We start from the raw sequence: 144,179 nt of genomic DNA on the forward strand, positions 1-144,179 counted from the left end.
TGTTTTTGATATTTCACCTTACATTCTTATAGCATAAGAGGGATTGAATTTTCCCTTTCGTCTTCATTCAAACTAAGTGAGAAAACTGCTGACATGTTCCTTTCTTTTTGATCTGTGCTTTATAGCTCCCCCATCTCCTGCCATGCCAAACTGCATCCCTTTGGCCAGTTTGCAATTATATTCTGGTAATAATCTTTCCCCTTTGGCTCTCCTGGCTTCTCACCCTCCATGAATTTTTGAGTCCAGGTTTCCTTTCCCTTAATGAATCCCAAATACTGCACACACCATAGTGTAGATTCACAGGCATCTGCAAATGATTAAAGCAACCATAGGTCTTTAAAAGCAAAACTATCCTCATTTTTGGAGGGATTAGGAGTAATATTGCCCCAGATATAATACAGTAGAAATTGCCTCAAAAAAGAAGTATTTCTATTTTCTGATTAGCAAAACCTAAGTCGTTCAGCCAAGTCAATGATAACCACAGAGAAAGCAAGAATTTCTGAGGTGCTATTTTGGGAAGCAGGGATGTGAAGAGAACAAAAACAGAAGAGAAAGAAAACCATAATGCTGGAAAAGCTGGAATCCTCAGATCAAAAGAGTTTTACAAATAGGAAGAAGTGATTTCATCCTCAGGTACTGTTCGATCTCTACCCTAGATCTCAAAGTGCAGAAAAACAGCAAACAGCTGTTCTCACAGGACAGAGTGAGAGGGAAATGAGTAATGACGAATGCTGCTGCTTAGCTACCCAGGGATGTTTGCCCCAGATAGCAAAAGCAGGAGTGCCCAGACTGGGACTCTGCAGCTGTTGATAAGGCTTGGCTCTCTCATTAACTAGTGGAGTTGTTTTAGGCAGTTGTTTGATGCAATGGCCTCTCTTAGCAGGTGTAACAGATCCCCTATCCCTTGCTACACCCCACAGCCCACTTGTATTTTACATCACTACAGCTTTCATATACTGTTTTGTAAGTAATTGGCATTTTTCAGGTTGCTGAAAAAAATTGTCATATTCTACAATAAGGCTCTTAGATAAAATCCCACATCTTCAAATAATTCCACTCTGACTGAATAGAAGTTAGAGGTTTGGATGTCAGTATTGTAATAAATACATGAACACAATATGTCTACTGAATCTATATTAAATCTGTGGGTTTCTATCATATTATGGTTTTTAATCACATTTTTACAATGACAGTCAAAATACCATCTCCATCCATTTATCTTCTTAATAATCAGCAGCGCTCTTTTGTCTGCTGAAAGATCTTTGGTTTTGCCCACACAAGCCATAAAAGTAGAAAACATGATGCGACATGCTATAAGCTCACACTTTTTGTACCTGCTGAAACTGCTCCAGTCCTGGACGAAATGAAATAATTAAATATACCAATATTCATTAGTATTTAAAAAAACTAAATTCAAGATATTCCACTTTATATTCTAAAAACTTCAGAGATAACAGATCAAACTTTGAAGGCACCAGAAAACAGCAGCTCTGCCTTAAGTTAGTCTAACAGTAATTGCTCATTACCTTTGAAAATAAGTCCTTAAGGTTGTTTCAAACTGTTATAAAGCACACGATCTTCAACTGAGAGAAGTGTATATTTTTTTCATTTATTATAGTAAGCAATGACACTTTCAGCAGTTTTTACTTGGTGGTATTTGAACTATGATCTTTGATTTTGTGCTAGAATTCTTCACATACCTTCTAAGGCCCCAGAAGTCTTGGGTGAGAACATCACAGTCTTTTCTTTCTAATTAAAGTCCCTCTTCTTCAAACACCTTTCCATCTTTCTCTAGTTTAACACTGAGCTTGTTTCCCACAAACCATTATCCATAGAAATTTATCTTCAGTTACAAAATCTCATTCATCTCTCTTCAAACATTTTTAGACTTTTAGGTGCAGAATTGCAGAAGGTACACAAGGTGTTCGTTTGTCACTGGTTCTGCTCATCTTAAACCTCATTGCCTCTGTGTAAAATTGTGTCCAAACCTAGACAGATACTCATAAGTTAAATGGTCATATTTCACATCATAATGTTAAGTATAAAAATCAAGTTTAACTAAAATACAAATGCCTGAAGCATGAAACAAACACCTCTTGAAATAAGCATTTACCCCCATCGAGTACAGATCAGGTATGCAAAGCTGTGCACTAGGTCTGCATATAGATATCTAAAGTTAAGCAAGATGAAATCTACTGCCTCCACCACATTCTTGGTCCAGTCACTGGGAAAGAACTGCAGAGATACTTCCATATAACAGAGCATGTTACCTGACTAAAGGTTACCAATTAAACACAAAGCCATGGCAAGGATCTGAACAATTAGAAAAACCAAGTGCACAGACTCACCAATCCAAAAAATATGGAAGGGGAACGATACAGATGACTGCTCCTAGTGCAAAACCCACTAAACAAGTGTAGGAAACTCCCTAGAAAACTCTGCAAACTGAGGGATTATCTAAAGATTGTAAAACTTCAGAGGAGTATGAATTTAGGGAGTGTGTAAAATTTATTGGAGGATTATTTTTTTTAGTGGATTGCATTGTGCCAAACTTCCTCTGGGATGTTTAAGGTAACCACGAAAAGTGTGTAAAGGGAGTGAATGAAGTAGACTGGAGATAAAAAGGCATAGGAAAACCAAGGACAAAGAGGATAAAGGGGACCAGTCCCATGTGGACAGCTTACCAATTACACTGCAGTGCTGCAGTCCATCCCATATTAGTATTGCACCCTATTTCCAACTAGACTTGTGTGCATGTACCTGTCAAGGCTAGCAAACCTCAAGTGAGACTAGCCCACAAGCAGGACAACAGGAGCATGATCCACTGGAGCAGGACCACATGGCCAAGGCCCTCGAAGGTCCAGGGGCCTGCAAAGGGGAACCATGGCAGTCACTGCTGGAGTGTCCCCAGAGCAGCCACCAGAGCCCCAGTGCAGCTGCGGGCACACCCAGAGGTGAGGCTCAGCCTGGCCAGCCGCAGGAGGAAGAGGGAGGAGCAGCAACACCCAGCCCGGTCTGTGTTTACACAGGTGCCAATACAGGCACTGCACTCTGCCCCTGGGATTTGTGCCTGGCAGTGTTTATTGTTTGTATTGTGTGTAGGTGTGCACACAGCTATTGTTTTATATTGTTACAAGCTTGCTGATATAGGAATCACAACAGCCTGGGGTCCTCTGACTTGGGAGGGGAAACTAAAAAAAGCCCTCATCCCAAAAGCCAGGGTATGGCTAAGGTATTGTTATCATGAGCAAAGTGAAGAAGAGTCATGCAGACACAGGCAAAAAACCCTCCTGTTGAAATTTTCAGTTGGTCTAAAGGTTTATATATTTCCACATACCTGAGTGGTCATTTAGTTTGTTTTAGGTATCTGTAACATATGGAGAGTAAAAAAAATTGCTTTATTCAAATATCTGTTTCATGACATAATTTGGGTATGATGAAATAGAAATAAAACATTGATGACTCCATAGCTGTTTTATCATGAAACACCAAGGCTATGAACTCACCAATGCTATGAATACTGTTCTAAGTATTTATGCAATAAAGAAATTATTTTTCTTTCAAACCACTTCTTAGGTATCTTCCCAAAGAAAGAACATACACAGAAGTCTGGGGGCTTTTTTAATTAGCAGGTCTGTAGGCATTGGTTTAGAAAATAATGTCATTTTCCTTTTTTTTCTTGAATCAACACCACCAAAATTTTGAAGGGAAACATTACCAGTTTCCTTTGATTTTCAGTATTTTATGTGGTACTAATGATTTTACTATGCATACACTTGGGTACACATACATGCAGATGCATGTATCCATAGTCTTTCTACATACAGTCATTTTGATAATCTAGGCAGCACCATTAAGGTGATTAAGACGAGGTCTGATTACACCCCTCAAATCACTGAAGGGAAAAAATAATAAAAACCCCTGCCAAATAAAAATTTATTAAGGGCTCCTGCTCCTTTATTTTAATTTCTAAACCATTTCAGCAATGGCCTGTAACAGACTTACATGAGCACCTCTTGCAAGCACAGCTACCACCTGGCAACTACTACATTTACATAAATGTTTTTCAGTGTTGTTGCATTATGTACTTCAGGTGGATGACCACAAAAAGCACCAGATACAAACTGTAAGAGTTTCCAAAAGGGATAAATCAACAGCAGATGGCCCAACAGCATACAAATCCATTGCCATGGATCCTCTGAACGGAAAGAATATCCGTACAAAACTCCAATTAACTGATTTCCAAGCAGAAAGTCCCAGCTCAGACCTACACTGATTTTGCACCTAGCATGTTTCAATAAGTCACAGCAAGACTTGACTCTGGAAAACAGACTTTTTCCTGGAATGGTAAGAGGGTGCCCCACTTGATGACAAGACAAATCTCTGTGTCAAACTACATCCACAGATTTTGGAGAAGGAATTCATAACCTTCAGAACACACAGACTGAGTACTTTCCTAACATTAAAATTCCTTTTTACAGCATAGTTACAATCTTCCTAGTAATTTTTAGCCTACCCTGATCATTTGAGTTGCACCACTCGGATTCTCTCTGGAAGCAGCAGTTCACAAAGGTGTTAGAACATGAGGAGATCCTTGGGACACGGCTCACACCCACTGCTCCACACCAATGCCACATCACAACCTAACCAACTCCACAACTGAAAGCTCTCACTACATTCAGAGTTCTGCAGCAGAGCTAATAAATTCCAAGCAGCAGGGCTTGTTCACACCAGGGGTTACCGTGACTCAACAAATCAATAATCAACGGCTTCAACTCACGCAGAACTGACAAGGCTGAAAATTTTTAATCACATTTCAGGAGATTAGTCTGGTTTTGCAAATCGTGCAAGACTTGACTACAGCTGTGTCACAAGCCATATTTTGGACTGCATATTCTCCCTCAATTTTTTCAATATTTCAGGAAGAAAATAAACTGTATTTGGCACAGAGTGCACTGTATTAGTACAACAGGCACACAGCCAGCATCAGCCTATTTCCTGATCTGTTCCACTACTTCTCATCATCCTACTTATAGCTCTTCAGATCTGCTTCTCTTCCTGCATCACCCCATAAAGGTAAGCGATCCAGAGAGTCAAAGATACATTATGGCCTCTTATCACCAAAGAGCCATAACTTTGCCATGATGATTCAGGAATCTTGCCCAAACAGTACTGCAAGAGACAAGTTAAAGAGTAAGAACCAGAAATGCATATGGATTAGTGTCAGCAGAAACATTAAACAGGATACTATATGAAGGCAAGTGCTCAAAGTGCTCAATTTCCAGATTAAAAAAAAAATTAAGTTTACTCTAATTGAGTTCACCTTTTTTTTTTTGTGCATAAGCTCAGGGTAAGGGGAGTATCATTACACACTGTAGTGTTAAGACTTAAAAAGAGCATTTTGTACAGATGATGTTAAGCAACATTACAGTTATTACATATCTCATATCTCTCTTCAGTCTAGACAGCCTAGTTTCATTCCAGCAGAGTTTTCTCATCACCTTGGCAACTTCAATAAAAGGCTGTTTATTGCATGGGAAGAGAAACAGGGTGTTTCCCAGGCAAACTGTAAAGGAACTTTGGGATACAGTTACCTTGTAAAGTCTGAAACTTCCATTTTTCTTCTATAAATGTAAAAGAGAAAGCTTATAATGAATCTCATACAAAGGAGTTTCTGTGGTTTATAAAACATATGTAATTTTTTAAATCCAGATTTTGCAAGTTTTAAAGAGAAAAAAATTATTCAACTAACTAATTATTAATATAGCAACTTAACAGTCTGAAATTTGGTCAGCTTATACAACAACAGTTAAAAAAACAGAGCAAAACTATAAATATTTACAGATGTCTGAAAATCCTGTTGAATTTCTTTCTGGATAAAAGAAAAATAATTCATTGTATTGTAAGAAGTATAATGTAGACATTAAGAATAATCAGTTGAAATAATCAAAATCTGGTCCATTGCTTAAGGTCACTTTATTAAATTTGTTTAAATAAAAATTTTTAAAATGGACAACATAAGGACAATAATTTTTGTAACTTTTTTTTTTTTTTTTGCTTTGACAAGTATTAACTGATTTTATCCCTTTTTTGTAGTAACAGTACCAAGGAATAGAACTGGAATTACAGATATTCTCCACCAAGTTATCTGCTTGTATCAAAAGGGTCAAACTCCACTGCAATATGCAGTGTTGGGCCAGTAAAATCAGACAAATGACAAAAAATATTACAGGGAAAATTCTCATAACTACTCAAAACAGATGATGACTTGAGAAGTCAGAGGATGAACAAACTTGGAAGAAAAGTCATGTTTCTGGAACCACATGCTGTCTTACCAAAGTCCATCAAATTTGTACAGTGTATTATTTCAATAGTGACATTTTTCTTTCATTGTGGCATTTTGTACATGTGAAAACAATTATTTCACTACTGCCACAATATGCTTCTTCCTCTCTGGCACGAGGGGCACGGATCCTGGCTTGCTGTGCTTACGACGATTCAGTTCCCTAGGAACAAAACAGAAAAATGAAACTCAGTAGTCAGCACAAATGTTTAAGAAATACTGTCTTCCTCCTCAAGCTACTAATGAAGTCATAATACAAAGAAAGCAAAAAAAATTAAGAATTGCTCTCTTTCTAATAACCAAAAGCCATATACTCCTTTGGGAAGAAGGACCACCCCTTTTGAAAGTAACTTTAAAGTTGGCTAATTTAGAAAGGTTTCAAATGAGCCTTTCTTTGGAAGCTCAGCTTGGTTTCATGTCAACACGATCAGCTGCTCAAGTTTGTGGAGTTTTTAGCTAATAAAGATGACTAAGACCCACCACTTTACTGTTAATTCAATGGCGACAGCAGAGTAAGCCACCTTCTACTCCTAGAAATTCCAACATGGCAATGATCCAGGAGGTATAAAACACCCATCCTGGAATCTGGCATTATCAAAAAAGGCAAAACCAGAAACCCACAAAAAGCCATACAAAACCCAAAAAACCCTCCCCACACACCCTGTAACAGCCCATCCTATCTCCACTGCAATGGGGCACCATGTCATGCTTAACTCAGCACTGTGGCTCTTTCCAGCACGGCATCTGTTGCCATGTCTTCACCGTGCTTCTGGGAAGCAGCCAGCCCTCACTGCCGCTGGCACTCATCTGCGTTTGCCTTAGCATCACTCCAGTAGCTCATGATCCCTCCCTGAGATGCTCAAAGGAGCTCTATCACTCCCACGGGCCACAGCAGCACTGCAGGGATGGTTTTATTTAGAGGAAGAGAAAGTGAAGGCAAGGAGGAGCACGCACTTGCGGCGCCGAGCCTCCCTCATGATGCGCTGCTCCTTGATCTGGCAGTAGATGCTCTTGGGCAGGTGCCGGTGCTGAGCTATGCGCCGGATCTGCGGGTGGAACTGGAACTTCTCCTTCAGCTTCTGATTGTAATTCATGGCTGCCTTCTCTCGGGGCGCAAGCTGCAGGGAAAGTAACACAGACAAGCATGTTATAAAGGAACAGGGATTTAACTGTCAATCTCCTCTACAAAACAAAATTTTAGCTTTTCATTCAAATGGCTTCTTTCTAGTAAATTCCCCCAGAATACGGGTAGGTAAGTATTAAAAACCCTAAAATTCCAACAATATCCCAATGCTCAAACACAAAACATTATCATTTTAAAGCTGAGTGGAGTAACCAAATTTAATTCCAGAGAATTAGATTTTAATGTGCTGTAGAGTGAAAAATGAGAACATAAATAGCTGATTAATCTTTCCTAACCTCAGATGACAACCAACTTTCCCTGTAAAACAAAGATTTTCAGGCATTTTAATCACTAGCCGGGGTAATTAAAAATGCTGTAGAGGAACTGCCCTCATGAACAGCTTTACAGAAAGCTCTTCAGGTGGCCTGAATCTTACCCAGCACCCTGATCCCTTGGGAAGCACAAAGCATGGATCAGATTTCAAGTACTAGCTTCACTATATAGCACACAGAGAGCTCCAACTTTCATCAAGCAGCTAAAAAAGTCTTGGTATCACAACCACAGGAAATACAGGTGAGCTGGTATTGCCATAAAAGACTATTTTTCAATTCATGTTTAAAATTCTGTCCAAGCCACCATCAACAACACCAAAAGTAAGAAACATGTTCTCTTGACAGTCAATCTACAGAAGATTTTTTTTTCAACTAGGCTTTTTCCCTTTGGTCCTAATGTCTATTTATCAAAAAGAAAAATATGTGTTTCCTGTGGTTTTGTTTAAAGCATGAATTGCTTCATGAGCAACCTCTATGTATTTTGGATTTACTTGGATCTTTGGGAATTTCAGCTGCATTTCAGTCTAGGGAGTTTTCATATAAATATAAAATCTGTTAATATAAATTTAATATGACTTTAATCCCATCTGCTTTTTCCTACCCTCCTGCCCAAACTATGTAACTCCAATATTTCAGACATTTTAAAAACCCTTCACATTTTCCATTAAACCATGGCACCAGTCTTTTGCCATCCCACATTTGTGTCACAGTGCTATCTCCACCTAAAACATTAAAAGTAAAACAATAGTTCATGCAACTTCTATTTATTCAGCTTTGCAAATGACTCGGTGTCACTAACTTCTCACTTTCCAGAAAAGACAATAACAAAACCAACAACTTTATTACACACACAATTGGAAATTTCACTTACAACATAATGAGACACATGATTCCCCCCCCTTGAAATCAGCAATTGGCTATTTATTCTCCACTCTGGAGATCACTTTTGTGTGTGACTTGTGGTAGAATTTTTCATGAATTCTGAATAAATAATTATCACACTCAGATTTTGGTCCAGAATACCATAAATGGTCTGAAAACAAGTATTGATAAAAATTACCCCAAAGGAGCTTCTGATTTGGGACATTAAGGAAACCAGGTACCAGATACAGAGTTGCTCATGGCTCAAAAAATTCTATTCAAACATCAGAGATACATGATGCTCTTGACCTGTTTCTCCACACCCTCTTGTTCATAAAATCCAAATCCTTCTGCTTTACTTACACTCATTGTGGCCTCTGAAATTGAAATTGAGCATATTTTACAGTCTTAGCCCACTAAAGTTACCCTCCCCCTTTTACTGAAATTCCTCCTTGCGAGCCAGCCTGTGAATAGCTGGTTCACTCTCAGTAAATCCCAGGTGTTCCCACTTTGCGGAAAACTGCCAACATAATCCAAATTAAAGAGCTTTATTTTAATTAAATGCAATGATTTTTCTTTAATTTTAGAAGGGCAAATTGCTGCCTATTTAGTATAACCTTGATGATTCTACAGACAAGAGGTGATTCTTTAAATTAAAGATACATCCAGGACATCTTATTTAAAAAAATAATATAGATTAAGAGGTGGTGGAGCCTGACTCCATTTTTATGGGTAATGTGGTATAGAGAAAGGGACACAGCTGGTGACTTCCACCTAACTACCAGATGCCAGCAGCCAATACACTAACTGTGCCAAGTGCACCCTCATCCACAGGATGGGAAAAGAAAATGCTGCAGTAATGACAAGTTTCCTTCATGAGAGGTAGCAGATAGCTCAGAAAACACATTGCAATAATGCACTGAATTCCAGCTTTCTCTTGTAAGTCACTTCACAAAGTTCAGTGTGAACAGCTCAAGAGAACTGTGTTACCTCCCATTCTTCTTTTGGGCTGGAGAAGATGCACAGGAGGATTAGAGATTTTATTTATAGGGACTAGAACACTCCAATTCAATATATGTAATAAATTAGGATTTATGTGACATCATGGGGGGAGACATACTTAAAGGTGACATATGACTGTTTTTTCCTATGTTCAAATAATGAATGTGCAATTTCTTTCCTACACGAGAAAAATGAAGAGTATGTGGCAGAAACATAACTGATTTGTGTCCCTTACACAGGAGGACTTCACAGCAAATACTTAGGGTGAAAAAAGGGAGAAAGAACTCTTAAAAGCAACCAAGTTGTCAGCAATAGGAAAATGCCTCTTCGAGTAAACTGCCCATGCCTCTTCTCCTCCCTCTTGATGACACAGACTGCTTATTTTTCCATCTAAGCAGAAGGAAAGTAAGCATTTTTGCAGAGCCCTGATTAGAAGCTAAAACCACCCTTAAAAAATTCTTCTCTTCAAGAGGGCTGTATTTAAAACTCCACACTATTAAGACTTCTGTAATTCAGCATGAGAATATGAAATGAATGTTTATCTGTCCTCTTCAGGTTGCCCTTCTAGGATAGGGCAGGCAAGAGCACAGATGTAATATATTTTTAGAATCCAGATATATCCCAGCAATTTTCTACACTATAGCTTGTCTTATTTTATTTTTCTATTGCTCTACAGAAAACACCTTCTAAATTTATAGCCATGAAGTTCATTATTCATTCTTTCCTGGACCAAAATTTTTGATCTCTTTACATCTAAATGGATGACAAAAGCAAAAAACCAGAAAGGTAATGTAGGGCAATGTAGATGTTAAGAGCATAAAATCATAGCTACAGGGCTGAAATTGAAGGTGCACTGAATCACAAACTGAAAATCACTATGAAAAGAATGCCATGACCCACAGTGTCTGGTACTGCTTGTTATCAGCATTATCTCAGAAAATGGAACCACATACTAGAAACAGAATGAAAGGATAAACAATTGCTTAAGACAGTTTTGACGTGCTCCTGCTAATGCACTTTGCTAGATCAAAGCCAAGACTTCTAACAGCACTTTCTCCTCTCTCTACTAGCCCATACTCAAAATCTGCTACTTCTGCATTTTTTAAGGAAGCAGTAAACCTATGCTCCACTACTGTTCACTCATTCATCAACAGTTTCGCTAAAATTCTAAGCATCCTAACCCACTGCTCTGTACTAATTCACAAAAGTAACAGAGACAAAATTTTGCAGCTGCTACTCACAGAAGTTAAGTTACTAAGAATTCACACTCTGAGAAGTGCAGGTATAGTTTCTTTTTTAATGTGATAGACTGAAGAGCAATACAGCTTCTACAAGTTTTACTGATGGTTCATTACTTTCAGTACAATTTGGAGAAACCCAGTCTATCCCTTTCTTTCTATCAATTACATTAATTGTACACTATTAACTGAAATCCACTATATTACTGCTGCTTTTTCAGCCTTTCCACTCAGACCAGGCTCTATCTTCCTCCTCAAAAGTCAAAATCATTTTCCTTTTCATAAATCCCAAACTTCTTCAAAAGCACAGGTTAAAAAAGCATCAAACATACATAACAAGCCATACATTATGTATTTGAACAGTCCAGAGTTTCTGAAGTCTTAACAGTCTTTTGCTTCTGGGCATGCTGAGATGTTCACTGCTTTAAAAATAACACCTGTTACATCCTATTATTAATAATACATATTAATCAATTAATAGAAATTTATTAAAAGCTAAATGTAGAAAATTATTTTGAAGCAACCTCTGCAGTAGCTCCAACACAGATATTTGGGTTTTGTTACCCCTATGTAAAACCTGTGCTGACTTAATTGTCAGTGGAGTAGAGACACAAGATGCCTCTGGCTCCTCCAGAAACTTTTCTTCTTTCTTTCATGTTTCACTGACTTTGAGTAATGAGTGCAGTGCCAAATACATTAAAACCCAAAAGAAACATGCATGTCAGAACTGATGACTGCTTGGGTACAGCTCAGAAAGTACAACTTTCCAACTGGATAAATGTTCACCAGCCACAACATGAGTATCACATATTCACTATAACTTCCTTTGAACTCAGCAATGTAAAAAACAACTAAGTACTCACCAAAGGAAAAAAAAAAAGTTTGATTACTATATTTCTTTCTCAGTCAGGATGTTGATTTCTATCCACCCCCAGCACAAAAAATATCCATCTTAAAATACAATGTATTCCAAAATTTTAGCATTATATCAGAAATACAGTGACCTTTGGATGAGTCATTCAATCAAATCTTCTCAGCAAAGAAAAACAGCAGACCAAGCAACTAAGCATTTAAGACATATTTTGACACTTCTGACAGAATTACTGAATGTTCAGCTTTGAATATTCAAAACATTCAAAAAATAGCCACAGACTGTGGAATGACTGGACACTTATAAAATAAGCAAGCATATGTCTGTGAAGATAAGAACACCAACACTCTAAAAAAGAAGCAGATACTAAAAAAACATCAGTGGAACCTGCTAAATAGCCATTAACAGTTGCATTCTTAAGAATCACAGGAACTACCAGGCTGGATCAAACAGGGATTTGCACTGAATCCAAGCAACATTCCCAAGATATATCCAAGAGCATGATAAGCCATGAGGACTCCTGAGTCCTATTAGCTACAATTGCTCTCTAAACATCTGAAAAATAAAACTTCATAGTGCTTCTAAAAGAATTTTAAACAACTATAGCCACTTCAGACAGCTTCAAATTCTGTGTCTTGCTAAATTCACGGCTTCAACAACACCACGCTTGAACACATTACCACATAAGATACAGAGGTGTGAAATGTTCTTTTCTCATTATAATGTAATTCTTCACAAATTCTTCTCTGTTTTGTGAAGTGAGAGCAATTTTTCTATGCCCCTTTTAAGTTCTTCCTGTATTTCTAAATAGTTTTGCCTCTTAAGATGACTTTTTGATGTTGCAAGGTGTTTTCTCTAAGATAGGATCATAAATTATGGGAGGATTTTCACTTCTGACAGTAAAAAAAAAAACCCAAAAAAACCCAACCAACCAAAAAAAAAAAAAAAAACACAGGAAAAAAAATCCTCCCAAGAATAATTTAAAAAACAGGGGGAAAAAATCAAATAATAAACCACATGTCCCTTGACCTGTGTCATAGATAGCTATTGATTTGGTTCTCTTGGGAGCCGACAGCCCAAGTGCTGTGACAGAAATACACACCCTTACAGACATTACAAAAACTTCATTGGAGTGATCCCACAAGAGCAGAACCATACTGTGGGTGCAGCCCCCAAGGGGCACATCAAGCATCAACACTGTACTCACAAGGGAAAACAGCAAAGGCTGTTTTTTGTAGGACTCCTGCCAGGTCAAGGAACACAAGAGTATTAACGTGCAGACCATATCCAATAGCCAGTAGTCACAACTAAGTACTGTCTTTTTTTAGGCCCATCCATGGCCAGTTTTCGCTGACGCAAATACTACAGAAAAGAGCAGAATGTCATTTACCAGTCTGTTCTGAACACTTCAACAACAGCTAAGCTGTCCTTTTGGTATGCAACATTTCTGCAATGTAGGAGTAGCTGCGCTTGCCTATTACTTCCCAGAGTCAATTATCCTTACTCTTTCATAACAAAAGCAGCCAATGCCATCTAGTAGTCAGTGCAGTGAACTTTTTGTTCACATCTGAAAATATCGGGAACGCTTCTACACAAAAATGATATTTGTGGCATTCTTTTTACCCACTTGTCCTTCACACGAAGGGCTCAGAGTAAAGATGAACGTCAAAAATACCAGACAATTCTGCTACAGAGCAGCATTTTAGAGAAACATCGTGATCTCTTGCTAAAAATACAGTGAGCAAATGGAGAAAGCGTCAGTTAATATAATAAAATTAGGTGAAAAGGGTGTTGCTATGGGCATATGGACATAACAGAAGGAACATAGACAATGTTTCTATCCAACACTGCACTATGTAAACAAATTCAACATGAACGTTAAATCCAAAAGTAAAGTCTCAAAATAAGCAACTATGGAACTGATAATTAAGTCTTTGACCAAAGCACCAATGGGAAAATACCAATAATCAATGCAGAAGAGCAGGAGGAAAAAAAAAGAAAAAAAGTATCCATTAAAAAATTAAAATAAAAAAATTCAACATAAACAATCATTTGTAATCAGAATTACTGCAGAGACCACAAAGCTGTGCAGTTTTTTTATCTACTGCTCTGTAGCAAAACTGGGAATACTAACAGGACTTCCCAGTACCTATGGCGGGCCATGGCTAAAGATATACATGTTATTTTAACTGTGCTACTCCACATCCAGTGCTTCAGAGAGCACAGCAGTCCATCAATTATCCTGTGTCCAGAGTAGCCCAAAGTACTCCTCCACTCCCTCCACCTGCCACCTCTCCCAGCTCTGTTTCACTTCCCTCCTACAGATAATTCACGTTGATGGAGCTTCAGGTAATCACAAGCAGTCCCAGACATCAGTATGCAAGAGATCCAGCATCTCAGCTGTACCACATTATTCCCCGAGTCACAGCTTCCCTTTCCTCTCCCCACAACCTTTCACAAGACCAAGCAGAAACTCCCCCAGACATTATCTGACAGCTCTGCTGCTGGGCTAAGAAAAGGCAATGCAAGCACCTCCAAAATACCATAACAATATAAAGCTACATAAAGGGATTACTCCCAGCACACAAAGTGCCAAATTCATTCTCCAAAGTCACTCAGTACTTTGACTCATCTGTGCAGATGAATCTATGCAATTGGTAACTGAAAGGGAACATTTGGGCTTTGTCTGTACACAAACATTTGAACAAGTATAACAGAGAAGTCATCTCTAATGAGGCTGGTGATCGTTCACACTAGGAACACCCCAACCACTGAATTAAGCAGACTTCAGATAGCACCCTAGTTTGCCCACTAGGTATCTGAGAGCTACAAAGGTTAACAAAAATCTCAGTGTCAAACTACACATCAGTGCAAAGAGCCTACTTTACAATACACATGCTTATCACAGCATGACTTTTTTTAAACAAACTGCATGAAAGAATACAAACTAATCACATTCCAGTCAAAATCTTTAAAAATAGTGACTCTAAACTTCAACAGAATTATCTAAGTATGGCTAAACACAATTTATTACCTTTTTCCCAGTGGTAAAGGATGAATTCTAACCATTAGCACACACGTAAAAAATTCAATTCTAGTTTAGATAGAACTGATGATTATTGTTAACATTAAACAAGACCAAAAGAAGTCATCTTGTGTAGCAATAATGAGGCATCTCATTTCCTTCTTATTATTATAAACTGCAGTAAATGCAAAGAGCTGTACTGCACGTGTCACTCTACAAATTAAACACAAATGTCATAATATAATTTTACAGCTTCCCTTCATAAACAAGTTTTAAAAGTTGAAACGGCTAACTGGTTGTAATAATAACAAAAACCCCCAAACATCTTGTGATAACAAAAAGCAAAATGCAACTCTTACCACTCCCAGTTTTTCAGAGGCATTAGCTTTCCACAGGCGAATATTCATCTCATCTGAGCCACACAGAATGTATTTGTTATCTGAAGTCCATTTTACAGTGATGACGTGCTGCATTCGTTTGGTATGATAAACCTCCCTAGAGCAGAGACACATTTTTAAATTATCTATCATCACTTTTCTCACCATTACCTTTCAAATAGCAGAGAGCATTCTGTTCAAGGCAAAATATTTTTGTATTTTCTTGCTGTTGTTTTTAAATAAAACTGACCTTTTTAAACACTACTGATCTTACCTTTTTATAGATAGAGATTCAAAAGAAGTGTGATAGATTGATAAAGGACTACCTAGGATAAGATGCTTTTTAAATAAGTGCTTTCACAGAAATCATAGTAATGAGTTAAATAATAACTCTTTTTGCAAATCATGCTAAGGGTATACAGTATGAAATGCATACTGTTCCTGAAGTAATTTTGATTAATATGCTTTTACATTGAGAGTATTACATAATGGGAATGCAGAAAAATAGGTGCCAAAGAATCTGACACCACACAGCAACGAAACACCTCCCAGCTGTCCATTTATGATATGGCAATGGATTTGCTACTCTTCATTGTGATTTCCCTCCTTTACCCAAAAATGGACTCCATTTCTTTTTTAGTTTCTGCTAAAAGCAGAAACTAAAATCAGTCTCATGCTCAACAAGTGCTGTTGAAAAATGTTTCTGCATGCTGCATTTAAACCAATATTTAAGTTAAACTTTTGTCTAAACTTTTGTTAAATTTTTGTCTAATATTTTGAAGTATGTATCAAACAAGTTTATTCTTTTATTTCTGCTATAAAAATAAAGGACTAAATACACTTTTTTTGGGAATTCTAGTTATTTATTAGCATTCTGAAAAGAAGGAAGAAGTAAGGTCTATTTATTGTCTACCAATAGTCATTCCTTTGATGCATCAGTCATGCACTACAGCTTATTCTCCTTCCTCCATTCAGTTATTTTTGCAAGGAAAACCCAAGTAATAATGTAAAAGAAACACAGAAACAACACCTATTCAAGTGGTGTGGAGAAACTTGACTGGGGTTGAGCTGAAATGGTTGCAAGAAAAGTAATCAATATATCAGAATAAATAAGCCTGAATAAGCTTAATCACCTCTTTTCATTCACCAGCAAGCAATACTCTACAAGAACAACTATGTGGAAGACTGAGCACAACTACCATCAGAAAACATGAATACTCACATCAGCTTTTCACTGTTTAATGGCATGTGTGCACATCTGCACCTTCACAAGAACTTCTATGTTTTACTTTCCTTCTACCACATGACTCAGTAACAAAGCTTTTCTTCACCCACCTTTGGGGAACTAAGTAATTTTGCTTTTCATACTTTGAATTTGCAGCCTTTGCCTATCCTGTGGCTGTCATCACAAGGTATTAAATGTCATTTTTCAGGGACAGGAAAAACTGAAAACATGGCCAAATAACCTGAATCTGTCATTTAGAAGTTTGCATAGAAATGCAGTTCTGTTTGTTAAGCATTTACTAAATTTAATCAACTTCATAAAAATCTTATTTCTTAGGGCTAAACAATTTCACTATTTGAATTTCCATTTAAAAATAAAATAGAAAGCAACTGCAGTTAGGAGTTTTTCAGACTGGGAGGACATCAGAAGTAAAAACTAGAATAGCACCAGGATCCTTATTTACAGGTATTCCTAAATGCCCTCTCACTTTTCCATGCAGGATCAGATCTTCTATTTAGAGACTTTCTCCATTCTGTGAGATTAATATGAACTGTCCAATTCTAAAGAAGCCCAGCTTCTAAAAATTTTTAAGTGTACCAGAACACTCTAATCAGCTTACATGAGGCAAAATTTTTCATTTGTAAAGCTTCTCCTCACTAGATTTATGGCTACAACACAATAGGGGGAAAAATGTGGACAAAGAAAAGCTCCTTCCACAGACCTTGGCAACAATGTGCTAAAATGTGAAATAAAGCCTTTACCTGTTGTGCTATGGGGTCTGAAAATTTCTCCTCAGTGATGTGTGTTAACTTTACATATCACCACTTCTGTGAACATTCTTAATTCATACAAAGAAGCTGCTAACCATATTTTTTAGTAATGCAAGTCAGAAAAAAACCCCCAAACCTACAAAGAAACTGCACCATCTAATTACATTTAAAGTATTATTGCAAGACAAAAAGAACATGAAAACTATCAGTAGATTAGATATAGAGGGAATGTAAATAGCCCCTCCCACTATTTAATGCAGCATAGAAGCACAAACAGTTACACAGCATGCACAATTTCATCAACCAATAGTAAAAATATACTCCTTCACCAAACCAGTATTTCAACATTTTCAACCTCAAACCACCTAGAACTTGACTCAGTAACAACGTTCTGGGAGGACAAGGTTGGAGAGAGGAAGTCAAGCAGAAGTAAAAGTTAAGAATAAAGAAAAAGGAGGAAGAACTGACAAGAAAGAATAATGAAGGCAGGTTTATGAAGATCAAATGATACCAGAAAGATCAGATAACTTGCCCCAGTTTTCATGAAACTGAAAGAAAACCAAAAAAATAATGGAGACACAGTAGATTCAATCTGAACTCCAGCAAAATATTTAATATACTGACTTATGAAACCTTACATGAAAAACAAACTCCATGTGAATTGTATTCAAAGCGCTCTATTACAAATCAAAACCAGGTTAACAAAATATGAACAAAAGGTAGTAAGTGCACTGAAACAGATCACAAAAGGGTCCCAAACTGATCCTCAGGAATTCATACAGCAATCTATTTTACATAATGCCTTCAGCAATCATCCACACAGGATGAAGACAATCCCTAGGAGAGCAAATGCTACAATGCTGTAATACACTGCAAACTAAAGTGGTGACAGAAACAGAACAAAGCAACCTAAAAACATTAAAGATGCATCAACAGGGAAATCAAATGAGATTCACCATGGTAAAATACAAATGACATGAGCACTGTAATCCACTCTAATTTTAATTCCATATTGTGGAAGTACTGCTACTTGTTAAGTAGTTCTACTCTTGATCCATACTCCAGACTTAAGTCAACTACACAGCCTGTCAGTTTCAAGCTACCAACAGAATAAGATTTCAACACTCACAGGAAGGAAATGCCCCAACGAAGATGTTAATGAATGAATCAGTAATTTTGAGGATTTGGGAGGAAGTCACTGGAATGAAGAGAGAGAAATGTGTAAAACTACTCACCTGCTGTGACCTTTGTCTACAGGAAAAATGCGGATGGACTTGTCAAAGCTGGCAGACACAAATTCTTTCCCAGTGGGTGAATAATCCACATCAAGGACAGCAGACACGTGATCCATGTGCACCATCACAGGTGATTCAAGAAAGCGCATATCAAAAGTATATAAGCTTTAAAATAAATCCATCAGTAGCTTAGCATCAGAACAAGTCCTAAGTAAACAGTACATTTTACATAAACCACACTTAAGGGTAGAGCCATATTGCAGAGGAAACTCCTTAAAACAGCTCATAACATGTGAAAAGAAAGAAAATGGCATTGTTTAGGGTTTGAAAGAAGCTTGTTAATCAAAGGATCTAGTTATCAGATCAGGTTTCTTGCTCCCTATCAGAGGACAGATAGGCTCCACCTCATCATCTGTCCATGGGTCAGATTGCAGGCATCACACTGGCCTCCTTTACTCCATCCTCCCATGTAAGTATGCACCCTGAACTTGTAAAAGCACCTCTCAATCATTACAGCAAGCCCATCAGTTCTCAAAGGTTTCCTAATATTGCCATGCTGTGAACTCCTAGTAATTCAGAGTCTACTGTAAAGTTCCATTTGGTTGGCATCCTTTGTTACTGGCTAATTATCTTAGGCAGACAAGTGCAAGGAAAGCTTGGTGTAGCAAGTCTAGGAGTGCAGGGAAAGCTTGGTCCTTACCCATGGAGATGCTAGTTCAGCAGAGCACACTATCCATAGAAAACATGGAAGGCAGGTGTTTTATGTTAAAAGTAAACATTCAGCTGCTGGACCACAGCTGGTTTCCTCTAAGGACTTGAAAGCTCAGATAAAGCCTACCTCTACTCCCTCAGAATAAAGAAGCGAGGCATAATCAATATGCAGATCATCAAATAAGCATATGTGCTTTACAGACAATGCATTTATTGGAACCTGATTAAGATATACTATTTAGTAGGACTGTTATGTCAAAAATTTAATTCAACAGTTTTCTCACCTTCCTTTCTGCAGATGAATGCATAACTGAAATTAAATATATCTTACTGAACACTATAATGGTGATTATTGCTTTTTCCTTCTAAATTCCCCAAGTATGCAGCATCTTATTCAAAATTGCTACTCCATATAACCAGCAAATACTTGCATATGCATTGTTCATGTGTGCATTTGCCTTTGCATACTAAATGCTTCAAGCTGCAAGAGAACGGTTGTCCCTGACAGCAACTTTTAGTTTAGCAAGAGGAAGAAAAAAAAATTGAAAAAAACCCAAACCAGCCAAAAACCAAATTCATAAACAAAAACCTCAAACTTATAAACAAACAGATAAGGTAGTCTAATAGTTTTACCATAACATAAATACAAGAAAAACAGCACATTGAATATAACACCATTTTCAAGGTCTGAGCCAGATTCCATTTCCTTAGAAAAACAGCCTTAAGATAAGTAATAAAATTCCTATGTTCTAGAAGAAAACAGTGATCTATTGTTAGATCACTGACTTCCTGGAAAAAAGGATATGGAGCATATTTGCAATGGCCTAGTTTTGAAGAGACAGCTTTTTCAATATCAGATTAGCTGTTCACATGAATAGTATTGTTCAAAAGTAAAAAACTGCTCCGAGACATTGAAAGGATAAGTACTGCAGTCTCCAGAACTGTCTCACAAAAGATTAATTTTTTTTTTTTTTAGAAATGTTCTCATGAAAATAGCTGATCAGTACAATGTATCAAGCTTCACAAGAGCTGGCAAGAAAATAAACATTTATATTGCCTCAGACTGGACCAATAGTACTTATTTTCCAGGGCCCATCTCAAGTTATACTTGCATTCAGCTGCATTTATTCTAAGTTACGCTGCTTTTTACCCCCCAGGTTCTGAGATACACAGAGGCAGTCTACTATCAATTCATATTTCTTGAAATCAGTATTCCTGTAATTCTCTAGGTTATAAAGCAATTCAAATTTAGAGTTTGAGTAGTCTTTTAAAAATTTATTTTAGCACAATCATAAATAACCAAGATACAGATGAAAAATATAACCTGTCCAGGATTATCAAAAATCAAGGTTACACTTACTTGTAATCTTCATTGGCTGCAGTAAAAATGAAAGCTTCCATAGGGTTCCAACACAGTGTATTTGTCCTCATGTTCAAGATAACCTGAAATATATTTACACATTGCTACCTTGTTAAAGGCAGTAAAATACTCACTGCAGTTCAAAACTTCCTACATACCCCTGAAGACAAGGACTTAGTAGATAGATAACTATGGCAGAGAAATAGCACATGACAGAATGTTTCCTCAGCAGTGTTAGAAGTGAAACCCAAGAACCTCTTGTCCCTCATTACATGCTTCTGCTTTGGGCTACACAACAATTAAATTTTCCTCTGTAAATCAGAATCAAATTCTTCTAAGTGGCCATTTAACATGGCAACCGGTTAGTGGTCAACAAGTAAATCTGGAACTTCTAAAAAATTTCACTTCTCTGTCCTATTTACAGGAACCTTTAGTTAAGTAATCTATAGACACACCTAATTAAATGGTTATTTCAAGGGACATAGTCATTAACTGAAGCTGTGAACCAACATTTGCAAAGCAATTGTAACATGTTTATGTTCTCCCAGTAATTACGCCTTCATTATTTTATGTCGAAAATTGCAGATCACCAATTCTCCTGGCCAGCTGCCATTTTTTGTGGAAGTGCCAAGCAAGGCACACAGAAGTTACTGTGTTGTCAGGTACTCAGCACTCTCCCTGTACCAGCAGTGAATCATCTCACACATTTGTAAGATTTGCTTGCTGCTTGTAAGCATATGGCCAACAAAGAGGCCAGCTGGCCCTGAAGTGGGAGGAAGGCAGCTGATAACAGATTAATAAAACCCTTCTGCTTTCTAACTGCAGACTAGACAAGAGGCACTAGCAAGCTGTGTGTTGAATGTCCCCACCTTGGAGGACAGCTGGGACCCTGTGGGACAAGGCAAGGCAGGGACAAATCTGACACATCAGACACTGCAGCTTTGGCTTCTGCCGAGTCTGAGAGGAATTACCAACCATTTATTTGAAAATAAGAGCTATACAGTATGCCTGACACAAAGTGGATGTGTAATTACAGAGCAACTGATTAACAAACTGAACAACTCTATAAACAGGATTTTCTACAATGCTCCAGGCCAGCTATAATCCTACTTAAAAATCCTGAAATTTGTTGAACGGTATAGCATTCAAATCTCATTTTTATTCTTGGCTTACTACACTGAACACCATAAATTTACACACCTATTTCAGAATATAGTTGTACAATTATAACCCTTACGGTAATGAACACAGTCTCAAAACAAATTAAGTGATGATTTTACTGAACATCCCTCCAAAAGATTGCAATGAATGTGTGTCTTTTCCTGTAATTCTCATTCTCCCTAAGTGACACCACCCTGTTCATTACAAAGTCTGTGCTGCAGAACACTGCTTAATTTCAGGAACTGCATGCAACCAGAAGGGAATGCAACCATCAGATCTCTAAAGTGATCTCTAGTTAAAAAGCAGACACTGAGATGTCCTCTGTTTACACTAATGTGACAACTAGAATTGCTCAGATTTCAGCATTCTTCTAGTTACAAAACTTGCACAAAACTGGGAAGTTAATAATCAAGGACTGTTCTTTATTCCTTCCTGGTACAAGTTCACCAGCCACTGCAAAATGAGCATACAATTAATGCTAGCCCACCATATCTATAAGTACTTTAAGTCGTTTTACAAAATAATTTCAATATTGCTCAAATCCAGCTCTTTGAAACGCAGTCAAGTCCTGTCATGCTCTGAATCTCTATTTTACACCAAAATTTACAAGCCTTCAGTTGATTTCAGCAGTGGCTTTTGGAAGTAAAATAGTGCCTAAGAAATGAGATTGACTCTACAGTTCTAGCATTAGGTTTAGTAACAAATATGTAAGGCAACCGGGCTGGAAGTGATTTAAGTTGCTGTAAATACATTAATAATGGCATTTCAGAACGATCTAAACCCATGCCAGAGCCATTTTTAACTGCTATTTTTAATCTATTGTACATCTTCTTAGAAAATGGATAAGTTTAAGTCCCCATTAAGACAAGTCAAAATTGTGAAGTACCTGACGACTTGGTTCTCTGGGTTTAATTATTTTAACTGTGAACAGTTGCTTACGAAGAATGTCAGTCTGGAAATGCTGACATTATTTTAATACAGAAACATTACCCAAATAATTAACCTGTCTTCCTTTACTATCACCAGGGTTTTTGGTTGAGATGAACACCTAAGAATGTAATAAGCAAGAGAAACCTAAGAATGTAATAAGCAAGAGAAAACACAGCTCCTGTCAGCTGCTAAAATGCTAAAGTCTATCTTTACAACCCCTTAAGCTTTCCTGATCCCACAGGTTGCACAAGAATGACTTTTAAAGCATACCAATTCCTATCAAAACATTTTCCTCTTGTCTCTCAAGAGAATTGCTTTCATTCATCTTTCCCAGCTTTTTTTAGACTAGCTCTTCTTTTGAACCTAGGTAGCATCTCACTATCTCATCCCTCCCTTTTAAACTAAAGGCTTTGAAACCCACACTCAGGACAAATGGGCAACAGAGCTACACAATGTGAAAATTGTGTGAATAGGAATGCATGTGTGATGTACTCCTATTTCCATTCATGAAGGGACTGCCACTGAGTTCCAACTGCTCTGCTGATCAAATCCCAGGAATGCAGCAGCGCCAGAAACCAGTGCCCATACATAAGTATGGTAACAATAATAAGCAAAACCAATCTCTTAGGAGTTCCAAAGCTCTTAGCTCTCAATGCAGAAATGGACATTTCACCTCCTTTCCACAGGAGAATTATCCCTATCCCAGGAGGAAACACAGTACTGTGTCCATGGAAGCAAGGAAGTCCTAACCTAAGTGCATAATTCCTACAGCAGGAAATGCATCTCAGCATGCTGCTTACATGAGATACACAGACACAAACATGTGCACAGTCTACAGTCATTCTATATGCACACGTATGTACAGTGTAAGCTAAATATATATATTTAGCATATATACATATGTAAAATTCTCATAGATTCAAACTTAGTTCACAAAGGACTCAACTGCATCCTTTGCTGTAGGTCTACAGCACTGGCTGGGCTCATTTCAATATTCAGGTCTTTAGCTGGCATCACTGACAAGTTTTTATAAGCACTGCCTCAGTGGCCCAAATGAAACTTCACTAAAAATTATTGGGGCACAGGGAGAGAAAGAAACACTGCTATGCCAACAACTTTCTTTTTTATAACTAAGTACCATTTTAATGTTGTAGTGTGTATCAGCTCAATGACACTGCAGACAGTATGTAACACTGAGTGCATACTCACAAGCCAGAATATTGCATTTCAAGAAGAATATTGTTAAAATAGATCTGGGGCTTAGAACTACTGAACTTGATTGAGGTTTGATAGGTGTGTATGAATTACCAGCCTAGCCTCTTATCTAAATAAATACAAATATTTTGTTAAATAGGAATCTTTAGGTCATCGGTATGTTCCACATATAAATATTATTTTGATTACACTGCAAAAGATTTCTGAATGTTTATGGTGGGTGTATAGGGAAGGGTTTATTTCCCTCTGAAGGAAAAAAACCTTTTCAAATACAGAGCAAGGCTCTCCAGTGGTGAAGTTAACTTGTTTCCTTCTGGTAAGGAAGAGGAAAAAAAAAAATCACACATACATAGACAGAATGCAATACAGGAACATAAAGTTCTTATTGTGAAATTGCTGTCAGGTCAGGCACTTGATCAAGAATTACAACAGAGTGAGCATGACAGCCTGTCTGAATGCAGAAAAAGGCCCTTCTAACTCTGCATTGTTTAAATCCCAACATTAATTCAAACTCAGAAGACTCAGACAATGAAAACTCAGTTAACTCAGATTTCAGAGCTTCCCATTCTCTACTGTCACCAACAGTTACATGCTATTAATATATTCAGTATGATTATTAGCACCAGTAATTAATCTTAAAAAGAAAAATATTACCTTCTTTAATGGAGTTGATTTTCTCATATCATACAGCACAATATTTCTGTCAGAAGCACAGCTTCCCAAAAGGTAAGTCTGAAAAAAAAACCAAAAACCCAAAACCAGTGTATATAGTCTTTTGAACACTTCTAGAGTGGGTTAACAGCTTACATCAGATACCTAAGCTATTTCACAAAGCTGGTCATGAGTTTCTTTTTCAGTCAAGGAAATACCTTCATCAATTTTTCTGTGCAGCTAATTACCCAGCACAAACATTTTAAATAGCTTTTCCTGTAAGATCCAGAATCCATGCAGTGCCCTCTACTTTAAAACTAACAGACAATTCCTCATAAACACTTTTTCTATGAGCACAGCCCAGTCAAGGGGTATAACAGAAGTGCTGTAAAAGATCAAATGCAATTGTTTTGCCATAGGAAGGGTGAAAAGTTTCAGTCACAGGGAGTAGAATACTGAAACAGATGAACTGGCAGCTCCACAGCCACTTAACTGCTACACTGCATGACTGAGTTACCAGGTATGTTGTTGTTGTGGGCAGAATGGAGACTGCTCTGCTTTTGTTTCTCCTCTCCCACACCAGCAGAGAAAAAAGATAGGAAGATAAAATTGTATGGTACTACATTCCAAAATAATATAACCATCAAATCTATATATGCATCTCCTTATATATTCCATTAAAACTTAAAATCTAAATTTGGAAGAAAAAAAATCAAGATGGTATAAACAGAGTTTATATTTCATATCGTTCAAGAAAAATACTAATTTCCAATATATTACACAATCATTACCTCAATGGGATTAAATTTTACACTGCTTATGCTATCAAAACCCCAAGTCAGAGAACACTTGGGGCTTGTCCTTTGTTCATCCCAAATGTCCACTTGATGGCCACAGGTAGCAAAAACAGGCTCCTTCCAGTGGTGATCAATTCCTGTATACACTGTCTTTAAGGGAAAATAACAAAAAACAAAGCAAAAATGTTAAAACCCACTTGTATGCATAAATACTCAATTATGTTCTGTTAGAAAAAAAAAATCAACAAATCTTTGCATTTGGAGTCTCACATGGTTTTTCTCATTTATATTACTGAAAATTAAGTCACCATTGCTACTAGAAACTAAGCCTTACCAGATGTACCCCTGCCAGTAGGCAAGCTTTCTTTTCCATTTAAGGTGCATGTATGCATCTTTTGGTAATTTACAGTGGAGTTGGCACTAAAGGCATATTTACAAAATCCTGGCTGATTTTAAAGCAAATGAAAAATTTAAGAGTGCAACTGTATTTTCAGTAGGGACTTGAATGGATTTCACAGACATTTCATTAACTAAAGACTTTCAAACCATCAATTTGAAAAAAGTATTTAATGTTTTTCTTAACAGAAGCTTATCATAAATTCAAAGTGCCAAAATATCTATTTTTAGACTGCTTTTGTCAATAAGGAAGATGTAAAGTTAGTATTTTGTATTGAATGTCTGTGAGATTGGTATGAAAAGTAACTTATTTATGAAAAGTAATGCAGACTAAGCACTGACAATACCCATCTGAAGAGACTACAGAGAAATGTGACCCATTTGCAGGAAAGGGATAATTAGCACAGACAGAGCTAAGCAGTCTCTGGTGGCATCAGAGGAGTCCTTTCTGGTTACATGTAAAGTAAGCACAATAAAAACATGAAGATACTTTAAAAATGCCATAATAAAATTTGATGCCAGCAAATTACAACCCATTATGATGATAAGTGATATCAAATTATTGCTCTCTCCTTCAAAAGCTAGATAAGATATGATTCAAACTAAATTCAAAAGAAGAGGTGTGGGAAAATCAAAACTCAGATTTACTACCTTTCCAAGAATTGTATGAATAGGTTCTTCTTCTTCTCCATATTCTGGGCTCTCCATTTTCCACTGTTTTATGGTTTTGTCATCACCAACCTGGAAATATTGGAAAAGTTTTATGTAAATATATTCCCTTTTATTTTGCTAGATGTGCTTTGCAATTAAATATAGGCATCCTCTCAAAAAATATTCTGTGATATACACAAATGCTTCCTCCTGCCTGTTCATTGCTCCATTTCATACCTCCAAGCAACAGATTAGCTCTCCTGGTCATAACATGTCATTCAAACATGTACATGGTCTGGCTGCAGTGAACATTCTTCACAGCAGCCCACATGGCACTGTGGTTTTGATGAAAAAAACATCAGGGCTGAAAAACATATTTGGGCTGAAACAGCCCTGATACAGCCCCAAGCCTTGGCTGTGCATTTCCCCTGCTCCCACTCTGTCTCCACGACCCCTGCCTCACCCACCAGCCACAGGCTTGGGTGGGCAGCAGACTGGGGGGGACACGGGCATGACAGATGTCCTGACCTGGCCAAAGGAGCATTCCATAGCCCAGAACAACACTCTGCAATAAAAGCTGCAGTACTGGGAGCAGGAAGAGGAGGTGGGGGCTGGCTCCACAGTGGCTGCAGCTCAGAGATTGTCTGGGGACCTGTCGGCTTCTGAGAGCAGGCGATGGATTCCCAGCTTGTCACTTGTTTCCCACCACCACCTTTCCTTCACCTATTCCACTGTCCCATCTTGATCCACAAGGCTTTTCCAGTTTCCAGTATAGATAGCTAAATAGGAAAAAGGTGAGCTGGAATGATGGCTATTTTGTAAGGCCGAATTTTGTGGTTTTTCATCACCCTAAACTGCAAATTATCTTCTGGAAGTCACTTTGGTGAGCCTGTAATCAGTTAAAAGGCACTTTCCACCTCATTTGCTCTGGTTGCCTGCCCCAAATTTTGTTCTACCTCTTGCACTAATGCCAGCACAAGCTTTTGCAGGGCTGTGCAGTGACCTGGATCAAGAAAATAGGCCTAAAAAATGTTAGCTTTACAAGTTTATCCTCCCCTCCATGACTGCACTACTACTGTTTCTTTCCCTCTCTCAATTTTCAGGCAGACATTGTCAAAAGGGAAGTAACTAACTCGGAGTCACTTAGGATTTTTTACTGTGACTTTCCCTATATCCTAACTACTGTCCCTGTGACCTAGTCCATACCTTAGAAAAAATAAATATACTGTAGTGAAAATGGCTCTTCTATGACCAGTTTAAACAAAGCACAACTTCAGGACACTTCCTGTTTTCAAAAACAGTTCCTGTTGTGTTATCTCAGAACTATTTTAATGCCAACAGGAAGACATACTATTTCCAAGCAGTTTACATGCAAGTGAATCTGTTGTGTATGAATTAATAAAGCTTTATTCACCTGGAATGGTCTTAACTTAATCAGATTACTTTTAATCATGGTATATGCAAATGGTTAATGGTTACTTTTTTACATGGTATATGTGTATGCAAACGGTTACTTTTTAACTTTTTTACATCTTGCAATAAACATAATCCATTTACTACTTTAAAAAAAAAACTAGTTTACTGGAGTTTTAATTACATGACCATCTGTTAGCTCTTTGCTGGTATTTATCCCTTCCATGCTCTTGAATGATATCCATATCCCAGCATCAGAAAAAACTTCATCCTAAATAGAACTGTCGGGTTCACCGACACATTTAATAAGTGTATTCATACAATATTTAAATGTTCTATGGCAGAGAGCAAGCTTCTCAGTGGAAAACAGATGGTGAGCAGGTACTCTGTGCTGCTGCACTGCTGAGGAGCCCCATAATACTCACAGTGAAGAATGATGTGCCACAGAAACGGGCACACATGCCTCGAACAAAGCCTTCGTGGGCTTGTATCGTGCGGATACACTGTCGTCTGGTCAAGTTCCAAATCTTAACCTGATAAATACAAAAAGCAAATATTCTGTAAGCTTTCCACAGCTGCAGTTCAGTCTTCAAATACAAGAGACCACACATGTTGTAATGAAATGGCAGAGTTGGCTTGGACACCAGTCAGATTTTATCATGTTAAAAACGAATTATTTCTTTCTTGAAAAAAAATTTTAAAAGTGAGGCTCTTTTGTTCCTACCCTCCCCCCTGACCAAAGCTGTTTACTTTCTGCATTTTGTACTCCCATGTTTTTGAACTAGAATTCTTGCTAAAAAACAGCAGCAGTTATAAAATTAGCAAAAAAATACCCTTTTAAAGACAAAAACACAAAGAAATTTGGAATCAACAGAATTTTTTCTGTCCAGCTGCTGTACTACATTGTCTATAAATGTCCACCTCTCACAGAGGTTTCTGTTTAAAAGCTTTTGGGCTCATTTAAAACCAACAACAAAGAAATGGAGCTTGCTTTTTATATTTTTATGTATTTACAGCACCCAGTACTTTACTTGCTCTATCAGTGGATAAGAAATTTGCATTAGAACTTTCACAGAAATTTGTTCCCCTTCTCTCTGAAAAGGTTAACCCCCCCTTATAATACTGCATGACATGAGCACTTTCTATAAAAAGCAGAAAGCAACCAACTGCCTAGAAGACCTTTAAACTGCCCTTCATACCTTTGAAGTATTCAAGTACTATCAAATGAGCAATGTAAGGGTGAGAAAAGACAGGTAATCCAGAAAAGACAGGTAGTTTTTCCTGCCACTAGTTCCACTAGTCCTTGATTGCTATTTAAAATAGTTATGTAAAACAATAAAATATATATATACATAGGGTTAGCCTTTTTTAGGCAATATGAAACCCTGCTATTCCAAAAAAATTTTTGGTTGTATGCCCCTTCACCCTAGCTAATCTGGCAGTTGAACTTCTTTAGGGGGAGCAGTCCTAACATGTATTGGGTTTGCCTGGCCAGGTTTTGGTAGTGGGAGTCTACAGGGGTGGTTTCTGTGAGAAGCTGCTGGCATCTTCCTCCATGTCCAGCAGAGCTTACCTCTCCATCACAGGCTCCAGACAGCACAGTAGACAAACTTTTTGGATGTTTGGCCATGCAATTAACGCCATCTCTGTGGCCATCAAGTGAACTAAGAAAGGGTTTTGCAAACACACGTTCTAGCTTTGTGGCATTCAGAGCTCTTGTGTACTCTCGTGCAACCTCAAATGGATGCAATGCAGGGTCATAGTTCCTTGGAACTGCAACAGAAAGAAAGCACATTAGAAACCCATGCTGGAGCAGGTCCAGAGGAGAGATGAGCAGAGGATGAGCAGATGGACTACCTCTCCCATGAGGAAGGGCTGGAAGAGCTGGGGTTGTTCAGCCTGGAGAAGAGATGGCTCAGGGCAGACCCCACTGTGGCCTCTCAGTACTTAAAGGGGGCTGTGAGAAAGATGGCGACACACCTTTTAGATGGTCTGTTATGATATGACAATGAGTAACAGTTTTAAACTTAAAGAGGATAAATTTAGACTAGATAGTAGTAAGAAGTTTTTTACAATGAAATGGCACATGGCCCTTTAAGGTTCTGAGCAGTCTGATCTAGCTGAAGATGTCCCTGCTCTCCACAGGGCAGAGTGTGGGACTGTTCACCACAGGGACTTATCTAGTCCAACCTTCCAACCTACTATTGGAAGGAATAAACTCTATTATTCTGTGTGTAAAATCAACACAATTTTTGGCAGTTTTAATAATGAATGTGCAAGAAGCGGAACTCGATGCACCAGGAATGAAACAGCATTAAGTGCAAAAAACTGCAAAGGGTAACCTAGGAAATATCAAGAACAATCTCGGGGTACCAAATCAGCGATTAAACCCCCAGCCTCGCACTCCTGCTCTGAGCAGGCTCTGGAAGCCCCAGGCTCTGCCGCGCCGATGGGAGGCCGCGGCACGGCAAGGCACATTCAGCTCCGCAGAGGCCCCGCACGGGAATGCCCCCCTGGGAGCGGCACCCGCGGGGAGAGCTCCCGGTGCCCGCAAGGAGGGAAGCCCAAAGCCCCTGCCCGAGCTCTCCGACTCTCGCTGCTAGCGGGCAGCGGCGGAGGGGACGGGACCGGAGCGGAGCGCGGACGACGGGCGCTCGAACGCCTTCCTGGGCCGCCGGCCTCATCCCTTCCGGGCGGGCCGTGCCTAGGGCCGTGCCGGGCCGTGCCGAGGGCCGGTGCCGGAGCCGCACTCACCGCGCTGCAGGTCCAGCTTGGTCTCCCTCACGTAGTCATCGGGGTTGCGGCTCAGCACCTTCACCCGCATCGCGCCGCGCCGGCACCGCTGCGCACGTGACCGGATGCGCCGCGCGGGCCGTTCTCGCGGGAGGCCGCGAGCCCCGCCGCGGTCCCGGCCCCGCCCCTGCCCCTGCGCGCGCGCGGCCGGCGATGGGTGCCGCGGGCCCCGCGTGCGCGGCGCGCGAGCCGCCGCTGTCACGCGAGCCGGCGCTGCGCTCCGTGCTGCGGCACGTGCGGCTGGAGAACCTGGCGGCGGGAATGAGCGGCGGCGTCCTGTCCACGCTGGCGCTGCACCCGCTGGACCTCGTCAAGATCCGCTTCGCAGGTGAGGCCGGAGCGGCCGCCGTCCCGCGTTAAGGACTCACCGGCGTGCCCGAGCTCGCCGAGCCCGGCCCGGGACCTGCCGGGCTTCCCGCCCACAGCCCGCGCTGCTCCGCCCGCCCCGTGCGCGGCTGCAGCGCCCCGGTGCCGGGGGCAGCCCCACGGCTTGGAATAAACCGGCCGTGAGGCGAGAGGGTGTCGCGTTCTCTCCCCCGCTATCCCGAGGTGCTCCTTGTCCCGTGTAGGGGCTGCCGCCGGTGCGGTGCCCCGAGCTGTCTGCGGGCACGTCGGGGAGCTCCAGCCTCTCCCCCTCCCGTGGCCGCCAGTGCCTGAGGCCCCCGAGCGCTGCCCGCTTGAGCCGGCGGGCTGCCCGAGCCCACGTTCAAAGTTCACCTCTATGCCAAACATTTTCAACACTCAGAGCTAGCGGTGGTTCTGCAATAACCTTGGCTGTTAACAATAGTGGTATTGTTTTGCAGAAAACTCCGTAACTGGTTTGTTTCTCCACAGGGAAACATGGCAACTTCTCTTGACTTTTCTGCTGATTTGAGAAACTTGTCAACCATTTATCATATTTTCTTTCAGAGAGGTAGAAACATTTTACCGTATCTTTGGATTGTTTTCTTAAATAGATACATGGATGTTTAAAGATCCCGAAACCAAACTATCACAGAGACATTTTTCAAAATTCAAAACGTTACATGTCCTAGTTGCGCACATCCTGGGCTGCATTATGAGAAGCACAGCCAGCAGAAGGGCTCTCTTCTCTCTGTTTTCCATTTGTAAGACTTTGTCAGAAGTATTGTGTTTATTTTGGGGCTCTCCAGGAAGGAAGGAAGGAAGGAAGTGACGCACTGGTGTGACTGCAGTGAAGGGGCTGGAGCACATGACACAGAACAGGATCCCTTTGGCCTCAGAAAGGAAGGGCTGAGGGGAGCTTTAAATTGCAGTCTATGACAGTGTTCTTGGAAGACACAGAGAAGGTAAAGCCAGATTCTTGGAGATAGTTAGAAGGAGCTGAAAAGGAGCAGGCACAAGCATGGATCATTCCAGTTATTTTACTGTGAGAATGGTCAAATACTGGAAAAGGTTGCCCAGACAGGCTGTAATCTCTTCAGCCATGGAAACATTCAGAAGTCAACTGGTCGTGTCCCTAAGTAACCAGGTCTAATTAGATCTGGTTTAAATACAGGTTTGGATTAGGTGGCTTTTGGAGGTCATGTACTTTCACATGCTTCTTTGGGTTGAAAATAATAATTCCTGTGTTTTGTCTTCAATGAGGGAGCAGGAGCTGATATCAGAAATGGATGTTGTCGAGATTCTTGGCAGCATCATTGACAGAAAGACTTGCATTCATTTCTCTGATTTGCGATCTTGTTTCATATGTTTATAAACTTGACCTAGTGTCTGCATGGTAAAAATTTCACAAATGTCTTTGGGAAAGGTCTAGCAGCACTTAGGAAGGAGAAAAGAGGTGTTTGTGTTCTAGCTTTGAGTGGTTGTCAAGGTGTTGAGGTGTTGTCACACTGTGCTCAGCAAAAGCATTTTGTCTTTAATGCTGAAGTCTGTCACAATGTCTATGGGACAAAGAGTTCAAAAGGAATTAGTAATAATGTGGCACTGAACAGAAGATGCCTGTTTACCAGGATTAATTTTGGTGGGGACACAAAAACTACACTTCTTGTAAAACTTTGAGATCAGTTTTCAGTACAGTTGCAGTCTAGCCATATATCTGTAGTAAGAATGAAAGCTGCTGCTATGTTGGCATCACAGAGTAATTTAGGTCAGAAGAGAGCTGAGGAGTTCACCCCCTACCCAGATAAGCTCTGCTTAGATCAGTTTGTTCAGTCTTGTGCACTGGAGTTTTGAGGAGCTCCAAAGATACTCTTCAGGCAACTTTTTCAAGTATTTGGCCATTCTGCTGGATAAAAAGTTCTGGTCAAAATTCCCTGTATTTCAGCTTGTTACCTCTTGTCATCTCACCATGGACTGCATCACATACCTCATCAGTAATCAACTTACTCCTTTGTTGTTATGGTAGGAGCAATAGTAGTCACCACTCCAAGCTTTGTGGATGTCCATGTTCTACATGATCTGTCAGACAAAAACTTGTTGTTGTCTGTATTTTTGAAGTGGTATTTTCTGAACATTTGGACAACCAGCTGTTAGGTTATTAGGTGGGAGAAGAAGCCTTTGTGTATTCTGGTAAAAACTGACTTGGGAATCAGTAAGATGTGACCCATTGCTTTATAGAACATTTTAAGGAGAAAATTTGAATTTAAGGGTTGTTACTTAGGACTTGTCTAAACAACTTAGAGAAACATGTCAAGGATGCCATCCATATCACTTGAAATATGATGCACAATTGCTGGAGTGCTAAAAAGAAGACACAGAAAACTTCAGATCTGCTGCTCATCAAAAATGTACAAAAGTGCATTTACTTAGGCTTGTCTGATTAATAGGAACTTTCCTCTTACTGAGCTAAGTAGTTATCTCTGGTTTTTATTTCTTTTCCCCCCCTTTTTTTCCTAAGTTCTTCAGCTCTAAGCTTATAAAGCTGTAAACCTCAGCTCTTGCATACTTGTGAAATAACACTCATGTAATACAGTTGATCAATTATGTTTCATGTTCATTTATTGCTTTGGAAGCTGTGGACTCCTGGGTCGGCTTGGAGGCAGTTGAACTTTATGCTTCCCGAAATGTTTTCCATTTCTGTCTTTTGTAGTAAGTGATGGATTGGAGCTGAGGCCAAAGTACAATGGAATTCTTCACTGTATGAGCACAGTCTGGAAGCACGAGGGGCTTCGAGGCTTGTACCAAGGGGTGACTCCAAACATGGTGGGAGCAGGAGCCTCCTGGGGACTTTACTTCTTCTTGTAAGTACCACTGTAAAATGTGTCACTGCCTGCACAATGCAGTGTTCAGATATACATTGCAGCTTCTTTGTGAGGTATAAAAATGTGCTAAGAGACTTACAAACTTGTCATTCTCTTAGCTAGTCCAGGTCTGTTAACGTTTATTATGGTTTGCTGTTTTAGAATTTAAAGCAATTTGAGTCAGAGAGTTGTTCCTTTGTCAGGTACAGTGCATTCCCTTGCTGCTGTGAAAGTACTAAGGAATTCGAGAGGTGGTGATACTATTCAGAAAGAATTCTCTAAAAGTGCCAATACACTGTTCTTAAAACCCCATGAAAAACAAGAATCTAAATTGATTTCTTGAGAATAAAGAGTGTGAAGTTTTCTACTAAAACTAAATGTTTGATTGTTTTTAATCATTTTAGTGACAGTTTTTTCATTGTTTTTGTCAGTTCATAGGCTTTGCTTTTAAAGCCCATTTTTTAATATTCTACTTTATGAAGTCTGTTAGTACTTATCCCTATTAATTCAAACATTTTAGGGACTAGTTAGCTGGCATGCCTATGCAAAGCTCACTTGTCAGTTGTCTAGACTCTATTATTGTTTTACTTGAGTCCTTAAGCTTTGCTGTAGATTGCTATTGACACTTCATCTTCTGTTGACAATTCCTTAATTCACAAAGATTGCAAACTGGATCAAGAGAAGAATGCTCAGTGTATTTCTGAGCTAGAGGGTCAATACCTAGCACTGTGGGTCCCACTAAAATTCTTTTTAAAGTTAATTCTGGATATCTGATAATTTTCAAGATGCAGTCCCATTGATACTGACAGTTTAATTTTACAATTTAAATATATATTACCATAGTTCGCTTTAAAGAGCTGACTGCTCAGAGACAATGAATCAATTAAATAACAGTAGTTTGGATGCCTTTTCTTCAAAGGCTGTGTACCACCATGATCTTAAGTCAGGTATGTCATTCTGGATTGGGTTTTTTGTGATGTGGGTCTGTGTTCACCTTCACTAAACTATGTTGTACATTTTCCAGTTACAATGCCATCAAAGCTTACAAGAAGGAAGGGAAGGTGGAAAGTCTCAGTGCGAGCGAACACCTCGTGTCAGCTGCGGAGGCTGGTGAGGTTAAATGCAAAAATTAATGTTCACTTGTAGCTGTTCCATATGCTACTACTTGCCTTTCTGTGTCAGTGCAGCTTTTTCTTACAGATGGCAAGGGTAAGTGTTCCAGCCCAGATGCAATAGTTTGTTGTCTGTAAATAAAACAAAGATGTCTAGCACAAATAGGTGGGTCACTGTGGTCCTCCAGTTTTGTGCAGAATTAGCAGTTGACAAAATGTCTTTTGTCCTAGTTTTCATTCTGTGTAGGCACTTTACATATTTAGTACTGTATTGGGTCCCAAAATGTAACTATGGAAATCTGCTGCTATCAGATTGTTAACTTGTTAAATATTTAACACCTGGACCTGGAAAGGAGGTGGCCTGTTGAATCATGGAATGGTTTGGGTTGGAAGGGACCTTAAAAATAATCTAGTTTCAGCCCCCTGTCTTTGGCTGGGACACCTCCCACTAGACCAGGTTGCTCAAAACCCCACCCAGCCTGGTCTTGAACACTTCCAGAGGTGGAGCATCCACAGCATCTCTGGGCAACCTATTGCAGTGCCTCACCACTGTCACAGTAAAGAATTTTTGCCTCACATCTAATCTAAACCTACTCTCTTTCAGTTTGAATCATGCCCCCTTGTCCTGTCACTACATGCTGTACAGGCAATTTGGAAAACTTCATTAGGATTTTGAAGCATTCATTTAACGTTGAAATATAAGGCATATTGTTTGAATGAAATGTCATAATGGATTCTGTCACAATGGTATTTTTAATAACCTATAAAGCTATAAGAGGTTCTTGCTATTAACCTGTCAAAATTATTAAGCAAATCTCACATCACTGAGGTGTCCATTAAATTTTGAATTATTGTATACTGAAGAATAACTCAGATAATCTGTGGTACATTAAGAAACTGCATTTACTGTCTACTCAGATTATACTACCAACTGTGGAAAGGTGAAGCAAAAAAGGGACTGAACTAGGAATATGCAAAAATACTTGTGCCCTGCTAGAGTACCACAACAGGAGTGAATTGGACTTGACTGTGAGCTTTGAAGGGGGAGAAAGGGAGCAATGGAGGGCATAAACTTCACCTGTTTTGAACAGTATGAGTACTCTGGTAGGAGAAGTAGTTTTGTCATTGTAGAAGCCTGTGTTATATTGGACTGAGCAGACTGGGACAATCTGTGGAGTTGGCATAACAATGAGAGTAACTTCTGTGTGTTCCCAGGAGCCATGACCCTGTGCATTACAAACCCAATCTGGGTAACCAAGACTCGACTTGTGCTACAATATAACGCTGGCGTGGATCCATCCAAGCGGCAGTACAGAGGAATGTTTGATGCTCTCATAAAGATATACAAGACAGAGGGCATCCGTGGCTTATATAAGGTAATCACTTTGCAGAAAAATTCCATGATTGCCTGGCACCACCCAGTAGCATGGTGAGACTTCTAAATATTTGTCTACAAAAAAAAAAATTGTAACAGCTCACTTTCATTCTGTGAGTCTTTCCCACTGAAGAACTGCAGCAAAAAGGCTTAGTCAGAAGAAAAGCCATTATACTGGTGATAAACTGCTTTGTAATTTTTTTTGAATCTTCCTATAATTAGAATTTGGATAAGCAGGTCAGCAACAATGTAACCTATGTTGCTGGCAGTGCTTCCTTGCATTTTATCCCTTATCTCTGTATTTCTAACCTCTTCTAGAAGATAACATGACTAAAGTACTTGCTAATTTTTTCTTCCACAATGGATAGTTTCACAACTGCTTATTTGCCCTCTGGTTATTGATGTCAGCTCTAGATACATTAAATTTGCAGACTTCTAAATAGGGCCTGCATATGTGTGAGGTTTTTGTTCCCTTTAATTTAGGGAAACAGATGGCAACAAGATTTGGACTTTTTGCCTCCTCTTCTCTTCAGGTCATGACATCAAGATGCATTCATCAGTGCCTGGAAGTTGTGAAGAAACCTATTTTAGTTCAGGCTGGCTCTTCTCCTGCAAGTGCTGCAGAATCATAGAATGGCTTGGGTTGGAAGGGATCTTAAAGATATTCTTGTTCCAACACCCCTGTGATGGGCAGGTGTACCTTCCACTAGCCCAGGCTGCTCAGAGCCCATCCAGCCTGGCCTTGAACACTGCCAGGAGTAGGGAACAAGACCACTTTCTCTTAGAAATTATCCTGACTACTGAACATTAGCTTATTCTATTTTCAGTGAAAAATGTGATCCTTCTTATTCTTGCATGCTTCATGGCAATGATTGCCAAATTCTAACACCAGGAACAGGGCACCTTACTTATTCCTAAATTCAGATTGTCAGGTTTGCCTGCCTGGATGTCTGCTCTGTTCCATGTAGATAAGTTCTGATTTCTTGGATCTGTTAGGTTTTAAGATGTCCTTCCACCCTTCTTTTCAGATTATTCCTGCCAGTAGCATGTGTCGCCTTTGGCACTAGACACTTCTTTGTAGTGTTAATCTGCAAATGTGGGGCTAAAGCAGCTACTTCCTTTGAAAAAGCAAATTACTTGCTTAAATCTGCAAAGAAGGTGACCTAAATAGGTCCTGAATGACCTACATAAGTATGCACACTGTGCAGCTTCCATTTGACGTCAGGACTGTCTCAACCTTGTCTGTACTGGGGAAAAAGGCACTTCTTCAGGTGGCTCTTGGACTTGTACATGATTTAGCTTCCCCCATTTCAGTGTTTGGGGGAGCTTTTATTTTTCTTGCTCTATTTGAAATTGTACAGCTAAAGCTTTGTTAATTGCCCTGAGTCAGGAGTTGTAGTACACGCAATTGCCTTCTTTTTCCTCATAATCTTCATTTCAGATAGCATTCCTTGTAGCAGATATGGGGATATCAGGTAGTACCACCTTATGGTAAATGAAGGGATCTCAAACAGAGCAACTGTCTCAGATAGAATTGGAAAAAAATCTGGAAAGAGTTTCTGTTTGAGATTTGTCTCCTTAGACAATAAAGAATGGAATTTCTGACCAAGCAATTCAATATTGCTCTTTACTGCACAGATGCTGTTACTGATCTGAGCAAATCCTTTTAGTCCTTTGAGGTACAAACGGGTTATGTCAGGCTACATCAATCTTTCTAGCAGGGATCAAAGCTGTCTTTATTAGCTCTGCTGGGTATTGATTGTTCATCAAACAGTTTGCCTGAATCTGGGTTTCTTAGTAAGTTGTTCCTCTTGAACTTGGCCTGGTTCTGAAAAGACAGGAGTCTCCTTTGCTCATTATCCCAGTAATCATCCAGTCAGCGATCTTCCACACACTCCATCCACTGGGCTTTGTCTTTTGGCCCCCTGATGACAGAGCTGCTCTGCTGCACACCAGGCTGAATTAAAAAACAGCTTGGGGTTATGTACTTTGAACACACCCATGGATCTGCTGGAGATTTGAGCTCTAAAAATTGCCTTGCCATTAATGAATGCAACCATCTCCATTTTATGAGTGCTGTGTTGTTCTTTTCAAGCATAAGGTAGGAGTGCCCAAACATGGTAAAATAGTTGTAAGATTGTAGGATTGGTGCTCTTAGGAAAACCTAAAATATCTCTGAGCTGTTGAGAAACTGTTAGATGTATATTCTAGAGTGACTGGCTACTAAGACATCAGTCAGGAATGCAACTAGCATCCTTCATGGCCTCTGTATTTCTGTATGTGCATTTTTTTAATTCTCTTTTATTGATTATATAGAAACAGCAGTTGGAAATAGAGCAATGCTTAATAAACAAGAGTAAAATACACAGGAAATGTATAAAATTTAAGGAGATTAAAGTAAAATCCAGGTTCATCAAGCCAGAATAATAATGTAGCATGCTGACAACAACAAAAGTCATATGAGTAATGTGTACTCATTACCAAGTGAAATATATTTGGGCACTTCTGTGTTGGCATTTCACTTTTGGTAGGCAAGATTCTATGCTCTGAGGATAAAGTACTTTTTGTGGCCCCTCAGTGGCTAAGGCACTTAGCTCTCTGTATTTTGCATGCTTTGCTTCTGTTATTTTTCTTCTTGTAAATATGAAGCTTGTAAGCTTTCTATATCTTTGTACTTGTACATAGCAAAATTCATTGAGATTTAGCCATCTTGATTTTAATTTAAGTTGCAGGTTCTACACAGAGACATAAGCATAAGTGGCTTTCACATAAAAGATGGTAAAAGATTTTTCACCATGAGGGAATCAAGATGGTAATGGCACCTTCAGGGTCTTGTCTGCACACGTAGTCAGAGCGGGGCACTCAGATGCTGCAGGTCTCTGACACACTGAGAGCCCAAATGAAGGCAGCACTGGAGAGATTTCAAGAGGTATTTGCTGCATTCTTTTGAAACAGACAGCAGAGGCTGTTCTGGCTTGAGTGCTGTCAAACACTTGAGGCAGTAATGTGAGTACCACATCACCAAATGAACCTTGTTCCCCTCTTTACTAAGAAGCACAGGTTTTCCAGTGTGTACATTTGCCTGTGTTTCTTTTTATTGTGATGGGTAACCTTTGAAACACTAACCAACAAGACATTTTCTTCTTGTCTGGATTTTCAGCACTTAAAACACTTCACGCCAACTTTAAAATATTTCTTTATTCCCACTGTCTGCTACTCAGAATTATATGCATTTAAATTTCTAATTATAGAGTATAAATATAGAACTATATTTAATTCCATCTATTGTTCTAATCCATTGAAAGAGAATTCAAGTAAGACTTCTTTGAGGAACAATTCATCATGTCATGTTTTCATTGGAAAAATCTTCTAAATATATATTTCAAATATTAAAGTAGAAAATAACAAGAATTACATGAAGTTATTATAAAATTTCTCTTTACAGTCATATTATGTATCTAAGAATAAGAAAATAGAATATGTTTCAAAAACTTCCCCAGCCAAGATATCTCAGTGCTGTGAAGTCAGTTTTGCTGTGAAACATTTTTCCGTAAGAATGCATGATTTTCTATGATCAATAAAGGTCTGGGTCAGCTCCTATTTTACTGAGGCACATTGGCTGACAGTTGCCTCACTCCCTTCTTGCATTTTTTAATATTGGCCCAACATTAAAAGTCCCTCAGTCTTTGGAAGCTCAGCACAAGACTTTAGGCCTGCTGGTATTTGTGTATGAAGTACAACCAGTAGATGCTTTAGGACTCAAGGGTGCAAATCCAAGGGCTCAAGTATCCAAATCTTCTGGCTGAAGTTTAAGAGTTTAGCTCTCTTAAAGGTTGTTTAACATTCTTCTTTTGTTGGCAGGAAAAGTATTACCTCATTTTTCTATGATATAAATACATTGTTCTAATTCTTTCCAAGTGGAGAACAGTTACTTCCACTGTCTTTTAGTTGTTTTACTGATTAATCACTGAGAAATGTTTGTGAAGATTTTCCCTGCTATCACTGTCCATGAGTTTCATACTGGTTTTGCTGACCCAGATAATTTTTTCTTTGACATTTTTGTATAGTTTTTTTCCTTCTTCTTCTGTTTTTATATTGCTTTTATTTTCTTCTCTGATCCAGGATTTCTGAAAACCAAAGTTGTCCTTTTCCCTCTGTTGGGCCCTTTGGCTTCAACTTCACTTTGTGCTTACAGCTGACAAAATACAGATAAGTGGTTTCATTCCACTTGTTCTCATTTGAGGAAGGTTTTTTTCCTGGGACTTTCATTAGCCTTTAATGCATTTCATTAGTTTGTGATTACTGATGTTGGGTTCATGACCATTTTTTATTACTGTGAGAAGCAGAAATTCTAAAAAGTCATTTCCTGAAAGACTGAAAAACCTTAGAAATCTATATGTAGCATTTGGAAATCTGATCCCTGAAGTGGTAATTTGTGTATTATCCATGCAGTTTTTGTGCCTGCTGTAGTTTTAGTTGTTGGGGTTTTTTCTGCAATTTAGGAGTTTTATTATTTTGTCTTGTTAACACTAATTCAGTGGACTCCTTCAGGGATCTCTTCTCCTTTTCACCTTCTCCAGGCTTTTAATCATATTCTGATTAAGTCAGACTAAGTCTTCAACATTTTGGGCTTGACTTTTAGTCTAATACAGACTTTGGCATCTGAACACATTTTTAAATTCCTTTTTTTTGCCCAAATGGATCATGGGAAATAAACTTTGATTCTTTGAGTCCTTTTAACCATATTTTGAACACTTTACTCTGTTACAATTGTTCCCTAACAGTTTGCAGCAAGCTTTAGAGTCCCTTTCTGGCCAAGATGATTAATCTTCCATTTATTTGTGTTTTTCAATGCAAGTGACCAACTCTTCAAAAAGAATTAGTGCTTTTCAGAACCCCTGCAGCTGGCAACTCATTTTAGTGGAGCTAGTCCTGGTCCTGGGGGAACTCCTGTCTTCTATTTCTTGTGGACACAGTTCAGAAAGTACCTGTTTTCCCCCTTCATTTCAAGTTTTTTGAACCTAAAGGTTGTGTATTTTCATGTGTTTGTGTATGTAAGAAAAACAGTGCTGGAGCAGCTCACTCTCTTCTCCCACAGGGACATGTTATGGTAGTGGACCTGGCAGTGTCAGGTTTATGGTTAGATTTGATAATCCTAAAGATCTTTTCCAACCAAAATGATTCTATGGTTCTATATAGGCACAAACATTTTTAGTCTAGAAATATATATATCTCATAGACACACATTTTTGTAGAGACACACATGCAACCACATGCATATCTGTTTCCCAGGCTCAATCACAATAATGTTTTGTACCTCTGCTCCTGGTGGCTCTTCTCTGAGTTGCCAGCATCTGTCATTGCTTTACCAGTCTCAGGTGGAACCAGACCCCTCAGTGCCAGTCTCTGGAAATGTGCACTGAGCTTGATTTGTGGTCTTGCAGTCCTAATCTGTGTTACCAGCTTGTGCTCTGTGAGGTGGAGTCCCTGGGCCACTTGTTTCATCCCAGTGACTCAGGAGGTGACTTTAGGCTGCATGTCAGGAAAGCAACAGTTATTGAGTGTTGGTGTGATGCCTGCCCTTAAGGACACTGAGTCAGACTGCAGCTGCTGTGCAGGCACAGTCTGTACATTAAGGGAGGACAAATGTAGGGGTGGGAGCTGTGCTCTGTCAAGTTGTTTAGATTTTGTGCATCACCCTTTAACCTTGTTTTATCCTTTTCTTAGGGATTTGTGCCTGGTCTGTTTGGAACATCACATGGAGCACTTCAGTTCATGGCCTATGAGGATTTGAAAGAGAGATACAACAAGTATAGAAACAGAGTATCAGATACAAAACTGGTAGGATGCTTGAGAATAAAATTGTGTTGTGGCATGCAAATAAACAGAAGTAGATTCCTTTTGTCAGGTTTACAGCAGCCAAATGTGCAAAGTATTGGTACATTAATTAAAGTGCAGAATATATAGAAGGAAATAATACTTTCTCACTTTTTAGGAACAAGCAGCTGGTTTTCACTGGTTTTGAAAACCAACTTCTTATTTTAGCAAGTGTTTTGAGAATTTTAGAAGTTTTTTCTTATGTTGTGGAACCAGAGGGGATGATATTAAACCCTGGAAAACTGTTCAGATGCAAGTTGGGCAAAGGTAACTACTATTGGAAGAAGTGTTTTAATGGGAATGAGAAGGCACAGCACATATTTTACAGTCAGTTACTTGTAGCACTGCATGTAGTAAAAACTGTCATTTCTTTTAATGTGTTGTATGATAGGAGGGAAAAATCTAGAGTATTGTTTGGTTGTACATTTAAAAATCAAGTAAGATTTTGGGAACTGGCTAATTTAGACCATACCTAAGGCAAGCCTGACAATTTTTCTTGCTTTTAGAACACTGTGGAATACATAATGATGGCAGCTGTATCCAAAATATTTGCTGTGGTAGCAACATATCCCTATCAAGTCGTGCGGGCTCGTCTTCAAGACCAGCATAACACCTACTCTGGGGTGTTTGATGTGATCCACAGGACCTGGAGGTAGGTGTGCAAAATTAAAAGCCTGCATGTTGCAAACTGAGTTCTACAGAATCAGAGCTCCTGTGCTGACTGCAGAACCAGAACAGTTCAGGGCAAACTAAGTGTTAGTTGTACAAAGTCATGTTGTGCAAGATGCCACCAACAGCACTAAGCTAAGGAGAGAGGGGGAGATTGGAGGGAGCCAATGCCCCCTGCAGGTTTGTGTTGTTTATTCTGTCTCCCTTCTCTCTTCTCCAGCAAATTTCACAGGCTGAAAAATAACATTGTCGTGGCTGGTTTGGGACACTAAATGAATTCTCACTTGAACTGCTTTGGCTTATCACACAGGACAGGAGCATTGTGCTGCTGGCAGTTGTGGCTAATCCAAATTCCTGGCAAGGTGAAGTGAGCTAGCCAGAGCTGATTATACTGATGTCCCTGGGTTACCCTGGGGCCTGCCTGCACTTGTTGTCTGGTCCCAGCTTCCTGTGGGACCTTTAGAGACCTGTGACCTCACACCTATTCATATCTTCTCCTGAACCTTCCCTGAGCTCTTGCCTGAGCTGCACAGTGCAGGGGAGAGTTTTCACACAGACCTGTGTGTTTACCAAGGGTGACCACCTCTGTGTGTGCATCCATGGCTTTGGGCAGTGCTTCTGGGTTGGGCCATACTGCTGCAGAGGTGGGAATGGGCTCCTGGCTGTGAAGAGGGGCCAGCTCAGTAAGTGCCTGAGGCTCTGTTGTTCCAGGAGCACCCCTGGTTCGGAGGCTGTGCAACCATTTCAACTGGAGGCAGTTCAGAGCAAAAGTAGCTCTGCTGTGTCAGTGCTGAGCCCTTCAGTGCTGCAGGCTGCAGGAGGGCTTTTTAGTTCTGCTCAAATGTAGTACAGCCATTCTGGAGCCACTGCTGAGCTCATGATGAAACAAATGGGACTTAGGGAGGGTTGTGTACACCACACCCAAGCATTTCTTGGGATCTCTGTTTGCTCCTCCTTCCAGGTGTTCTATGCCTGTGAGGTCTGCACCTGAAGAGATGAGATTTAATATGTCTATAACTTTTTAACAGCCCTAGCATGACACACTGATTGAAATTGGGTGAAATTAGGTTCTTATTTATTGGCCAGTGGAATCAAAATTCTGGAAGGGGTGCTTAAAATCTCAAAAAATGAATGGTGACTTTTCTTAGTTGTTGTAGCATGAAGAAAGATGGTAAATTGTCTTACTTAGACAATACTCACAAAAAACACTTAAAGCCTGGGCTAAATAACTGATCTACATAATGCTGTTATAGCTTAGAAGAAAAAACAATGGGTTAATACTTGATGCACTTTAAACACTGTCTGAAATGATTATTTCTAACCTGAAGTACATCTCTCAATGGGAGTGTGAGAAATAAAATGCCAGGCTTTGTTTTATGTCTCCTTTTTGTCTATTAAAAGGCATTAATTAAGACCTTTTTTTTTTTTGTCTTTAAAGGAAAGAAGGTGTTCATGGATTTTACAAAGGAATTATACCTAATGTAATCAGAGTGACTCCTGCCTGCTGTATTACCTTTGTAGTTTATGAAAATGTGTCTGGCTTTTTACTTGGTTTTAGGAAAGAAAATAATTAAAGGTATGGACTTTGTTCCTAGGAAGGAATCTATCCTTTATTTTTTATATTCATCATCTGGGAGAAATTTACTTCAGCAGTCTTCTTTGACACCGTGAATTGATCTGGTATTTTAAGGAAAAAATGTAGAGACAATAAACCCTGCCAACATCTCTCCTGTTGAACATTCCTGCATTGCTGCCTTCCTCTCTGAATCAGCTGTGTCTGCTTGAAGCAGATGTCTGCAACCCTGAAATAAGAGTGCTGTGACTGGGTGAAGGCAGCTGCACTGCAATTCCATTCATCCTGGCCTGCCTGGAATAACTCACTAAGCAGTTTCAGCAAGTCTCAAGATAACAGTGGTAAGATTCTGCTCCTGCACAAGTGGAAAACTTCATATGAAAGCAACCCTGGGGCCTGTCAAAACTTTCTTAAATCTCTAAGTCTCATTAAAACAAGGAATGTCATCTGAATCCACCTCTGTGTTATTCATCAGATTTTAGGAAGTGGAATGCTCCAGACTTCATTGTTCATCCAACACAAAAATGTGTTTCTCAGTGGGGTGCAGTTTGGAAACTGAAATTGTATTTTTTAAAACAGCTGTCCATTCTTGGGTTTGAATAATTGCAAGTCTGATGAAGATCAGTTCTTGTCTCATAGCAGGCCAAGTTTGCACTGTGGTTTTTGACTTGGTTTTAGCAGCAGACCAACATGCTGAAAGTGCATACATTGCTGGCAACTTAATTCATTTTCTCTTTTTCATCCTCTCTCCATCTCTCTCTGTGCCAGAGTCTGTCTCCATTAATCATACAGCTGACCACATATTACTAAGTAAATGCGTATTTTAAAGGAGGCTTACATTTTAAAGATGAGGATTTTTTCTAGTAATCCCATAGTGATGCAGTGTTCAAGCCAGTGTAGCAACAAATAGGACCACACTTACTTTCAGTAGTATTCTTTGGGAAAAAAAAATGTTTCTAGTCTAAAAAAATCCTGTGCACAGGACTTTATTTAAAAAAACAGAACAATCTGTTAATGTCTTCTGATTTGGTTTAAGGAAAAGATTGTTGATATATTGATTGCTAATTTACTGATAAATTATAGTACATATCAGTAAATCTGCATAATAGTTAGGGTTTTTTTTCCACACCAATAATTGCCATCAAGGATATGTACTTTTTAGAGTTCTGTGTTTGGTGGTTTTGGGTAGTTTATTTATTTAAGAAAGACATTACTGACCTTAACATCTGCCTCCTGCTGTTGGTAAGAAGATATTAAGTATCTAGTAAGTATCATTTAACTAGGAAATAAGTTAGCAAAGGCTATCAACGGGGGAAAATCATCAGTTTCATAGGGAGCAGAGTAATCACTTTGAGAAGTTTCCTGTTTACCAGACTAACCTAAAGCAGAAAGAACAATTTTTAATAAAAATTTCACAGTTTAGGAACTTGGTTTTAAATTTTAAGTTAAAATCTGGAAAGCTACAGAAACTACTGAGTATTTTGAATCTTCATTCAGTAGTCCACTCGCTTGTTTTTGTAGATACTGTTGCCAAATACCATATTTTGTATATAACTAAATTTATTCATAATTTACACTTTCTCTTCCACAATCCCATCCCCTCTACTGATAGAGTTGATCATCTCATTGGAAAGAATAATCTCATTGGAAAGAATAGTCTCATCTGGCTGGGGCCAGCATGGCTGGCTTTGGTTTTTATTACGGAAGGTTCTGTGTATATTTAGCTGAAGATAAATTTACTGGAAGTTTACCATGTAAATAATGTAGATACAAAACAGCAGCTTCTGCCTTTGGAGGGTGCTTACTGGGCTTTGTGTCTTTTGTGGTACACAGAACAAATTTAATGAAACACTGAATTAACTACCACCCAGGATCCAGAATGTATTGTGAAGAAATATAAAAACATGATAAAAGAGAAAAAGCACATAATCCAAGCCTGAATTAATGTGCTCTGGGCCAGAACAGCTTCAGGATAAATGCAGGGGCAGGCTGTGAGCATGTGCACAATCACTCACTGTGTGTTAGTGGACGTTCTGTAAGTTCACACCACAGCTCAGCTCATAGTAACTTGTTTGTGTTCAGGTACCTTAAAACCATCCTCCAAGCCAGTGAAAACATTGCAGTTCTTCAGAGACAAAATACCAGCTGTGTAACTTGCTGGATTGCAGCAAATCTCACACACCATCTTGCAGTTGAGCAAGCCCGAGTGCTCCCCTCGCTGCAGGTGTCCTCCCCTGGTATCTGCAACAACAGCTACAGGCAAGGGCTGCCCATCCTGGGGCAAATCATACAGCTTGTTCAGAAAAGAAAATGAGATTTAATTCTAAATAGCTGAAATAAATTCATTATCTCAGATTTAATGGGTTTTTTCCTTTTAATTTCTGGGAAGAGTGGAGATTTTTGCATGTTGTACATGCTTTTCATGAGTTTTTTTTATTTTGTTAATGTAAAATTGGTTTTGTAATGCAAACATAATTGTTGTTTCTCTTTAGAATGTGTACAAATTTAAAAAATGTTTGAATATGCCTCTTGCAGCATTTGGAAGAAAATACTAAAAACACTGAAGCTTATGTTCTGTGTTAGCTTGATCGGTGTTGTCACTTGTCAAACAGCTGTGACATCATTGTTTCACTTTATCAGTTCAGTTTTGGAAAGCCTATGCATTTCAACCTGTCTTATGTCTGTATCCTCTAAACAGTTTAATACATCTAGTTTTTAACTAACACCAAAGTGATTCTGTATAACTGAAAGGCTAAATCCAGGAGAATTATTTTATTGGAGCAATGAAATTAAGTGTCGTAACTGTAAAATTATTTAGTGTCTGCATATTAGTAATGGAGACCAGTCATAGATATTACACTGAAATCCAGTCTATCAAGAAGCAAGAGAGGGAAGAAGAGCTTAGGTAGTCTGGTTTTGCTCAGTTATTCATAATATGAGGTATTTAATACTTACCACATTGTCTGGGTCACAGTTAAGTCACCAGGAGTTCATTGAGATAAGACTGTAACAGCAGAGCATCCTATTCTGCAGTCAGGTTTACAGGAGTGCGTTTTATGTGTGTTTTCTGAAGGCTAAAGCCAACACCTGATTTTACTTTCTTTGAACTTTATCTATAAAGCCTTCTAAAAAAATCGTGTATCACAACACCATATAAAATACTTTAAACACATTAATGTTCAATAAAATAACCCGGATTTCTTTTTTGTAAAAGGTCTTATTTATTTGATACAAAAAGTTATGGTTAATTCTAAAAACAGTGGTGGTATTACATCAAAAAAGAAATTTAAAATGTTAATGAACTTGGTTTTGATATTTGTATTCTAAAATTATTATTATAAAAAGCCTCTGCTGTGTACAAAACAAGACAAAGGCTACAGATGCAAGGCTTTGGTGCCTTTCAGTCCAGTACTTGTGTCCAACTCTATTGAAATAAATTCTGAAAAAAATAGTACAAAATTTAAAAAAAAAAAAAAAAGGTATTATAAAAAGAGAGGGAAGTTATTTTGGCAGTTCTTCAATGATGATTCGGGAGACTGAATTCCATCCAGTAGAAGCATCTCCCCGTGGATAATCTGAGCACGTCCCCACCCAGATGGCAATATCCACCAAGCCAGCGTTGATCCCTTCACACAGACCTTCCACTGGTTAGAGACAAAAGTCAGGTTACCTCAGCAGACACAATCCCTTTGTGTTTCTCAACTGAAGGTGGACTCAAGTGCTTAAAAACAGCAACTTTAGTTAAAGGTGAAAAGGTTTTAGAATTTTAAAACAATTTCAGCAATAAAAACTCTTATGTAGAGATGTGGCAACATCTGTTAAAGGCATGCAGTGCCTCTGTCTGTGCTGCTGAATGGATGAAAGGATGGCAAAATGGGAGGTATAGCTGCTGCCTTAAATACCCAAATTTACACACTGGGAGCTGGAATATGGCTTCATACCCTTCCAGACATTTTTCTAGCAGTGATGGGAGGGGGTGGGGGCACAGCCATGCGTGATTTACAGCTCAGCTCTGTAAAGGTGATGGCCACCCTGTAAGCTTTTCCACACGTCCGTCACTGCTTCTGCATGGAGTTGCATTCCTGATGCCCCACTAGCACCACTAGATGGAGGTGGGGTAATGAGGACAAGTCAGCTCTACCCCTATGCTGAAAAAATCCTGTAACAGCTCTAGACATTAGATTTCATGCAGTACAGGGAGAAAAATGGAGAAAGGACACAGAATTTATGTTCCTTTTTCTTAGTATCACATCCCTTTATGTTGAATGAATTCACTAATTTGCCTCTGCTAAGCGAATGAATAATTGCTCCCAGGTATTTCACTTTGGAGGTACTTTTGCGCCCCTCCTGAAAGCAGAATAGAAATTGCAGGAGGAAAGTGTCATTTCTGCACAGACAATGTGCAAATACCAGTATTTTAAGCCAGGATGACACTATCTACTTGGCAGTAAGGCTGTTTCTCCATAAGTTAATATAGCACAGAATGTCTCTGTAGTCATGTTGTGGCAGAGATCAGTAGACCTGTCTGGACAGAAATCTCTTCCATTTCTAAATCTCAGAATATAGTACCACGAAAAGTACCACAGCAAGAAAGTACCACTTAATAAATAATTACAATACTATTACTTATCAATAGCCAGCTCTGAGACAGCAGAGTAAGAGAACAAGTGTGAGTTGGCCACTCTCTGTGTTTGCTGCTGCTGCCTCCTGCTCCATCCCTGCTCCCCCGGCACACGTACCTGAGGAAGTTCTGTGTATGTTAATGGTAGAGTTCAGCTCTGGGCTTCCTTGATCCAAGTATATTATGGCCTCGATGGGCAGCGGGCCAGCACACTCTGCCCCGTTGAAGGTGAAGTACCAGCGCTGGCAGCAGGCGCTCCTGCACTTGAGCCGCAGCGAGCCGCTGAACAGCACGCGCAGGGCGCTGTTGGAGCGCATCTTGGTGAACGTGCATTCCTGGCAGGAGACAAAGGTGCTCTGGCACAAACCCCTGACGTTGAGCCCATTTTTTTCCTATATATTTATATTTAGGACACAGATTTAGGAAGACATTTATTTCAAAATGTTTGGGCTATTCTCTTTAGGCCCCTCTGGGGAAAAAAAATAAAATTACAGCCTGGGAAATGCCTTGTGGTGCAAAGATGCAAATCAGAACAGCACCTCATAGATGGTAAAGGAGAAAATGGATTATGGAAATTCTTAACTTTATTTAGATAAGTCCTGCTGTTAAGTTGCTAGCCTAGTCACCTTCTGGGATTTATGTAAAAAGATATAAGCTCTCTGAAAGCTGCACTCAAGCGACAGGATCACACAATCATAAGGATTGGAAGGGACCTCTGAAGATTTTCTATTCCAACCCCCAAGTCCTTGCACGACAAGACAGCACAGTTTCTGTCTCTGCTAACAGAAATCCTGGGCTTAACGATTATCACAAGACTTCTGAGCAGTTTATACCCAGCAAAAGCTCCACAACTGAAAAATAAGCACTTTCAGTTTTTTAAGTGGTTGTTAGCCTGTCTTCAACATGCTGGATTTCACAGGGGAAAAAAAAAAAGACAAAAAAAGGAAAAAGAAAAAAAAAAGAAAGAAAAAGAAAGAAAAAGACAAAAAAAGACAAAAAATACCAAAAAACAAACAAAAAAAAAAAAAAAAGAAAAAAAAAAAAAAGACCAAAAAGGAAAAAAAGAAAAAAAAAGGAAAAAAAAAAAAAGAAATAAGTAAAAAGTTAGGGACAGTTCTGCAAGTAAGAAAAGTCTACTGAAAAATTTGATTCTCTCTCTAGCCACAGCACAGCAGTTAAACTGCTATAATCACTCTGGGCTTTGCTTCATAGCTGGGATTGAGCAGGGATTTTTTCTAAAAGTTTTACACCCAGGGCTGCAGTGAGGACAGAGTGTTTGTGTCAGTCTGGGTGACGCAGGCAACTCTGCTCCTGAACAACGCTGATCCTTTGCAGAAGCATCCTGCAACTGCAACTGAGTTTCAGTGAGTAACCACTGTGAAGCAAGAGTTATAAAGACGGGTACAAATAACAGATTAAAGATGTTCATCCCTTCTTAGGATTGAAATGGTGAAAACCTTGCCCTGTTTTGGGCAAGCTAGAGAGGTACTTTTTTGGTACTGTGACTTTCAGCCTTACAGTGACAGATCTGGTCTACTGAACGTAGTCTTACACCAGCCACAAAATTCTTCCGAAACCCTATTCCAGGAATGAAAGAGGCACAGAGCTGAAACACAGCTGAGAGCAATCCAAAGTAGCTAAGCCTTTGAGAAGTTCACCCTTGCACGCAGGAAAGCAGGAAATGTGTGGGGCTGGAGCTGTGCAGCCCCGGCGCGGCGCCGCTTACCGCGATCTTGCCCAGGTCGATGCCGTAGTTCAGCGCGCTCCACGAGCACTGCTTGAAGTTGGGCGTCCAGGACTCCTCGATGCTCTCCCGCATGCACTCGCCCTTCTCCCCCTTCAGCCCGTCCCTTCCCGGGATCCCGGGTGTCCCAGGGATCCCGTTGGCTCCCGGGTTTCCATCCCGGCCGGGAACGCCGCTGGGGCCTTGCAAGCACATGCCATTGTACTGGAAGAGAGAACAGATCTTGCTGCTCCCACCCCTCAATTCCGAGGCTAACCAAGTCAAACGCAAGTGAATAACAACAAAGCACACCCCCCCTGCTGTGCCACAATGGGCTATTTCTGCATCTCCCAGAAAATGGTTCCACTGAAGTAGAAAAAATAAAGGAAGAATAAATTTTCAAAGATAAGCAGTGCCAGCAGAATTTGCTGTAAAATAGGATGCACCTTTTTTAAATGAAAATATGCATAAATCCTAGCATTAAAGAATTATCTAGTCCAAGAATTAAAACCTGTTGGAAAATTTCACCAGAGTCAAAACAGAAACAAAAAAAGAAGTCACATGTTAATAGTTACTTTTTCCTAACCCACCATTACTTGTATAACTGTCTATGCTAATACCTGTTCAGTATGGTTTGTTTTTTTTCCTAAGAAAATTTTCTATTTCAGAGAGAGCAAAGGTTAATGCCACTTTTCTTCTGTCACTGCTCCTCTGGTGAGGAGGTGACAACCACATGGTGATAATCAAGCCCCACAGTTCAGACTCCGATATGCACACAAATGGATGGTGATATGGATGTGGGAAGCTGCATCCTGGAATAAAGCTGAACTCAGAAAGCCTGCTTGTAACAGCGGGAAAGCAGACATGGGAGGAAGGCACACTCACATCCTTCCTAACATCACAGCATTAGGAAAGGTCAAATGTTGCCCTCCCAAACTCCATGTTAACACACATCACCTTTTCACCTTCTGCCCACCTTGGAGAGTAGGTTTGTGAAGCCCAGAGCTCCCTCCCACAGCAGCCTAAGGGCTGGGATGTGAGAGGAGCACTGGGCATGGGAATGCTGAGCAGGAACCTGCAGGGGCTGGCCAGGGCTTTTACTTCATGTGCTCTGTCCTCTCTGGTGCTGACTGCTTCCTCCCATCTTCATCCCAAATCCTCACAGATAGCCGTATTCTGCTCTTCCACTTTCTCATATTTATTTGTCTTCATCTAGTTTAAACCACCTAATGCCTGTCTGTTTAAAAAAGAAACAATGCTTCAGCTATTCCCCCTCATGCCAGCCATGCCCCTGTCTGCCCTGCAGGAGCTGTAAACTAAACTGTAAGCTGTAAACTGCCTCTGCCCTCTTTTCTTTGTCAAATTGGTGAATTTTCTTCACTGAGGCTGTGCCTTTTCACAGGCTCTGGTGCAAAAACCAGCAGAGCCATCACAGGCTTAGCTGGAGCCACACCAAAAGTAAAATCAGTGACTGCATGGAGAGGTCTAGTAAGAAGTCAGATGAGGGTGTGACTAATGGTTGCTAGCTTTCCCTTACTACCTTCACCAAAGGAAACCCTGCTGGCTAAAGGCAGTGGAAATATTGGAATATTTTCACGAAGAAAACCATGCTTCAGAAAAGTTCGCTGAGAAAGGGTTGGTTGGCAAAGCACCAACCCAGGAGAACAATGCAAGGACATTTCTATTTCACACAGCAACAGTGATCTGGTTTTGCTGTTGCTTTCCCACTGGACTCTGTTTGTAATGGTGACTGGCTCTGGCTTTCGCATGTGGTACCTCACCACAGAAATCCTGCATGTGGAAATAGGCAAGAGCTGGGTCAGGCCAAAGCTGTGGCCTACTGCCCCCATCCCCAGAGCCACCAGGAAGGGCTGGCCTGTCCCCACACAGGAGCTGCCACCCACAGCCAGACAGGGAGAGCACCTCAGCCATGGCACATCCCAAAAAATAAATGGGAGCACAAGAATCACCTGGGCTTTGGGCTCTACTCCAACTAAAATTGTGTCTTGCCAAGTCAAGTCTTTTTCATGTTTTCTTAAGCTGGAAATGCATAAAACATACTTTAAACATCCACTGAAGGCAGGATCCCCCCTCAGTCCTGCCTCCACTCTGCCCTGGCAGGGCTTCTGCTGAAGCATCTGTACAGCTGGGCTGTGCATGAGTCAGCTGCCATTGATTTACCCACTCTTTGCTGCTCACTCTGCTGCACCCAAAAAGCACTGAGCAATTTCAAAGCACTGAGGGATCCTGAAACATGGCTCAGAAAATGTTAACTCGTCCATGCGTACAGACTCCTTATTCTCAATGCAATTCAATTTCCACAATAAAAGTGAAAAGATAATGAAGTGGTGTGGAAGGGAAGGAGCTTTGCTAGCAGTGGTGCTTCCAGCACATCCTTTCAGGGATCTCTCTGGAGATCATGGAAGAAATGGTCATACCACTGATTTTCTGTAGAAGGGGAAACGGCAGTACAGCAACTCACAGAAATACCTTCACATCTGCTTTCTACATTCCAAGGACTGGAAAATTTCCCTCCTGTCATCTATCCCTGAGATGGGATAGTCCCAATGCATTCAAGTTTCTAGTAGCAGTGAAATTTCAAACAATGGTGTGCAGTCCCTGCCGCCCAAGGAAATAATGCATTCATGCCACTCCGATGGAAAGTGTGCTCGGTGAGCATGCAGACAGTTTCAGAGCATGCAGATAGTTTTTCTCATTACTATTTATCCACTAGCATTTTGGGAGCTAAGCAGCATTCCCTGCTGATGTTTGATTGTAAGGCTCCGGCGCTGGCCCTGCAGTGCGCGGAGCGCAGCGCCAGCCCCGGCCCCGGGCACGGCGGGGAGTGCGGGCTCGGCCGGCGCCAGCCGCCATCCCGGCCCGGGCCCGGTGGGGCAGCGCTCACACACACACCGGGCCGCCGAGACCCCGCGGTTTGTGCCAATGCCCATCAGCGCCTCCTCCGCGTTTTCCTGATTCAGCGCAACAAGGGCTCGATTAACTGAACCGAGAGATGCCCAGCGGCGCGGGACCGGCGCTGCCCTGTTTGGAGCGGCCGCCAGGCTTCTCCAAAGCCTCTGATCTATCGCCTTTTTGGTATCTTTGCAATAACAAAGCGGCTGCGTGGCTCCTCCAGCCGCCCCCCGCCCGCCCCGCTCCCGCTCCCGGTCCCCGGCCCGCCGCTCTCACCACGTCCACCACCTCGCGCTGGCGGAGCGCCTTCTGCTTGCCCCGGGGGCTCTCGGAGCCGCCGTGCGGCGGGGCCGCGGCCAGCAGCAGCGCCAGCAGCAGCAGCAGCGGGGCGGCGGCGGCGGCCGGGCCGCGGGGCATCGTGAGGGGCGGGATGCGCGGGGCGGCGCGGCAGAGCCCGGCTCCCCGCTCCGGGCGGCAGCGCGGCGATAAATGAGCCTTTCAGAGCGCGCAGCCCGAGCCCCCTCCCCGGGGAGGCCGGGAATTTCCATCCCGTAACCGGGCGAGACGGCCCGGCAGAGCCACCCCCCTCAGCCATTGGCACGGGGCCGGGGCCTCCCGCCCCTCGGGCCGGCCCCGCCGAGCCTTCCCCGGGCCGCGCCGAGCCGAGCCGAGCCGAGCCGAGCCGAGCCGAACTGAGCCGAGCCGAGCCGAGCCGAGCCGCGCCGAGCCGAGCCGAACTGAGCCGAACCGAACTGAGCCGAGCCGAGCCGCGCCGAGCCGAGCCGAACTGAGCCGAGCCGAGCCGAGCCGAGCCGAGCCGCGCCGAGCCGAGCCGAGCCGAGCCGAACTGAGCCGAACCGAACTGAGCCGAGCCGAGCCGAACTGAGCCGAGCCGAGCCGAACTGAGCCGAGCCGAGCCGCGCCGAGCCGAGCCGAGCCGAGCCGAGCCGAGCCGAGCCGAGCCGAGCAGAGCCGAGCCGAGCCGAGCCGAGCAGAGCCGAGCCGAGCCGAGCCGAGCCGAGCGGCGGCAGCGCTGCGGGGCCATGCCCGGCGCTCCCGGAGCCCTCCCGGCTCTCCCCCCGGTTCTCCCCCCGGGTCTCCCCCCGGCTCTCCTCCCGCGCTCCCGCAGCCCCAGGCAGTTCCCTTCCACGCCTTCAGGTGTTTGCCCGGCGCTCGGTAGCTCCTGTCCGATGAAGGAGCTGTGTCTGCAAGACACCGCCTAACGCCACAGCGGGATGCTGATGCACCGCGAGGAGAAACTGTGATAAAGTATCGGCCGGGCATCAGTCACAGATTTCACTGTAACAGAACCCAAGGTAAGGACGCAAAATCCTTCTGAACAATAAAGGATTTGGGGCTTTTTCGAAAAACCTGGTATTGCCAGACTGAACATTGGCAATTTAGTAACAAAGGGAAAGTTTTCGGCTACCCAGTGTAAACCATCCCATACTGCTTTAATTCCAAATCATACATTGCTTTTCATCATTCTCGGATTGAAAGCACTGTAAAAGAAAGGATGTGATATGTCCTCAAGAATTCAAAATAGAAATAACAAATGTTTGAGGTAGCTCCTGTATACTGCAAACTTCGCGGTATTTGTAGAGGTAGAGTTTCCAGAAGGGGGAGATAAACTTCAACTCTTTTTTTTCTGAAGTATTTAACAAAACCACACATTTCTCCTGCAGGAAAGAATGCTGCAGCTATTCTCTACAAGAAGTTGAGTCATTCAAACAGGCTGCACGGAACCACATTTTTGTGTGGACTGAACCCCTTCATGTGGCTCTTCACTTAAGCCACTTCTCTCCTTTCCCTGTCTGTGCCGGTGGAACAATAGCGGTGAAGTGAGAGCTGCAGCACAGGTCAGTCCCAGTGCTGTCACCAACCCCGTCACACGCTGTCCTGAGAGCTGGGACTGACGTCAGCCACACTGCTGAGGTGAGGGCTCCTACCTTGTGAAGAAGAGCAGCATTACATCCTGCCAACTTCAAAAAAACAGCTGGTAAATCACAATGGTTCCCTAAACCAGCTGGGAAATTTTATGGAATGATGTAAATCCTTAATTGTAACAATTGCTTTGGTGACAGCCTCAGTCAGCATCCACAAACACAGGCAGAGGCTTCATTGAGCAATGGCTCGGTGCTGCCTCTGGGCCGATGGCAGTGCTGTGAGGGCGGTGATGTTTGATTTCTGTGTCACCTGCATGTCCACACAAGCGTCCTTACCGCGGGCTGGGGATCCTCAGCACCAACACAGGCTGTTGCTAAGGTGTGTCCCTTCACAGGGTGCCAGACTTCTGCACTACAGAATTAATTTCCTCAGGCAAGGTGCAGCAGCTGAAGTACACAGTGCAGCAGCACTGCACGCCTTCCCAGGCAATCACTCAGGGTTTTAGAGAATAAAATTTCCATGGATGTTCATAATTGTTTCCCCACCTGGGTTTGCTCACCATATGTTTGAGTGTGGTTTGGAAGCCTTGAAATTCCAAATGGCTTTGCCAGAGGAAGCAAACTGAGGAGCACTGTAAGAGAAGGTCTCAGCAAACAGCAGTGGGACATCTGCTTTGAGCTCTGGTGAGAGCATTGTGCAGCTCCTAGCCCTTGCTTGACTTGCAGTGTGCATTTCCATCTGGAAAACAGCAATGTCAACATCCTCCTTAGCCTTCTTCAGCCCAAGCAAGCCTTGCCATCTGTTAGGCTTATGTTTTGTGGTCTTCTGATATATTTAAATGCTTCTGAGGGCACAAACCACTGCCAAATGCTGGTGAGATACTCAAATTGAATCAGAACTACTGATCTACTTTGCCTTAACTATTTCTTATAGCTCAAAGGAGTGGTAATAAACTCGCCTGAGCATCCTCTGACCATGATCCAAGGACTTGGCTGAGCATACTCTAACCATGATCCACATTACATCAACTAGTGATTCTTTCATTTTATCCATCCTGCCATATGATATAGGCTTTATCTTTTGTATATGGCCCCACAAACATATCAGAACATATTAGGATGTTATTGATGTCACTAAAATCTCCCAGATGGCCAGTCTGCTCCTGCACAGCCTGGGCAGGCTCACACAAGGTCACTGTGGCACAGTCAATGCATCTTGCACCACAGAAGCTCATAGATGAGGCTGATGCCAGGAGTGCAGTCTCTCAGCTGCAGCTTGAGCTGCTTTCCCCCTCACGCAGCCTCTCAGCATCCCAAAAATCCAGACACACAAGTCTGGAGAGAAGGATGTCCCCATACACACATGTGTTTCCATTCACCTCAGCTCTAACATATTTAAAATCAAGGGACTGCCCATGGGGTCACTGGGTCTCTCTGCCTTTCCTGTCCAAACTATTCCAGTTTATGGATCCTGTTTGTTAGCACACTGGTTTGACTTCAAGCAGTATTTGTTATTCAATTTAGTTGTTATTCAGTCCTCAGTCTTTACAGTGTGAAATAACTGCAGGGAACCAGGAGCACCAGACTTAGGTGTTCATAAACATTACAGAAAGTTCAAGGCTGAGGATCCTGAGACAAAAGAGGCCCATTAAGGTAAGTGCCAAGACTTGGACTTTTCATCTTCCTTTAACTCTTATTGCTTCATACATTTCCCTGTTCTGAGGATATCTGGGAATTTTGATTTTGGCTGGCAGCCTGATCTCTGCATCACTCTGTTGTTATACCCTGGGTATAACAACATATGATAACACTCAGCATCCTTGCCAACCTGTCTTTGGTGCTTTTAACTGTGGAGTTCATCCTTTTAGATCTTGTTCACTTTAACACTGGCATTTTAGGGTGAGTTGTAAGTTGGTGTAAAAGGCTGAGATCAGGGAAAACTGTTGAATTTTTCAAATGGCTCTTTGCAGGCTGCCTGTCTGATCAAGGAGACAAAGAGCTGTCTGTACTGCTGTGGAAGAAAACCAAAGTAAGATCTCTCATGTAATTTATTACAGATTTAAGAAATTGATTCCAGCTTCCACCAAAGAAGCCTTTGGAACTGCATAAAAACCAATAGGATTGTGGCCTTAGTCCTTTCTAGCACCTCTTAATTTAAATATATGATTGATATAGCATGAGTAAGATTTTTTAAAAAATCCAAAACATCTTTCCCTCTATTTTTTTACTTTTCTAGCACAGATAGACCTATTTTAAAAAAAAGTTCCAGTAGCTTCTGCATAAATGATAAAAGCATTATAGCCCCAGCAGTGCTTTGCAGGTACACATATTAACATTTGAATCTTAAAATATATTTGGGGCATGTGCTCCCCCTTCAGAGGCTTGTCTGCAGAAGAGAATTCCTGTGTTCACATACATGAGGACAGCATTTTTTGAGTGTGAGGAAAAAAAATCCTGATGGTAAATGTTAATTCTTTTTTTCTGAATAAGCACATGGCAGTTTTAATGTTACTATAGGAAATGTATTTTTACACAATAAAAAACATGAGAGAATCAACACTTTTTGTTATTCATATTAATTATGTTTTCTATGGGGAGAAATATTTAACATTCTCTCTGACAAGTCAAGACCAGGACATAGGTCAGATACCAGTGACAACTTACGGAAACAGTTCTTTCCATTGCCTGCTGGGGTTCTAGGCAGATCTGGTTTTTTCTGTCCAAGTCATCAGTTGATTTATAGTTGCATTTGCTTGTAGCTGTGTTTCTACAGTAATAATGGAGGCACTGAATATTTTAAACTAAACACTATTCACAAACAATCAGAGAGAGATAAACTTTAATAAAACTATTTGGGAGAACTGTCTGCCTCACTGATAAAGGATAAATCAGGACATCCAGATGTTTCCATAGTGCAAACTTTATGATGAAAAGCCCATACTGTTTCCATTAGCTGCTGGTTGCAAATTTCAGACCCTGAAGGGGTCTGGTCTGTGCCTCTGCAAGGCTGCTCCCCAGAGCAGCTGGCGCAATCCCAGCTGCAGTCACGAAAACATTTGGGTCTGCAGGGACATCAGGAGCACATCTGGCTGAAGCAGGTCCACTTGGATTGGGTTGTTCAAGGACTTGTAGGATGGTAAAATTATTTCAGTCCAGTTAAAAATTAAATTCACTGGGTGTCCAGTGAATCATCACGTGCAAGGGGAGAGCTGAGTCTCAGGAGGAACATTTGCTCATTAGAGTGGCTGGGAATCAGCCAGTGGTAGAAAAATCACTTGGCTACCTCATGAAACCTCAATGAATAGAAAGGCTTACACAGAACTGAAAAGCTAACTTTCCTTCAATCCTGTGCTAATAAATGGTTATTAGGATGTGAAATACAGTGCTCCATTCAGACAAGAAGGCTTCTTCAAATGAAGGGCACAATCTGCATTTTTCTACACCATTCATCAAATGCACTGCCAGAAGTTTGTTCTTCCAGTTTTGGAAGGTAGTAGCTCGAATTAGTGATAATCCTGAAATTAAAGGAATAGACTTTAACTTTGAAGGTTTTATTTTATTTGTGTCCAGTAAAACCTTTGAAAAGAAGTTCCTCAGGATAAGCAAGCTATGAGCAGGGCTGAGGCAGGGCTCTGCAGCCCTTCAAGGTGGCTTACAGAAACCAGAGGTCTACAGCCACCATAACAGGCACACACAAAATGCACAGAAGTACATGAAAGATTTGGTCAAAGAAACAAACAAAATTTGGCCCATTTGCACAAAACTCAGAAGAGAGACAGATGAGCAGAGCCAGACAACAATGACAGAGGGGAGCACACGTGATCACTGCAGCTCTGCTTCTTGGATGTAGTGGTGGATCTTGAAGCCTGTGGCATTCCTGTCACCTGGCTCCCCATGCCCACACTGACCTCAGTGTAAAAGTGCCATGGCTTGAGGCAGGCAGGGCTGTGGAGCTTCTGGGCACCACCTCCAGCATGTGCTCACTCATGACCCACTGTCACTGAAAGGGCAATACATGGACAGGGGCTGCTGGGTCAGGCACAGTGAGGTTCACCACAAGTGGCTCAGTGAGGTCATCCTTCAGCCCTGAGGATACTGAAACAGGTAAACTCTTGTATTTAAGTTGTTTTATGTGCTAATATAGGAATCATAGTTGACTTGCATCAACAAGAGACTGATACAGTGGCACTGGAAAGGATCAAGCACCTGAATCCCTGGCTCATGTGGAGATGAAATTGTGTTTGGCCAGAACAGCAAAAGACCCGCCAGGTTCCTGTGAAGAAAAATGTGGTTTTGAGCCCTTCTTTAAGTTATATTTTTACAGCAGGTGCACATCTAACTATGCTTTTGTGAGGCATAACTTAGTGCTGTTACCTTGCTTCTATCCTTGTAACTTTGCTGTAATTACAGTACCTCTTGGTTGATTACAGATCTTATTTATGAGTCCATCATTTCCCATTGTCAAGTAGAGTAGCTTTCAGGATGTGTGCCCTAAAAATGCTGTTGAAGTAATATTAATTTAAAAGGCAAATTCCTCCTTCTTTTTTTTCTTTTGTCTGTGTGTGTGTGTGTGCGTGTGTGTATGCATGCATGTGTGCTTTCTTGGCTTTTCCTGCAGGTTTGGTGACTGTCCATTTCTCTCCATAGAGAACCTCATCACAGCTGTCAGCATCTTTAAGTTTTCCTCAGGATAATCTTGCCTACTAAAATTTGGAGAAAAATTTTAGGAAAAGTTTTAGGAAAAATAAATTAACTTGCATGGTGAGCCTTGACTTCAGCCAGCCCAACACATTTGCATCTCATCCACCCACTGGCACATCACACCTGTCAGTGCCACATCTCCACATTTCACAGATTCATGTGTCTAGATTATTTATCCCTGCAGTGCATCCACTTTACTTGGAAGTCTGGATCACAGCCATGCCTGTAGGAATCTGGCAGGAGGAGAGCAAGTCCCAGACAGGACTGTGTCCAGTGGGCAACACCAGTGAATCAAACCCAGTGCTCAACTGCTTCACCTTCATCAAAGCCTCCATCTTCAGTCATTCAAGACTTACCTGCATTCCAGATAGATACCTGCTACTGGATTTGGGTCTGGAGGGAATGCTTCCCAGAGAGCTTAAGCCTTCAACTGATAAATAATTGACTATTAATTTCTTGTGATCCAGTTCCATGTGGTAAGGTAGAACATCAGGAAGATAACTGGGACACACATTCTCTTCTTAGTCCTTCATACACAACCAACATGGAACATCCTTTTCCCCGTTAATCCTTTGATAGCCCTGTCTAATCATCCCCCCCTCACCTCTCTGACAAACCTACTCAATGGCAACAAAACATCTTGCTGTTTCTCTTCACCATGTATGGCAAAAATGAGTCCTAAAATACCTTTCTCCTTAAAATACCTGATGTTCTCTCATGACTATCCTGCTGTACATGAGAGTGCTCTCTGGGAGGGAAGTCAGCGTCCCTCCACATCACCTCCACCCAGTACTGAGTGCCTGTTTAGCATTGCCCTTCCACAAAAAGTGCTTTCTTCCAAACAGCAGGAACTACTCTCCTCTCCAGCTCCTGTCTGTGCTAAGAAACCAGCTCTGACCCGTTTAATGAAGGTAATTTGTTTAAATAGCTCATTGGCCATTACTTTATTTCAACTAAAAAAACTTGAAAGAAAGCAAACTTTTATTTCATATTTTGTTTCAGTGATCAAAGTTTGAAATGCAGGGAATAAACATTAACAAAGAGCTCAGATATAAATGTCCTGGCTTGTTTTTAATTATAATTTAAATTATATTTTTTAAATAATTTTAAGATTATACTTTTAATCTTAAGTGCTTTTTAATAGGAACTAAAAGCCAGTTAATAAATAGAAGTGGATTTCATAGACATAAATCAGAAATACATTCTGAGCTCCACTTCTAGGTATACAAAGCAGAAAGCTAATGAATGCATTGTATAAGTTGCTTTCATTAAACTCCAGTCCATTAAAAAAATACAAGTATGATAAGTGTAAAGGAATGAAAGAATAAGTGCAAAAAAAAAAAAAAAAGAAACTTGCAGGAAATAACATCTATACTCATGGGACTCTGAAATACCTTTGGTGCCAGCCATCTCAATTACTGCAAATACCACTGGTTAATACTGGCAGCGAGCTTTACCAGTGAACGCAGGCAGAGAGCAGCCAGATGCCTTCAAAGACTGATCCAACAAGTGGCCAGTGTGAAGGGAAGGATGCAGAATCTGTCCTTTGATGTGCAGCCTTCTGAAACAGCATGTTGAGACTGGGTGGTCAAACTCCACAGCAGAACAGGATTTTCATTCTCTTCAGCTACTGCAATTTCAGAATGCTAAACTTATTCTTATTAAAGAAGTTCAACTTTTCATATTACATTTTTTTCTGTTTTGCTTCTGAATTGCAACTGGATTTGACTGTTTAAACCAAATATATTCTGTATCCTGTAAGGAAAAAGGAGCTACAGTTCTCTGTAAATCAGCTGAAGAGTTGTCAAAGAAAATTGTGTGATACTTCAGCTTGTTAGTGCTCCATCACTGAATTGTTGGGGTTTTTACTCTAAAAAAACCCAGGAAGTTTTAAATACTGCAGGGTTTTGTGTTTTTTTTTTTTTTCTTCTCTGGTAATAACACATTTTAAATGTTACAAACATTATTTTGTTTACCTTTTAAAACTTAGACTTATTTTTTCAACTATATGCATAGATTTACCCTCTAGGTAAAGTCTACCCTGGTTTTCACCGAACACATTTAGCAAAATAGAGCAGTAAGATACAGTATAAACAACATGTACCATAAAAGTACCATATTGGTAATTTCAGGTGCTGTTTATTTCACAAATCAAGTATTATTAGATATGCTAAATTTATCTTGTCCTTTGAAAGATTTTCTATGCAACCTGAAAACTCAGTGCAATGCATAATTTGAACTGATTTATGACATCTTCATTCAGAGAAAGACTCTTTGGCACACATAATTCCAGGTTTGGAGAAGCTGTCAGTATCCTGTAGTCTAGCTTCTTGCTAACAGTGGCAGCAAACAAGACTAAAAGGGTTGTATCAGTGTAAATAGCTGGATTTACAGTACATCTTCCAGAAGACTGCTAGCCTCCATTAAACAGCTTCAGCTGATGGAGATCAGCTCCCTTCTTCCCAGGGAGAAGTCATTCTCACAGGTTCAGAAATGCCCTTTGAACATGAATGGTTTAACTTCATTCAGATAACAAGAGGAAAGCAAATAAATACCTTTTGTTAGAGAAGATGCTTATGAGATTCTGCACTGCCCCTCACCATAAGGCAGTTAGTCTCCCAGGCCCTGACTCATCTCTGTGCCCCTTTTCTCTCAGTTTCCTTCTCCCCATCACTGCTGTGAGCATTCAAACAGAGCCTTAACTTCCCATTCACTGCTTGGGTACTTGGTGGTTAAAGCACCCAGAGAGGTCTCAGCCTCTTTGCCTGCAAGGATCATCTGGGAATTCTGAGTCTGTTTTTTCTGGTGCAGCTGCCCTGGAACACACAAAGTGCTACAGTCTCAATCTACCACTGATGAGTTTCACTGCCAATGTTTTGATTTTTGCTTCGTATCTCACACTTCTTTGATAATTTACCTATTTTTAAGCCCACAGTATTGTTATAACTTCAAAATTATTTTATTTTTTGTGGAGCAGTTACCACAAAAGGAAATTTGTTTCAGAGCTTCCTAAAAAGGGGGAATAGCACTAAAAATTAAAAATCAGTATTTTAAGAAGGTGGCAGCATGGGCAGTCTGGAAATACACATTCTACATAATCTAAAGGAGGTCTTTAGAGGTCATGAAAGAAAAGATGCTGTAAACTTTAGGATGAAAGAAGTAGTTCAAGTTCCTCACTGTGTTCATGTGCACAATTCCCAGCATTGTTCTCAGTTTCTCACACAGAAGAAATAAAAACATTGCAATACTTACTAACTCACACAGCCCTACTAAAAATACTTGGGGTTTAGGTGCAAAAATACTACAGTAGTGGGTAGAGCAACAAACATGCCACATGTAGTTACTGAGAAATATCCACTCAGAAGCTCTTACTATACAACAGCATATTTTATTACTAACAAATACAGTAAAAACTAGTGAACGTGTATAAAGTTACCTGGTTACAAACAGAATTAGAGAAATGAAGGGTATTTAGTGCACCTTTTCACAGGAGGTTTCTCATATCTTTCTTACTGTCCACTCAGTAGCAAGAATTCTGTGTACTTTTAAGGGGAAAATTCTAAAAGAAAGACCATATCCCATCGATGGCAATAAATTACAAATGCTAAAATGCAGATACTGTAATATAAAGGTAAAGAAATTTCATTTTTAATTCATGATGGATAAAACAAATAACTTTGGTTTATCAGAACCATAGTTCCTGTTGTTCCAGCACTTACATGTCCTTTGTACCACGCAATTTTCATCGTTCAATGCATCACCATGAATGCTATCCCAGCTCACAGTAAATTCTCTGCCTAATACCATAACACTGAGACATATTCTTATTAGTGGTCAAATGCAAGATGCTGGACAGTTTTACAAAATGCACTGACATTTAGGTTTAGAAAACAGCAAAATCTGTCTCAAAATTATCTCAAGTAACAAATCCCATTGGCTCTTAAAAAAACATTGACTCAAAGTCAGACAATGAAATTGTTATCCACATCAGCAGTACTTGCTCCTGAGAACCACCTAGCATAGGAAAGGCTATATGTATTAAGGCCTTTTTGATTTAGAGAAAATATATTGCTGTAGCATAATAAAAAATTAGGCTTTGTAGAAAATTAGGCTTTGGAGGAAAAGTACTAAGGCTGCCTTCTCTGTAAATAGATTGTTAAAGAAGCCTGCATATTTATAACTCACCAGTTATTTGCAGCAGTTATCTGGAAGATATTTCTTTATAGCATTTTAAAAAAAATGAAGTTACTCACATAGAAACAGCATGAGATGAGCTGTCACTGCAGCTCAGGACAAAAGCCCCAGGCCTGCACGTCAGGCTGTGCCCACTGAGCCCAGGAGTCTGAGGTGTCCCTTTGTCACCATGCCCTGGATCACCAGGCCAGGAGAGGCTCCAAGAGGCATTTTTGTGAGACAGTGCTGCACCTTCTGCAGCATGCCTGCAGCAGGGCCTGCCTCACCCCAAACATCAGTGCATGGTATGGGTAAAGGTCCAGCCTGCTTTTCTCAGAACTGTGTCACATTGGCTGATCACCAGGGGACTGCTGGCTTCAGCAACACCCTAAGGGGAGCACGGGAACTTTCCCAAGTTTGTACAATACATACAAAATAGTAGTTCTAAAGATTGACCTTATGCAGTCACTTATTTACAAAATTAATTTTTATGTACAAAATAAACTGCTATAATTTCAGATTCCCTTTCATATTCAGTGTACAAGCTACCATAAACCAGTGCTATAACTGATACAGCATGTATAATTTAGAGTGTTTAGAAATTTGTGCATCACTTACTTAAGTGATACTGTTGTTTAAGAGACAGTAAAAAAAAAGAAAAAATTAACAAGTTTTGAAAAATATTGAAGAGGTTGATGGAATTTTATACCTTGAGAAGTAACAGTGCTTTTGAAGCATTATTTTAATGCAATTAATTACAAAGTGTTCTTTATATAAGGAATAATATTTGTCTCCCATCTTTTTCTTACATTATTGCCATGTCCTACAGAACTTCAATTTCCATTAGTCCTGGACAGGATTAAATACAGTACATTATTGCTAGCTGTCCCCACAACAAAACATAGATTTTTAAGTGCAAAGCAGGATATATGTGTTTTTTTAATAAGGCACAGAATATCCATTATTTCCAGTGTAACAAAGAACTCATATCAGTTTTATATAATGCAAATGTTCATAAAAATTTTCAGTCTAATGCAATACAAATGTTGATATTCATTTTCCATCTTTCAAGGATTGGAACTGTTTCCTGAATCCAACTCTCTTCTGGTGTCTGAAGCTGAGTAGACAAGTAGTGATATGGAAGGTGACTGTGGGACATCAGGTATTTGGGAACAGCTCCTTTGCAGTGAAGGAGATTCACTAAAATCATTTTTAGGAGTTATTCTGTAAGTAAAGAAAAATAAAAGACAGTAAATCTTAAGCACAGTTTAATTTCTATTACACTGGAAAAAAAACTGAGTAGTGAAATCATAATATCTATATTCAGCTGTATGAATGCAGTACAGTTCTGTACACTTTTCCAAGCCTGCAGTCATCATTGTTCTTTTTCAGACTCATCACCTCTCAAAGTGATTGCAGTGCAGACACAGGTTTCTTGAGGGTCACTGTTCAGCAAGGCAAGAATATCCTACAAGCTGAAGCTCCAGCACACAACGCTTAAAAGAAAAAGAAGACCCCTACAAAAATACAAAACAGCCCAGAGGCTAAACATACATGGCCACAGTCTGCAAGTTCTCTTGACAGCTACTGAAGGTCAGGTGCATCCTGAGAGTACCCTGATTCTTCAGAGAGAAGAAACAGAACACTTAGAGAAACAGTGGTAATATGTAGAAACAAAGAAAATACTGAGTTCAGGGGCCTTACCTTCCTTCACCTACTCTCTTAACACTCTCAGCCAAAGTACCCATGTGGCAGGTGCTGTCTGCTTTGTTTCTCCTTTCCAGCTGATCCACGGTCAGTTTAGCGCTGGGGAACATCTGATCTCCGCTGGTTTCACCTTCCTCCACTCTTCTGGCAGATGCTCCATCTGCCTCCATCTCCTTCTCAGATGTCTCTGGAGAGCTTTTAATTTCTGCCACAGTTTCTTGGCTCAAGTAATCATGATTGGTGATTGCTACTGCAGAAGTTCCATGATTTGTTGCGCCACCTGTACTGGTCCCCATTGACTTTGAAATGACTTTCAGTCTGTGTGAAGTTGACTTGTAGTGCTTCTTTTTATGTTTAACTTTGGAATTGTGCCTCAAGAAAAATTCACATGATTCTTGCAGCACCCTTCGACTCTCGCTGATTGGACTGGAAGAGAGTACAAACACATCACTGAACAAAGAGGATAATGTTAGCTATAATATAATAAAGAGTAGCACACAAAACCTTGAAAGAATAGCAACCAGTGATGCAATTTGAGCTGGGTGTTAATGAACAAAGGGAAACAAATTGTATGTGAAAAGAGGAGGAAAAATCATAATGGCTCCAAAGTAACTGTCTGTGGAACAAATAAATAAAGCACATTTCTATATTTCTTACTTCTGCAAATAGGTCCAATGTCTACAGTGAATTAATGATCTACTAGAGAGAAAAAAAGAATTAGCTCATAAGCAGTTGCATTACCAACTTTATATAGAGTCAACCTCCTCCAAATGAAAAAAATATTAGCATTGTAAAAATAACTTCATTATTTTTAAATCCTTGTAGCTAAAAGCAATTAACATCTGAAACACAAGCAAAAATTATACAGGAAATGGAAAAAGAGGGGAGAGGGAAAGGAAGCTATAGATTCACCATTGAGGAATGGAGATGTAAAATAAAAAGAGCTTAGAGACTACTGCCTTGGGAAAATCAAAGAAACAAAATTATCTAAAGCCACACTATCATTTATAAGTAACAGATAATCTGAAAAGAAATAATTAAGACATAAAAAAGAATTGAAAAAAGCAACAACTATAAGAAATGGAGACAAAATTTATAAGCTATTTAAATCCACAGATATAAATTTGCTTGAATTAGGTAATGAAACTGAATTCTTCTGTTTAATTAAAAAAAAAAAAGAACACTAGATTAATGCAATAAAAGTGGTAGTAAGGAGGGTTCAATGAATATTAATTTCAAAAGAAGACAAGCCTGGCAGAGGAGAACAGAGAATATTATTACTGCATAACAGTAAACATAGTACTAAGTACTGTGTCAAATGAAGTGGTCACAACACATGAAAAGAACTAAACTGATGGCTGAAATTATATTTCCTCCTTTGACTGTGAACCAGATCTGTATTAGCCAACACACTTTCTGCTCTACAAAAGAGAAATTAGCAGAGGAAAATATTTTCTGTCTTCTTGAGACTGTTGTTAAAGGGTCACTGTGTATTTAAAACTTCCCCAGATTCCAGTGGAATTCTGCTGATGCCCAAAGCAGCATTTATAGTCTGAGGACAACATTTTGATTATCTCAGCTATATATAAAAACACATGTCTGAAAGGCAAATTTAAGTATATGCTTTAAAAAACAGAGAAAAAAAATTCTTACTCTCTTTTGCGGTTTCTGTTGAAGAAATTGGCCCATTCAGAGCAGGTCTTTTTACTTCCCACCCAGAACACTGGAGATATGCCAACAATTAATGTCAGCAAATATTTCATCAGAAACAAAAATATTTCTGGTCTTGCTAGTGCCTTTGCCTAGAAGATAAAGAAATTTAATAAATGCAAAGAAGAAAATATACTCATTGATTTATTTTTTTTAAATGAAGAAAACAAATACATTTCTTAAACAAGAGACTTTCTCCTTGACTGTTGGTCTTTGTTGAGGCTTGTACAGTGGACAAACATCAGACATGTACAGACAAGTCAGATGTGTTCAGCTGAATATACACACAGAAGAGATCTGTCAGGAGGAATTGTTTTTCTTTTAAATTGAAAGGAAAGGTAATTTGGGGAGTAATAGTATTAGTAAAAATATTCTCCAGAGGCAAGTGTGAAAGATTTATCCCTTCAACTTAAAAGAAACAATAAGTGGATCACTGAATGGTTTGGGTTGGAAGGGACCTCAAAGATCATCAACATCCACCCCAGCTGCCACAGGCAGGAACACTCCCACTGGACCAGGCTGATCAAAGCCCCATTCCAGCCTGGCCTTGAACACTTCAGGGATGAGGCATCCATAACTTCTCTGGCAAACCTGTTTCAGTGCCTCTGCACCTTCAAAGTAAAGGATTTCTTCCTAATATCTTCCTAATCTAAACTTACTCTCTTTTCAGTTCAAAGCTATTCCCCTGGGTCCTGTCACTACATGCCCTTGCAAAAAGTCTCTCTTCCTCTTTCTTGTAGGCTCCCTTCAGGTACTGGAAGGATTAGTTGGGAGTTAATCTGATTAGACAGCATCTTCAAGGAGCTGCAGGGAACTACACAGCAGTTGTTTATTGCAAAATTAATCCACCTATTTGCAGAGCTGTATCACAGGAGCTGAGACATTTAACCCAGTGAGAGATCTTATCTTCAGCTGTCATGCTGCAAGTTTAATTTATGCCACTTGTCTTATCTGCTAGACCCATCTATGAAAGCCACTATTTTTGTTAGCCAGGTAACATAAGCTACTTCAGTTTTTATTTGGTTTTAATCTATGTAACAAAAGTCTACAAGCCAGCTCAGATAAGCCAAGGCCAAGCACACCACTTTGAGCTATTCCACAATTAGCACACACTGTCTATCATAGGGACAGATCCCACAAAGTAGATATTTTTGTAATATTTAATGTTGATATTTCTTCCTTCCAATGGGTTAATTAAAGGCTAAAAATACATGCTCTGTGTTATTATGCCAAGCTGTCATATTTAAGCACCACAAAACAAATTTATTGATTATTTTTAAAGCATAAAAGTCTTGTTTTCAAACTTGTATATTCTGAAGCATTTAGGTTTATACAGAGCTCAGAATAAAACCCACCGAAGTCAAAATACACTTGTGAAGAAACAGCATTGGAAGCCAAAATAACCAAGTAGTCTGTGAGCTGTGCTACTCAGCCTACACTGACTTCAATCCAGAGGACATTAAATGGTGTTTAAGAATGAAAAAGGTCAATCCTGATCATTCCATAATGCCTGTATTTCTATTCCTCGTTTTTAATGATAGTTTATTCATATAGATAGGAAGTGTAATGCAATGAAAGATGACACCAGACACTTGCATTTTTAGTGATGCTGTCTTCTTATGTATTTGTTCTTAAATGGAAAGAAATAATACTTGTCAGTATACAAAACTCCCTGCAACTGCAGCAGATTTAATCTACTGAACATGGGCAGATTTAATTTAAAAGTCTTTCCAAAGAAGTTGGATTTTAAGAGGCAAATATTAAACACAACCACCTCCACAATTTTAGTTGAAGTTTTTTTCTATATTTGCCTTTTTTTTGTTGTTGTTGTTGTTTTTTAATAAAGAATTCTTTGCATTTCTGAAAATCAGCCCGCAAACTACAGCTATTGTGGAAAAAAACATATGGGAAATTTGTTCTATAATTTCACATGGTTTACACTTCTATACTTTAAAGAAAAAAAAAGTGATTCTAAATCTGTGGTTATAAGCACCATTTAAAATCTAATTTAGTCTAAATTTTTAAGAATCTTTATTTCAGCTTCAACTAAAATTGATGAAAATTCAACTTATGTACTTTGATACTGAGCTTGGCAATGAAGTACTAAGCAAATGCTTTCAGAAACAAATATTGTGAGGAACAACCCTCCTCCATCACAATTTCTAACATGAAGTTCAAAGATCATAAAAAGCTATATATTCTGTTAGAGCTGCAAGTTGAATTTAATTGCTGAATGCTACCAATTAGATTAAAATTTTCAAAGCAAAAATAATATTCCATCTTTTTTGACTTAAAAAGGAACTAATCACTCCATGTTTTTGAACGGATTACTCACCGCACGGCAGATATGCATAAGGGTTTTTGCTAATTAACTTTACAGTATTATTTATAAAGGAAAACGTTACTTGCCTGGTAAGGGCAAGGAATATGGTACTGGTCACAGTGGTCAAACACCCAAGTGGTTTCCCAGATTTTCCGATTCACCAGTTCATAAACATAACATCCAAGAAGGGCTACAAGAGGCACCAAGTAGAGCCCACTGAAAACCCCAATGCGGATCATGAACTTCTTGAGCTTCTCCTGGTTCCTGCCGTCGTGCTGAATGACCTGCCGCACGTGGTTCAGAGAGATGATGCCGGCTAGAAGGAGAGAGAGACCGAAAAACACACAGAGGCACAGCGGCAAAAGCACGAAGTACAGCGAGGCGTCCAGGTCGTAGAGACCCACAAAACAAACTCCACTGATATTGTCCCCTTCCACTTTGTTCATTGCAAGGAGCATAATGGTTAGAAAACCAGGTATTCCCCAGGCAACTGCATGGAACCACATGGCCTTCTGTGCAATAGCTTCACAGCTCCATTTTCTTCCCGCCGCAAGGAACCAAGTGATGGTCAGAATCACCCACCATATAGTTCCTGCCATGGTGAAAAAGTACAAAACCATGAAAAGGACAGTACAGGCTTTGTTTTGGGAGCCAAGAACAACCGTTTCACCAATTTCTAACTTCTCATCTGCCTCATTACAGGCAGTCCTGTTCCCAAGTAAAAATCCAATAAAGTACATTAGAGAGACTATGCTGTAACAGACAGAATAATAGATGATCGGTCTCTCTGGGTATCTAAACCTTTTAACATCAATCAGAAAAGTTAGGAACGTGAACAGTGTAGCACAAAGACAAAAGATTGAAACTATTCCAATAAAACTTTTTGCCACATCCAATTCATAATTCTTGAAGTACATATTGGGACATGGGGGTGCACACTGATCAATTCCTAGAAACTTGTAGCCTTGTCCATTGGTAGTGTGTAGGTGTCGGGGACACCAGAATCCATAATCCCTTCGGATCTGGCTTGGGGTCTTCTGAGTTCCATGTACATTTGTGGTTACAGCAGCAGTGGCATGAGCAGCCTCATCACAATTGATTAACCTGAATAAGTAAACAGAAGAGGAAATATCTCAATAGCCCTCATTCTCAACTAGAATTGACGCCTTAGGTTTTAGCTTTTATATTTTTCAGACTCTGTACTGCTTTAGTGTGTAGTTCTGAGCTTCATATTATGAGATGGTAAGCTCTCTTCACAGAGCAGCTAGACAAAAACAATTCCTTTCCTAGCTTGGAACCAAGGACAACTACTCAAATTTCAGGTCCAAGAGCATAAACAACGTGGACTGAAGGGAGTAAAACAAGAAGGATGAGACTTCATAACCTAAATCTAAAATTGGACAATTAAGTCCCCAAATGAAGTATTAATTGTCCTCTATCATGTGAACACCTTTGAGGAAAAGGTGACACTTCAAAAAATGGAGTTTTGGCAGGCAGCACAGGAAAAGCAACACAAGACTAGGCTGGCACATTTAAACAGTTAGGAGCAACGGAAGGTTTCTACTATGCAATGTTCTGGGTCTGTTGAAATACAGAATATTCTACATTCCCTTATCTTATGAGCAGTTACTTCTAAAACCCCTAATAAAGTAAGCATGATCATCCCTAGTTTAGAGATGAGAAACCAAAGCAAAATCTATGCTGTAACATGTAATATTTTAAACTTTTAGAAATGTACAGTGAAAAAGCTACCTCTTGCCAGGATGTGATTATTGAAAAGAACTGCCACAGAGCTTTGCTGCAAAAACTGTCACAGGCAGAAAATGCAGGTGATAATTTGAATAACAAAAAAGTTTTAATAAAGAAATGGACCCATGCACAAGCACTGCAGGGTCAGCACACTAAGGAAATTACTGTGAGGTGATATTTAACAGTCTGCCTCAGATTTTCAACTCAGTCTGTGTGAAACATAAAAATACCACTCCCACCACCTGTCAATATGAAAAATACCTGGTACATTCCAGCTCTTCAGGCCATGCAATTCCAAAAGTGTCCATCAACTGCTTACAGTCAGAATACACTTTCTCACAGAGGCTTCGACAGGGGTGAATCACGTGAATCTGATCTAGGCAGGCTGGGACAAAGGCTCTGCACAGAAATGTGTGGACGTCTGGTGAACAGTGAAGATTCATAAGAATAAGGAAAGGCTACAGGGAAGAAAAAGGCTTTGGTTAGCAATTTTTAAAAGATAATTCAAAGCATCAAAACTAACTTTCATCACTAGGGCTTACATTTAATCCTATGTAGGTTTTGAAAAAATACTAGGAAATAGTATTTGTTCAGCAGTTCTGAAAAAGCAAAACCCACTGCCTTGAGTGGCAAGAGGCTCTGTTGGCACTTCCAGCCCAGCTCTTGTCCCACAGTCTTGGACAACCTTTGGCAATCCAAACTTCATTCTTTCTATCTGACAATGTTAGAAATCTGAAAGGTATTATGAATGCCCAAGATATTTAAAAATAAAGTAAAATGTTGAGTTTCTTTGTACACCAGTCAGCTTCTAAACAAACGCCCTGAGGCTTTCCAAGGCGTGTCTGTTCCTGTAGTTCCTGTTAGATTACATTTTCAGTCCTAAGTGGTGTGATATACTCATCTCTCATGCTAATTAAATTTAGGGCTTTTTTTTTTTTTTTTTTAATGAGGTCTAAACATTATTTCTCATTTTTAAACGTCTCATTTAAAATCTCTCTCAACATGACTGAGAATTTCTTTGCCTGTATTATCAAGTAACAGGCAGTGAGTAACCGATGACTGTTCTTACTAAAGAATTCATAGAATCAAGTTTAACTTTTTCTGCTCAATGCATTCAATTGCTTATTCACAGTCAGACAGGCTTTCAAGTAAAAAAACCCCAGCCTTTCCACTTTACATTTTCTCAGCTTTATTGTTAGGGCAAATTATTTTGCCCAAAATACTACTGTATGTGCAAATGTTATGTCTGATGTTAAACAGGGACAGTGCATGCAATTTTCAAAGTAGGCCAAGCTTTTAGTAAGATTTTTGTTTAGTAAGAATTTTACTTAATTATTTGCTATCAATATTTATGTCTTTCAAACATTCAACCAATGGCTATAAAAAGAAAGATTAGATTGAGTCCAGAACAGTATCCTTACTTTTTCCTAGCTTTTAAGCATTGCATATCTATCTATCTATCTATCTATCTATCTATCTATCTATCTATCTATCTATCTATCTATCTATCTATCTATCTATCTATCTCTCCTTACTCAAGAAGCAAGTCTTACTACTGAACATGCAGTTTAAAAGAAAAGACATTGCTAAATAAAATTCCCTTACAAAATGGAATACCTACAAATCCTTAAAGGACCTTGGTAATAAATACAGGAATGTATGGGGAGGAAGGAAGAAGATAAGGCAGAGCAAGAATAACGCACAAGTGCTTTATGACAAACCAAAAAATGCTGGCAGTACCCTTCAGAGCACTTCAGAGCACCATTACAAGAGGCACACATTGGTTTGACTCCCTCTCTGAATGTCTCCTCTTGAGCTGCCTTTGCTGGAACCCAAGATTTGAGTATTTCATGACAAGGACAGAAGTGTAGTTCTGGTATACTGTGTTCCAGTTCCATAAATTGGATTATTTCCTAAAGTCTGCATCGCTTCAGATGAAAACAAGTACTCAGGAGTTTACCTTAAATGAATTAAATTCCCTTTGCATAATTATGATGCTTCTTTTCTTCTCAATTCTTAATTTGTATTTGCTCTGTTCTTCCTGGAACTTAGGATAAACAACATAGCCTGGGTAGTCATATTCAATTGTTACAGAAATTGAGTTTATTTTTGACATTGTCTTGCAGAATTTGTCTTGATTGTTCTGAATTCTTCCTTTTTGTCACGCACAGTTCATCTCATTAAATAAGAAGTAAAATTCATTTTCTAGAGCAAATTTTGGACTACCAGCCAAAAACTTTTTCATCAGTCTTATCTAGAAAAGTAAAGGTTTCTTAAAATCTCAATATTTATATCAATGAAACTGAGTTTACCTACAGTGATATTTTACCAACTATTTTTATAAGCAACTTGACAGTTTCTAAATAGCATTTTCCAATACAGATAATAGGCTTACATATTTTAAGCCTGCTCCTTTGATACAGAAAATGAGCACAAAGAAAACATCCAGAGAAGAAAGTCAGGACATAAAACTAACCTCTACCACTCTAACAGAGTTTCTGTCATATGAAGCAACCTAAAAGCTAAAAATCACAACATGTATAATGATATTGTATATTAGAGGCAGATAACGAATGACAAGACAAGCAAGAATAAAATGTTTGCATTTGCATAAAGAGTTTTACTAAAGCATGTTGTCATTGTCTAAACACTCATTTAAAGAGTATATTTTATTTAAATGAAAAACCACCCTAAATTTGAAAATTTTTTATTTAAATGAAAAATTTATTTTTTTATTTAAATGAAAAACCACCAGATAAATTTAAAAATTTTTACGAAGAATGCCATGTTTAGCCTATAATGTAATCAGAGCAGTACTCCAAGGACTTGGCTGCCAAGAGTAACTGTCCTTACAATATTTCTTTTATTTCTTTCAGCTTGCTAAAAACATTTACCTTCTGACACTTGAAAGTATGAGCACAAGAGCAAGAAGTTTGATGCTCTGAAAACACAAGCTGACCTCCTGAGTCAGACCATTCAGCTGGACACCTCATTTTCCCCTGGCTGGCAGCAAGGGGGCTGTAATAAGACAAGCTGACATCTCTTCCAGTTTCCTACTAGCAAGGGTTTAGGAAACATGCTGCACATTGCAACACAGCCACTGTGCTGAAACCTTTCTTCCTAAAATGCATCTTCTCCCTTTTTCAATCATTTATGTTTGAACCCTTTGTTAAATACTACAGCAATAAGTTGCCCTGCATAATTTAAACAGACATTGGTAAGAAAATACTGCATTTTATCTGTTTATTGTAACTCCTGGTTTTGCAGCCTGTGTTTTGACAAACAGGTAAAAGACTGCACTATACTTTTTTCTTTCCATTTTGTCTTCCTGCAATAATTTTTATAATATATTTATATATTAGTATAGTAAAGCTTTAAATTTTGATTTCTGCTCCTTTTCATAGTATACTTTGTCTTCTATTTGCCTTGACTAAATTTGAAGACTGACATCACATTTCCAGTGACAACAAAGACTTTCTGAGTGACAGTAACTGGTAAAATACTGTGCCCACCCAACTAGTACAGATAGTGGGTGTTACTCTTCCCCTATATTTACTACTCTGCGGGTTATTTTCCCCCAAACTTATTATTCTGCATTTCCCTACCCTAAATCACACCTATCATTTTATTGTCCAAATGCTTCTAGTACATGATCTCTCTGCAATTCTTTAATCCCATTTTGTTTTCTCAGCAAATTCAGTACCTATCCCTCTTCTAGATCCATTTATGAATTAGTTTGTTATCAGAAGTTTCAGTAAAAGTAACAAAGGGGAACCATTCTAGAGATTTATTTGGTATGAAAATATCAGCTCAGGATTTAATACCTCTTACTGGGAAAAAAACATTTATCTATTTATTTATACCTACTTTTCTTCTTGTTCTTTAGGCAGGCATTGGAAAACCAAGTCTACAATGGGTTACCAGCACAGTTTCTTAAAAACATATAGGCTGTGAACATGTTTTTGGAAACTGAAGTATATATAATCTGAATTATCCCTTTCAACAGAAGCAGAGAGTCCGTCAAACTTATAGATTTTACAGCCAACGAGTTTTCTCAACTAAAAAAACCCCTCTATAAAATGTAAAACTTTGCCTCAAGCACACACAAATGGGATTTGAAAAATACAGATATAATTTCAGCAACTGCCTACTTTTACCATTTAAGAACATCAGAAATGTTAGTGAACTGTGCCTGGAACTCTGCTAAAATGAAGTATCTTTAAGTGTGGGCTTCACTTCCAGCTAGCCAAAATGGAAAAGTCTGCTCATAGAAAATAGTATGTCTGTGTTTCCTGATGGACCATAAAAGCAAATCTTACCAAAACCAAAGTATTTGCTCCTCCAGCTTCACAATCTGGAAGCACAAAGTAACGCCAAGATCACAAGCTCACTGACAGTAAAATTCAGCTCCTTCAAGGACACTTTATCTGAACTGTGGATGTCCCAACCACAAACCACATTTTACCCACGTGGTCAGCTGGGTAAATTGCATGCATGCACATGCTGGCATCCTAAACCTGCAAGTCTGGGATTAAACTCACAATCTTATACCATAATCCTCCCCTCTTCAGGAACTTCAGGGTCTGCATGTGGCACAAACAAACAAAATTCGCTCTTCCAGGAAACCAAGGCACTTGGCATTTTAAGCATTAGCAACCACTGCCCTGTCATATGAGGAAGAGATGAAAATCTGCACACTGGGTGATGAGAATGCTAAAAATAGAGTGAAACTACACTCTTGAAAAAACAGAAAGGGAGCCTCACACAGTCAGTGTATGTTCTAAAATATAAATTCCCATCTTCTTGACAATGGGAAACAAAACTCAGTAAATGTAAGACAAACTAGAATACAGTAACAATCTTTTAAAAAAACAACAACAAAACCCAAACCAACAATCTAATAGCAGCTGTAAAGTCAAAGATGATGTAGCCTGTAACAGCAAGAGGGGCATGCCTCAAGCACTATCAGTGAAGAACCAAGGACTGTGGGATGCAAACTTTCCACTAACAAACAGGAACATCTTATGAAGTCCTAGGATCCTTACAAGGTATGTCTATGTTATATTATCTCCAGCAGCAAAGACAAGCTACCTCAGAAATCCAGTTATGGTGTGGTTCTGCAAACAGTAACACCACAGAGACAAGTGAAGACAAATGGAGCAAAATACAGAAAAAATGTCTGAGTGCAAACATGTCCTTAAATGTGCTTTGCCAACAAGTAAATTGCAACCTAGAACTATATATGGATCCTGTGCTCACCATGCTTCTCTGTTTTGTGCTTAGCAGGCTTACAACTGCAAGACACAAGAGAAACAAGTTCATTATTACATGCAAACATTTCAAATGCTCTGTTGTACCTCACTTCAGTCTGATCCTAGAGAGAAGCATTACCAGAGATGATCAGTCTCTGCGGTTCTGATGCATGATAACTACCAGCATATACCAAAACAAGTAAGTGAAAATACTCTCTCTGCTGATTAGTGTCACAGAGACACTTTCATAATATAGAAAACTGTGGACTGAAATATCAAGGTCTTTGTTACAATCATCCATTGCAAACCTTCAATGTAAAAGACAGGAAATACCTTGAATTGCTGAGACACACAGAGGACTTGAGCTTTTGTTCAGCCACTGGAGTCAGATACCTAAGACAGTAAAAACCTGCTTTCCCAACCACTGGGCTCTACCCACCATGTGAAAGCATTTAACTTCATTAATCTAGTTAACATTGAGGTTCACTGAGTTAAACAATGACAGACACTAACTGTCGTGGTGTTAAGCCATGTCACCTCTTTGATACATATGTTTTGATTAAAGGAACAACACCACAACCTTGTTGCTTACAGAACTCTGTATTTCAGTCACCAAAGCAAAGGCAGGCTTAAATCTGTATTTCTACAATTGTACTCCACTGTGTACCTCAGATTCCTACCTATACTAAATATATAGTTCTATATATTCCTACCTATACTAAATAATACCTATACATTGCTACTCATGTAACTATGTATCTGCTTTACAGGGAATAACAACCACCTAAATAATGAATAATTAGAGTCATAGAACATCTCAGATTGGAAGGGGCCCAGAAGGATCACCAACTCCCTTGCTTCTTGCAGGGCACTTTCATGATTAATAATTAAAAATTAACAATTAATAATTGTACCATACAAACAAACCTACTATCCAGTCACTACAGAATTGAAGTATAGCCTCAAACTCTAAACCAAATATATTTATAAACATGTAAGTTTTCAGATGTGATAGGAAATACAGCCACTGTCAATCACAGTGCATATAAACTATCTCAGAAGAGGAGACAGTAATTACTCTTTCTACTCCCAGAGCTACACTGACAATCTTCACAGTATCTTTAGCCACTTTTACAATGATAATCTGTTTCCATTAAAAACAGTGGAGCAAATATGGCACGGCTGATTTAATCCTACACTATTGTTACAATGGAGTTATTCTCAACTGGATGCAAACAAGATTAGCATCACACCCAGAGGGATTAATGCCTTCATGCAATTCCTAGACAGGCTGGCAAGGGTGGCAATTTGTGATGGCCATAGTGAATCAGCTGCCAAGAACCTCCGACTTCTAGTTCACGCACAATTAACTAAGTCATGATAAATAAATGTCCCAACACATGAAACTAAATGAAGGATGAAATGTACAAGTCCAATAGATTCAAAGCAAGGTTGAGAAAAGACTAGGTTTTTCCCATTGGAAGTTACATTGAGGAATTTAGATCAAAGGCAAGTTAAATACACTTAATTTGGTATGTAAGGATTTTGCAGGAAGCTGAGGCAGTTTAAGTGTCAGTGCCTTGTTGCTACATGCCTGCTAAAAGCTGCTTCTTAACAGAACTGCAAAACAGGAACATGGGAATGCACAGAAACATTAGTGCAATGTCAACCACCCTTTAAACCAGCAAGGAACACGGTATGAGCTCATTTGAGAGCCCATATACACCATGTCTCTACCTGAGCTCTGAGTAATAATCAACTACTGCTGCCAGCAGCAAGTATCAGCTGTAATCTCTATTTTCTCAATTCAGTTAAAACTGCATGGGTAAACCAACAAAAGTTTTTCAGGACTAAAAGTCACCATTTATATTTTAGCTATAAATGCATATAAGATGTATATTATAAATCTGAATACTTTTAAGTTTAATATGCATAATTATTAAATGCATCTTGATTTGACAGAGGTAAAAAGAAAACCATCAAACATACATGAATTTGACTTCTACTTTAATAAGCTGCTTTAAAAAAACAGCATTACTTTCTGCAGCTTCCACAATAAACTAAAAGTACATGAAGTTGTGTTTAATCTAAAAGCTTTTCAAACATTTTTAAAATGTAACCAACTTAACATTTACATAGATAAGAATGAAGTATTTTGTCAGAGTACAAAGTAAGTTGCCCCGTTAGTTTAAAAGACAATAGTTTGTGTTTCCTTCTCCAGGAAATCTGAAGTTCAAAGAGCTGGTAGAGGCTAGGGGTGGTGCAGAGAAAGAAATGGGCAGTAAACAAGCAGTGGGACAAACGATGCCATTCTGCAGAAAGATGTTTGCAAAGATATAAGCTTATTTTTGTCCTTCAACCAAACAGCAAAGGCAAGACATGCACTTAGACTGTCAAATTATATATATATATACACACACACATGTGTCTGCATATACATCCTGGTCTGAACTTTTATATTAGCTATTGAAAGGTTATGGGAATATGAATCAAAAATCCTACCAGGGCAAGGATAAAGCACAGGGGGGAATGTTTTCAAAGGTTGATAGGCCAGCAAGGCACTCATGCACTTTCAAAAAGAGGTAAGACAAACTCCATAAAACTACTCCAATACCACACCTTGGCACTAAGGTTGCCGTTGACACTATAATGGGCACAGACACAGAAGGACAAAGCAGGCTATTCTGCTTTTTTACTTTTATACACTCTGAATGGTTTTGTACTAACCATACAGAGCTGCAAGATATTCTGAGTTGGAAGGGACCCACTAGGACCAAGTCCAGCTCAAGAGAATGGCCCACACAGGGATCTAGCAACAGAATTTCTTTCTGTAGTAAAACAATTTCATTCCATATTTTCTCTTTAAGTATTTTCACATGCAAAATAAAAATACATATATACCTATATTTCTTAAGTATAGCAAAGGTTATAAACAATATAGACAGGAATTTTACATCTCACTATCTGAAATAAACTAAAGTACAAGTATTTCAAATACTTTTCAAAATAGCTTATGACCAAAATCCACTGCCTGTTTTTGTTCTAACCTAAATTATAGCTTGACCTAAATTATAGATATTCGAGCCTCTGCAATTTACAGTCCTTAACAAATATGAGAGCTTTTTCCCAAGTGTTACAGAACTGAACTATTTTTACAAAGATTTTCAGTTATACATTGTATCTGATTTAGGTTTTGCGTAAACTGGACAGCATAAAAGACAGAAAACTGTAAGTTAACTGAAGGAAGGTATACTGCAGGCCCTCAGACATCTGAAGTCTAGACAAAGCTTCATTACATCTGGACTGCAGTAGCATAAGAATCTCAAATCTTAAATTCTCCTTGTATTTGCTATGTGTTACAGGAGTATGTGGATTTATTGCTAAACTTTTGTGCAGCATTCAATGTAAAGGATTACCTGTAATAATGTTGATAGACAGTCTTATCATTAAAAAAGCCCCCCATTTCTAAGAAATTCTGGCAGAAGTTATTACTGCTCTGGTTCCAAAAGTCATCCAGATTTATGCTTCCCCTTCTCTCTGTGAGTGTGGAGACACACTTCAGCACAACAGCACCACCCAAGTTACCAGAGTAGTGAACCTGCACCATTTCTTTCTTGCCTACTGCATTTTTAAGTCTTAAATGAAAACTTTAGTAGTCTTTAAAAAAACAACTTTGTTATGATGTAGGAGATATCAGTCAAGTCATTTGCACATGCTGAAACAACATCAGTTGGTCAAATGCACAAGTCATTAGACCAAGCTGAAGCCCATGAAGCTGCAGTCACCTACCTCAGCATCTGCAATCATTACCTCTGTCTGCTGCTTTCACTGCTTCCACTTGGTCACACTTTGAGACACTCCCAGTTTTGAATGCCTTCATTAGACACAGTTTCCTCATTGTTAGCCCACAGTGCTCATCTTGGTGACATTCCCCTCATTATCCTCCCTATTTCTCCTGTTCTAAAAACGTAAGGCCACCTTTTCTGTTTACGTTATGATTTGTGGGCCACGACAACCTTTGACACTTAATGTTCTGTTTGTAGCTCTGTGCATAATCCCCAGCCAGATCCCCCACCCAACTGGATTCTTAGAATGGTGCACCTTGTGCCTTCCTTACAAGAACATCAGCTCAGGTGAAACAGTATGCAGCAGGGATGTGGCATCCTAGCAAACAGGTATTGCTAGGTCACCATGAGGCTGGATGGGTACAGTCCCTCTCCAGAAAAGCAATGCTTTTAATTTTGCACGCAGGAAAACTGTGTGGAGAGTTTGGCCACTAAGTGCTTTGTGGCAGTAGCTACTGAGTCTAAAGAAATCTGGTTATGCAGGCCCTCTGGGCAATACAGCATGAGCCAAACTTGGAAGGATGTGGTTACTCTTTGAAATAACTTGATCTACCCGAAGTTTAAGTACAGGAAAGGCGGATTTTTTTTTCTTCCCAGGAAGCTCTTGTCTAGAGGAGAGGTATCTTCAGTAAGAGGACATCCTTACTTCCTACAAAGACTGATCATCCAGGCCTCTCTCCCCCCATATACTGTAGCTACTCACACAGCTCTTACACACCCCTGCCCACCTCTCCCAATAGCTATGCAGAAATCTAGCAAGTCTCCACTCGTCTACCCTACACAGCTCAGAAGAAGAGGGCAGACATATGCATCTTTTACTCTGGCAGGCAAATTACCAACATGCTGCAGCAATCACAGATGCACATAAATACACAGAGAGGACCCAAAAAGGCAACCATGTGACAAAGGAACTATGTTTGCCCCTAAGGGCTGGTGAATCAACAGTCAGCACTGAGAGAGAGAAAAAGGCAGCAAATTTTGTGGTGCAGTTACTCCCACCCCCTCCCTGTGGAATACATAAAGAACTAAAGAGATGACACAATAGTACTTTTAGAAATTGTCTGCTTTAATCACTGCACTGTCAAACTAGAAAAGAAACCATGGACATGTGACCACATTCCCCATCCAATGTGGTTTTTTTCTGGACCATTTGCTTTTTATGGTCTTTATCAATGAAGGCATAGGTAACACCTTGTAGCCAAGCTGCCACCCTGAACATCCATCCTGCAAATGGAAAACTAAGCCTGGATTCCACCTCCACCAGCACACAACAAGGGCCTGAGCTCCATCCAGCCTCCTGACCCATGCAGCACTGTGGGCAAAGAGCATCTCACACCCAAACACCACAAAGCTCGCTTCAGAAAGACATCCGGATCCTCTGCCATTCTTAGGCTAGATTTGTAGATGACAAACATGAGGAGCCTTGCAAAGATGTCCCACAATGTACCTTGCTTCACCAAATCCTTCAAGACTGCCCAGTTGCTGTTTCCAGAGCTGCTGTGGGCCAATGCACTGGGTGTGAGTTGTTACCCAGTTGTTGATCCCACACAGTTTGACAGCTCACAGACAGCAGAGGGCAGACAGTGTGGACCACCAGCACACAACAATATACAATTTTGTCTTACTTGCCTACTATTAAGGAAAGATATGTGAAGATGACCTTCAAAATCATGGTCAGCACATCACCCTCAGCACACCTATCCTACCTAATCTAATGCTAGGTTTTACTAATGACCACATGAAGTTCACAAGGTTCCACTGGGCAGCAGCCACTTCCACAAAAACACTAAGACAATTTGGAAATTGCATCTGTGTCTCAAGGCTTTGTACCCACTGCTGACTCTCCCCAACACCAAGGATGATGTGTTCTCAGCAGACAGCTCAGCTCCCAGGCCCTGACTGTCCTCCATCAGTGAAGGCAAAGTAGTCAAACTCAGTAGCTCTGTTCCTGCTTTCATTCTCTATATAAAAAGTTTCAGGGAAGCTGTTCTGTTCATGCACAGGTCCTCTAGGAGTAGGCTACAGCCACAGGACTAAGTCCATCACTGCCTTCATTTACCCAGTGACTGCAGATTTGAGCATGGAGAAGAGAGAATTGGAGACAGGGCTGGACTAAGAAACCACCTACAGCTTGCAGCTGCACTTGAACATTAACCAGGGCACTGCAGAAGGGACAGACATCTGCAGGAGACAAACAACAAGATACCATGGTATTTCTCAGAAGCTGACAAAGATCTGCAAGACAGCCTTCCAAAGGCCAGCCTCAGACCCCATGCACAGTGAGACTGGCCAAAATCTAACCCAGAGTAGAACAACTCTGTCTCAGGCAGCAGTCAGGTAAGAAGTGTGCTGACAACTTCACCTACTGATCCACTCCTGTAACACCAAATTGCTTGCCAGAGGAGGCAAAACCTCTGAAGATGGATAGAGAGGAGGCTCTTGGAATCACACTGTCAACACCATCTCCAAGAACCCCAGCCACCATCTCTTTGCCAAGCAAGCAGTATTTTGGACCCCCATGCATTCTAAAGAGCATCCTTGCAGAACAAAGAGCAAGGCAGTGCTATTCACATTATCAAGTGGGCAAGTCCTGCTGCTCAGAGAAAGCAGCAGCAGATTTTGCAGATGACTGATATGCTCAGAGCCAGGATAATGGGATTACACAGATTTGCCTGCTTTCAGTCAATCTGCACAAGCCAATCACACTTGAAGGGCATCAGTACTACTGAGGTAACAAACACTTTTTTGGTGGCTGTAATTTACTGCACCCATAGGAATCAGCAAAAATGGTTTATGAATGTTGCTATAAGCACCACTCTAAGAACTAAACATGATGTACGTTTCTTTGGAATACCTGAGAGCAAGAGAGTACAAAAAATGAACATACATCCCCAATTTTTACGTTCTTTTACAAAATTACACAGATAATTCACATGTTTTCAAACCCAGTCAATGCTTTTCTGCAACTTCCAAGGTGATGTTCAAAAGAATTGCTCATGTCCACTATTCCATATTTCTTGAGACATAACCAACAGAGAAGTCAGTTGCACTGCCTTGTATTTCCTTTTATCCATATGAAGTATGTACAAAAATACTTTGGCATCTGCCAACTTCCATTTAACAGGCATCAATTCAGCTGCTTCATCACCACAATCATTTGTGACATGCACTACACTCTGAGAAGCTAGAAAAGTTTGTAAACAGTAACACATGATGTTCTAAATTTACCACTTTTTACAAAGGCCTCCCCTGCTCTTTAGTACCATGGTAAAGGAACAACAAAAATGTTACAACCAAAATATGAATTAAAGACTCCTTTGTGCTTGTTCCATTGGGTCAATGTCCACACCTCTGCACACATTTCTCCACTTTAGGGTCTGAGGCAGCACCAGGGACAAAACATAACTCCAAGCAGATCAAGAATACTGATTGTTTTCTAAAAGATGCTGAGATTTAAGCTTCAAGTTTCAAGTATTAGTGTTTCATGTATTACACCAAGCACTGCTCATGTGGAGCACAAGCAAGAAGCAAAGATGGCTGTCTCTAGAGATTAAGTAAATTCACACCTGTGATACTTTGCAGGCTATCCCAGTAATAACCTTTTCATAAAACACCACTTATTTGCCCTAAACTCCCAACCTACAGTGGTAGACAGCTTTTTCCTTCCTGTGAGTACACAGACACATGTATCAATTCAAGCTTGCAGACACCAGGTTTGCAGGTTTTTATAAGTATTGTTATATTGAATTAACTGTAAATTTGGATTTAGTGGAAGCAAATGAAGCCATTACATTACAAATTTTACCTCATGCAACTTCAGTATTAAACCTTGGAAGGTACTTTTTAACCCCCTCTAAATGGCTTTGTTTCAACTGACCCCAGTTGTCACACAATTTCTGCCACTGCTGCAGCCAGCTGCATTTAACCCTCCACAGACATGCACACACATATTCTGGCACATGGCCATGAACTCAGAAGTGAATGGAAAACTCACTACTGAATCATTTTTTCAGTCTCTCTGAGGTACTTCATTGTTCTCTGTGCAACATTTTCCAGTGTTTTCTACAGTCTGCTCTAAAAGCTCACTGGCAAGCCTTTTCCCTTTGTACTTCTACAGGCCTGGATCTTGCCCACATCAGGAAGGCTTAAGGGCTTGTCTCCTGTGGATACATTCCAGAACTGCAGCAGAACAGATTAAGAGATATGAATGTAAGTTACAACACAGGAACTCGCTGCCTTGATGGAATAATGCCTTCAGTTGACAACCTACACCAGGATAGTTAAAGTAGGAATTACTTTGGAATTCGAAGCGACTTGTTTTTGTGGACGACCACGAGGGGGAGTTACACCTATTTAAGTACAGCTGTAATGAACCAGATCTTCTGTTATGTCCACTTATTTTCCTCATCAGACAAACCCTACATCTTCCACCTCCCAATCTGAACCAGTAGTAACAAGAACAGTTACTGATAAACTGCTTTGAGATACAGAGATGGTAGGCATCTGCAAATAATCAGATTCCACAGTCATGCAGCTGTTTAGCAAACATACACAAAACTTCACACCACAAACCATGTGGTTTTACTTTCCTAAAGCCACCATCTGTTGTGTACACAAAATGAATCCAAATATAAAGTAAAATTCAAGAAGCCAAAACTCGGTCTGTCAAGTTGAAAGCTCAAAATTAAACTAAATAAATAAACATGTGAATGGAGGGAGCAACTGGAACTTACATATTTTTTTATTGCAGAAAACAAGATCCCAGAGGGAATACCCCCACTAGCCAGAACATCCACACCAGAGGCCCTAGGACTGAGTTAGTCATCTTCCTGCTCTAGTGTTGCAGTGTTCTGGTTTTAGCACATCATTATGAACAGCTAGCTGATCCATGAGGCAGAATTGTAAAACCATCTATCAGCTGCTTTCCTTGGAGACAGCCACTACTGAGACAGTAGCTCCACATCATCCTCTTCTGGAGGATTACTGTGAAGACACCATCCAGAAATACCAATTTAACACATCCCCAGCACAGCTCTTCCTGTTATATAACACTCCCATGCAGCAGAACACACCTGTAGAGCCTTCAGAGCAGGGCATGGTGCATGGGCATCTCCACTGTTTTGGAGAGTGAACTTCACCTTGTGGTGAGACTTGTCCCCTTGACAAATCATCATCCTGTTGGGGAGCAAACACTCCCCAAAGATTCTTAGAGGGGGTAGAAACGTAAACTTGCACTAACACTAGGGCTCTCTGCACAAAATATTTTTGATTTGTGGAAGAAGCCCCTACATTATTCCTTAGGATTGCACGATCCTACTAAAAGTCAGTTATGATACAGGGAGCAAAATACTGCAGGCCTCAACCTCAAAACCCTGTGAGACCTTACATGCAAATATGTAAATCTCATGCCCAATTTTGAGAACAGGCAGGGGGAAGGGAGGGGGAAGAGCAAGACAGAATTAAAAAGAAAGCCTTTAAGCATTCCTGCTGAGCATCAAAGGAAAGCACTTCTATAGAGTGAAAACATGCCATTAAAATTCTTTCTTTGGTATGAATGAAGTTTGGACTGAAAATTGGAAAAAAAAAATTAAGCTCTTAAAACAACAGAAGTCTCCTCCGCCTCCTAACACACTGCCTTGTTACGGCTGCAAACTGAAATTAAACACTATTCCAGAAGTGAGTGACTCCTCCTCCCCTGCTGCAACACTGAAAATCCCTCGAAAAGCAGAATCCTGTCACAATCCTGAGAAGGTTAGTTGCAATCAACTATGGACAAACTGGCACCATTACTGAATGATACGAAGAATGACATCAAAATATGTGACACTGCTACACACTGGTCCCTCTCAGAAAGAAGGCCCAGCAATGAACCACAGTAAGCTTTTACCATATTAATGCCAAATCTAACCACTAGCAGTGGATTCAACGTGAACTTCATACAGAATGGAGCAAAGACCCTTTCACCTGTAAAGCAGCTGTCTAAAAAATTCTCTTTGACCAAGTAATCCATCATCACTGCTGGACCACAACAAAGGCAGGCAGCCCACCACACAAGAGGCAGCTCAGAAATGTCTGCACAGCACCACAGTAGTTAGGAATATCAAATTAGAGGCCAGGCAGTGGGAATGACAGGAGACTAGGAAGCAAATCAAAGAGGGTAGGCAAATCAAACCCTAACAGACACTGTTGTTCCCTGCAGCCACCCAGCCAGTTGGCTGAGTAGTAATCCAACACTAGCAGTCAGGTTATAAGGGTGACAGGATGGAAAAAGAGAGAAAACAAGAAAACTTCTCACTACCACACAATTCTTAATGAAATAGCTATACAAGAAGGAAGTTGGTAGCTATATGCAAGGCAAGCCATGAATACTTTCCAGGAGGAACTCCCTCCACACATGCACTAGGCACAAGTTGCTGATAGCTGAGAAAAGTCAGCCATGGCAACCTAATAAAAATGGCTCTGTGGCCTCTCTGCCCTAGCAGCAGCATGACTGGAAGGCACAAATGCATTGAGCCAAGTGCGGGCTCAATGGCTGCAGTTAACACACACAGTCAGAAGCAGCAGCGTACCTGAGGAGATAAAGTGGCAGACACTGCAGGAAGCATTCCTGAGAAGTGATGGCTAGAGAAGCACTGCTCACAGCTGAAGCCTACAGCCTACCTTCCAGCTAAAAAGCCCTCAATTTCTCAGAGATCTGCAGCAAATTCAGTTGCCTGCATACAAATGGCTTAACATTTGATACCAGAATTTCCCACACATCTACACTGGGTTGACAAAACCAATGTGAGACCGAAGCCTGTGCTATCCCAGGCTGGCAGGGAATTGTGATCATCCCAAGCAACACTAAAAACATGTTTCAGCAACTGAATCAAGCTCCTCCTCCAAGCTCAGTAAACAGTATGCAAATAAGATTTTAGTAGCAGTACCTTCAACACCACATATAATTTTTTTAAAGACAGAAACTTAATATTCACCTCATTTCTGTTGCACCCCTTGCATAGCACAAGACACTGAGCTTTTCAAGACCTGTGTTAAGATTTTCCCCCTCTCCTACCACTGAAAAGCCATTATTAAAACAGGTTCAAAACTTGTTTTACAAGCCTCTCACCCAGAGAGGCTCTCACCCTTCACAGGTATTGCTATGGGCAAAGTCTTTCCACAGCGTGGCATATTCTCAGGGGAGCCACGCTTACAGCCAGTTCAGGTAAGAAAAGTGCTTATTTTCAGTTTAAAAGAGTAAAGTTCTCTTTCAGTCTGAAGTTTCAGCATCCAGTCAGAAGACATCAGAATGCAAAAGCCACAATGGAGAACAGGGCCAAGAATAACTTCAGGTGATCCTCCTTAGTAGATGTAAGGTGACAGAGGAGCAAAGAGCATCTTCTAAATATCATTTTTGCACTGAGTTCAGGCAGGCCAGGATATCATAAACTATTTCTCCTGAGAATTTCAACAATTGTTCTGTCTAACAGTAAAGTGCCTGAGCTATATGTGATCAGCTCTGCCAAAATGCTCTGAATAGCCACATTGCTGTGCTACACCCATTCCTCTTCCACTCTAATACAGGATCTAAGGCAGGGTGGAGGGAGGAAGTCGGTAGCTCCCTTATATAGCGCCTTACCAGGAGCTCTACAACACTCTGAAGACACATCTACTCACTAAACATTATCAGTCTTGTCATTCAGTGCAACAGGTATCCCAAATAGTTTCTGAATGACAAATTTGCTACATACAATTTGGGGGGGGAGACGGGGGTGAGAAACTTACGTCCATTTTGCGAGCAGCCGTGTCCTGATCATAGTGTCCCATGAGGTTTGGGAAAAAAGTCATATTGTAAGGCATTCCTGAACATCTGGAAATAGTAATTGGCTCACAGGTGAATAAGCTGTGCCCTTCCACCAGAGCTAGAAGTAAGCTGCAGGTCGCAGAGAACACAAGTGCTCCCATTTTGTCAGATCTCCAACTTCAGCACATCGCTCTGTTCAGTAGTTAGACAGACCGGCGTTGCACAAGGATAAAAACACGCATCTTCCTCTGCCAGCTCCGGCGCAGGGCAGCAACGCACACAATCAGACTCCTCAGAGCTGCTTTAGCTATTGTCCCATTTTAGCCGAGCGCGACTTTGTTAAATCCCTTCTTCTTCGAGTCTGTACGTGCAGAGACGGGACAGAGAAGTGAACAGCAGAAACAACCCGACCGCGACCACCCGTCCGAAGGCCGAGCTCGGCCTCCCGGCCGGCCTGCAGGCGAGAGGGCGGCTCCGGCCGGGCCGGGTGCCCCCGCGGCGCCTCCCCGACCCCACACACCGCGCCGGGGCCGCGGCTCGCCGCGTTCGTGCTCCGCTCCCGCCCGGGCCCCGGAGCCGCCGCCGCTCCCAACGCCCCGTTCCCAGCCCCGCCCTGGGAAGCGGCGCCCGCGGGCTCGGCAGGGCAGTCGGGCCAGGACCCGGGGCTCGCCGGGCGCGGCCCCGGCGCCGCATCCCCGCCACGCCCGGGCCGCGCCCCCGCCGCCCCCTCACCGGGACCCGCCCCCGGCGGCCACCCCGCGGCAACGCTCCGAGGTGGAGTCGCTGCTCCCTGGGACGAGAGGGGGCCCTGACCCGCTGCCAGCACTCACCGGTGGCGGCCCCTCCGCGATGGCCGCCCCGCGGCACCTGCAGGATGTGGCGTCTGGCGGGCGGGGCGGGGCGGGGCGGCTGCACCTTCCCGCCCCGGCGGTGCTGCGGGCCGGTGGCGGCGGGCGGGCCCCCGGCCGGGGCTGTGAAGAGCAGCGGGGAGCAGTGAGGAGTAGCGAGGAGCAGTGGCGAGCAGTGGCGAGCAGTGGCGAGCAGTGGCGAGCAGTGGCGAGCAGTGGCCAGCAGTGGCCAGCAGTGGCCCGGCCATGCGGCCACGGCCCCGGCCCCGAAGTCGTCCGTGTTGTCCCAGCGCGCCTCGCATACCGGTGGAACCCCGGCTGAGAAGGGCTCCGGCACTGCAGCACAGACGGAAACGGCGTGAAAATCCCTTCAAACTGACTGGGCACTGGAGTTTTCCTAAACATCTCTAACGCACTGTATAAATTCTGAAGGCAATTTACAGAGTGTCGGGTGTCGGGCCATGAACCTGTCCCACCACTGGAAGCGATCTCGGGGATTGTTTCCAAACGCACCTCGGCCTCTGCCGGGCGGGAGGGCCCCGCGCTGCCACCTTCAATGTCGCCTTCACCGCCACTTTCACTGCCACTGACACCTTCACCGACACCTTCACTGACATCCTTGCTGTCACCTTCACTATCACCTTCACCGACACCCTTGCTGCCACCTTCACTGTCACTCTCGCTGCCACCCGTCCTGCGACCTTCACCGCCACCCTGGTTGCTACTTTCACTGCTAGTTTTCCTGGCACCTGAGCTGCCATCCTGCAAAAGGCCCGAATCCTCAGGAGATGATGGGTGCAGACACTCAGTAGATGAGGCTACAGCTGAGGAAGAGATTGATATTAGAAGTCGATGTTCAACAATTGAATTTAAAGAAGGAAAGGGAAGTAATCAGAACTATTTGGTGAGGAAAGGGATGCTGTGGTAAGAACAAAGGAAAATGACTATTCAAATGAAGGAGGAGCATTGTGGTGACTTTGGTGCTCAGACTAGTGCTGTCTTCCAGAAATGCAGCTGGAGGATGTGTGAACTGTCCTCCCACTGCTCCCACACCCACTGCTGGCTGAGACCACACACACCAGACAAGTACTGGCCAGTAGTGCTCAACTGTGTTCACAAACACAGGCCTGAGCTAATGAGAAGTAAGTATAGAAATTCAGAATGTTACTAAGCAGAGGTGACCAAATTTCTCAGCATGGAGCCATCCAAGGTCTCATCAGGCTGTTGCTCAGCCATGCAAGTTGCTCCATGCTCCAGGACTGGAACAGGAAACACCAGATGCCGAGACATGCAAACCAGATTTAGGAATGGTTTGATGATGTTCAGGCAGCACTGCTTCTCTTCTAATGAGCCCCTGGATAGTCTGTGCAGTCTGGCACATTCATCCAGAGAATCCCTCCATGGATTGTGCTTGGAGAGCATGAAACCTGCATGTGGTTATTCAGAAGACAATAAGTATCTGGAAGCTCTCTATTCGTGCAGGTATTTTGTGTGTCATTGCCTGTGTCACTCTAAAGAAACATAAAACTGCTCCATGTTCCCTTACACCAAACCATTTCAGCACCTCTGTGAATCATGAGGAGGATTATATCTACCTGCTGCATATTCACATAGTTCTGGCACTTGAGCACATGGAGTAACTTGATACCTGGAATTAAATTTGCTGTACAAACAAGCAAATGATGCTAAATTAAATGTTATTTGCAGGTTGTGGAAGTTATTGTACTTCACTATTTGATAAACCCATCTGCATTATCCTTTGTCGTTGCTCCATTTCTCATCTTCCAGCTAGCTTCTGTCCTAGTCTCTCAGTAGCTCTACCTATCCTGGAAATACTATATTTTTCTTTTCATGAGCTCTGAGAGGCCACATACTTCAGGGGTCTGGAAGTGAGAGCCCCAGGAGCATGCAAGGGACAGTTTCCCCACTCCACTTCTGCAGAAGTTCTTATTGGGAAGTTCTTGATCAGCCCTTGCTGAAGTTCCAGAGTTGCTCTCAGCTCTGGGAACAGCATCAGACACACTGAAACCTTGCAGAGACAAAGCATGTTCAGTGCAGATTCACACTCCACCAGATTTCTAATGAACTCTATTTCCTTTCTAGTTCCATTGACTAAGGCATTATATAAAGTTATGGCTTAGTTTGTTCCATCAGAATGCATTTTTAACATAAATATCTGAAAAACAGATATGGTTAAGTAACATTCTTTTCCTTCCATAAAGACTCTCATGTTTTTATTAGATGACAGGAAAAGGCAGAGAACAGGAAGCATGAAACCTGTCTTCAATCACTCTATTAATATACTTTCTTTGCTCAGAACCTAGTTGTTAAGCAAGTTATTCCAGAGGCTGGTTCTCAGAGTGTGATCTAAATATATTTGTTTCTGGCTCTATTAAGGTCTTGAATAACCAGAGGAGGAAATGTGAGCACTCTCTTTGGTATCTAGCAGAGCACCATGTGCTCAGCTGTATTGCTGATTAGGGATGCAGTTACTCAGATGTGTAAATACTTTTCTTACCTGGCACTGGAGATATTGTTAACATTCCAGTTAATATTGATTTGCTGATCTTCCCTGGCACTGCCTCAAATAATTATAGTTTAAAATTTTTACTGCAGAGAGTATAAGGTATTTAAAGCCTTATTTAAATCCTAGGTCATCTTCAGATGTCTTTCATCAAATTTAGCAGAAGGGAATTCAGCAGTCATGCACAGCAGATCCCTTCCAAGCTCTGCTTGCTCCCACCCTCTTTGCAGTGGATGTTCTGGAACAGGCTTTGTGCCATCCCCTCCAGCATCCCCATGCTCCCTCCAGCTAGCTTAAACCCACCCTCAGCAGAAACATTCACATCTTGCCTGGGCTATGAGCTAAAGCACCATTTTCTCCATCCAATTTTTTTGTGGTGACATCCCTCCAGCCACACAAACAGCAAGGTGACCATGTTTACCTGCTGCATGAACATGTTGGTGCCCCATGTGCTTTGTGGAGGAGGGATCTCCAGCCGTGGCAGTTGTCAGGAAGAAGCCTTCCTCTCCCACACCAGGATGATGTGTATGGTGGTAATGCTAGATTCTGCACACTTGTACATGAGCTTTGTCCTCCTGACACATCTAAAAGTTTCATAATTGAATTGCACTGAAGGAACATCGTACCGAAATTTCACCTAATGTAATTTAAATGTTACAGATTTGCCAATTACACAGCTTGATGTTGGCTGATTCAGTTATAAGGCTCATAATGTTCTTATTATTCTGCATTTAAAACACATTATTCATAATTTTTTGGAATTTAAAAGGACTAAATAGCCAGTAGATGGCACCAATCAATCCTGTTGTGAGATTTAGAATGGCAAAGTGTAGTTCTTGTCTTTTTTTCAAATGCATTTTGGAAATGAAAAAAACTAGACAAAACAGCATTACTGACAAAATTTTACTTTTTAACTTACAGTAATAGTTTTTGAACAGAATGTTTGTCTGAAGTCAAAACCCTACCATGTTATTGAACACATAAACTTGTGAGGAAGAACATAAAAATTTATTTAGAAAATCCAGTCTTTGATGGGTTAGTCCCTTCTGAGTACTTCTGCAGTCTCATTCAGCTGCATCAGCTTAAATCTTGTTTATAACATTTTCTTCATAAAGCCTTTAAACTGTAACTCACCCCTCTCAACTCACTACAGCAATGAAGACTAGAGAAGGAGTCATATAGAGAAAGCCAGAATGTTGGTGCATTGCTCTGTATTAATCTCATTACTGGGTACTTGGAACCCATGTCATGTTCCTCCCCGAATAAAGAATGTTATTTAGACTTTAGTCCTTCAAAATATTACAGCTGTGTGGGTTGTGGCACCCACACACAAGAAGATGTTGATTTCTTTGATGTAAGAAAGATCTCAAGAAAGATCTCATCTTTCATTTGTCTGTAAATGACAACACCATGCCTTCACAGCATTGCTTTAATAAAACAGTGATTATGCTAATAGTATTTCTTTCCAAACAGGTTACCTCGCCTAGCCCCGGATATTAAGCACGATGCAAACTAAACAGGAAACATGCTTGTATAGAGTAAGCTGTCCTAACAGTTTAAGGCCAAGGACACTTCATTCCTTGTGCACCTTTAGCAGCTGCCTTCACTCCTGATCAATCTGCAGCCCATCTGGGTGGGTGACAGTAATGGTAGCAGCAGCAGTGAGTGTTTTTCTTGCCAGAGCCCCTCTTGTCCCATTGTTCCTGTGGCTGTAGTGGAACTCACCTTAGACAATGTCACACAGGCTGGGGAAAGAGAAATCTGTGTTTCAGAGCATGAGTGATTTCCTATGGAAAAGACTGATACAAACCAAATCTCTTGGAGCGGACAGGCAAGGTATAGGTGATTCTGACAGCAAAGCAGAAAATCCTGGCTTAATGAGCTATATTGTAGCTTTGAGTTTTACTCCCTCCAAAAGACCAACCCATTAATTTGAGGTGAACTGTCCATTTCAGTACAATGTGCAATTATCGAAGCAGAAGTGTCACACATAGGTAAAACCTTACAAAAAAAGGCCTTGTAAAACCATGGTTCAGGCCTTGTTACTTCAGCTAAGTATAGCTAACAGCTAGCCTGTCCCATGAGAACCTGCAAGCACGTCAGCCATTGCTCATGGAAAACCTGTGAAAATAAGAAGTCTATCCCGTGAGAATCCGTGAAGAATAAACGTGAGCATCTGTTGAAGAGGATGGCCTTAGCACACACACACATGAGCACCTATGAACCAATGAACTGAGTGGCAAGAAAGTTACTAACCAATTAGAATTAAACACAAGGCTTTTGAAAACTGCATAAAAATAGGCTGTGAACATTAAAGCGCAGCTTTTGCTGCTTGACTTTGAAAGTGTCATGTCCATCTTTATCTTCCTCACAGCTACACAGGAGTGACTTCACATAGATTTCCAGTGCTGTTCTTTAAGTTGGTAGTTCAAGGTATTTATTGAAATGTGAGCATGCTAGAGGTACAAGAAAACCATAGCTTTGGAAGTTCAGAGGCACCTACTGCAAGGTGATTCATGTCAGCCTGTAAAAGGCAGACTAATGAGCATCCACAACAGTGTTCCAGGACATTGATAATTATATCCATCCCTTAACCAGCTACTGTATCATCTCTCCTCATCATACCACTCCTGTGCTGCAGGGATTTCCCAGATTCTGGTGAACTACATAACAGAGTACCTTGTAAAAATAAAACAGATCTGCCTGTAAATACATCCTCTCAACACCTTCTCCCAGTGGGAATTCTGGAGTAGCAGATTCACTATTTGCTAAAACAGGAAGGAAGAAGTTCAGATAAGAAGCACAAATCTTTCATTATTATTGCTTCTCAATTTCTTTACTAGCATTTCTTTTACATCCTGTGGAATAAAGTTGTTGTTAATGTGTGGAAAATTCATTGGAAAGTGTCATGATCATTGTATGCATCGCCCTTACAAACAGAACAGCAAGTCATTTTCTGTCTTTTTTTAGTCACTGTTTATGACAACAAAAACTTATTTTAATAATGGTTTTAATGCTCAAAAATAATGTTTTTCCTAAGCTTGCTTGCAGGTGCTCCTAAACTATTATAAATAGAAGCATCATGCAGAATACTAAGCATGTTTTCAGCTGAGACATCCAGTTTTGCCTGAGATCAATGCACAATACAAAAATGAGTCACCCTTTAGATCTTATAGTAAGTATAACCACGTAAGAACTAATTTCTCAGGTTAATAAAACCTGCTACACTCCATGAATTGTGTCAGCATAACTTTTAAATTAGGATTTGCAAAACAGGGTTCTGGAACCAGTTATACCATGTTCTGGGAGATAGTGCTGACCACTTTTAAGGCTTCCAAATTATATAAACCTCATTTTCTTAGCCTCCTTCCATGTTTTTTCATCCTTGATGTTTAAGATCAACCATAGTAGAACCAGTCAATGTCTGGAAACTAAGATTTTCCATCCAGACATTTGTAGTCAGATGATGGAGACAACTGTGTGAGTGTGAAAGCATCTCAAATACAAATTATAGCAGAAAATAAAATCATGGAATTATAGAATGGTTTGGGTTGTAAGTGGATCTTAAAGATCATCTCGTTTCAATTCCCCTGCCATGGGCAGGGACATCTCCAAATAGACCAGGTTGCTTAGAGCCCCATCCCACCTGGCCTTGAACACCTGCAGGGGTGGAGCAACTGGAACACGGAATATTGTCAGGCAAAAACATTAAAATAGACAAAGCCAATAATGAATGAGCTAGGAAAGATTTCAGTATGCATCAGTAGTAATCACAGTAGGTCATAAACAGAAAAAAAAGCTTCATTAGCGAGGGATTGAGTCTAACCATAAAAATGTTTTTCTGAGTACATCTAGTTAACATTCAAATTTGTCTTCCCACTTGGCATGCCAGAGTTTCAGTAATTCACAGATATCATCAACAGTGACAGCAGACAATTTGGGACACAAGGAGGCAGACAAGGGGCTAACCACTCTCATGTATTTTTACATGACTTTTATACAAAGATTTCATATTTGTGCCTTCATTTCCCTTCTCAGACTTTCTGACATATAACTGAGTGTGTTCAACTTGAAGGTGAAATAGGAGGCCAAAAGTCAGAAATTAAAGCTTCAGATAGAGAAGGAAGGCCAGGAGCCAACAGGGACAGAGGGGCACGATTCTCTGATGCGTAAGTATGAGAAGCAGAGGAATGCCAGGAGGTTCTTTGCTTCTCTGAGAAGAGTGTACGGCCTGCTGGGTGAGAGTTTACATGCTGGATGGAGATGGAAATTGTAAAGCTCAGCTGTGGGCAATTGCTAAGGATCTTACAAAGCATCCAAAATGGCAAAGCAAAGCAGAAATGTGGCATACAAGCAAGAAGAAAGGGGAAGCCTGAGATACCGGGTGGGATTTATGCCTCTCTGTGACACAGGAATCCTAACTCACCCTTCTCAGAGCCATCAGTTCCTGGATCCTAGAGACCTTCTGAGAAAAAGGAACACTTGGGATTCACGGGAAAGTTCTCAAGGCTTCCCTCCCAACAGCAGCCTAATCATCATTGTTATCTTTGTCCTCAGAGGACCCAAATTGCCCTTGAATGAGAGAGATGTCCATGTCCTCTTGCATGGAGCATGATGTGATGCCCTTGTCCTGCAAGAGAACACAATTCAGAGCCCTCCAGTAGCAGAGGACAGTAACTTAGCAATGGATAACTGCTCATTATTGTATTTAACTGTTTTCCAAGTCCGACTCAGGGCTTTAATTTTAGTCCTGCACTGCAATAAATTGCATTCCTACCTGTGCTGGGCCATATGGGCACAAAAGACCACAGTGAGTCACCCTGTGCCACCAATGGCCATCTCATGCACTGATGATCCTTAGCTCAAGCTGCTTTCAGGCAGTTTAAGAACCTTCCAAAATGTTCAATGATCATAATATGCTAGAAGTATACATTCTTCTGGAGCGCTGTTTTTCATGGTTGCATTTAGGAAGTTTGGAACTATGTTCTATGTCTGGTCTAATTTCAGAGTGGTATCGTTCTGTAGAGCTGATACTTTCATGGTGGAGAGTGAAGAAAGGCAGAACAATCCCAGTGTGGTAGCAGAGGCCATAGGTCTGCTGAGCAGCAAGATGGAAAGGTTGATCATGGTTGGGAGCCACTCCAGACCTAAGGATACTGACAACACTTAAGAGAATAGGCCAACCAATCCATGTAAAGAGGAGCATGGACATCCAGAGATGGCAACCCTGTTTACAGAGGTCAGAAAGAGAAAGATATTCCATAGCAAAGGTATTGTAATACCCTTTCAAAATGTCAGTAGAGTAAAATCAATAGACAAGTAAAAAATCAGTTTAACTCACCCAATTCAATTTATGATGGAAATTCAATTGGAATAATGTTACTAGAATTTGTCAGTTTGGCCCTTGGATTCATAAATCCTTCATAAATTCAATTGTCCTGTCTCTTCTTTGTGCATCACCACTCAAGCAGTTATTTGCTCTTGAACAAAGGGACTGAAATTAATAACAGACAAAGACAGCGTTTTTTTCTATTCTCCTCTTTGTGCTTGCATTATATGAACATATGCCTCATATTTTGCACCAAATTGATTCAACTTCCTTAGGAAAACTCAGATGAAGCTGTTTAAGCAAGTGTTGTGGAGTAATTTATCCTAAAAACAGATACTAACAATTTCAATAGAAGTTAATAACAAGTTCTGTTATTATATGAAAAATTTAATGTATTCTTTGATTTATGCAGGTATAACTAGAACAACAATTTAATCCAATGAACCGACATTCCTTTAATTTCATAATTTGTATGTTTCCCTTGTTGCATTCTCCTCTCTGGGCCTTTTCTGGCAAGATATACATGTTTCTGCATCTCTGCCAATTGCATTGTGTCTTTTCTTCAGCCACTAGCAAATACAAGGTTTCTACACTCCTGTGAGTAAAGTGAATAATTTAACTAAGCTTTTGTTTGAGCTCTACAAGAACTGTGTGAGTGAAGCTGTTGAATGCCAGGAACAAGTTCTCAAATCTCCACCAATTCAGAAGAATCTAAAGTTGCTTTATATTCAGGAGCTCTAGCTGTGTCAGTTGAAATGCTGTTTTTAACCAGGATCTGAATTTGAAAGCCATAAAAAGGGAAGAAAATCAAACCTGCATTACTAGAGCTTTCTGCTTTCATACTAATTTGTAGTGAAGTAACATGGTTTCTTCTAGATTGTGGACTATTGTAGGAGAACAGCAGCAGCATAATCCATGTTGAATGAATGAAACCAGAGGCTCACTAATGAACAGAGCAAAGTAATTTTTTGGTATAAAAATATTTATAAAATATTGTCTAAAATTATAGAAAAGTTATTTTTATGTTGTATAAAATTATATAAGCAAAACTGTAGGAAAAACTACAAATGCACTGATTTGAGCCCACATTTAAGTTACTTTATATCACAGTGCCAATATAAAGTGTATAGAGTGTGCAAGCCACACTCACTTTGAAGTTTTTATGCTAACAAAGTAGACAATGGGGTATGCAATGGCCTTAGTAGTAGTGAAAATCAGTGTCTCTTGAATCAGAACTTACCTTTGCTAAATGCAACCAAAATGGTCTGTTAATGGAAGGAGAAAGATATCACATAGACCTATTGCCACAGAATTATAGATATATGGAAGAAAATCACAGAGTAGAAAAAATTTATACTGACTTGCTCTGGTGTACTCAAAGCTTAAACTTGTCTGTCATGTGAAGATGGAAGTCATTATTTCTTTTGATCTCAAAGACATCCCAAACACCCAGCAGAGGTGGGAGGTTCAATTACTTTTCTAAGAGTACAACAGGCAGTCTGAGAGCACTGTCAAGACATATTTTATTATACTACACATGTCAAAAAAGTGGTCACCTGGACCTGCTCCAGCAAATCTCCAACAGGTTCTTGAGAGCACAGAAATATATCTGAGTGGCACTACCTCTTCAAGTATGTGGGATAAACCCCACATGAATTTGAAGAGAAACAGTCCAAACAACTGAGCAGATATAAGCGAGGGTATCCTGAGCTAATAAGATCATAAATTTGCAACTGAAGATGTCCTGGAGCAGCACAGTTTTATTGCAGAGGGAACTGGTTGTTTTGTTCCTGTGTGTTCTCCAGAGGTGAACTTGCACATGTGCCACATGTGCACAGATGGTCTGGGACTAGGATCCAGGAGCAGGTATTGAAACCAAGAGATTTAGCAGCATAAATTCAGCCTGTGATAAAAATGCATCTGTAACATGAAATACCAGCAAGAGCTTATTAGACAGAAATTAAAAATACCTATATGGTAAAGGCATAGGAAATTATTTCTCATCATGGATGCAAGTAATCAATGCATTGTAAGAAAAGACAGCATACAGACAGATGAGCAGCAGTGATGACACCAATTTTGTGCTGGAAAAAAAAATATATACATATACCAGTATATATTCTGGAAGTTATTCTGTTATACTTGTTAAATATTCTTCTATATTGTCAAAAGATATCAGGCACAGACCTGGGACAGAAAATCCTTATCAGATATGAAATCCAAGCTAGAGCAGGAATGGATATAAATTGTTGGCTTCCACAATGGTTTTAAACATGTTAGTTCATCTGAAAGATGGTTTTGAGTCAGAAATATGAATAATGAATATCATTTGCATAGGACACCATACATGTACATTAATATTGCACTCCCTACACCCCAACAGTTCCCAGAGGTGATGATACTGCTTGGGTGGGGTTGTGGCTGTTCAGTGAGTTAATGAGAATTAATTTTGTCCCTGTGCTTTCCAGTTGTGACCTATGGCCTGCCAGAGCTTTAGTTTTCAGACCCATGTCTGAATTGGTAAAATTATGCTCTCAATTATATAATAATGTGTCCAATAATGTGCTGCAAAAAATCTGTCATATTAATAGTAAAGAGGAAAATAATAAAGTGGAAAAAATCTTCTAGGAGGGAACTAATTTGAGGGCAAAGGAAATGCTACTGCACTGCAGAAGGGCTGGTTTAGGGAACTGCACAGGCCACAACACCTAATGTTTTAGGTTCAAATCAGTCCTTGAGTCGAGCAATCTGAACATAAAGCCACTCACAAGTGTGACCTGGAAAGTTCTCCCTCCCTTACATGAACAACCCCAATATTTAATTTCCTGGTAAAACCAGATGAACATGACTAATTTCATGCCTTTTGTATTTGACAGCTCTTCATAGCTGATAAAGAATAGGCTGCTGCTTAGCTATGGTGCCTTTTCTTAAGCTGCTTTTTGACTGTGAGCAATCTGTTTTTTCTATCCAAGCAGTAATACCCCAGACACGTTTCCCTGTATCCAAACATGTGGGTGTTTTGCAGAGGTTAATGGAAATTAAATTAAAGCTGAATAATACTAATTATAATGCAAAAGTGTGCAAGCAAAGCTAATTAATACAACTGGCAGCATAGCTCAGTCTTGCCCTGTGACATCACTCTCTTTCTCTTTCTCCCTCAATCCCATTTTTTTCCTAAGCAGGGACCCACAGCAACCTAAAGCTACTTGTTTTATACAGTCTTGAATGGACAGATATACAGCAGCATCCCACTTTTTGCACTCAGGACTTAAATGATATTCAGTCCTCCAGAAATCAATGAAAAGCTATTATGTTCTCCCTTTTTTCTTCTTGCTCATAAACATCCCAGTTCTACCATTAGGATTTCAGTATTTCTTAGATTTTAGTGTTTGCTGAGTTTTTCTGTGCAAGGAGTTGTTGCAAATAAACTTGGATTTTATCTTGATTAAGTGACATATGTCAACACATGTAATTTCTGGTGGACCACCTCACTTTTTATCTTATATTAATGACCCAACTTTGCCATTAGTTTACCAAAGGGCAGAAGAAAGGCTTTTAACTATGGATAGTATGCACAGGCTACTTGAAAAAAAATTGAAAATCAGAAGGAAAGATTTGAAAACTGGAGGGTGGTAACAGGGCAGAATGAGATCTTGCATCCCTGCATCTTACAGTACACCTTATTTCTTGCTAGCACCTTTTCCACATGCTTCACTGAGCCAGTCTGGAAAGCAGGCACCTGAGAAGGCGCTGGTGCAATGAGGGATGCTTGGCCTGAGGACAATGAAAGTTTAATGTTTCAAAACTAAACAGTGTATTGAGTTCAAAGGCTCCACTTGCAAGGTATTGTCTGATCCCAGATTTTGAATCATCCTGTTTGTAGGGTTCCCATGGGCTGTTTCACGCCTGAGTGCTGGACTACAGCTTCCTGGTGTCCCTAAATCCTTTTTTGGCACATCTCAAAGCCATTCCTTTGATACTATTCTTCCTTTTCCACAGGAAAAAAACCAGTTGTTGTGTCAGCATCCTGGCCAGGAATCAAAGAGAACAAGCAACTTGTCAGGCAACACCCAGGGCACAGACAATTAGTATGGGGAGGATATTTCAGCAATTGCCTTTTTGCTAGTAAGGAAAAATATAGCGAAAATTTCGTGCAATTTTGGAAAAAATAAGAAGCATCATCTGTAAAAGCTATGAGTTTATTTCTATGGCAGAGGTCAAACAACACCACAGCTACTTTTCCATCCTGTGCTCTCCAGTTCAGGCAGGAATAAGAGCTTTTTTTAGCTAGGTATTCTAGTTGCCTCATAGCTGCCTCATGGCATCTTAGCAGACAAAGTGTCTCAGATTCCCACTGTCTTCCACTTTAGCCATGACAGCAACCACAAACTCTCCCATTTATAATTACAGAGGTACAAATGTATTTTGATCTCATAATCCCTCTTTGGCAAATACACCAATTTCTTATGGGAATATATATATTTTACTTTCTTTCATATGACCAAGCAGTCCATGAGCCACAACCTGAGGACATCAGATACGGAAATATTCTGATTCCATGAATAGCAGATGTGCCATTCATTACACCTTTGCCCTCTTTGAGCTCAGCTTTAAAAGCCCAACCAGAAACACAGAAATGTGAAATAAGTGGAGTAATAAACAGACACTTTAAAAATGTTCTTTATTTTATTTTCAAATTTAAGCTCAATCTTCATTAATCGGTAGAGAGTACAAAAATGTTCCCGTTAGTCTAGTTTGAATTTAGATGTATTTGTAAATAAAACGAAGCCTGCTTTTTCAAATACCATTTCTGTGCACAGATGATATATCTCATTCTTTTCATAAAGCATGTAAAACAAATTTCAGTTCAAACAATAAAATATTTTACACTTGGGTATCAGAATTACAAACAGAAATTAAAGGTTCTCAAAAAAATGTGCCTGAAGTGCAGAAGCACACACTAAAGACATTACAATATACACATGCAGAGACATGCACAAATAAATATGTATATGAGCATACTACGAAGATCAAAACTACCTGTGTCCTGGTTTTTATGAAATCTCAGTAATTCTACTAACAAGAATGCATGTTTAATGCAGTACTCATATATTGCTTACACAATAATTATAGTCTCCTATTTATGTCAGTACAAAATCATTTCAGTCGCACATTAAAATTGTGTGTCTTCCTTCAGTGTCCTACAGTGATGCTGAAATGATGAAATACATTAAGGAATCATAAGGGAGAAGATGAAGGAATAGTGTAAGATAAAGCTGTACTGAGTCTTTGAGAACATTAATTTGCCTCATGATGAATTGGTATCTCTAAATCCTCTCTCTTTAGACAATATCCTCTTGCTTTTGAATGATTCCATTTCTCACATAGTGGAAGAAGATCTATCAAGATATATAGGAAAATCCTATGTGTATATATTGTGTTAGAATTGTGGAAATGTGACAAAGGTCCTTTCTGTTTAAAATCTGAACTTAGATAAATCATAAGAAGTCACCATGTGTTGGCAAATCATTCCAGCAGAAAGTGTGTTGTTTCAGTGTGCCTGTAGAAATCTTCACGGGCAGCCAAGGGATGTCAAATAAATTACGTGGCAATAATGCCTTTTTGGAGAAAATTTCATTTAAAAAATCTGACATATAAGACAGACATGCCCACAGGTCCTTCATCTGAAAGTCCATGTCTTTTAAGATGGTATTTTATTTGATGTCTTTGAGCCATTTATATTTGAAAGATGATGCTCAAAGAACAGACCCTGTAAATAAGACTCCTCATTTCTAGGAAGGCCACTGGAGTGAAAATGTCCATATGATCCTTTGGGCTTGCTTCTTCCATTAAAACTAATGTGGGAATCTATTACAAGGACTTTAAATTGTCTAAAGTGGTATACACTAGATTCTGTCACCCTAATTATACAGAGTGGGGTATTACTTTATAAATTGGTTGTTTCTACTTGTGGTTTTCTCTAGTAGAAGGAAAGTAAACATAAGTACATCCCAATCTGTGTACAGAAGCAAGATCTACATATCCACAACATGCTCTTAATTTTATTAAGGTCATTGCAAGCTTGCACATCAAACACTAAGAAGCCACCTAGGACAGAATGTAATTTCTTTTCAGTTACTAATGCCTAATGAATGAGAACAGTAATGTATTACATGGGGAGTGTGGGTAAAATTGCTTATTACAGAACATGGCTTTTACCACAGAAGTTGGATCCAATCTTTGAATGTCACAAAGTTAATTTTCAGGATATAAACAGGTTTAGGGGATCTTGGAGTAGCTCAGGAACATTATCATGAGCAGGCCAGGGCAGGCAGCATCCAGCACTCTGCAGCTGCTGCCCCGATGGGAGATGTGGGCAGCAAGGTCTGTGCTGCTGCCCAGATAATTGTGTACCAAGGCCATCTCCTGCAAGGCATCCTGTCACAGCTCATGCTGGGAATAGAAGGCTCAAGAGCTGCCTCCCTGATGGCTGCTGGCGTGAGCCAGGGCTGCCTCATGTGCCATGCAGCTCATGGGCTTCCTTCTGTGGTGTGACCCAAGCCGTGTGACACAATCAGCAATCCTCACAAAATAATTTCTTAGCTAACAAATACTCTCACTGACAGGACTCCTTTGTTCTTGCATCTACTCACTCTAATGTGGTATCCACCCAAGGCCACAATCTCTGGAACAGCTTCTTACCCAACAACCCTTCCCTTTTGCCTTCCTTCAAAATCCTGTTTATCCTTAAACACATCAGGATCATTAATCACTTTCTGTAGCTTTCTTGTATCATATAAGTTTATACTGCACTCTCTCTGCCAGTAAATCCTTTCAGAATATGCTATGGTATGCAAAATTCTGGCTCTAACTCTGGATTCCAGTTTGCCTTTTTGTTGGAGTAATTAATAAACAAATCCTATTGCATAGACTTGTTGTACAACAAGGAAAGTAACTCACACACATAAGCAGCAAGCTAATAAAATGATCCTAATACAGAATAAACTAGGGTTCAGTTCACAATTCTATTCTTTTATGCTTGTTTTGAACAGTTCTTTTGAATGGCTCTTTAAGGATACTAATATACATCCATATATATATATATATATATATATACACACACATATATATGGATGTATATTATGGATACATGGATATATGTCTGATAGAGGAGGCAAATAAATTTACCTCTTTTATCTTCATAAACATGCAAACTCACAGAGAATATATATTATTACTTCCATATTAAGAAGTAATATGTTGAATTAATTCCTAGACTTCACTATACTGAACATTTATATTCTTTTTAGATATATATTTATTATAATCATAGAGTACTGTGGCACGGTATGCTCACAATGTATTAAATAAGTTCAGCACAGTGAATTTATTATATCTTATCAAAGAAAGTTAACTTTTTGAACTGACATTAGAATATGACTTTAAAGATTGTGGTTATTTTCTTGTAATATTAATGGTAACCTTTTTCCTAGGCAGACTGGGCTTCAACATAATCAAAGGGGCATTTATAAAACAACCAAGTAGCCACAACTCTTCTTACTAGTTGAGACTAGGACCTTCAAGTAAGGCTGATCAATATGAAAGTTACTATTTTTAAGACCAAAATTATGTCAATACAAACAATAAATTAAAACTAAGTAATTGAACATTTACTATATAAAAACATTACTGTATGACTTAACTATATTTAACCTATATATATAATTGAAAAGAGATTTAGTGGAAGACTAGACTTTAGTCTCACTTTCTTGAGATGCCTGGGCTTGTGTTTTAAAATGTGAGTGCTTTAAATGAACTCTGGGTTTAAATGTCCACACTCAAAACAACTTTGTGACTAAAAATTCAGATTCATTTGTTCATTTCCTGGTTTTAATTGTGATGAGCTGTACCCCTTATTATCCAGCCTCATCTTAATAGCAATGTGGAACAGGACATACACAAGGGATAACATGAAAGTCAGTAAAAAACAAATATAATGGATTTTATGTGTACGTCTGTGCAGTGCCACTGCTTTAGACAAATGACTATGTCTGTTCTTTAGACAAACACTGTAATGCCTACAGTGCTTGCAGCTGGTTTCCACAAGACCTGCTTCTGGAGGCACTCAGTAGCAGCTGCCTGCTGTATTCAACCTGGAACACGTGGAGATCTTCATGTCTTCAGTGAACTGACATTTAAAGTGCAGTGAAGCTTTGTTAAGTCCATCCTCACCTGCAATTTTCTTCATTAATTGGCACAATTCTTTGTTTTTCTTCTGTCACTTTGTCTGATGCCTTTTGTAACGTTAATGGCGACTTCTTGTGTGGACGTTTTCTGTGTGTCCCATTTACTCTGTGAGAGTTTTAAACAGTACAGTGAGTTCCACAATGACAGCAGAAAGAGTCACTGGTGATTAACCCCTAATTTACAAAAACAGTTCTATGTAATAAACAGAATGTCTCCAGCATCCTTCTCACAGCACTGTGGTGCAGAGCAACTGTCTCATTCAGCGTGGACACAAGCTTTTATCTGCTGCAAAGGCAGTGGATGTCAGCAGGCTTTGGATCAACATTCTTGCCTATAATTATCATCTCTGCATGTGTGTACTGTAAAGGCAGAGCAAATAAATCTGGTTTCAGCCCAGAAGTGAAAATGAGAGATTCCTTTTCATGTCCCTGTGAATAGTGCATCATTAGCTGAGCTTGAATTTTCTGTACTTGATTTTATGTTTCTGACGTGAAAATATAGTTTTAAATTACCACTTCTGCCTGCATAAAAGATCCAAGCACAATATATACCTTTCAGAGATTCATCAGTTTATTTTCAATATTCAGAAAAGTCAGTCTGTCTGAGGCATGCAAGTGCATCCCTAATTTAAATTTGTACTTTTCCATCTCCCAGACTGCTTGTTGCCATAAGCAACACACCATAATGCACAGGAAACTGGATAGGTCTAATAAAGTGTACCCAGATCTGGGCTGATAGAGACACATAGCTGGGTTAGGTGGGTTTGATTATTGCATTGCCAGTGTTCCATGAGACTATTTGTCAGTGTAAGGAATGCCAGGTAAATTAGGCATTATTTACATGGTAAGAGTGCCAGGTAAAATAACATCTGATAAAGTTCAGCCATTGACATAAATGGAAGGTTCATATATATCACAGAGAAACACCTGGAGTTAATTTGTTGCTGTGTATTATTTCACATTTCTGCAGCCTGAATACACCAGCTCCTTTGCCATTTGCTCTCCCTGTGCTACTGCTCATGCAAGTCCTTGCCAAAGACTACAATGAGAATCAAACCAGATTATTGTCAATCAGGGACATAATCTGGGTACCACCTTTTCTTTGGGGGGATATCTGACCAACCTGTTACCTTCACTGGTATTACCACTCCTTTCTTTATTACCGTCATCATCATCATCACCATCAATCTTTTACTTCTAAATTGTTTTGACATTACAGTCATGAGAGGATAATAAAATTTCTCTGACTCAGTGTCAAACCTTTCCCCCTCCAACAGCACAAGCTGTACCCTGCCATAACCAGGTATCAAGGGATAAGGCAGATGGCTGCTTTAGAGCTTGATGTTGGAAAAAGTGAGAAACAGAGAGGTGACATGATTTATCCCCTGCTAGCCCACAGGCTGATGGCCCAACCCAAGCCTTGCAAGGGCACCATGTGCTGCATTGCACTGTATTCCATAGCATGTTGAGACAAAAGGAAAACTCTATTAAATGTGAATGCTCAGGGAGATAAAATGGGTACATTTTGAGCTGCAGGAGAAAATCACCTTTTCAACTCTAGGCATCTAAACTTTAGGTGTTCACATTATATGCTCACCTTATGGTTCCCTAAAAGTGGAAAAACAGAGATGCAGAATGGCAGACCAGAGCTGGAGCCTAAATTAGATACTACTCTTTCTCTCTAGGCATATATATTTCTTTTTTTACTATAAGAAGTTTAAACAACTTATTATGTACCTGCATTGGATGTGGAGAATAATGTAAATGCTTTAGTTATTATCAGAAATTGTTTGGCACTGAGCTGCAACAGCAGAGATACGTGTTACTGAATGTATCTCAGCTAGAAAATGCAGGAGGGTATCTTCAAAGTCATGGGGCCTCAGGGCAGGAACCCACACTTCACTGAGCAGTACCATCACAGTCAACACTCACATGATTAATATGTTGTGGGAATTTGCCCGTACTTCCTACTAAGTGCAATACAGAAGTAATTTTCCATTCAATTACAAAATCAGACAATTTTCTCTAACAGTAGGACAGGTGCAAACTGTAATTATGAATTGTGACCAAGTCTTTTTCAAATTGGATTGATAATTATGTAGTTCTGTTCGATCATATCCAACCTCACCAATTAAGATTTCTCTGTGGTCTAGTGGCTAGGACAAGCATTTGGGCTTTTTATTTATAGAAATCCCATGGCTCTAGATGTCATGCTGCTGTGGAATGTGCCCCTGTCCACCTGGAGGTGCAGTATCTCATGAAAAGATACAGCAGTATCTGATGAAAAGATACAGTATCTTTTATGTCACCTGGGAATATCTTTGCACTATAGCAATACAAAAGATAATAATACAATGGAGCTATAAAATAAATGGACATGTACTGATGTGTTGTGTGTTGGCAAATGCAAGGTGACATTCAATCCAAATTCCCTTTTTCATTTGCTCAGACCCCTTGGTTTAAGGATGTGACTCTCAAGATGGGACAGCTTCTGATGGGGTGGGTGTAGCTGTTCTGCCACATGCTGTGCTGAGGCACTATCTGTGGAAAAATGTCAAAAGACAAAGCTCAGTGAGGAGGAGTGCCCACACTGGCAGTAATTCAACAAACTGTGCACGCCTGAGGAGCAGAGACACCAGGGGAGCTTGTTCATGTCTGAGAGAGTCAAGAAACAAAGGATGGAATTGCACAGAGGTGTTGCAGTCATTCTCTGTTTAAAACAACACACCTAACAGGACTTAAGCTGAAGGAATGACCCAAATGGTGATCAAAAGCTGAAATTTGCTTGAACTTGAAAATACATCTTCCTTTTCATGCCCCATGTTGTATGCTAGCAAAGTAAAACCTGTATTATCTTTACATGTATATAAAGCTACTCAAACTCCATTTAAGTGTGAAATTATGTCAACTGAAACTTTTTCCCCCATCTTTGAAGAGAACAATATAAATATGACTTAACAGGGGAGGGAAGTCAGAGGAGACTCTTCCTTTGTGTCCTGGGATGCTCAACAGGCTGTACCCTCTCCTCCCCCATGGGGACTCCTGTCAGGTAAGCTTTATTCACAGTAATACTATTGCTTATGCATTCTGATGTCAGTGCATTTATCAACAGCACTTTGTGGACCTTACTGTGTCCAAGAGGCAAGAAATTGCTCTGTTTGTGGATGTGGAGTCTTACAGAGTTTGCCCAGACTCACAGTGCAATGCATGTCAGTTCTGCATCAGGGACTGCACTCCTGACCACAATTACTGTGCCACCCCTCTGTGCCTCTGGCACCCTCCCAGACCCAGAGTGCCAGAGTGCTCACTCAGAAATATTGTCTGTGAAGGTCTCCCAGGATCTCAGACAGGCAGGTAATACTGAGTGAGGAAGGGAGGGCCCTCAGGCCCACTACATCTGCAGACAACACAGAAAGCAAGGGGGGAGTTTGCCTTTCTGATTTTTTTATGTGACAGAAGAATTTGTGTAGTCAGCAGGATTGCCATGGATAAACAGTTACAGAAGTATGGATGTGCTCCTTCCCAGGCAGGAAAGAAATGGGCCCAAAAATTCTGGAAATACAAAGCAATTATTTATGCAGTATTGGAGACTCATTTATCTTACATGCAAAAGGGAATTAAAGAGTCCTTCCCTCAAATATGTTATATATAGAACATGCTGCTTTGAAATCAGAAAATGGAATATTAAAGTCATCACTGGCTTTTGAGAGGGAAATAAAAGAAAGAGTGGAAACCCAATAACAATCTTATAACTGAGAAAGATAATTTTAAGGTTCTGTTCGCTTCAACAGAGCATAGGGAAAGACAATTATTGTAGAAATTAGGTAGGAAAAAAACACAGCAGTGTGAAACAAAATCGGGGAGAGGAAATAGAGGGCAGAAAAATAACTGAATTGTTACTATCTTTGGAAACTGAGCAGCTGCACAAACAGTTGCAGAAAGAAAAGGAGATAAAGCAAAAACTGGAAGAAAAGGTAAAAATTATGCTTAAGAGGGCTGCTATTCCACCCAGCATTGTACAGATAAGAAAACCAATTTCATCCCTTGGAGAATGGTGAAAAGCTGAGGGGACAGTGGCCACCCACCATTGTCTGCAGGAGACTGAATGCCAATATTAACCCTTTAACTACTGCTGTGCCAAATTTTGTGGAACTGTAATGCAAATTCAGGGAGCAACCTATTCACAGAGGGCAAAACTGGACATAAAAGATAACATAAAAGATGTTATTTATGATTCCACTCTGGGAATACCTCAAGGCTCAATTCATGCTCACCCAGAAGGAAGTGCAGTGTACCTTTGACAGATTCCCACAGGGATTTAAACATTCACCCATGACTGCACATTCTGTGATTGCCAAACCTTTACAGTCTCCCTCTCCCCAGATGTGAAATTCCATGATATTGCAGCAAGAGGAGACTCCCCTGAAAAACTAGGGGAAGCAGCAACAGCAGCATGGCAAGCACTTCTCAAAGTAGAAATTGAGATTCCCCCAGAAATGCCAAGGGCCATGTAAAGGACTTTATCTGCTATATCTGCAGATAACCCAGAAGACAAGGAAGCCTTCCTTCCCCAGATTTTTAGCTAACAACTTCTCATATGAGAAACCAAGGAAGCAGTAAACCAGCCATAGATTTTGGCTTTCTTTAGTCTGCAGCAGCTCAGCAGCTGCTGTGCAAACAGGGCAGGAGTGGAAGGAAGGCTGTAGGAGGCAGGTGGGTGGGTAGGCAGCTGTGGCAGGAGAAGGCTGGACTTTGGTATAGCCCCAAACCTTGTCCTTACAATGTATACAATGTACACAACACATAAGTGAGGGGGAAAACAGGGAGGAGCTGATCCAAAGCCTACTGAAGTTATTGAAAAGACACCCATTGACTTTTTCAAGTTTCATGTCCAGCTTTGAGTGAACCAGGGTTCATGCAGTGCACATATTTTAAGCAGAACAGCAATTAAGGGAAAACATGTTCCTTTTCAGACAATTAATCTAAGTAGTTTGTATGATACATGCCACAGCTGGACTGAGTTGGAAAGAAATGGGCATGGGGGCTTTTTTTTACTGTAGCAAGTGTGTGTTACACTGATTGAATAATAAAACATCAATTCTGTGGCTGTTCAGGCATGAAGCATCGCCAGAGGTGCTCAGCTCCATCACACCATGCCTGTAGTGCAGCCTGGCACCATTTTCTCATACCTCAAGACACTGAATACAGTTTCACTGCAAAGAGAAAAGCTGTCACAAAAGTAACTTAGACCTGGTTGAAGCTAGTGCTGGGCAATAGTGACCATAATTCTCATACCTCAGTGGTCCTGAAGCCATTCTGTCTCTGTGCTGTAGTTCCCATGCTGTGGACCATGGGGTTTGCACACTGAGAGCCACAGTTGCTCCTCTTCTCAGCATTCAGCATTCCAGCTGTGGCTGATGCTGTAGGTACCCCTGTGTGAGCCAATTTGCCATCCTCCAGAAGACCTAGCAGGGACACATGGAATTGGGCAGTTAATACTGAGGAGCAGTTTGAGCTGGCTCTGGAGTGCCTCTGTTTTGCCTCATTTTGTGGTGGTGTCAGTGATGCAAGGTGTGGTACAGTACCCCAGTGAGAGCAGTCTACCTCCCTGTGGCATCTTCATCCTCACATTTTACATCATTTGGCCTTTTTCCTGTGGTCCACTGCTCTGGGAACCATTGGCTCAGGAAATCTTGGGAAAACAGTCAATGAGGGCAGCATGTCAGTGGATTTTTGTCACCTGCAAGTCTGCTGACTTCTCTACACACACACCTCCTTGCATGAGCAAGAGTTGAACTGAAGAGCCAGAGAAGGCCCCCTTAGATCTGTTCCAGTTCTGGGAAATGAAGGGGTTAGATGTGAGCATGGCAGATGATACCAATATGGATGAAAGGCTGCTCCATGCATGGCCTTGCTTTACATATTTTTTTCATTTGAAGTTGAGAAATTTAGAAAAAAATTATTTCATGTTGTTTTGCCTATCAGCCATCAAATAAATGAGTAGTTTGCTTTGAGTAGTTTGCTTTCTGCTCTAGCTGTGTGCATACACATGAATTGTACAATATGATATTGGACAGCATAGATTAATTTTCCCATCTTACTGCATTAACAAAAACCAGTTGTCATTTATGGTGGGTGCAGAGCACTCAACATCTGGTTGCAACAATGGGTCTGAAATCCAGATACAGGGGGTAAGTGGGGTGGATGACTGTTGCTCTCAGTTTAGTTTTTGTCAAAGCTTATTTATGAAGAGCTTTATGTTAAAAGAGAAACAAAGAAGGCAAATTTACTAACTGGCAATGCAGGTATCAAATGTAGAAAAATTAAGGAGTCACAGACACTAAATGAGAAAAAGTATGTGGGAAAACAATGACGACATGGCTGTATGAAGTGACATTTTGTCATCAAGACCTTCTACATTAATCAGGCAGGAATTCAAGTGTTGTGTTAAAGATATTAAAAATGAAGCAAAGTCGTGAATTCTTTCTCAGAAATCTGTAAGAAAAGATGATTTTTCAGTAGAAAGCAACATTTGTCAGTATTAGCTAGCAAAAGAAATGACTGAATTCAATAAAGTTTCACCCAAATATTCAAAGCCTTGGTCTTGAAAATATATAAAATTTTGTGAATAAAAGGTCTTTAAGATCTCTTCTGACTCAAGCCATTCTATGATTCTGTGAGTTAATGTCTGACTACAAACTAGTCACTGCATTTCCCTGAGCAGTCAGAAGATGGAGGCAGAGTATTCCAAAGACACTTTAACTTGCAATGGTGGTAACTAATAATGCTGTCATGTAGGTTTTGATTGAAAAAATTTGAACTGAAAGTTGAAAATACTATAATTTATTTTTTACAAAAATACTTCTGTCTTTGGAAACTGCCTTTTCTGCTAGATATAAAAGCCGGTGTCGTTCTTGTGTCCAAGTTTAGATGCAACTTCAGTAAGGCAACAGTAAACTTCACCTCTCCTGCATCTCCCAAAATTCCCCTCCTAGCTGTGTTTTAGGCCTTACCTCTCCCTATCACTGGGCAGGACCAGAGGAGAGGCACCAATGCCTTGGTGCAGGGCAGTGAGTGGCACAGGCTGGTGCTGCAGACAAAAGCAGCTGTCGGGGAGGGAGATGGAGAGGCAGCGAGCCACTGTGAGTCAGAGCTCCAGCCAGGAGCTCACTGCTCCACCTTGCAGTGGAGCTCTGAGAACCAGCTTGAGCACAGCTTTCAACAGGCAAACTGCACAGGAATTACTCACTAATTCCATTAATTGAGTCTTTGACATTTCAAACTTCCAAATGATGAGTTTTTCCTTCTGTGGAGTCATCCTATGAAATTACTTTCCACCATGTATCTCTTTGGCCATCTGGTCTCTGACTAAATTGTCTGGTGAAACATCTGTCAGCTAAAAGCCATTTTGTTATTAAGTCCAATTGTTAATTTATCAGATTGTGTTGCATCTTTTGGTCTTGCACAGAAAAATTTTTCTTACATTAATCCATTTCCAGAGGCAGATGGAAAACCTCAATGCTGAAAATGTATATCTGGATATACATCAAATGTATATCTGCCTACAGCTGGAGGTGCTCACAGGCTCCTTCCCTCCCTCTCCTTTACCTGGGCTTTCCTTCTCCTTTGGGATGTGCAAATAAAACGTCTCTCATTATGGTCTAGACTAATTTCCAACATGGACACGGAAAGCATTACTATCAGTCTCATTACCTATCTAAACACACCTGGAGTTTTATGATGAGTGAAATGCATCATTTCACTTAATCACACTGAGGAGCAGCAAAAATATTCAGGCAGACTAAATAGAAATCCCCATGAAAAGCATTTAAAGGTACATGAAACATGAGCTGAAATGAATCCTCACTTTTGCTTACCAAGGTTCAGCAGCTGGAATTGAAGTTAAACATTCCAAGTAGTACCTTGCACATTTGTCACCATGATATTTTCTGAAAAATCCCTTCACCAGGATTTTTCTCCTGAGAAGCTGACAAGCCTCAGAAACAAAATGCAAACAATAATTATCTGATTGCTTGGAATGTGGTTTGGAGGCTGCTTACCAACAGGTGCATCTTTGATTGGTTCCCTGTGAATTGTTTTTACTTAATGACCAACCCCAGTCCAGCTGTGTTGGACTCTCTGGTCACTCACAGGTTTTATTATCATTCTTGTCTCGCCTTCTGAGGTCTCCTTTTTCTTTTTTTAGTGATAATATAATGTAATATGATATTATAATATAATATAATATAATATAATATAATATAATATAATATAATATAATATAATATAATATAATATAATTAATATAATTAATATAATATAATATAATATAATATAATATAATATAATATAATATAATATAATATAATATAATATAATATAATATAATATAATATAATATAATATATATATCAGCCTTCTGAGAACTTGGAGTCAATTCTCATCTCTCACCTTGTCCTGGGGACACACAACACTGCAGCACACATTTATTTTTTAAAATAGTGATTGACTACTGGGTTAATTTACAAAGGCTTAGGCAAAATGTCAACCATTGGAAAGCTGTAAATTCAGTCTCAATGTCCCAAAGGTGTGTTCCTTGTGGGAATTAACTCAGGGAAGTCCAGTGGGCTGTATGGCCTGGTGCCATTCCCAGCCTTACAGCATAAATATACAGAAGGATACTGCTGACGTAACCAGTGTAACTGTGATCATAAAGTGCTCTGGCTTTAATGCATCTGTATGCATGTGAAAAAGTTATCACTCACATTTATGTTCACTCTAAAATGAAGGCAGTAGCTGCATTAAAACTTCATGCCATCAGCCATCAATCTTCTCCTAGATAAATCCATTGCATTTTTCCATCTTTTCCACACACAGTGTAAACACTCAGAAAGCATTCAGGCATCAGCATTGTGCAAATGTCAGATATTCATGCTTTTAGTACTGCAAGTGCTTGAAACAATTCTGATGGCTCCCATGGGAAATGCTAGCAGTTTACTAAAATGAAAAGTGCAACATGAGGACAATATCCAGACAAAATGTACAGAGACAGAAACACAACTATATACACTGTTTGGAAACTGGTAAAAAAAAACCCACAATCAAAATATTTCAGTCAGTCAATGAAGAATGGGCTGGTTATTTTTCTCTCCAGTAGCTATCATACATCTGGACCAGCTAGCCTAAATCTTCCATCTCCCAAGAGGAGAAGGAGCCAGGAGGAGGCTCAACATTGCTTTGTTTTAATCAGCTGCTTCAAATGTGAGGCTCAGTTAAGCAAACAGCAATGCAGAGGGGCTCAGTGAACTCAGGAAAAACTTAAAAAGTAAAGTCCTGGCTCACAGCCTCCAGCTGTCCATGTTAATTGGTAAAACACCACTCCTTCATCTACCTCTTTCACTTACTTTTAACCTGTGCTTTTCCTAAACAGAACAGAAAAGGCATTGTGGCAGTCTAGGGAAGCAGACTGGTGTTTTATTTTGTAATGTATTCATCAGAAGATAAAATTGCCTCATTGCATTATTTCTTTGTGCACAGCAAGGGACCAGGGCCCTTGTTTCATGCGAGACAGCTGCTGAAAAATGGACCCACACACCAGAGCCAGAGATCTGCTGCTGTACGACAGAAAGGAGGGGTGCTGGGTGCAGGTCAGACAGAAACCCTTACAGTAAACTGCTGGCTTTGAGCATTCTGTTCCTGAGTCTTAAATATTACAGAATTCAATTGAAGATAAACCCCAACTTTCAATCCCAGATTTCTTTTCACTGGAATCTGTTTTAAACTGCAGGGACATTTGAGGGAAAAAAGTTGGAACAAGCAATACCATTTCTGTTTCTATGAAGAGATGTATTTCTTTAACTGATTACAGTTAAAGAAAAGAGAGATTTTGGCCACTTCAATGATGAATTTCTGCCTAGTAATTCAGCATTGAAGTGCTTTATGTGGAAATTTTGGAAATTTTAATCAATGAACAACAGGGCAAGCTGCACTCTGAACTGTGTTTCCTGTATGCAATACATTGCTCTTCTGCTTTGAGATTGGCAGGAACCTTTGCTTAAATCTAATAAAATTTTTATTTTTTTCCTGTGAATTCTACATTCCTAAACTGAAAAATGCAGAATTAGAACTGTCTGTAAAGTGTAAATACGCTCCCAGGGCAAAAAGAAAACAATTTTAAAATGTCCTGAATCAGGATATGAAGACTGGGACAGAGCAAAGAGTGCTGTTTCCACAAAAAGAGTAATTTTGCAGAGCAATTTCCTTCTCAGCATTTTGCAGGCAGGATTGACAAAACCACGACTCAGGTTTCCTGCTCAAACACTTTCAGGCACTCTCCCTCTCTCACCATCCCTCCTCCCACCACCTGCTGCAGAGACAGAGTAAAATCCCTTCCTTTAGTTAATGACAGACCTTTGGCTCTCAATAACTAGGAATATTTTTGCCTTTGAAGATTTTGGTGCTGCAAAAAAGAGGGGTTTTTTCACAGGGAAGCAATTTGGAGAGATGGTTCCAGTTCATCTTCCTGCAAATCATCTCTATTGATGCTCAACAGCATTTCTGCTTCCTGGCGCTGTGACAGCTGGGAAAGTCTTTCATGTAATTCAATCCTGTACATGACATTTTCAGTGAATTTTCTTTAGCAGTGGGTAAATTATTATACTGGGGTAAACTGTGGGTGATCAATCCTAGCAGGTCTGCCTTAGACTGTAGGGAGGGTTTATCAAGGCTGTTGGCCACTAACTGAATGGATGCTAATCGAAGCCTGAGAGGTTTTGTGCAAAGATGATCACAGTTTATGTTGGCTGGCATTACAACTCTTGCAGTGATCTGAGAAAATCACAGAACAGACAGTGCAGTGAAGAGGCTGCTGGGGAAGGAGGAAGCACCTGGAGAGCCCTGTCCAGCCCCTGCCCTCCCTTCTGTCACAGGGCTGGGGGGTGGCTGCTCCCCCTGAGACACCAGGACTGCTCAGGAGGCTTCATGCAGTGTCAGAACCACCTACTCTCAAACGACATTGAAGATTTCCCGGCAATTGGGTCTGATACCTCTCGCAGAATAGCAAGCTGAAGGGTCATAGAAAAAAAATTCTCATCTCTCAATTACCTTTGACACTTTTACTTAAGTTCTGCTATCTATGGATGCATTCTTTTTTTTAAGGCAGTCAATATTTATTAAAAACCAATTAATTTAAAAATACTTCCAGAGGTGGTGGGGTAGATTGCTTAGCATAATCAGATGGGCCAAATAAGTATTGGTGCTGTTTTTTAACTGAAATGTGAAATGAAGCCATTATTGCACTATCAAATACAGCAAAGGTGAAAATGTGTGGAATGGAAGCATTAGCAGCTAGGGTTGGGCTGAAAAATATGGTCATTACAAAAAGCTGTATTTATCATCTGAGTCTGATTTTTTCCAATAATTTCAGTGTTCTCTTGTGGAGCAACAAATAGTGGTTTAGGCCAACACTGTAATCCTCGATCACCTTCTGCACCGAGCAAACCCCAAGTATATGATTACTGTACAAGAAAATCCAAACAAAGGTTGTAGTGCAGTGTAATTTTCCTGCCAGAGAAGAGCAGAGTGAGAACATGTGAGAGGAACAACCCTGCAGGCACCAAGGTCAGCAGAGAAGGAGGGGCAGGAGGTGCTCCAGGCACCGGAGCTGAGATTCCCCTGCAGCCCTTGGTGCAGCCCGTGGTGAAGCAGCTGCACCCCTGCAGCCCCCTGAGGTCCAAAGGGATGCAGAAATCCCCCCACACCTGTGGATGAGACCCACACTGGAGCTGTGGGTGCCTGGAGGAGGCTGTGGCCCTGTGGAAGAGCCAGTGGAGAGAGGGCCCTGCCCCAGGCTGGAGCAGCTGTCCTTGGAGGGCTGCACCCATGGCAGGGTGACCCACACTGCAGCAGCGCTGGGAGCACAGCTGCCCACGGGAGGGACTCACCCTGCAGCTGTTCACACAGAGCTGCTGCTCCTGACATGGACTCACTTTGGAGAGGTTCATGGAGAACTGTCTCCTGTGAGAGGGACACCCCTCTTCTCCCTGAGCAGCAGGAGAAGCCTCAGGTGATGAACTGACCATAAACTCCATTCCCTGCCTCCTTGAGCCACTGGGGGAGGAGGTAGAGCTGGGAAGGAGGGCTTATTTTACTTCTCATTATCCTGCTCTGATTTTGTTAGTGCAGTAAATTCATTTCATATTGCTAAGTTGAGCCTGTTTTGCCAGGGACAGTGTTTAATGAGTGATCTCTCTCCCAGTCCTTATCTCAACCCATGAACCCTTTATTGAATTTTCTCTCCTCTGCCCAGCTGGGAGGGGAGTGAGTGAGTGCCTGACATCTGGCCCAGGTAAACCCACAACAGTGTGTTGAATGGGAAATGGCAAAGGCACTGCTCTCACACATTCTCTCTCCTCTGTCCTCTCTCCAGCTGCTCTTCTGCAGGTTCTTCCCGCCATTACTTCTTAAATATATCCCAAAGGTGTCCCCCTGACTGCTGATGAGCTAAGCCTTGGCCAGTGCTGGGCCCATCTTGGAGCTGCCTGGCTCCTCAGGACATGGGGAAAGCTTCTGGCAGCTTCTCACAGACACCAACCCTGTACCCTGCTCCCACTACAAAACATTGCCACACAAACACAACGCATTATTATACCCAAGGTCTGGACTAACATGGAAAGGGAATGGCTGCAATATGTCTACAGTCCAGAAGAACTGCATTTATTCACTTTCACCGTAATTCTGAACTGTAATGAGGCTATCTCCTGAAAATATCACATCAGAATCACTGCTATAGTTGTTTATTAAACATACCAGATTTTGAAACAACCCATTAATAAAAGAACATAAGGGCATAAGAGCACAAAGAGATCCTGATATTCCTATGTAACGCACTGATCCATTTTTGTCTCTTGACCTAAAACACATGGTTTATTAAACACTTCTCTGCAGCCCAATTCACTAAAAACACTCTGCTGCACCTGCTTCTTAATTGACAACCTGATGTTTGCTTATTTATGTCTGTGGAGCTCTTGACTTTACGTGCACCTGGCGAGGGCGGGAGCGGATGACGGCAGCGCGGTCCGAGCCAGCATCGTCCCGTTGTCACGGAAACCGGAGCTGGCACGGCCCGGCCCGGCTGCGGCTGCCCTGGCACGGCACGGCCCGGCTGCCCTGGCACGGCACGGCCCGGCTGCCCTGGCACGGCAACGCCCGGCTGCCCTGGCACGGCCCGGCCCGGCCCGGCTGCCCTGGCACGGCCCGGCCCGGCCCGGCTGCGGCTGCCCTGGCACGGCCCAGCACGGCCCGGCCCGGCTGCCCTGGCACGGCACAGCCCGGCTGCCCTGGCACGGCCCGGCCCGGCACGGCTGCGGCTGCCCTGGCACGGCCCGGCCCGGCTGCTCGGGCTCGCAGCCCCCGCCGCACACCGCCCAGAACGGACCGGCCAGAAGTTCCCCGCCAAAGGTCGGCCCTGAAACGCCTTATTCGGCATCCTGAGGCCCGGCCCGAGCCGAGCTGCAGCGACGAGCCCGGTCCGTGAAACACCCGGAGCTGTCAGCCCCCCGGGAACAGCGGAGCGGCCGCGGGAGCCAGCGCTGAGCCCCAGAGAGCAGGGCACGAATCGCTCACCAACACACAGGCATGTCAATTGTGCAAGATGAACTGTCAGCCAGCCACACTGCTAGACGGGGATGACATTTCCCCTGTATTCCTCTGATTCTCTCTATTTTACAAAGGACTCGATTGCCCTCCCATTTCAGAGCTGTTCTGCAAATGTCTTCGCTGATCCTAAATTGCAGGTTTCATTCCTGGCAGACCACTTACTGCAATTCTGTTTGCTGATGCCATGGGCAAGTTGTCCTCCTGAGTACATCAGGCGAGTCTGTGTGAAATATGGATAATGTTTTCTTTAATATGCTTCAGGAAAAAAAAAACTACTTCACTAAGGAAAAAGTGTAAAGTTCAAAGAATAAAAAGCAATTTTTTAGCTGATACTGTGGGTGACGTCATGATAAAAAAATGAACAAGTAATTTAATAACTGAGGAACAAGTCAGCCCTGAGGCAATCCGTACTCAGCTTTTCCATTCTAAGACAAGAAAATTATTTTTTACTTGGTTGCTGCATCATTTAAAAATTAATTACTTTTATTTGCATTTCAATAACAGTCCCTATTAAAGACTGGGATCTTACTGTGATGGTTGCTGTGGAAAAACAGTGGGGAGAGATCCTGTCTTAAGGGACTTGCAGCCTGTGGGGTAAATGGATTGTGAAGTCTGTCTGACCACAAGATAAAGACCCATATCCACTCTGAGGGGCTCTCAGGTATAATAAAGAAAAATAATTGAATACAGCAGCTAACCTCATCAGTGAAAATAGAAAGAAGTAGAAATAAAATGGCTTTAAACCTGCTTAAAACAAACAACATTAATTTTTTTTTTTGTTCATATTGAATGTGTTTATAGAGTACATGTATGGTTCTGGTTTCTGGCAGTAAACTGTACATCTTAAATTTCTAGGATATACACTACATCTACATCTACATCTACATCTACATCTACATCTACATCTACATCCACATCTACATTTCTGCAAGTTATCCCAACATAGCATAACAGGTTGTGCAAGCATGTTCCAAAATACTGGAGAGTTTTTGTGTGCTTTTTGTGAATTCAACCTTTTCGCCGTGGTTTGCGTGCAACCCGTGGTGGCTGCCCTGGGGACTCATCTGTACCCACAGATTATTACTTCCTCTGAAAGTCATTACTTTGCTAACAGTTCCACTTAGCTGAATCAGACCCTCTAAAGAGAAAGCAATTTGTGCAAAGAGTTGCAAGGATCAAGGAACGGTTACTAAGCAGAAATGCAGCCTATTATTTCCCCCAGCTATAACCTACGCAGTAGCTCAGTCCTGTGAAAAGTTCTTTGCTCACACAGCAATGGATGTTCTTCCAAGAAATGGCTTTATTCTAAGGGCTCATTGTGATTCTTTCTTTTTTTTCTCCCTCACAGAAGCCACTCATCCTATGAACAGTATGTACACTTATTTTCCAGAAAATGCCTTTCAATTCCAGCACCTACAGTGCTTCATGGAGTTATTACTTTTCTATCCCTCCTCATCCATACCTGGTTGCCCTGTTCCTCATTGCCAAAGCCTCAGCAGTGTACTGCAACGCTATCAAGTTACATAATACACATTACTATATAAGTTACAAGCACCTATATTTGTGTCTGTTGGTGACTTCTCATGCCCTAAGTCACTTCTCATGAACCTAAGATCATCTCTCTTATTTTAGGTATGTTATAGCAAGTAATACTGGCCTCTATGTCTTCCTTTAAAAATAGGGAGATTAATATACACTTTATAAAAATGGATGTAAAAAATCAAGTAGAGAAATTAACAAATACTCTAACAAGGGATCAATTGAAATTGGAAAAATAAAAAAGCAAATAAGAAAATAATAAAAAAACTCAATGCTTTCCTATTAATTTAATAATATTTAAGCTTTCAAAATGCTTTGGTAAAGGTACAAACATTTGGCTACAGAAATACGTACAATTCCAATGAGAGCAGGCACAGAAACCTGAATGTACTGGATGAAAAAAAGAGAAGCATATGATGAAATTTGTGGTGGTATGAAATTACTAAGATTAATGTATGGGAGTTACTAACCCTTTCCTCACTGCTACACTCTGATTCTGTATACACGACATTCTTTCATCCCTGAGTGATTTACTCCTCTTTACGTTTTGATGTCCAATTCTGCTGTTTTTTCTACAACTGAGACATGTTGGCAATCACAACCACCTCTTACTGCTTTTGTCTTTTCCCAAAAAGAATTTTTTCCCAAAATATTTTTTCATCCTATCTCTATGTCTCTCTCTTCACAGAATTTCACCAGTTTATTCCAAATGAAAAAATGACAGAGAAGAACTTCATCCTCTTTCCCCAACCTCGTTTGGCTGGTGCCCCCTTGCCTGGCTGCCTCCTCCCTTTGTGTGTCCCAGTTACAGCTCCTTCCTGCCTTGCCTTGTGCCAGTGCCATCTCCCATTTCCCCATCTCTCCCATCCTGCTCTTGTCCCCTCCCTTACCCTTCCTTTTTGTTTCTCACTCTGAGGTAGTTTTCAGTTCTCACAATAAAGTCACGTATTCCTCTTCATGTCTTAAATCCATATTTGACCTCATTTGCCCCTCCAATTGCTCCTTCCTCTCCCTTTCATCTGTAAATTCACTTAAAGTACTGTTATTGTCCCTGGAGTACCTCTCCTTATCCCTTTTCCTTCCCTACCTCAAACCTTACCCTACAACAGCTCTCCCTGAAGTACTTCATGAATTTTGAGGCACTAATTGGGAGCAATGTGTGTTCCTCAGGCTCCTTAAACTGCTGTCACCACAGCTCAGTTGAAGAGTGAATCTCTGTTGAAGAGTGAATTGTTTTTGCTTCTACTCTGTCCTTTCCTCATCACTTTCCTTCTGATTTCTTCTGCAAGGTTGTCTTGTAAAGAGTTTCATGCCCTCATCAGTCTCTGCTGGTCTCGAGCGTTGTTCTCTTCTCCTTATCTCTGGTATTCTCATCTCCAAACACAAAGTCAATTACCCCATGTTTCTAGGAAGAATACTTACTGATCTACCTCTTTATTACCTCCTGTTCAGAGTCAGATCTTGAACTGTCTAGCTTCTGTTTATGATTAGGCACAACTCAAAGTAAACACGGCTAAGATAATGGTAAGTGTGGGTAAAAAGCTAACACTCTATTTAGCTTTCACTGCTGGAGACAACACTTACCTACAATTTGAACTTACTGCTCAGCATCATCTTGAGCTTCTTTAAATTTCTTATCTAATCTTCATTAACATGGTATCTTATAGAATCATTCACCTTCAAATTCTCATGGTTTTCCATGTGACTACTGCAGAGTATTCTTTGGCCTTTAGGAGTACAACGTAGACCCTTTGTGACTTCTCCCTCCCTGTCACATTTTGGTCAGCAGAGAGTTTTGGTCTCCCTATTCCAGCTGGCCTGTGATGCCCACCCCACCTTTGTGAATTTTCACTCCTGCACTTTCATAATTTCGTCCTGATGCTTTGTTACTTTCTACAAAGGCTGTAAAGCTACTTATTTACATCTGAACCTGCCTATAGGCATTTACTGCTTTACATGGAAATTGTAATTATTCTGGGCAGCAACCATTTGTACAACATCTAGCACAATGAATTTCTGGATTTAAGCTGAGATTTCTAGATACTGCTGCAATAGACAATAATTCTTAAATCAATTTAAACTGCACATCAGATCAGAGCTCCTCAATCCCTCTCTCATATCTGTCACTTCTATAACACCTCAGGTGCACAACTGGGGATGTAGCATACTGACAAGAACTGGGAAATTCAAACTTGCAGGTCTGCTCCTATCCAACCCACCCTCTGGCCAACTTTCTGTATAAGAGAAGGCATCAGAGGTAGTGTGGAAGAAAGCTGCCTCTTCCTTAATTTCAATTTATTTCCTAAGTTACTTGTCTTGTGAAAGAAAAAGCCACGTATGGGTAGAATCTCAAGAACCTCAAGGACCGAGTTCTCTTCCCTCTGATAACGTTGCTCCATAGCTGACGGCGTCTGTACGCTCTCGCTCGCAGCCGAGCGCGGCCGTGAGGGGTTCTCTAGAGCCCGAGCCGGCTCCGGTAGCCCAGAGCCCGGAGCGCATGGGGCCGCTCCCGGGGCCGCTCCCGACTCTGCCCGCTCCCGACTCTGCCCGCTCCCGACTCTGCCCGCTCCCGACTCTGCCCGCTCCCGGCGCTGCCCGCTCCCGGGGCCGCTCTGGGCGCTGTCCGCTCTGGGCGCTGCCCGCTCCCGGCGCTGCCCGCTCCCGACTCTGCCCGCTCCCTGCGCTGCCCGCTCCCGACTCTGCCCGCTCCCGACTCTGCCCGCTCCCGACTCTGCCCGTTCCCGGGGCCGCTCCCGGCGCTGCCCGCTCCCGGCGCTGCCCGCTCCCGGCGCTGCCCGCTCCCGACTCTGCCCGTTCCCGGGGCCGCTCCCGGCGCTGCCCGCTCCCGGGGCCGCTCTGGGAGGGCCGGGCCGGGCAGAGGCTCCGGGCCCTCCGAGCAGCTTCGAGTGCCCGCATTTCCTGGCGGGGGGCTGGAGGGGCGGGGTACGCGCTTCTCCCAGCAGGAACACGGGAACACCCCGCTGCATGCACACACACACCGAGTGTGTACGGCAATAGACAGCGGGGGCCGGTGCGCACACGGCGGGTGTCGGCGCACACACAGGATGTGTAGGTGCACACACAGCGTGTACGTGCACACACAGGATGTGTAGGTGCACACACAGGATGTGTAGGTGCACACACAGGATGTGTAGTTGCACACACACGGTGTGTAGGTGCACACACAGGATGTGTAGTTGCACACACACAGTCTGTAGTTGCACACACAGGATGTGTAGTTGCACATACACGGTGTGTAGGTGCACACACACAGTCTGTAGTTGCACACACAGGATGTGTAGGTGCACACACAGGATGTGTAGTTGCACACACACAGGATGTGTAGTTGCACACACACGGTGTGTAGTTGCACACACAGGGTGCATAGGTGCACACACAGGGTGTATAGGTGCACACACAGGGTGTGTAGGTGCACACACAGGATGTGTAGTTGCACACACATGGTGTGTAGTTGCACACACAGGGTGTGTAGGTGCACACACAGGATGTGTAGGTGCACACACAGGGTGTGTAGGTGCACACACACGGTGTGTAGGTGCACACACAGGATGTGTAGGTGCACACACAGGGTGTATAGGTGCACACACAGGATGTGTAGGTGCACACACACGGTGTGTAGGTGCACACACAGGATGTGTAGGTGCACACACAGGGTGTATAGGTGCACACACACGGTGTGTAGGTGCACACACAGGGTGTGTAGGTGCACACACAGGGTGTCGCCGCCGCTCCCCTCCCCGCGGTGCCCGCCCGCCTCTGCCGCACTCACCGGGGCGAGGGCCGCCCTGCTCCCGGCCGGGGCCCTCGGCGCTGCCGCCCTCCTGCGGCGGGCTCTCGGAGTCCGTGTTGGTCAGCCAGGTGGACTCGGTCTCCCGCGTCCAGCTCTCGTAGTAGCGGGGCTCGATGGCGTCGGCCCGGCTGCCCCCGCAGCCCATGGCGACGCCCGCTCAGAGCCGCCGCCGCCGCCGCCCGGGCAGCATCGCCCCGCCGGGCACGGCCGCCCCGCGGCCCCGCTCACGCCCTCGGGCCCATCCCCGCTCGTCCAGCTCTCCCCGGCTCCGCTCTTCCGTCTACCCCTTCTCCCCGGCTTTATTATCTCCGCTGTCCCCCCGCACCCCACCCAGGCTCCTGGCTGTCCCCTCCCCTTCTCCTCCCGCAGCCCTCACCCCTCCCCTCCCGCTTCTCTCCCATCCCGCCGCCTCCCGGCTGTCCCCGATCTTTCCCCACCGCGGGGCTCTCCCAGAAGCGGGGCCGGCCCTGCCCTGCCGAGCCCCTCCGGTGCCCGATGCCGGGGCAGACACGGGGACAGCTCTCTCCTCCCCGGGCTAGGGCTGCACGGAAAGGATTTACACGCACATGCCCCCGTGCCACAGCTGGCACCGCACAGCAGCCCCCGGCCCGGCCCTGCACCCAGCTCGTGTGCCCTGGCTGGGTCTTGGGCTCTGCTCCGCTGAGCCAGCCGTCCCCTCCCTGTTTCAGCCGGGAGAGCCTCGCTCCCACTTTGGTGCTGCAGTTTGCTGCTGCAAAATTGGGAACTGAAGCTGCAATACTGAGTGCTCAACTCCACTCTTTCCTCTTGAATACTCAGTCTGGGAAACAACCAAGAACATGAGACTCGTGCAAAACAGACTGTAATTTAAACTGATGCTCGGGTAATCGAAGTGACAGGCAGAGATTCTGCACTGAGTCATATTGATGGTGGTCGCAGTTTGTATTGCAAGAGCTGCTTCACAAGGTCCCTGCAGGGTTGGAACCAGCCCCGTGAACACTAAACACTGTGGGATCACATCCTGAAGGGGAGACTTTATCCCAGGTAAAGCTTTCTCTCCTGGAGTAACTTTGCAGTAGGGCAGCAGGAATGACTCTTTCCCCTGTGAGAACTTACAGAGCAATACAGAAGTCATGTTCTGCATTTCATGCCATCACCCAGCATGATTGTGAGCTGTAAAGTATTCATCCACTGAAATCCAAAATCAAGCTGTCCAGTGTTTTGGGAGCTGCAAGTAGGAACACAAATTCTCTGGAGTAAGAGCTCTTGTCCCTAAGGCTGGCTCAAGCTCTTTATGAGGATCCCACAGGCCTTAGCTCTGCATCCCAGGCAGTAGGTCCTGTTACTTGTTCTGAAGGGATTCAGGTCAGACACTGCTGAACAAGCTCCCAAATCACCCCCTGTGCTTCCCAAAACACATGACCACTGAGGTCCTTCTAAGCAGTTTCCCAGCCAAATACTCGCTCCCAGCAATCTTAATTTCTGACTGAGATCTGCTGAGATCCCTCACCCACGTGGGGGCTGCCAGCAGCTCTTGTCCCCATAGTTGTGCTGCCAAGGTCCCAGGGTGACTGGGGCAGTGATCTGAACTACTTTTTCATTTCTGTGATAATGTTTTGCTGATTAAAAATACATTACTTTTTATAAAAAGCATTAAAAAAGAGATTGTATTTCAATCAAACTGCTCCCCAGCAAACAGTCCCCAGGCCAATGGGATATAGCGGTGTCTGAGCCAATAAAGGAACCTAACTCACATCCTGACTCCCTTCCCAGGAGCTGTGCGTGCCCTGGGTGAGCACGGGGCATGGCCCAGGAAAAACTGCCAGACATCCCTGAGTCTTCAAATGAAAACCTGACCAACACATCAGTGTCTCACACTGTGACTGTGCAAAACTTCCTAGACCAAGAGCTCTAAATGAAGAACACACTGGAGCACAACCTTGGGGGAGGCTTTACAAATTGTTTCATTTTAACTTGAAAGTTTAAGGGGCTCTGGCAGCTGCTCCCTGCTGGTATGTGTGCTTTCACATCACTTTGATTTCAGTTCTAGCTCTATTTGCAGGAACTTTGTCTTCTGACACTTATTTTTCCTAGCAGTTTTCAAACCCTTGAAAAACCAATGGCAGAAGAGCAACAAAAGGCTTCTCTTTCTTTCCTGTTATTTCTACCACCACTGGAGAGGAATTAGACCATAAATGTGAAGTGGAGTCTTAAAGCATTACATTGAACCATGTTCATTTTCCTTGCAATAGTATTTCACATCACCTTTCAAATTTCCACTTTTGGTGGAGTGTTGAGAAAATTATTGATGAAAAATAATAATGGAACTATTACAGATTTCATGTTTAAACTTCTGGTGTCATTTTGATTTTGAATTTAAAAACGTACTTTCAAATAAGATTTTTTTGTATGGCCAAAATAAAATGTTTGTTTACTCTAGTAAGTAAATGATTTTGTTTTATTTTCATCAGCTCCTAGTGGGACTGAGAACTACTTTTTAAAACTGTAATTTTTTCCCCACAACTAAAGGAAGTTTCATTCTTTGGTGTGTTTAAAATAAATTTAAGCGACTAGGAGAAAAAACAGATGTCTGCATTGTTTTATTAAAAGTGCCAAATACAATTGTGGGTACCCTTTTATCATAATTCATTCTGAATTATTGAACATGACTCCTCACTGCCAGGTGTGCAGGGCACAATGCTGATGGATCTGCCCCATTCTGACTCCCTCCTGAGCTAAAGAGCAAACTCTGAGGCACAGAGCCATTGTGCAGAGGGTGTGTGCTGTGGCCATAAAATACCACAGCCTAGGGCAGGGGAGTGCATGTTGGCTGGCATGAAACAGAGATGGCTTCTTTAATACACCAAGGGAACAGTACAAGGGTATGAATTCAATAATGTTAGCTTTGTACTGAGAATTGCATTGGGAAAGGAAGTGGGCAGACAAGGAAATCTGCCTCCAGAAACAGAAAATACCCAGGATCAGTTGAACCCTTGGCCTGATTCCATCTCTTCCAGGAGGGTAATCATATGGGAACCACTCAACTGCTCACTACCCCTGTGAAGCTGGTGGAGATCAATTGATGCAGGGTGGGAAGAGGTTGATGGCAACGTGCAAGTGAAGAATTAAAATCTGCAGAACACTTAAGGGGAAAAACTTTACAATTTATTTTTCTTCCTTTACTTCAGCACCTGAGGTGGTGTAGCCTAGCAGGAGAGGGATTAAAAATGCAATTTTTTAGATCAAGTTTAATTTGTCATGCTGCTTCCCTCATGCTTGGAGATGATTAAGGCATTCAAATCTGACCTCTCTTCATTAATTGCTAAAAAAGGGTGGTCTCCCACAGATCCTATTAGTGGAGCTTGGACTGTGCTTTAGCTGCTCTGGTTTTGTGCTGCCTTGTGCACACTGCAGTGATGCTTTTCCTCCTCATGCTGTCAGTGATGTCTGCTCCGTGTATGCTGGTTTCAAAAAATGCTACTTGAAATAATGGGAGTAGGAAGTAAAAGGGCAGGGTGGGCAGGGGAACAAGGGAACAAGAGAAGGGAATATCAGGGAATTTACATTTACATTTACCTCTAAAATAGGCTTAAAATAATGAAAAGAAACTCTTACTCATAAAATCCATGCACAATTGTTGTAGGACCCACTATTAATTTTCCCTTTGGTGATACTGATTCCTTTGCACCCCAATGACCATTTCAGTGTTAGGTGCAACAGGAGATTTAAGAGATGTCCTGCCTCTCTTCATTTTTTTGTGTGGCATCTCTGCTTGTTTTATTAGATGGTATTAAATCTGGTTTCAGACCCCAGCTTTTCTCACAGATCTGTTCTCTTCACCCCAGAAAGTACCCAGCAGGTCAGTTTACTGACCTACCCAGGATCCCTGTGGTTCAAGAACATTTTTAGAGGAGGGAGAAGAATTTGAATTTAAAACTTTTTCTTTCTAGTAATGTATTCCATGTATCTGAGGAGAATTAGAATTATTTAGCTGTGTTATACACTCATTTGACATCATCACTCCAAACTTGCAATATGCCTGGAAGCAAGATTATATGAGTAAATTATTGAGCATTGCTTTTTACTGCTGTGAACACTTGAAAGATTTAATTTGCTTGCCTTGATTTCTCAAATAATTGTCTTTAAAAGTTTTGAAATTTATACCATATAATTTCCACATTGCTCTGTATTAATTATGCATTCCTTTCAACAAGGAAATAGTAGCCTTCGTTTATCTGATATGGCCAATCAAACAAGGCAAGTTTTCAGTTTAGTATTCACAGCTTCCTGGTCATGTGTGGGTGATACTCAGCATTAGCTACGTGTGAAGATTTGGTAAGCTAGCTCCAAATTGCTCATAAATAGAGAGAGGTAAATTAACTCACTCGTCCACTGCCTCTTTTTCATGTTTGAAAATTACTCTGAAACAGAACCTCAAATTCCAATTTCACAGAGTCAGAGAGCAAGGCCTTGAATTCTCCCATCTGAAACTTTCAATTTAGTTTCAGAATAATAATTTACTAGATTCTCAGTTGTGAATAACTGTAGCCTGGCAGCACAGAAGTTCCCTGTGATGGAGTACTATCAAGGAAATTTTGTGGTCATTTCTTTTCAGCTTTCTCAGCCTTTGAACCACACCTGGACTCTAACACTGACCTGAACTTGCCAGGGTCCAGTCTCCTTCCCTTGTGAATAGTGAATGTTTCCCAGTGAACAAACTATAAGCTTTGCATAAGTGGGAAGTTTAGGATCAGTATAATCATATTCACTTTCCCAGCAAGTAGTGAAAAACCAATACACTGCAGGCATCAAAGTGTCCCCACTGCATGGCATCCCACTGATACCTTATGAAAATTGGGGCAGATGTGCATGTCTGTACAACGTGCATCCTGCCCTTTCTGTGGGCTGTGTGAATAGAAATCTTCAAAATGCGTATGTGGAAAGACAAAAACCTCAGTTTTGCCTCATCTAACTTCTGACACATTGGGAGTTCAAACATTCCAAAGTTGCATAAGGATCTTAGCTCCATGTGTGAATTGAGCAGCAGTGCCATTTACTGCTCTTGCAATGCAGAGCTACCCCATTTGCAGTCAAGGATAGAAAGTAGATTGCAACCACTGCACAGAAGCAGAGACTGGGTGATGGTGATGGAAAAGTGGGATGCCTGGGGGATAGCATGCTTGCTAATTGCTAGCTGTATTTGTCCTCATGGAAAGTATCTCCTACTTTCCTGTGAGTTTGAATAGTTCAAAGGGATCAAAAGAAAAGGAGGTAGGAAAAAGGTCATAATGGAGAAACTCTGGCTTGGATGAACTTTGGATGAACTTTGTCACATTGAGAGCTGCTGGTTGTTCTAAACAGCCCTTGCCTTCACGAGACTGTTTGGAGGGTGCAATGACCACCTATGGAAACACATCCTACAAAGTATTGCCAGGCAGTGACAGCCCAGTTGAGATCTCTCTCTTAAAGAAGGTCTAAGGTCTTCCACCAGTCCCTTTGGGTTGTTCAAATAAACAGGTAGCTAGTGAAATAAAATTATTTTCTGGGGAAAAAAACATTTGTCAGCTGTGCACCAGGCCTCATTTGAGAGTGTTTAAATATCTATTGATTAGGGCTCCTGAATAAAGGACATCAAGTGTAATATCCAGCAAGGATATTAAGTGTAAGAAAGAAAGGATAATGCAAAGAGAAGCTCAAAGTACCTGGGTGGTGTTCCCCAGCAGAAAGAGCCCTTGAGTTTGTCCCTAAAAGCTGCAAATCAGTCACTGCTGCCCTGCAGAAGCCGACATGGGCACCGACCGTGATGTCTCTGGAAAACTCAGACTGCAAACAGAGCTGTAGCACAGAGCAGTGATGGATTTATTCTCATCTACCCAAGTCTCTGTAGAGCTCCTCCACATCAAATTTGTTTACCTTGTACTCTGTTCCAAGACTACACTTTGTTCCTAATTAAGAAGGTAAATTATAAAACCTAGTTATGAAAGCAATATTTTATGTAACTAAGTATCATACTGGGTAAACATTTAGCACTTCAGTTGTTCCTGGCAGAGCAAGCCTGAAATTTTATGGCCCTAATACCCAAGTCTTAATTAAAATATATTTGACTTTTTCCTTTGGATGCATTCTTCTCTCTGTGGGTACTACAAAATTAAGCATGTACTGCCACAGTTTAATTGTTTACAGGTAATTCATTTGTTTTGAAATATACTAGATGCTCTATCAGCCTAATGCAACAGTGCAGGAAAATGTAAATGCAATTAAAAAGGAAGTAGTCAGACACTCCATTAGTTGTGTTCTACATTAGGAAAGCTCTGTAATTTGAGGAGTTTCTAGTTCTACATATACAGGGCCTACTCAGTCAACTATAAACCTGACAAGTACAGTTTTTTTTGCTGCCTTCTTTTCCTAGGCTTTTCTTCTGTTCCCTACAGTGCCAGGAGGACAGGAAAAAGGAGATGGAAACTGGCAGGACTTAATTACATTTATGTTATAAGTGTGTAAGAGTCCAATTAAGAGCAATCATGCTGAATTTTAAACCATATTTTGTCATCTAAAAAATAAAATGTTCAAAAAAAAGAAGATAAAAATCCTCTCCATTCAATAAGCACTTGTGAATATTTCTAAGCTTCAGCACAACCTTTGGTACATGTGTCTTCCTTTGAGCTCCACTGCTTCTGCTGAGCTTATTTGAAAGTGCCACTGAAAGTTTACCTCAGTGCAATTATTCTGAATTCAGTCTCACTCTTTATAAATGCTAATTCTGAAAGATCCTGTCCTGCTATCTGTCCTCTTTTATTCTGTCTAAACACTGTGGAGCCTACAGCAGCATCTTCCTAAGATTCCTCCAAAGTTCTGACTCCTGGGTTGGATGTGGTCAGTCCAGGGGAAACCAGAATAGCTGTGCACCACCCGTGCCCACTCCCAATACCTTTTAGCACTGAGATGTGAAATGCAACTGTAAATATTTTGAGGTTTCCCCCCTTTTAGGTTGGTACACAGCATATGACTCACTGGCTGCTGCACAGAGCCTGTGTTTGCTGTTGCAGAAAGCAGATGATACTGTTATTATGCAAAATCACTTCCACCCACCCTGGTGACTCACCAGCACGTCACCAAACAGGATTTACATCAGTTTCAAAATATATCTCCATTACCATTCCCATGTCAGCAGATTACTGATTTCTTCCTTGCACTCCTCTGAATGACGACAACGCGGTCGCATTTTCCCCTTGGAAGCAGAGCAGGGCTGGAGCTGCTCCTGCCTGCCTGAGCTCCGTTTGCCAGAAGGTTTCACTTGCAGATGGAGCAGAAATGCTGGCAAGGGCTGCCTCTCCATTGAATGACCAAGCCCTCTTCCTATGAGGGAGGTTTCTGTCTTCAGCTAAGATTTTTCTTGCTCTCTTAAGATCAGTTCCATTAATTTGTATCTTAAAGAGTTGATTCATCTGTGAATTAATGTAAGGTAGCACTGATCTCAGCTTGCTGTGATGTGACAGTCTGTAAATGGTGACAACTCAAGGGTTGCTTGACTTAAACAGATTCATTTGCCTCAGTCTAAAATTGTTACACTTTTTAATTCCATAGTCAAACAAACTGCAGTGAGAAGCCCACTGATTCAGGAAAGGAAAACAAAGATAATCCTCTTTTAGAAATGTTAGTTATTCTCCTTTGGTAAGACACTATCTCACTCTTATGGATTATAGTAAATAACTAAATGAATTCCTATTTATTTGAGGAATTCTATTAAATTATGAATTTCATGGTTCTCCACTCTGGCATGTTTTGTGTCTCAAAGTGAATAGATAACATTTAAATGTTGTTGAATATTTGGGCTTAAATTTAATTGAGATTGGATGGATTTGCAAACCTGAACATATTTGGAAATTTGGAAGTTTAGCTCTCTCCCTCATTTACAAACCTGCAAAAAGGGAATATTCCAGCCCTTGTTTGCTGAAAAAATAAACACACACATTGTATGGGATATCATGCCAGTACACCAACTAGGACATATGTATAAAAGTAAAGAGGTCCCTCAGGAAGTTCTATCCTGAGGAGTATCCCAGCTGCTTTTGAGGAGGCATGGGCTCATTTAGGCTCAGAACAGTCTCTGAATGTTTGATTCACCCAGCTGCTCTTTTCAGAAGGAGCTGTTCTGTGCACCAAAACACTGCTGGAGGGTATCATCTCTTTATCCATTAGGTCTATGCACGACATCCTTTCAGTGCCCAGGTGTTCATTCAGCTTCACTCTGCCCCTGCTGTGCCTGTGGCTGCATTGTGCAAGCGGAGCAGCCTGAGTCAGCTGGCCCCAGAGGAGAGCAGCAGCTGGAGGGCACCAAGTGTTCGCTCTTTGCACACCTGAGGGTTGAGACCAAGCCACGAGCCTGAAGCTGCTGTGTCTGACCACAGCTGGATCACTGATCCAGTCCCAGTGCGCTCCTCAATGCTTGGCTGGCTTCACACTTGGCAGCACCTTTGTTTCGTGTTCTGTGTGTGATTCACCATAAAGATAGGGAAAAACCCCACAAATTTAAACAGCAAAACAGAGATTTACAGAGAGCTCCAGGGAAGAACTGCAGCTTGAGGAGGTAGGAGACATCACAGTGTGGAAATGAAGCCCTTGGGATTCAGGATGAGATGAAGACATGTAACACTATCCATGGCCCACAACATTCCATGGGGATCTAAGGAACAGAGAAGTTCAGCTGCTCAGCCAGAGGGGATTCAGGTAGACAAGCAAAGCATTTCATGATCCAGGTAGGATCCAGGTGGATATGGGCCTCCCACTGGCCCCATGTCTTACCTATCATCCTACCTTTGATGATCTTAAAGGTCTTTTCTAACCTAAACAATTGTGTGATTCTACCAGCAGATCTCAGCTGCCTTATGGTGCTTGAAAGAGCACTGGCCACCCCTGCTCACACAGCCCTGACAAACTCCTGCTCAGGCTGTCTGTGCTGAGAGCTGAGCCAGCCAGCTTACATGCAGATGTCGCCATTTTTGCTGTTTAGAACTGAATTTCACACTTCGGTTAAGCTGCCTTCTGTTTGCTAACCCTGCTCCTCCCATTCTTGTGCAGGAAATGCTTCACATCCTGGTTCCCTTGCCAAGTTATGCAAAAAGGTTGGCTACTTCAAAATATATTGCTTTTAGATATTGTCCTTTGTCAATATTTGCTTAAGACAAGACAAGGTGTTAGTAATTACATAAAAAATTAGTTCTGTAAAGCAGCTGATCCACTTCCAGAGGTTGTTGTGAAATTCTCAACTATCTTCTGAAACTTGAATTTCATTGTTGTGGAAGACCACTTGTTGTGGGTTTGTTGGTTTTGGTTTGGTTTTTTTTGGTTGTTAGTTTGTTCAGGGGTTTTTGGGGGTTTTGTGGAGAGAGTTTTTGTGGGGGTTTTTTGTTTGTTTGTTTTTTAATTTTAATTAGGAAATTGTTCAAGAGGAACAATGTATGCACACAGTTATTTTAAACAAAAATGGATTTTGTATTATTATTCTCACTCGGCTATTACATTTCTTGGGGTCAGCTGTGTGAGAGCCAACAAGAGATATAAAGACCTGAATTAGGAGCCTGAACTGTCCTCCAGCAAAGCAGAACAATAGGAAAATTATAGGTTTGATTCAGCATTTTGAGTGCAATCCAAGTCTGACAGAAACAAGTGGCAGGAGATCATTAACTGAAATGGGGATGGCATGTAACCTGTTCATTTTAGCTCCAAGTTTTGAAGCTTTGAAGTTTGAAGTGCTTGAATGAAAAATGTACTTTTTTATTACAACAGCTTTTTTTTTCACAGAAACGAAAAAGTATCCCTAGCTATCTTAAGCAATACCTTTTGATAAGGCCAGCTGAAATATTTAATAATTGTAAACCTGAATTTTAAGAATTAGAAGTGGGTCTTTTTAAAAGAATGTAAAGTAATTTTTACCTAATTATTGTATTAATATGTTTTCCATTAGGAAATATACTAAAATAATTTTAAACCACTACTTTACAGCACTAACCACAGCAATTTCTAGAAAAATACCAAGATGTAGGTACCATAATCCATTCTGGTATCAGCTGGGCTAATTCTTCCTAAATAGTTTAATTCTCAATTTTCCACTGAGTTTGGCCCCACTGGAAAACACTGAGTATTATGTTTGAAAGTGTTATTTGCAGTACTAATGACTGCCACAGCAGTCACAGTGCTGAACACGGTGGCAGTAAATGCCTACTTATCCTCTACAAAGAATACACCCAGGCCCATGAGGTGTGTTGCAGTTTCAAGATGGCTTTAGTGCTGTCCCTTCAGAGACACAATTCCAAAAGGTTTGGTTCTTTCATCCATCTTCATTCATCTACAGTGCCATTAGAACACCTCAAATCTTCAGAGGAGGAAAAAGTCCTTTGCAAAAGATTCAGCCAAAGCTCTCTCTGCCAAAGGTGGGCAAAGATGTTTTTCTAAACCACAGCATTTCCGCAAGGTGACAATCCCAGGTGAAGACCAGAGGGAAACTGGATTGAAACCACCTCTAGCTGGCAACAAAGATGCTCATAGATATGTACTTACAAGCATTTTTCTAAATTCTTATGAAAATTTAGCCACTACAGGTGTGTCACACATTTTTAGAAACTAACCATTTTGGACAGTTTAAGTGAAGAATTCTTATTGACCAGTTTGGTATTTGGGAAGAAACTTGTTATTTCATTCTGATCAAGTGAAAATGATATAAGCTTTATTCTTCAAAGTTATGTACCCCAGTTAAAAATATAATTGATTTACTATTTAGCAGAAAATTGTTCATCATTATTAATTTCAGATTTTGTTGCCAGCAGGAATGAAAATCTGCTGTTTTTCAGTTTCTCTGTAAGTGCAGACACGGGGAGCCTTACAACACTCTGCTGACACAATAGTGTAGAGCCAGGATCCATCAGCACAGCAATGGTGCCAGAACTGATCCATTTCAGAAGGGGAAACACTCAGCAAGTGCTACAATAGCATGTTAAGGCAGACCCTGCCACTTCACACCAGGCTGTGTGCAGGTAACAGCAGTGGCAGAGTAACAGCATCCCACTGCTTCAACACTATTTGATATGGAAAATTATCTGCTGGGAGAAGGAGGAAGCCAAAGATTCTTATTAGTTTAGAGCAAATGACAGCAAGAAATTCCTACAGGCTGGGCTCTGCATGGCAGACATTCCTCTCTGTGCACAGATTACTCATCATGGTCCGAAAAAGTACATTTAAATTTTCCTTACAGTGTCTCTAAAGGTGCTGAGCCCTTCTAAGCCATCTGCATGCCCAGAGTATCAGTGCCAGGCTAGCAAAGCCTCCATGGTGCCACAGTGGCACTGCCACCTCTCCCACACAGCCCCAGAGCAGTACAGCCCTGTCACCTGGGGATGAACTCTCTCAGGTTGCACCTGCTGTCTATTTCCTATTGCATCCATCTAAGCTCATGATGCTTGTTTTCTTGGGGTTCTTCTGACACCTGTTTAACTCTGAATTAAGTTGAAAGAACACTGACATAGCTAACTGATCCACAGTTTCACAAGGGGTAAGTGGAATTTTTATGGATAGTTTGACTCCAATAGCTGGTGAAAACAGTATCTTTTAATCTTGATTAGTTGCTGTAGCATTAGTAGCTGAAAATCCCTATGTAATTTAGTATTTTCAGACTCTTAATCAGTGGAGCATAATGAACAGATTGGCCAAATAATCAGCCTTTCCTTTGCTTCATAATACTTTGGGGCATTGGTGATGGCTGCAGCATGATGGGATTCAAGTCACAGGCTCCAGAGCCTGGTCCAGGTTGGAAAAACCCTTATGAGCAGGTTGCAGGTCTCTTGTAACAACACACAACACAGTCAATTGTGAATACATTGTGAAATATAACCAATTCTGAAACAGTATTGTCCAAGAAAACAGTTTTAGTAATGACTACAAGCTTTCACAAGGGTGAATGTGGCAAGGTAAACTGTTATTTAGCTATGGGAGATAAAGACAAAAATGCATCTGAATTTAGGGCAGCTAAGTGGGAACTGCAGGTACTAAACACTTCTAAGAAAACCAGGCTGTTGAGAAGAGAGGAAAAATATCACTTAGCAACATGAAAACATTCAAAAATGCAGCCTCTGGTAGTGTGGCAGTTTATAAATACAAGAGGAATAAGAAAAGGGAGTAGTAGAAGAGTGTTAAGAAGTGGGAAAAAGGGGAAAATGGAAAAGTTGCAGTTGCAGGAGGACAGAGAATTAAGAGATTCAGTAAGGAACGTGCAAGGACCTGTGACAGAGTAATGTAACCAAGGTGATGTGAGAGAGCAGAACAGGACTGGGAAGGCAGCAGGGCTGAGGCCCTGCTCCTGGCTGCTCTGCTGTGGGAAAGCAGGGCCTTACCACGCGAGATTGTCCCATGCAAGCCAGAGTGACACTTCTTACAGCTGCTTTCTCCATCGTGTTTACAGGTGAAAACAGCTTTCTGTTTTCTCTTAGCCAAAGGAGGTAACCAGGACATGGGGAAACAGGTGGGGTTCAGCTGCACCAGCTGGCAGATCTGCTTTGGACTGATGCTGTTGCTCACACAAGGCAAAACAAACAGGTGCCAGAGAAAGTAACTGTGTGTCATGATTCCCACCTGTCCCCAGAGAGCAGGAATTCCTCCTGAAGAGTCTGAAAGGAAAAGGCCAGGCTCTACTAGTAGTTATCAAAGTCCTCCATTTTGAGTAATTAATTTTAAAAATCTAAGTTTGTTGTGGAAATAAAACTTAGTAGCTTAGGGACTACAGGAATATTTTCACACATCAAAAAACTCACAAATCTATTTAAAAAATATTTAAAGGCCTGTATCAAAGTCCTACAGCCTTCACCTGCAGGATCTCTCCTGTTGCCATGGGTGTGGAGCAGGGTTGAACATTGCAAAAGGAGACAGTACAGAAGGTTGGAAGCTGAAGACTTTTGCTTTGATGGAAAGTACATGTGATCCCTCAAATTCATTCATTTAATATTTGGTAAAATAAGCAGTACTAGTAAACAGTGTAGCCAAAGAACCTACTTTTAAAATATTGAAATCTTATCATGTACCTTAAATTAGACATATACCATTTTAAGTAGCAATTCTGAGTCCACCAGAATTCTCTTCCACCATTGGGACATGCCAATTGCTTCTGGGTCTTCAGAGAGAAGCTGGATATGTGCTTAGCACCACGAAGCTTTAGGGAGTACAGGGAAGCAAAACACAGTAATTATGGAGAATATTAAAAACTTCCTTGGTACTATGAGACCACGAGACCATTCAAAGACCAAACATTTCAGTTCAAACTCACATCATTCAGCAAAGGCTCCGTGGGAGCTTTACCCCGGCAGTTATTTGAGAGCAGCTCGAGGTTGCTCTCTAGAGGTGGAAAATACAGATTTCACCTCTGCAGATGATGCAACCAAAGCAACTCGTCAAGGACATGTGACAGCACGCACCCGGACACGAGAGATCCTTGATGAGCCTGCAGAGGACAAAAGCTAAACCAATTTCATTTCCAGAAAAGTGATAGTGAGGCCAAACCCAAGCAATCCGTCCTACGATGGTGGGCACACACACTGCTCTTCGTAACTCTTTAGCATGACAGTGTTGTCATCTGCTCAAGGCTGGCTCTCCACCACCTCCTTTTGCCCAAAGTAGCTTCCCCTGTAGTTTTCTCACTGGCTCTGTCCAATGTAGGACTGTCCAGAAGTGTCCACACGGCCACAGCTTCCCAGGTCTCACCACCACCATCCCACCCAGTGTCTCAGGGAAATACAGCATTGCAACAACCCACTCACAGACTTCAAAGAACCTCAGGAAAACCACATTCCACTCAGTGAAGCTGCAGGAATACAAATATTACACTTGTATTTCCCCAGAGCCTACAAAATGTAAGCTTCTTGGCGAAACAGAAACCCCAGACCTCTGCAAGAGGAAACTTCCATGATTTAGTGTATCCACGATTCTTGCCATCAATGCCACGGTACAGAGTGACAGAGTTCATTTGTTTATACTGAAGCAACATTAAATGATCCCAGGCAGGGATCCTATCCTCATGAAGTGAAGTGTGATACCATTTGCTTCTGACTCATCTCACCAATTGTGCTCTTAAAGATATTTAAGTCAGTAGAAGATAAACTACACACTGTCTGCCTGGAAACAAACACTAAACTGCTGGCAAATACTGGAGTCTTTCACTCTAAGAATCCAGTCCTGGTTGGGCGGAAGACAAACACTGCAATTGTTGACATGGAGCACAATTCAAACATCCCTTCTGCAGTGGGAATTCTGCCAGAAAACCACAATTTAAGTACAAAGATATCTGGGAAGAAGTTACTTTCTAAACACTTCTGAGAAACCAGACACTGCCTTAACTATATCTAATAGTTCAGCAGATCATAGATACATTTATCGTTCAGAAAGCTTCCAAAATCATCAACATCTTTACGAAACCTGAATTAATATAGAGGTTTAAATGCTAAGCATTTCAGACTATTATATATTAAAAAGAAACTGAAAAAAAGATTCCACATCTGCTGGTCACTGTGCATTGCTACATCCAAGAGCTATATTCCTTACAATAGAAACAGCCCCAGAAAACAAGTGCTTGAACACTGCAGAGGCCTCCAGTACCCTCTGCTCAAGAAAAGAATTCATCTCAAGAGCACCTTATCAATGTTTATTCATATTGATAGGAGGGTGTAAGGAGGGAGCCTGACTTCTCAGTGGTGCCCAAAGAGAGACAATGGGCACAGAGATGCATCTTATCCTGCCTAAACAGAACACAGGTTTACTACCTGGATGTTTGACCCCCAGGGAAGATTGCACTGAGAGGGCTGTGGAGTATCCAGTCTTGGAGATTTTCAACCCCTCACTGGACACAGTACTGAGCCATCTGTTCTCCTGACCTTGCTTCAGGAGGGAGGACTCGATGATGGTCCTCAGTGGTGCCTGCCAACCTCAGCCACTGCCAAGCTGTGGTGTCTCCTTAGTGCTGAGGTGAAGGGAATGAACCACCCTGCTCTACCTACTGGCAGTGCTCTTCCAAAGGTGTGCTGCTGGCCTTTCCCATTGCTGCATCATACTCAGCTTTCACAAATGGAGCCCTGGGTCCTTCTTCTGCAAGAATGCTTCCTGGCCAGTTGGCTACCAGTGTGTACTGGTATGTGGCCAAGGTGGCATTCTCCTCAGATGCGGGACTTGACATTTCCCTCTGTTGAACTTCCCAAAGTTCCCATGCTCCAACTTCTGCAGTGTACTGAGTGCCTCTGAACAGGGACCATTTGGCATATGAGCCTCTCCTCCCAGTTTTGTGTCCCCAGCCAACTTGGTGAAGGTGCACTGTCCCATCATCCAGGTCACTAATAAAAATGTTTAAAAATACCAGCCCCAGTATTGAACCCTGGGATATACCAGAAGTAGCTGGTGGCTTCTGCATGGACTTTGTGTCACTGATTACAAACCTTTGGCCCCACAAATTCACCTACTTCTCAGTCCACCTCACCATGCATTTACCTAGTCTGTAGTCCATCAGATTGCCAATGGTGCTACAGGAGACAGCATCAAGGGCCAAGATACACAAACAGCTACTGCTCTGCTCTCATGCACTGATCCAATCATCTCACTGCAGAAGTCCATCAGGTCAGTAAGGCACAAATCCAGGCTGACTACCCTTAATCACCTTCCTGTCCTTGGCACAGTTTGCTCCTTCAACCTTCCCAGAGATCAAGGCCAAGCTGCCCAGACCTCAGCAGTAAATCTGGGTTAATAGTTCCCCCCATTCTCCTCTTGGCCTTCTTCAAGACAGAGAGATGCTTATTTTCTTCCAACAGGTTTGTCGTGGTTCATTTTCCTTAAAGTTCACTGAAATCCTCTCCTGCTCTGACCTCAGCTATAGTGATGCTCCCTCATACCCTTTCCTGTTCAGTAAGGAATTACTGGGTCTGCTTAACTGCCCCTCCTACAAGCTCCTGGCTGCACATTCCTACTGCCTCTCCCCAGTTCCCTGCTCATTCTTCTTCCCAGTCCTGGTGATCCCAGAACTCACTGCAGGTATTGCTTTGTCACACAATTTCATTACTAAGTTTCATCTGTGAGCTTTCAAATGGCATCCATCAGCATTTCAAGATCTATGTTAAATTTACTAAAAGACTAGTGTATTGCTATTGTAGATACTTCTCCTCTGCAGCAGCTATCTCCCCTTCTCAGACTTTGACTACAGACTGCAAATTGTAACAATCCAGTTATGTCTGCTTTTCCTATTAAGACATAAATCATCTGTTGTTACTTAATTATAAGAAAAATAACATTCCCGTACTCCTCACATTCCAGAGTGTACTATGTTTTTCATTTCTTCCACAAATTATTCTCTAACCTAATCACTTGCCATGCTTTTTGGAAACAAAATGAAAAATTTCCATTTCTATACAGCTTTAACTTTGTTTCAGTTGCCAGGAATCTTTGAAGAACCACAGAAATACAATAAACTGTAAAATTATGTGGGTCTGGTTCTAACTTTTCCCTATAAATCAAATCTAACAGACTGACTAACTAATCTAACTGACTCCCAGCTCCTGTATCCAAAGCATCTCACTTCATCACTAGAAAGGCCCAACAATATCCAGACATCAGGTATTCCAGGCTGGTTACTAATATTTAATACTCTGAAATTTTCCCTTGTTTTAAACAGCAATTTTGAGTCTACTCAGCCACAAGTAATGCCAGACTAGATACATCACTGAAAGGAAATGCACTGGAGGTTATTTATTTCCCTGTAGCCCACAGAAGGGACCACAGTGGAGCAAGAACTGTCCTGCAGCCTAATTAGAGGTTATGCCAGAGCACATATGCACACTGCAGCTTCTGGAGGACCCAAATCAGACCAGAGGAACAAGCCCTGAAGGAAATGTGACTCACAGAGGACCTGTGCTAGGCTGTGCTTACTCTGGACTGCAGTCTGTGGAAGGAGCCATGCTGGAGCAGGGGAAATGTGTGAGGGGGAAGATAAAGCAGAAAGGAATTATTAACATCTCTCTAAGCTGCTGGACAGAAAGACAGAGGTTAGAAGTAAAGGAGTTAAGCTGAGCCTCAGGAAAAACAAAAGGGATAAGGTGTGTCACTTTTTGCCTGCTTCTCATAAACCAAATCTTCTTGAACTGGCAATAAACTCCTGCAACTCCAACTCTCCCATCTTGCCAAAGCCTCCCTGTTGTACCTGTGACAGTAACTGATCTTTATCTCAACTCAGGAGCCTTAGCACCCTGTTTTCTCCCCTGTCCCATCAAGCAGGAGTAATGAGAGAGCAGCTGGTGGGTAACTGGCCCCCAGCCAAGGTCAACCCACCACAGCCTCCAGTGAGCATTTCCCACATTCAAACTTGCATCCTTTGCCTCTCCTTATTGCCATGTACCTCTGAGAAGTGCTCAGGCACATCAGAAGGCTCCATCTTCTTTGTATCATCAGTTCAGGCAGCTGGAAATATCAGTAAAATCTGCTCTTTGCTTTTCCCATCTCTTCCCCAGCATGGAGAGACACAATTCTCCCTGTCAGTGTCTCATGCTCCACCTCCCTGACAAGCTTGGGTAGCTTCCACTGGACTTTCTCCATCATGGTGCTCCATTTTCTTGCGTTATAGAGCCCAGACAGGACTTTACAAGTGCCAAATACTGGGGAAAGATGGCTACCCTCTAGCTAGCAGCCATCCCAGGAGAAGGCTGGCCACAAGCACAACTAGTTTCCATGAGCAATCCCAGCTCCTTCTCTGCAGCGTTGCTTCCTGCCTAGTCCACACCCAGCCCACACTGGGGCATAAGAGTTATTCATCCCCAGCACTGGACTTGGCAATTCTCTTGGCTGCAGTCCCTGCAGGGCCTGTCAGCCCATTTCTCCAGCATTTCCACATCTCCATTTTTCAGCATATTGACTGCTTCCCTCACTTTGGATGGTGGTGTCCTTTGCCTCCATTCACTTCAGAAGGATCTAAGGCTGATTGAGCAAGCACCACTATCTTGAGCAGGGTGAAATACACAGCAAAGCATTTCATACAGCACTTACTGGAAACCTAAGCCCTTACCTGCACTTGTTTGTAGAACAGCTTTGAAAACAAAATCAAAAGAGAACTAAGGTGAAGAACAGAGACAATAGTTCAGCCTGATTTCTCCTGTGATTAGAGAGGCAGGACAAAAAAACCCCTTTACCTTTAAGCAGTGTGTACATGTTATAGTGGGCTCAGAACCAAGATGACAACCTTTGTGAGCAGCAGTAACAGAAGTCAGTGGAAGAGGCAGAGCTGGGTGATAAAAGGGAAAACCTCTTCCACTTGGGCACACTTTTAACAACCTGGACAATAGACTAACAGCTGTTATCTTCTGTAAGGAACTGACAAGTGGGAGAAGCAGAAATGTGACCACAACAGGACACCTGATCTCACTATTTCCCTTTTTGTCTACAAAAACAGGAAGAAAAGCAAACATAAATTTACACAGCAAGTATTTTCATAGATGTCAAACCCTGTCAAAATCAGTAGCTAGATGCAACTCTTGCACTCAAAACCCAGACTTCACTTTTAATAATTAGAGATATCAATGTAGGTTTACAAAGTGAGCCAATTCCTCCAAGGTGCTGTTGGGTTATGATTAGAGATCCCACAGCTGAAAGCTCTCTAGTTCTTGGAGCTCTGATATTTTCAGTTAGGGACTAAATGAGAAGAGAATACAGTGGCTACAGTACTTCAAATACTAATTTTGATAAATCAGAACTCCTCCAGTCTCACTCAATTCAAGTCAGTTTTAAACAATACTGCAGGTTTTACTGCATATTTAGCTACTCAGACAGGCAGAATACTAGTAATAGCTGCTACTGAAATAAACAACTCCTCTCTACCCACATGAGAGGGAAGCCATCATATTCCCTGTACAGAGAACAGATATTGCAAAAAAAAAAAAAAAGTGAGTAGCACAGTATGCAATAGCAATAAAATTGTCTCAAGCTTCAACTGACTGAAAAGAAAGAATTATCAAAATCCCAGCTCAGCCTAGCTTGTTATTATCCCAGCTTGCTGTCATCTTCCCAATAATTGTCTCACATCTTTTCTTTAGTCACAAAGACATAAACATGAAAAGCATTCATACATATGTGTGGTGGCCAAACAACATACTCAAGCCTTTCTGCACAAAGCAAAATTAGTTCCTGCATCTCCTACAAGTACTTGTGCTGAAGCCAATTCTATTTCTGTACCAGTGCGTGCAGGATGCAGCACTATTAAAGACTTAACATACTGCTTCAGTTTAGACACAAGTATCTGCAATTTTATGTGGTAGAAGAAAGTGACACATTTGCACAGGTATGTTTATTTTCCCTGTGTTTACAGTGCATCAATTGTAATTTTAAACCATTCAGAAAGCACGATTTCATACCAATTTTACATACTTTACATCACAGTTCAACAACGTTAACACAGTTGTATCTACTAAATCAAATGAACAAAATGGCCATGAACATTTACACTAGTCTTCTGTAAACAAGTTTTTTTTTATAAACAACAGTAAATGGAATTAACACAGACCACCATAGGAA

At 41.2% G+C, this 144,179-nt stretch overlaps 6 protein-coding genes across 7 annotated transcripts in view; 1 reads left to right on the forward strand and 5 right to left on the reverse strand.

The window, feature by feature from the left end:
• Positions 1 to 1,589: 1,589 nt before the first annotated feature.
• DCAF13 (DDB1 and CUL4 associated factor 13) lies at positions 1,590 to 30,548 on the reverse strand. Its single transcript, XM_063171438.1, has 11 exons — positions 30,442 to 30,548; positions 29,261 to 29,460; positions 28,113 to 28,220; positions 26,275 to 26,364; positions 25,222 to 25,377; positions 24,434 to 24,511; positions 20,474 to 20,556; positions 18,403 to 18,567; positions 15,155 to 15,290; positions 7,298 to 7,461; positions 1,590 to 6,506 (listed from the first exon to the last, which is right to left on the reverse strand). The coding sequence occupies exons 1-11, from the start codon at positions 30,509 to 30,511 to the stop codon at positions 6,419 to 6,421; spliced, it is 1,338 nt and encodes a 445-aa protein (XP_063027508.1). The 5' UTR covers positions 30,512 to 30,548; the 3' UTR covers positions 1,590 to 6,418.
• Positions 30,549 to 30,633: 85 nt separating this feature from the next.
• On the forward strand, positions 30,634 to 44,738 carry SLC25A32 (solute carrier family 25 member 32). Its single transcript, XM_063171447.1, has 7 exons — positions 30,634 to 30,808; positions 33,530 to 33,680; positions 34,705 to 34,790; positions 36,008 to 36,168; positions 41,895 to 42,008; positions 42,551 to 42,696; positions 44,152 to 44,738. The coding sequence occupies exons 1-7, from the start codon at positions 30,634 to 30,636 to the stop codon at positions 44,285 to 44,287; spliced, it is 969 nt and encodes a 322-aa protein (XP_063027517.1). The 3' UTR covers positions 44,288 to 44,738.
• Positions 44,739 to 47,483: 2,745 nt separating this feature from the next.
• CTHRC1 (collagen triple helix repeat containing 1) lies at positions 47,484 to 53,960 on the reverse strand. The gene is made up of 4 exons (XM_063171458.1): positions 53,820 to 53,960; positions 50,634 to 50,855; positions 49,026 to 49,242; positions 47,484 to 47,930 (listed from the first exon to the last, which is right to left on the reverse strand). The coding sequence occupies exons 1-4, from the start codon at positions 53,958 to 53,960 to the stop codon at positions 47,788 to 47,790; spliced, it is 723 nt and encodes a 240-aa protein (XP_063027528.1). The 3' UTR covers positions 47,484 to 47,787.
• A 9,538-nt stretch (positions 53,961 to 63,498) lies between these two features.
• On the reverse strand, positions 63,499 to 89,587 carry FZD6 (frizzled class receptor 6). The gene is made up of 7 exons (XM_063171470.1): positions 89,503 to 89,587; positions 88,654 to 89,033; positions 72,054 to 72,250; positions 70,130 to 71,147; positions 67,664 to 67,812; positions 66,008 to 66,436; positions 63,499 to 65,527 (listed from the first exon to the last, which is right to left on the reverse strand). Exons 2-7 carry the CDS (start codon positions 88,831 to 88,833, stop codon positions 65,371 to 65,373), a joined length of 2,130 nt encoding a protein of 709 aa, XP_063027540.1. The 5' UTR covers positions 88,834 to 89,033; positions 89,503 to 89,587; the 3' UTR covers positions 63,499 to 65,370.
• Positions 89,588 to 102,029: 12,442 nt separating this feature from the next.
• On the reverse strand, positions 102,030 to 124,804 carry BAALC (BAALC binder of MAP3K1 and KLF4). 2 transcript variants are annotated; one of them, XM_063171483.1, is made up of 3 exons: positions 124,605 to 124,804; positions 110,915 to 111,084; positions 102,030 to 105,725 (listed from the first exon to the last, which is right to left on the reverse strand). In XM_063171483.1, the coding sequence occupies exons 1-3, from the start codon at positions 124,768 to 124,770 to the stop codon at positions 105,621 to 105,623; spliced, it is 441 nt and encodes a 146-aa protein (XP_063027553.1). In that variant the 5' UTR covers positions 124,771 to 124,804; the 3' UTR covers positions 102,030 to 105,620. The 2 variants fall into 2 exon arrangements, with proteins under 2 accessions (XP_063027553.1, XP_063027562.1); XM_063171492.1 differs by lacking the exon at positions 102,030 to 105,725 and adding an exon at positions 105,733 to 108,160.
• A 19,133-nt stretch (positions 124,805 to 143,937) lies between these two features.
• Positions 143,938 to 144,179, reverse strand: part of ATP6V1C1 (ATPase H+ transporting V1 subunit C1) — a 19,322-nt gene continuing 19,080 nt past the window's right edge. Inside the window, exon 13 of the mRNA XM_063171502.1 lies at positions 143,938 to 144,179. This exon is cut by the window's right edge and continues 365 nt beyond it. The gene's annotated coding sequence lies outside the window, so the exon portion shown is untranslated.

Source organism: Melospiza melodia, chromosome 1, assembly GCF_035770615.1.
Source record: "Melospiza melodia melodia isolate bMelMel2 chromosome 1, bMelMel2.pri, whole genome shotgun sequence".
In the NCBI taxonomy this organism is placed as follows: Eukaryota; Metazoa; Chordata; class Aves; order Passeriformes; family Passerellidae; genus Melospiza; species Melospiza melodia.

What these genes read in the sequence shown, in the direction of transcription:
- DCAF13 (XM_063171438.1), bottom strand. Translation starts at nt 30,511, where the DNA reads ATGCGGGTGAAGGTGCTGAGCCGCAACCCCGATGACTACGTGAGGGAG. An exon ending in GTAGACAAAGGTCACAGCAG is followed by an intron (nt 15,291 to 18,402) that starts GTGAGTAGTTTT and finishes TCTCTGCTCTAG; the next exon opens with GGAGGTTTATCATACCAAAC. An exon ending in AGGGAGGCTCGGCGCCGCAA is followed by an intron (nt 6,507 to 7,297) that starts GTGCGTGCTCCT and finishes TTTTGTTCCTAG; the next exon opens with GGAACTGAATCGTCGTAAGC.
- SLC25A32 (XM_063171447.1), top strand. Translation starts at nt 30,634, where the DNA reads ATGGGTGCCGCGGGCCCCGCGTGCGCGGCGCGCGAGCCGCCGCTGTCA. An exon ending in CGTCAAGATCCGCTTCGCAG is followed by an intron (nt 30,809 to 33,529) that starts GTGAGGCCGGAG and finishes TGTCTTTTGTAG; the next exon opens with TAAGTGATGGATTGGAGCTG. An exon ending in GAGTATCAGATACAAAACTG is followed by an intron (nt 42,009 to 42,550) that starts GTAGGATGCTTG and finishes TCTTGCTTTTAG; the next exon opens with AACACTGTGGAATACATAAT.
- CTHRC1 (XM_063171458.1), bottom strand. Translation starts at nt 53,960, where the DNA reads ATGCCCCGCGGCCCGGCCGCCGCCGCCGCCCCGCTGCTGCTGCTGCTG. An exon ending in TCGACCTGGGCAAGATCGCG is followed by an intron (nt 49,243 to 50,633) that starts GTAAGCGGCGCC and finishes GTCTCCTGCCAG; the next exon opens with GAATGCACGTTCACCAAGAT. An exon ending in CATACACAGAACTTCCTCAG is followed by an intron (nt 47,931 to 49,025) that starts GTACGTGTGCCG and finishes GTCTCTAACCAG; the next exon opens with TGGAAGGTCTGTGTGAAGGG.
- FZD6 (XM_063171470.1), bottom strand. Translation starts at nt 88,833, where the DNA reads ATGGGAGCACTTGTGTTCTCTGCGACCTGCAGCTTACTTCTAGCTCTG. An exon ending in CGGCTGCTCGCAAAATGGAC is followed by an intron (nt 72,251 to 88,653) that starts GTAAGTTTCTCA and finishes TCTTCCCTGTAG; the next exon opens with CCTTTCCTTATTCTTATGAA. An exon ending in AACAGAAACCGCAAAAGAGA is followed by an intron (nt 66,437 to 67,663) that starts GTAAGAATTTTT and finishes ACTCTCTTCCAG; the next exon opens with TCCAATCAGCGAGAGTCGAA.
- BAALC (XM_063171483.1), bottom strand. Translation starts at nt 124,770, where the DNA reads ATGGGCTGCGGGGGCAGCCGGGCCGACGCCATCGAGCCCCGCTACTAC. An exon ending in GCAGGGCGGCCCTCGCCCCG is followed by an intron (nt 111,085 to 124,604) that starts GTGAGTGCGGCA and finishes TGTCCCTGCTAG; the next exon opens with GTCTTCTGGAGGATGGCAAA. An exon ending in ATGGCTTCAGGACCACTGAG is followed by an intron (nt 105,726 to 110,914) that starts GTATGAGAATTA and finishes AAACTCTCACAG; the next exon opens with AGTAAATGGGACACACAGAA.